The 144,179-nt window shown below is 36.8% G+C and overlaps 6 protein-coding genes across 7 annotated transcripts; 2 read left to right on the top strand and 4 right to left on the bottom strand.

Moving 5' to 3' along the window:
* Window positions 1-50,530: 50,530 nt before the first annotated feature.
* Window positions 50,531-57,210, top strand: LOC122033484 (wall-associated receptor kinase 5-like). The gene is made up of 5 exons (XM_042592516.1): window positions 50,531-50,552; window positions 52,748-53,708; window positions 53,848-54,303; window positions 54,448-54,597; window positions 54,732-57,210. The coding sequence occupies exons 2-5, from the start codon at window positions 52,757-52,759 to the stop codon at window positions 55,955-55,957; spliced, it is 2,784 nt and encodes a 927-aa protein (XP_042448450.1). The 5' UTR covers window positions 50,531-50,552; window positions 52,748-52,756; the 3' UTR covers window positions 55,958-57,210.
* An 18,904-nt stretch (window positions 57,211-76,114) lies between these two features.
* On the top strand, window positions 76,115-123,783 carry LOC122035167 (wall-associated receptor kinase 5-like). The gene is made up of 4 exons (XM_042594568.1): window positions 76,115-76,195; window positions 78,416-79,370; window positions 79,510-79,965; window positions 123,551-123,783. The coding sequence occupies exons 2-4, from the start codon at window positions 78,425-78,427 to the stop codon at window positions 123,604-123,606; spliced, it is 1,458 nt and encodes a 485-aa protein (XP_042450502.1). The 5' UTR covers window positions 76,115-76,195; window positions 78,416-78,424; the 3' UTR covers window positions 123,607-123,783.
* Window positions 93,697-95,778, bottom strand: LOC122035168 (MLO-like protein 7). Of its 2 annotated transcripts, XR_006126921.1 has the most exons (5): window positions 95,374-95,777; window positions 95,146-95,262; window positions 94,851-95,015; window positions 94,665-94,720; window positions 93,697-93,751 (listed from the first exon to the last, which is right to left on the bottom strand). XR_006126921.1 is itself a non-coding variant. In XM_042594569.1 (4 exons), exons 1-3 carry the CDS (start codon window positions 95,590-95,592, stop codon window positions 94,890-94,892), a joined length of 462 nt encoding a protein of 153 aa, XP_042450503.1. In that variant the 5' UTR covers window positions 95,593-95,778; the 3' UTR covers window positions 94,664-94,720; window positions 94,851-94,889. The 2 variants fall into 2 exon arrangements, 1 of the variants encoding a protein (XP_042450503.1); XM_042594569.1 differs by lacking the exon at window positions 93,697-93,751 and having other exon boundaries at window positions 94,664-94,720; window positions 95,374-95,778.
* Window positions 97,481-98,924, bottom strand: LOC122035169 (pyruvate dehydrogenase (acetyl-transferring) kinase, mitochondrial-like). The gene is made up of 2 exons (XM_042594570.1): window positions 98,718-98,924; window positions 97,481-97,927 (listed from the first exon to the last, which is right to left on the bottom strand). The coding sequence occupies exons 1-2, from the start codon at window positions 98,907-98,909 to the stop codon at window positions 97,658-97,660; spliced, it is 462 nt and encodes a 153-aa protein (XP_042450504.1). The 5' UTR covers window positions 98,910-98,924; the 3' UTR covers window positions 97,481-97,657.
* Window positions 123,784-126,680: 2,897 nt separating the features above from the next.
* Window positions 126,681-129,526, bottom strand: LOC122034399 (wall-associated receptor kinase 3-like). The gene is made up of 3 exons (XM_042593636.1): window positions 128,556-129,526; window positions 128,312-128,479; window positions 126,681-128,041 (listed from the first exon to the last, which is right to left on the bottom strand). Exons 1-3 carry the CDS (start codon window positions 129,424-129,426, stop codon window positions 126,876-126,878), a joined length of 2,205 nt encoding a protein of 734 aa, XP_042449570.1. The 5' UTR covers window positions 129,427-129,526; the 3' UTR covers window positions 126,681-126,875.
* Window positions 129,527-139,475: 9,949 nt separating this feature from the next.
* On the bottom strand, window positions 139,476-140,127 carry LOC122035276 (uric acid degradation bifunctional protein TTL-like). The gene is made up of 4 exons (XM_042594694.1): window positions 139,960-140,127; window positions 139,811-139,884; window positions 139,676-139,733; window positions 139,476-139,589 (listed from the first exon to the last, which is right to left on the bottom strand). Exons 1-4 carry the CDS (start codon window positions 140,098-140,100, stop codon window positions 139,476-139,478), a joined length of 387 nt encoding a protein of 128 aa, XP_042450628.1. The 5' UTR covers window positions 140,101-140,127.
* Between the last annotated feature and the right edge of the window lie 4,052 nt (window positions 140,128-144,179).

The following is a 144,179-nucleotide window of genomic DNA, read 5'->3' as shown; positions in this document are numbered from 1 at the left end:
GCTGGGCTTCTCCTACACACTTCGACAGAGTGTTAGATTATTATGAAACTAACTTAACCTACTTTGTCATTCATTAAAATATGAGTTAGACCGTCAGTGTTAACCATACCAACAATGGGGATGTCCTGCTTATGTGAGGAGGACTGTATTAGACAAGTTGGACGCTAAGTCTGATAAGTGTTTATTTATTGGATACCCTAAGGAAACTAAAGATTACCAATTCTATCAACCCTTAGAATAAAAAGTGTTTGTTTCAAGGTATGCTACCTTCCTAGAGAAAGAATTTCTATTGTAGGAAGCAAGTGGGAGTATAGTTGAACTTGATGAAGTTTAAGAGACTCCAATAGATACTAATGAGATGCTTAGTCAAGAACCATAACTGATTATGACACAACCTCCTCGTAGATCAAGTAGGATACACAATATTCCTAAGAGATATAGATCTCTTGTAAGAGAATCGAATGACGTGTTACTCATTGAGGATGAGGAACCTACTACTTACAAAGAGGCTCTGAATAGTTCAGAAAAGGACAAGTGGCTTACAACCATAAAGTCAAAAATGAATTCCATGTATGAAAATCAAGTTTAGAATTTGGTGGACCCACTTGAAGGCATTACGCCTATAGGATGCAAGTGGGTTTTTAAGAAGAAAACTAAAATGGATGATAATGTAATAACCTAGAAGGCAAGGTTAGTGGCGAAAGACTATCGTCAAAGGCATGACATTGACTATGACATAACCTTCTCACCTGTAGCCATGCTTAAATCCATTCGGATACTCCTGGCCATATCAGCTCATCATGATTATGAGATATGACAAATGGATGAGAAAATAACTTTCCTTAACGAAAATCTACTCAAGGACGTGTATATGACATAGCCCGAAGGTTTCATATCTGTTAACAAGAATAAAGTATGCAAGCTTCAACGGTCTATTTATGGACTGAAGCAAGCATTTAGGAGTTGGAATATTCGTTTTGATGAGGCAATCAAACAGTTTAATTTCTCATAAAATCCAGACGAACCTTGTGTGTATCAGAAGGTTAGTGGGAGTGTGGTTGTATTCTTAATATTATATGTTGATGACATATTACTTATAGGAAACTATGTGCCAATACTACAATCAGTTAAAGTTTGGTTATCCATGACATTCTCCATGAAAGACATGGGAGAAGCAACTTACATCCTAGGGATGAAAATTTACAGAGATAGATTGAGAAGGTTGCTTGGTCTTTCACAGTCAACATATATAGATAGAGAACTAAAACAGTTTAGCATGTCTGAATCCAAGAAAGGTTTCATACCTATGAGGCATGGAATTCACCTTTCAAAGTCTATATGTCCACGCACAGAAGATAAGAGAATTTGCATGGATAAGATACCTTATGCGTCCGCTATAGGATCTATCATGTATACTATGTTATGTACTAGGCCCGATGTATCGTATGCTTTGAGTGTTACGAGCAGATACCAATCAGATCTAGGATTGGATCATTGGGCGGCTATCAAGATTATCCTTAAGTACTTAAGAAGAACTAAGGATATGTCCTTAGTTTATGGAGATGGTGATATGATTATATGTTGATATACAGATGCAAGTTTCCAAACGGATAAGGATGACTCCAAGTCTCGGTCTGGATTCATATTCATATTAAATGGAAGACCAGTTAGTTGGAAAAGTTCCAAGTAAGACACTGTTGTAGATTCTACCTATGAGGCGGAATACATTACAGCTTCGGAAGTAGCAAAGGAAGCAGTTTGGATCAAGAAATTCATTACTGAACTTGGAGTGATTTCATGCATTGTTGAAGGAACCTAGGTCTCATCAGCAATCAATGTAACGCCCGAAAATTCTCAAAACTATTTCAGGAATATTCTATGATTTTTCTGGAATTTTTAGATATTTTCCGGAATTTTCCGAGTAGCGGAAGTAGCAAAAATAATTAGAAGAATAAAAAGGCTTAAGCGGGAATCGAACCCGGGACCTCTCGGGTCCGCTAAACCTTTAGTTAGCCTTAGTAACCGGTGAACCCAGCAGGGCCGTGCTGAGAGAAAGGAGAATCAAATATATTTATAATTGAGTTGGGCCAAAATACCCACTTAATATAAATTAAAAACTTAAGTTGGTTTGAGTTATTTTTAATTTGGTTCGGCAACCTCTTCCCCTCCAAACCCTCACGCCGAACACCTCTCCCTCTCCTCCCTCTCTCGGCGCCAACCACAAGGAGAACTAGGGTTCCATCCCTAGGGTTCCAAGATCACTTTCCGACGACGATTTCAGCACAAGGACGTTCCCCTCCGCGAGTAGAGCACGTGGACGCGAGCGAATCGTCGAGAAGTCGTCTCCACCGGAATTTCTAGTGATTAGATTTGTAAGAAATCTAGCACACAAGGTAAGAAACCCCTCACCTGCGGTATAAGTAGCTCCGTTTGGTTTTATACGCACTAGTTTAGCTATATGCAGTTTTTATCGACGCATAGGGTGAATTTGACCCTCCTCGCAGATTTAGGGATTTAGTGAGTACTTCTAGATGGGCCGGACACGTATTTCCTCTTCAGTGGGGGTTCCTAGATGTTGTCGGGTGCCTAGAAGTGGTCTCCCTAATAGAGGGGAGAGTTGGGGCACACTAGGTGTTCGATAAAATAGCTAGTTAAGTTAAAATGCAAATTAGGCATTTTAATAGCTCAGTTAAATGTATTAGAAGCATTTAAATCAGTAAATCAGTTTATTTTAGCTTATATGGGACTACGGTCCAATGGGTGGGCTCCCACAGTCGCCTCTAGGTTCAGACAACCTAGCTCTAGGTTCAGATAATCTAGAAACAGCAAGTTAAACCAGTTAGCTATATTCAGTATTTTATTTTCAGTGGCACTGTACTGGATCAGATATCCATTGGGTTGGACTCCCATAGTCGTCCCTAGGTTCAGATAACCTAGTTAACCCTACTAAATTCGGGACTTGCAAACCCGGGTCTAGTTAGGGATGCGCGCACAGCAAGTACAGTTGCCGGGCCCAAACAGCATGATTATGTATTTTCACTTATTATGAATTAGTTTTCAAAGCTCAAATTAGTTATGTTAGTTGAGTTGGAATTCAGTATCAGTTTAGCTACAGTTTAGCTTATTATATGTTCAGTTCAGTTATCTTTATTGATTCATATGATTAGTTGCTATGCCATGATTGTATGCTTATATGCCATGCCATGTTTAGTTTATTCAGTATACTTAGCATATCTTTTCAAACAACATGATTTAAAATCATAATTGCATCGTATGCATGTTTTAGTGAGGTAGATGATTTCTTACTAAGCTTTTTAGCTTACAGATACTATTTTCCTTATACTGCAGATACATGTAAAAGGAAAATGGACTAGCAGTGGAGGCTGGAGGTCAATGCAGATCGAGATGGTGTGTGTGGCAGGAACATGGAATAAAAGATCCTTAGGGGATCTAGCAAGCTTAAACAATTGAACTTTTAGTATTTCTATTTTCACGCACTTTTAATTGTTAAATGCTATGAACTAGTAAACCATGCTTTATATCCAGTTTAGAATGCTAGCTTTATGCCATTAGAATATATTCTATGGATTGTATAAGTGAAATGTGAGATTTTGGCACGAACAAGTGCTGAAATCAGAGCTTAACTGCAAAATCAGAAACCCCCAATCGATCGGTGGATCGATTGGGGGGTCCCAATCGATCAGCTGATCGATCGGGTAAATTGCTCCGTGAACAGTAGGTTTCTGGATAGATCAACCGATCGATCCAGCAATTTCTGTCGCGAACAGAAGGTTCGGGGATCGATCACTGGATCGATTGGTCAGTCTGGATCGATCAGCCGATCGATCCAGAATATCGTCCCGAGCACAGTAGCGTGCTGGATCGATCCAACCTATGTCCCGCGTACAGTAGCTGGCTGAATCGATCCCTGGATCGATCCGACGTTCCAATCGATCAATGGATCGATTGGGAGGTCTGATAACAGCTGGAAAACATTTATTTCAGTTCCTTGACCATAGGGGATGTAGTATACGCCAGGTATACTTTAGATTACACCCTTTAGCATGTATAGTATCAAGAAATGTTAGCAGCTTAGAAAATTTCAAATTAGTACAGCTTCCGCATCTAGATTTTATGATGGTCCGCGAGTAGTTAGCACAGCTTAATGTGATGATCGGCCTTACAGCCTAGTTAGTAGAAGGTGGGTCGTTACAATCAAAACACGTGCTTCACCGCTAACATTTAATTAGGGAAATCATTAGTAGGAAAGAAATACAGCTCAAGAAAATTCCCACTAAAAGAAATCTAGTGGATCCTTTGACAAAGGCTTTACCACAAAGCAAGTTTGCGAGTCACATCCATGCTTACGGTTTAGGACCCCATAGCGATTGGCTTTATGCCAAGTGGGAGTGTTAGATTTTGAGGGATGTCCTAAGGCAATCGTCTTATGATTTTTACTATTTATTAGATAAATATATATTCACTTTTTGAGTGTATATTATATGTTTGATTGTCTTAAACTTGTTTACTGAATGTCTGCAATATAATTTATAGCATGAGAGAATTTATAATTGGATTATAACTTGTGATTACCTTTACATGTGCAATTATGAACGTATTGGAATTTTTCTAGTCGTCAAATTGATGCATTCAGACATTATCAATTTTGTGAGACTAGCACGGGTTATATTCCTTGGTTCGACCAAGCAGCTATTTTCTTATAGGCTGGAGACATTGGGATGTCAAGAGTTAAACGTGGATGCTAGTTATGGTAACTAGTTTATTGGAGTGACTCGCTGTTAGACTTCATATGGTTCTCTACATATATAGGTATATCTATGAAAGTTCTTACTGCAGCATGAGTGCAAGTTTCCTTCAACTTAAGGTATACAAGTCATCTTGATCAAGGAGAGTTATACTTTAATAACTTAAGCAAGCATCTCATCGAGGTGTGAACCCGGGATGATTGGACATAAGTCAAAGTGTCCGAAGGTGTTTAGATAGCTCATAGAGGATTCACCACTCCTTGCGAAGAGACATATACCCTATTACGACTCGTTAGGATTATTACTGAAAGTCTTTGGCCAAAGCATCACATGTTAAGAATATGTGACTCTTGTACACATGTACGAGTAATTAGAATCCGCAGAACGAAGAAGTATTACTTGGGCTAGATGTGACATAGTCAGTCTAGTGGAGACTGGCACATAAACCATGTCCTAAATCAAGTGGGTATAAGACGAGTGAAAGGAACAAGGCATGACTCATTGTAGCTGCTGAAGGGTTTAGAATTAATTCTAAGATCAACTATGATTTTCTTGCTAATTGGTGATCATGATGTACTACTTGGTGTCACTCATGACCATTCCATAATTAAGTAGTTAATTATAGACGACCAAGATAAACTGGAAACCTATTGGGTCACATGTACTATGAGTCTCTAAAAGACGTAAAATAAGTTGAAGAATAAGATTCTTAGATCAAGAGATAAATGTTTGGTTGGACCATACATAAGACAACTATAGAAATATTTATTGAATCAGAAGCACAGATAGGCCACATCTCTTATGGAAGAGTTGGACCATATTTGGTTAAATCATAAATTAGTCATGAATCAACTTGGTACAGTTGTGAACCAAACTAAGGGGTTAATGAGCTAATTTTTAGTTAAGGGATAATGAGTTGGATTTGGACTTTCTAATTCAACTCATTAATGAGGGCTATATATTGATATGGTTGAGAGAAAAATTAATACAATTTTCGTTATTTAGTTGATTAGGTTTTAGAAACCTAATCCTCCCCTCCCTCTCCACTTTCTTTGTCGTCGGCCACACAACAGCAACAAGAATTCTTCTCCTTGTTGCCGTGACCACCACAAGGGAAAAAATCTTTCCCTTGTGTGCTTATCATCTTCCTCTTGATCCCTCTTCTTTCGAAGGAGAGGCTTATGTTGGAACCCCAAAGTTGTTTTGGTGTGATCAATAAGTTAAGTTAGGTCTTGTGTATTTCTAACCTTGTGTCTAAGTGTGCAGGAGCTTAGGAGCACAGGTAGTTGAGCGAAAGACGCAGCTAGAGAGAAGGACGGCACGCGGTGCGTCCGAGGGACGAGGCACTGTGGAAGAGTACACCGACAGACGAGAAGGAAGCGTGCGGTGGTTCCGAGGGACGAGAAGCCGGAGCGGAAGACTACTCGAGGAGCAAGAGACGCAGCTAGTGAGAAGGTCGGCACGGGATGCGACCGAGGGACGAAGACTGCAGATGAGTATGCTGGCGGATGAGAAGAAAGCACGCGGCGATTCCGTGGGACGAGAAGCTAGAGCGGAAGCCTGCTTGAGAAGACCGGAAGTTGGGTTCGGGTGAGTCCTATTCCGGATGGCAGAGATCACCCAAGCGAGCGGAAGACTCGATCTGAGGTGAACAGAGCTGGAGCAGAAGACCCGGGCTGAAAAAAGTCAACGGGGTTAACTTTCCCAGCCGGGGCGCCCGGAGCTGTCCGGGGCGCCCGAAACTGTCCGGGGTGCCCGGACCCCTCCGGGGCGCCTGGAACCCTTCCGGGCACCCGAAGTTGACTTTTTGATCAGATCGCATCAAATGCGATCTGAATGTTAGGGGATAAAGTTTTATCCCCCCCAGAGTGTCCAGAATCCCTTCGGGGTGCCCCGACCAAGGCTATAAATACAGCCTTGGTCCAGAAGCTTTTCATCATTCAGAACTCAAGCAATTCTTTCAACACTTGTGTACTTTGTCTGTAGTTTAGCTTCTTTTTGTGCGCTTTATCGTTGTACGAGGTTTCTCCGCCTGAAGGAGTTTTTAGTGCAATCATCTTCCTTGGATTAACAACCTCCCCAGTTGTAATCAAGTCAATCCCAGTGTGCCTCGTCTTTTCTGATTTACTTTCTGCTATTACTTTTATGCAAGTGTTAGTTTAAGAGTTCGAGAAGGATTGTGTGCTTTTTATTTTTACAGGCTATTGAACCCCCCTTCTAGCCGACCTAGCAGTCCAACAACTTGTACTCATGGAGGTATTTTGAGGAGTTTGACGTGGATACGAATAGAGGCGAGGTTGACAACATCGTTAATAGTTGATATCCTTCTTATTACACGTCATCCGTAAAGTACACCTAGCATAAATTTACTTTCTGTAAAATCTTAATTATGCAATCATGTTTGGCGTGTTATATCTATTGGTGTGGGAAGCATTTGACGATCGAACCTGAGTTTTGATTATGTCAAAGGGTTCAAAGTTAAGTTGTCTTGTTATCTAACAAGTTTGAATGAGATTGCAGAAAAAGTCCTAAGTGTTCTTAGGCATAAGTCCTAGTGGATTCTAAGTTGGTGAAAAACCCTAGGTCCTAGGGGGCGGTAATCTTAGGTGATGAAAAGTCTTAGCTGTAGTTAGGCAAGTGGAAAACCCTAGGGGGCGGTAACCCTAGGTTCTAGGGGGCGGTAACCCTAGGTGGAAAGTCTTGGCGGGTTGAGAGCTTGGGGCAAAATCCTAGAGTCAGGGACTCTAGGTTGAAATCCTAGTGTCACGAACTAGGTGGAAGTCTGGGCGGGTCGTGGAGCGGACGTCCAGCATGAAGACCGGAAGCTTCAGACAGTGAGCAAAAGCCTAGTTGATCTGGAGGATCAATCTAGCAACAGGTAACTTCTTCTGAGAGGAGTAGGTGAGGATGCATTCCTCGAAGAGGCAACAGTAAGCGTCGGTTCGACCTAAAGTCTCAACGAAATTCAAAGTCAGAATCGGACAGTCAGAGACTGTCAAACTTTAGTTTATATATGTTATTTTATGTGTGGACTAACTTTATTTTGTAGAAAATAAGGGGCTGAAAAAAGTTGGTCCGGGCACCTCGAGCTAGTCCGGGCGCCTGGAGTCGGTCCAGGTGCCCGGAACTCAAAAGTTATCGCCAAGCTGATGTGGCACGCGCGGAGTAGCCGAGCCACATGGTCCAGGCACCCAGAATAGCCTATAAAAGTATCTTTGACCATGAGCTTCAGAACAACACAACGAACGACTTTCGCTTCTTCGAGCTGCTCAAAAAATGTTTCCACGACGCTCGAAAACTCCGATGACGATTCTTCTAGAGATTTCCTCATACAAAGTTGTCGGTATTGTTTTATTTAAAAGTTACTTGTACTACAACTGTAATCATTTTGTATTGTTTCGGATTGATTAGTGATTGCCCATCGAAGACACTCTTATGTTTGGGCCTTGAAGTAGGAGTCGTCATAGGCTCCGAACCAAGTAAAATCTTGGACTTGTTAGCATTGCTGTGTTTTCTTTTCATTCATTATTTCGCTGCGTATTTACTTAAAACGAATGAAATAGTCACGAGCACTATTCACCCCCCTTCTAGCACTTTTTCAATCTTACAATATCCTTGTATGCGTGTGGTGTGTGTATTGTAATAAATTAGATTTATTTACGTTTAGTCTTCTGCTGTGCATGTTTACGAAACATGTTTTAGCACACACCGCATCAGGCATAACCCAACAAGTTGTTGCTGTAGAAATGGAAAGAGTTAAAACAAGACAAATCAATCTGCCAATTAAATAAATTATTAGATTCAATATATAAGCAAACGATATAATTATAATTCTCAAATATCGTAACCAATGAATTATATTTTCCAAAATTCACAACAATAAATTTGTAGGTTAAAAATTCAAACTTGAAAATTTATAAACATCATCGCCCAATATTATCACAACTCAAATAATCACTACTAAATATTCAACATAATTTTAGAATTGTCGAATTTTACCTCAAAGTTGCACAATTTCAGAACCTACAATAATAAACTAACCAATAAACAATATTAGCATGATATATGAGTTGAAAATCAAACTAAATCAAATGAGTAAAATTCTCACTCGAGATAGCCTGTAAATCAACCAATACAAGCTAGAATCGAGCTTTAAAACTCTAAAAATTGCAGCTAACTCTAGTAGGCAAAATTTCTAACAATCAACAGCCTAAAATATCCAAACCAAGGATCTAGAATCAAGTTGAAAACTCCTTAAAATGAAGCAAAATTGATTTGAGTCGGAGTAAGGTGGTCATACGGTGGTTTTGCCCAAATTGTGGCCAGAAACTCGAAGGGAGGCGACGGTCATGGCCGAGTTTGGTTGGTAATCTTCATAAGGTTCGAATACACATAGCCCATGACCTCAACATTAAAAAATAGCCTATGAAATGGAAAGAAATCAAAGTAGAATAGCTCATGCGACATGCATGAATTAGGTTTCAGTTTTCACCATTTCTAACTCAAATATTTTGAGGCAAGTCACAAATCGATGTAATAGGACCTGGGTTAGGTTGGGTTAGGATTGTATGCCCTTTTACAGTAGTTTTTCAGTGGCAATCAATTGAAAATTGGAAGGGGAGGGAGCTGATGGGAATAGTCAATTGAGTTTATGGGGGGCTAAAAAAAATAATCAAAAGACAAGCCAAAATTAGATGCGGCTAGAGCCCACCCTAGCTGAAGGGTGGCTCCGCTCCTGGACATTTGTGCCCCTTGGGCTGCATGAGTGACCTAGGCAACTTGCAACCTAGGCTATATGTCCATGGGCCATGTGTGATTAGGGGCGTGTGTCTTTGTTGCCACAAGTAGTTTTATCGAGCCGTCTTCTACCTTATCAAAACATAACTCTAAATATTTTAGTTTTATACATAACTAATTTTTGGGACATGTTAATCTTATTTTTGTTAGATTTATCTTAAGACGATAGAACGTGACATAAGCTTGATCCCATAATCAAGATTTCTACCGTAAAGCGGATCTTATTAAGTATATGAACGAATTTAGAGAATAAAAATTACCTGCATTGAGCGCCGACATCATTGAAGACTCGATCTTCACCTCTTTCGCTCTACGAGAGGAGATGAATTCCCGTGTGTACTTCTTAGGGTTACCGTAAGCTGTCATGTGTAAGAATATGTAATAATCATTCAAATAGGCTAGACCTAAGTGCCTATTTATAATAACAACAAACCCTAATTCTTAATAGGTAGAGCAAGAGATGGGACCGACCCAATAAGAAATACAATCACTAGTCCGTCCATCAGGTTTTAGTGATTGGGCTAATTAAATAAATTATTAAGGAATAACTCAACTAATTATAATCCGTAGACCAACATCATGGATCAGATCCTGTCGAATCCAACATTCTCCCACTTGGCCAAAGGACATAATTAGCTTCAAAATGGGTTTAATATACCGGCAACATTATATCCTTAATAATCCACATCATCTAAATGTTTGATCGGATATAGGCCGAGATCTAAAATCATATGTAATAGATTCGTTCCTAATTCACAATCTTACACTGTCGATGTTATGGTTCAATAAACATAAGTGGTCCTTCAGTGATTTATTTATAATGCTTAACGTTAATGCGTAAATAAAAGCAATAAATCACATGATCACAAATAGGATCCAAAACATTACAAACATGATCACAAATCAATATCTAAATCAAATAAATACTCTCTCTAAATTAAAGTTTGCAAAAAGTCCCAAGTTTTGCACATGCTCCGAAACATCTTGAGAGGCAAGGTTTTTGTCAATGGGTCCGCCACCATATCACCAGTACTAATGTTCTCAATGGATATTAACTCGTTTTGGATCCTTTCCTTCACAACAAGATACTTAATGTCAATATGCTTAGAAGCACTACTTGACTTGTTGTTCTTAGAAAAGAATACGGCAGCTTGGTTATCGTAGAATATTTTCAATGGTGTGGACATAAAATTCACCACTTGAAGCCCCATGATAAAATTTTTAATCCATATAGCATGGCACGACGCTTCATAACAGGCTACAAATTCCACTTTCATGGTAGAAGAAGCTGTAATAGTCTGTTTTGTACTTTTCCATGAAACAGGTGCTCCAGATAACATAAAAACATATCCAGATGTAGATTTTCTAGTATCGAGGCATCCTGCATAGTCAGAATCAGAATATCCAATGACCTCGAGAAAATCTGATCTCCTGTAAATGAGCATGAAATCTTTTGTACCCTGTAAGTATCGCATAACTTTCTTTGCATTCTTCCATGATCCATTCCTGGATTAATTTGGTATCGACCAAGCATGCCAACAATATATGCGATATCTGGACGCGTACACACTTGAGCATACATTAGACTTCCTACAGCATATGTGTAAGGAAATTGCTCCATCTCATTAAGCGCCAACTGGGTCCTAGGACACTGTGATAAACTGAACTTGTTGCCTTTATAGACCGATGCAACTGTAGAAGAACAATTATGCATGTTAAATCTTTTAAGAACCTTTTCAATATGGGCTCTTTGAGATAGACCCAACATACCACGAGATCTATCCCAATGAATTTCAATGCCTATAACATAAGAGGCTTCACCGAGATCTTTCACATCAAATTTACTTGATAGAAAATCTTTTGTCTCTCGTAACATGCCTAAATCATTACAGGCAAGTAAAATATCATCCACATACAATACGAGAATGATAAATTTGCTCCCACAGATTCGTATAAAAGTGCATTGGTCAACAACATTCTCCTTGAAACCAAATTTACTTATCACCTCTAAAAACTTCAAATACCACTGTCGAGATGACTGCGTAAGACCATAAATGGATTTCTTAAGTTTGCATACCATTTGTTCCTTGCCCTTAACCAGAAATCCTTCTGGTTGCATCATATAAATATCTTCATACAAGTCACCATTAAGGAATGCAGTTTTGACATCCATTTGATGTAGCTCTAAGTCAAAATGAGCTACAAGGGCCATAATTATACAGAACAAATCAATTTTAGACACGGGTGAGAAGGTCTCATTATAATCAATACCTTCCTTTTGCGTAAACCCTTTAGCAACCAAACGGGCCTTGTACCGTTCAACATTTCCTTGAGGACGCAGTTTGGTTTTAAAAACCCACTTTCAACCTATCGGTTTGAATCCTTGAGGTAAGTCTACAAGGTCCCACACATTATTTAATTTCATTGATGTCAACTCTTCGTTCATGGCTGCAAGCCATTGAGGTGTTTGGTCGCCTGTCATTACATCATTAAATGATGTGGGATCATTCCCAATAGAATTGTCACAGTCATCGAAATAGATAAAGTCATTAAGAGTAGTTGGCTTTCTCACTCGTTCTGACCTTCGTAAAGGTGGGTCATGAACAATAATAGGAGAAGGTTCATCAACATGGTCTGAAATATTAGGCATTGTCTCATTATTTGATTCTCTCATAGAATCAGAGATAATCAAATCTCTTGAAATAATGTGAACATTTAAAATTTCATGTTCCTCTTCAAGAATATTTTTGCGAGACGTGTTATCACCACAATTACCAACATCTTCCAAAAATATTGCATGTCTAGTTTCGATTATTCTTGTGGTATGTGATGGACAATAAAATCGATAACCCTTTGAACGTTCTGGGTAACCGATGAAATAACAACTTATTGTCTTAGGATCAAGCTTTCGTATATTTGGGTTGTAAATTTAGCCTATGCAGGACATCCCCATACACACATATACCCAATATTTGGTTTCTTTGCGCCCATATTTCATAAGGGGTTTTAGGTGTAGCTTTAGTAGGAACATGATTTAGTATATATGCATAGCTGTCTTAAGAGCCTCAACCCAAAGATACTCAGGTAAAGAAGTTTGACATATCATACTTCGTACCATATCCATAAGGGTACAATTACGTCTCTCAGCGACAACATTTTGCTGAGGCATGCCCGACATAGAAACCTGAGTAATAATGCCACATTCTTTCAGAAATAAGGCAAAATGTCCAAGATTATGACCTGAGTCAGAGAATCTTCCATAATATTCTCCTCCTCTATCAGATTGAACCACTTTAATCTTTCGATCAAGTTAGTTTTCAACTTCAGATTTATAATCCTTAAAAATCTGGAGTGCTTCATATTTTTCACGAAGGAGATAAATATATCCATAACGAGAGTGATCATCAATAAAGATGATGAAATAACGATGCCCATGAATGCCAAGAGTATAAGGACCACTGATATCAGTATGAATCAGTTCTAATAGTCCATTACTTCTGGTGGCGCCATGTTTGTTTTTTTATGCAAATTTTCCTTTAATACACCTAATACATGTGTCAAAATTAGAGAAATCTAATGAATGAAGTATTCCATCTTTAATGAGACGTTGCATTCTGTCCCGAGATATATGGCCCAAACGTTCGTGCCATAGTATTGGCGAATTCTCATCCATTAATTTTCTTTTGTTGCTGATTTGGGCTGTACAATTTTCATGCACGAATTCCAATATGTTCGCAGAAGAAGCATTTAAACATAATTTAAAGAGGTCTCTCTCTAAAATACCAGAACCAACAATTTTGTTGTTTAATGAAATGGTAAAACCTTTATTCTCAAACAAGATAGAATAACCATAAGCGACAAGTCGAAAAACTGAAATAAGGTTTCTTGTAATACTAGGAACATAAACAGTATCAAATAAATTCAGTTTGAAACCACTCTCCAAAACCAAAGAGAGAGTTCCTGCGACTTCAACTGGAACTTTATTTCCATTTCCAACCAAAATGTTGCGTTCTCCTTTATTTAGCTTCGCGCGAAACAGAATCCCTACGATGAACAAGTAATATGTACAGAAGCACCACTATTAATCCACCATGTATCAGTAGGAACATTTGTAAGAAATGATTCATAACAAACATAACTAGACATTTTACCCTTTTTAGCTAACCACTCCTTGAATTTTGGACAATTCTTCTGAAAATGAGTAGGCTCATGACAAAAGTTGTATTTACGAGTCTTAGAACCTGAAGTCTTTGCCTTATTTCCGTTATTATTTTTCTTCACATGTCTTTTGTCCTTTCCATGCAGTTTCCATTTCTTGCCCTATCGTTGAGTGGTAAAGTGAGCACTATCAGATGTCTTAGCCTTAAGTCTTTCTTCTTCCTGATCACACATATTGATTAGTTTTCCATTTCTCCTTCTGAGTATTATAGTTGATCTTGAAAGGACCAAACTGAGAAGGAAGAGATGTCATAATGAAGTGAACGAGAAAGCCCTCAGAGATCTCCATGTCCATGGCCTTAAGCTGAGCAACCATATCATTCATTCTTAGGATATGCCCACGAACACCACCAAGGTTGTTGTACTTAGAAGTTACCATTTTGATGATCAGTGTGGTAGCAATAGACCTGATCACGGTTCGGAACCGACGGTTCGATGGTTCGGAACCGCCGGTTCGACGGTTCCAGGCAGGTCGACCCTTAACCTTAACCACCCAAGACGGTTACGGTTCACGGTTCAGAACCGCCGGTTCACGGTTCGTCACGGTTCGCCACGGTTCAAGATTAATATGTTAAAAAAAAATTAAAAATTAAAAATTAAACAAAACATTAAAAATTAGAAATTAAAATTTATTGAAAAAAGGGCTTGCACTTATTTAAGTTGCCTACGTATCCCTTTAGGGGAATCAAAGCCCACGTAGTTCTTTTACATTTTTATCCTTTTACATTTTCATTCACTTCCATTTCCTGTTCCTGTCGTATTTGTTCCTTCAGTATCAAAATCTTCAACTTCGTCATCTGAAAGTTGCATTCCTTGGATTCTTTTCTCCGCTCTGGTCCAATCGTCCAGTAATGCTTGGGCTTCCAATGAGTCGGGAGACAAAGTTGATCGTCGTTCATCTAATATGTTGCCGCCAGCATCGAACGTCTCTTCCACAGCAACAGTTGACACTGGACAAACTAAAATTTCTTTTGCGATCACGGAGAGAATAGGAAAGCTTTGAGCCTTCTGTGACCACCACTTTAAGATATCGAAGTTTTCACTATCTGCTTCATTAAAATCAAAAGAAGTCGTAAAATAATTCTCAAGTTCCTGTGTGGAACTTGAGGATCCTCGTGGACGTTTTGTCTGTTCTTTTAATAAGAGTTGTGCTTTTGTAAGTTCTAAATTACTACTAGTAGTTTGTTGAATTTCAGAAATATTAATTTGTATTCCATATTTTGCATAATATTGATTATAAATATCATATAAATAAATTCTAACATTATATATAATATTAATTGGATCAGGGGAAGAAGAATCTTTAATTGGAATTAAAGCGTCATAATATAAAGTTAACATTTCTTGTAAAACTTCTAATTTAAATCTAGGATCTAAAGCAAATACAATTAAATAAATTTCAGGAATTAAATAAAAATATTTTTCCCATTTAGTTTTCATAGCTAAGATGCAAGGAGATAAAGATTCATTATTAATATGTTCATTTAAAACTAATACTATATTAGAAAAATTTTCTAAAACTAATTGAGCAGTGGGATAATAAACACCGGAAAGTTGTTCGGTTGCATCATTAAATACTTTTAAAATTTCACAAATACTACTACAAATATTCCATTGTTGTGAAAATAAATATATATTAGTATTAGTATTTTGTGCAAAAAATGAACATAATAATTCTTTATATTGAAATGAATCTTGTAATAATTGGTATGTTGAATTCCAACGTGTTGGTACATCACGTGGAAATTTTTTAGGTCTCATTCCATTAATTTTACAAAACCTACCCCATTGTTTCATTATAGATGGATGAAACCATAAATAAGAAATTGCAATTCTAATTGGTTTAATATAACTTTCTAAAATTTTTAACCATCTTGAACACATAAATTTAAAACATGGCATACACAACGAATATGAAAAAATAAACCTCCAATAATAGGTTGACAAACAAATTTTAGATCATCTATACAAGCAGTATTAGAACTAGCATTATCTAATGATATTGAAAATATTTTATGAGTTAAACCATATTCTTCTAAAATTAAAGATAATAATTGTGCGATATTATGAGCATTATGTGATTCATCAAAAACTCTATAAGCTAATAATCTTTTTTGGAGGTTCCAAGAGTTATCGATCCAATGGCAAGTCACACCCATATACGAATGTGTTTGCCAATGATCACTCCAAATATCGGAACATAAAGAAACTTTATTATCTAATTTACTAAATTCATCAATTAAATTCTTTTTCCTTGTTTTACTAATTTTTAAATTGTACGAGTAAGTGTAGTCCTAGGAACACGTTTAGCACATGGATTAAGAGATTCTTTACAAAATCTTCAAATGTGCATTTAGATCCAAAACTAAAAGAAAGATGTTCTACTGAAACAAATTTAGCTAATGATTCTCTTAATTTATTATCCGAATATAAAATAAACCGGAATCGGTACTACCGCTAGTTGAAGAAAATCTTGATAATTGTGTTTGAGAACGGTCGAGTCCATATTCCGTCGGGTGCTTCGTTTCTACATGTCGTTTCAACGACCCATAGCCGCCTTGGAATTTGTAGGAAGCATTGCAGTGCTTACATTTTGCACGCATTTCTCCCGACGGAAGAGTGACCTTCTCAAAATGTTTAGTAAAAATAGAAGACTTTAGAGGAGGAAGTTCCCGAACCTTAGAAGTAATTGCATCGGTACTTCCTTGTGTTTCGGGTGTCGGATTCGGAAGATGCTCGATCTCATCATCGGTGGATTGAATGTTGGGGTCCTCCTCCCGCGGATTCATTATTTGTTTTCCCTTCCGAGCTCGAGATGATGCACCTCCGCGACCTCCTTCCATTGTAATTGAAAATTGAAAACGAAAGCGTGTAGAGATTAGAGAATACGAAAATGAGATTAAGAGTAGAGAAGATGTGTGTGAAAAATGATGAAATGAGCTCTCTATTTATAGAGTTTTGATAGTAACGGACACTAAATCATAGCCATTGATCAAAAAACGGTCAAATGATCCTAACCGTTGAAAAAAAATACCCAAAAAACCCTCCCAACGGCTACGAACCGCCGGTTAACCGGCGGTTCCAACGGCTATGAACCGCCGGTTAACCGGCGGTTCAAGCCGTTTAAAAAAAAAAAAAAATTTGTTTGCGGCTGAACCGCCGGTTCAACCCGCCGGTTAACCGGCGGTTCGCCGGGTTTACAGCCCATGAACCGGAACCGGCCCGGCAACTTGCCGGGCCGGTTCCGGTTCGACCCGGCGAACCGGGTCAACGGGCAACCATCCCGTTGATCCGGTTACGGGCCCGGGCCGGGTCCGGGCCAGACCCGGCCCGGGGTCGGGTCCGGGCCAGACCCGGCCCGGGGTCGGGTCTAGGTAGCAAGTGCTTTAGAGGAACTCTGAAACTGCTCCTCAACGGAATCAAGGAAGTCCTTAGCATTTTCAGAATCAGGCACGCCTCCTCGAATATCCGACGATATGGAACCTTTCATTATCATAAGTGACAAATGGTTGGACCTTTCCCACTTTTCATAAGTAGATTTTTCATCTTGAGTGCTAGTGTTTGAAAGTGGGGTAGGTTTATCAACCCGTAAGGCACAATCAAGGTCCATAACGCCTAAAACGAGGCGAATCTGTTCGTTCCATTTCTTAAAATTGCTACCCGTCAGAGTTTCAATGGACGCGATGTGGCTTGTAATTGAAGCTGCGTTCACAGAGTTAAATCATGCTCATTAACAATAATGGAAAATATAAATCACAATCATAATATATAAGCGATTGAAGAAGTACACTTTAATGTAATTATAGAATTGACTTTATATCACCGTTGGACAGATAATAAATTCAGACTACAATTAAGTATTACATTAGTGCCAAAAATTATGATGGAGAATAATGACATACATGATCCATCGAGAAAATAGCAAATGCTACAACCTTCTGTTGGGTCGATTGTAATAAATGCACATAAATTTTCTCCATTAAATTTTTTGACTTAATCATAGAACTAAATTCAAATCACCGTTGATTTAGAATTACGATTAATTATGCGTTAGTGCTAAAATATTATAGAAAATTAAACATAAGTTTTCTATCAAAAAATAGCAAAATATTACAACCTTCGATCAGACCGACTGTAATAAATGCACATAAATTTTTTCCATAAAAACTTTAGCATAATTATACTATAATAAATTCCATTTAGTAATTAAAATAATAATTTTCGGTTGGTTCAATTATTAATTTTAATATAAGAATGTAACATAAGTGTGGTTTCATTATTCCTATTTATTTAATTGATAAATCTTCTTCAAATCGAAGCAATTTGATGTCTGACCCGGGCCTATATGACATGACTGATCGATAGAAATACTCCAACACTCCACCTTTGTCATATATTCCATATATCACATTAGATAGATATCATATTCATGGAATACGATTCACTTTCAAGATGCCTTGATGGTGAAATGGTAGACACGCGAGACTCAAAATCTTGTGCTAAAGAGCGTGGAGGTTCGAGTCCTCTTCAAGGCATAATATTGAGAATGCTCATTCAATGAGCAATTCAATAACAGATTTCGGATCTAATCAATATTGATATACCGATCTGTTGATACGAAGTATTCCGGCAATCCCCACGATCCGAGTCCGAGCTATTGGAATAGGTTCGGGGAAATTTTTTTCTATTGTGAAAAGTAGATACAAAAAAACCCCAAACCCAATATACATACCCTTATTCTACATATCACATCCACATACGATATTTATATACCACAGCAACTAGTTCTAACTGATCCTGTTTGATATTGAGGAGTTCAATACACTAATTAATGTTAATCATTTATTTTAAAATACTTAACGTTTTTCGGGGTATATCAATTCCGATTATTCCACGACTTTATTATTTGTTTGTTGTACAAAAAAACTTTTTGAACGTCCGGTAGAAATCGATTTTGCTAAAGAAAAAGCCTTTACTGCAGCTAAATTTCCTTTTTTATTCCAAATATTTTTACGAATACGTTTTTTTGACATAGAAGTACGTTTTTTGGGGACTGCCATTCAAAAAAAAGGGTTACTTATTTTTATCATTGTATGTGAAAGAGATGTATTGTTCAAAATGAATCACGTACGAAACTTAGTCGTATACCACTTCTACAAATGGCTCGTAATGCTGCGTCTCTTCCAAGTCCAGGACCCTTTATCATCACTCCTGCTCGTTGCATACCCTGATCAACTACAGTACGAATAGCATTTACTGCTGCTGCTTGAGCAACGTAGGGTGTCCCTCTTCTTGGGCCTTTGAATCCAGAAGTACCAGTGGAGGCCCAAGAAACCACTCGACCTCGTACATCTGTAATAGTTACAATAGTATTGTTCAAACTTGCTTGAACATGAATAATTCCTTTTGGTATTCTACGTCCATATCATGAAAATAAATAAGAGCCCCACATTAAATTTAATATATTTATGTCATGCTTTCAATCATGCGTACCATAATTATATACATGAAAATAATAATTATGATTTAAAATCAATTAAGGATATCGCAACACGTTAATACCTTAAATAATGAGATGATGAAGTCAACAATTAAATCAATCAAGCATAAATTCATGTAATCATATAAAGATAATATGGACATTATTTCCTAATATATTATGGTAAATAATGACATATGCTATAACAACATTAATAATTATGGTAATCATCTTGATATCATGAATAAATCATCTATAAAAATAACTTATGCAACATTGATTTATATTTAGCAATTAATTATGTCATTAATTGCCATCAAATATTTGTTTTGAGATATAATTACATTACCATTCAAAACAAAATCATAATTCGTTTCAAGACTAAAATCATAATTAATTCAGATTCAAACAAACAAGATTGAAGTATATTCTTCATTGTGAATATAAGTTATTTACTTTCATAATTCGTTGTAAGACATCAAACGACTAGATATAACATGTCGATAGGTAATAATGTATTATCTCAATTCATATACTTGAATCAACCTTGACTCTGATACCAAAATGTTAGATTTATCTTAAGACGGTATAACGTGACATAAGCTTAATCCCATAATCAAGATTTCTACCGTAAAGCAGATCTTATCAAGTATATGAACGAAAGAGAATAAGAATTGCCTGTGTTGAGCGCCGACATCATTGAAGACTCGATCTTCACCTCTTTCTCTCTATGAGGGGAGATGGATTCCTGTGTGTACTTCTTAGGGTTGTCGTAAGTCGTCGTGTGTAAGAATATGTAATAATCATTCAAATAGGCTAGACCTAAGTGCCTATTATAATAACAACAAACCCTAATTCTTAATAGGTAGAGCAAGAGATGAGACCGACCCAATAAGAAATACAATCACTAGTCTGTTCATCAAGGCTTTAGTGATTGTGCTAATTAAATAAATTATTAAGGAATAACATAACCCAACTAATTATAATCTGTAGGCCAACATCATGGATTGGATCCCGTCGAATCCAACAATTTTTTTATCCAATTTCTCACCTTTTCATAGTCCCTAGGGTTGTAAATGAGTCAATCTAAATCAAACTTTATGGTATATATCCAAGTTTGTTTGATCTCGAGCTAAGCCAAACCAAGCCTAAAATGAATCAAGCAGTTGAAATAGTTGTTCAAACTTGATTTGGTTTAATTCTTTTTTACGAGCTTGAGCTTAGTTCAAACTTGATTTGAGGTTGATTCGTTTAGATGTTATCGAGCTTTTAATTCAAACTTGTTTGATTATTTAAAATTTTACAATTTTAAAGTTGTTTGAATAGTTATTAATCTTGATAATACAAGTTTGTTTGTTCAATTTAATTAGTTTTTTTAAATTTATTTATCATATTGATAAAAGTTATATTAATGAACATAATTCACAAACTTTATTTGTGAATATTGTTCATGATTTACTATCTCTATCCATAAATATTAATTAACTGAACACATATATATTGAAACTTATTTATTTAAGGAGTGAGATCACGTACCTTACTTACCTTACTTGATGATGCTCCCCCTTCGTCGCAGCTTTCTTCTTTTTTCTGAGGTTCCTCCTCCCTCATCTATGCTCATCTCTGAGCTTGAGTCATCTTCGAAAATAATGGTTAGCCATCAGTACTAATCCTGAGAAGGCTTCGACTTCTGATTCGGAGGATGAAGAATCGTCCCAAGTGGCCTTCAGACTCTTGCGTGTAGAGGACGTTGGTCTTTGAGGCTTTTCCTTGTGTCTTTTCTTCAACTTGGGGTAGTCATCCTTGATGTGCCCTTCCTCATTACAGTTCTAGCACCGGACTGTCCTTTTGTTGCGCTGATGCTTCCTCGACTGCGATTTAAATTTATTATTTTTAAGAAATTTATTGAAATGTCTTACTAGTAGCGCCACTTCGGTTTCATCGATTGACACTTCAGAGTCGAGATCGTCCTTTTCAGCTTGTAGAGCAATGTTGAGGTTCGACTTTACTACTTGTTTAGGCTCCGCAAGTCGAGACTCGTGAAGTTCGAAGGTAGAAAATAAACTTTGTAGACTACTTACCTCAAAGTCCTTAGAGATGTAGTAAGCATCTACTAAGGATGCTCACTCTGGAGTCCTTAGGAAGACATTTAGTGAATATCGGATGGAATCTCGGTTTATTACTATTTCACCGAGATTTGTCAGTTGCGTTATCAGCTCCTTGATCCTCGCTTGGAGTTGCACAACCTTCTCGCAATTGTTCATCCGAAGATTTGTTAGTTGTGTTCGGAGGATGTCGCGCCTTACTAGCTTCGCTTCTGAGGTACCCTCGTGGAGCTCCAGGAATTTATTCCAGAGGTCTTTGGCGGAGTCGTAACTTCCGATCTGATTTACCTCCTGGGGCGGCAGAACGCTGAGTAAGTGAAATTCTGCCTTTCCATTGGCCACGAAATCGGCCTGCTCCTTCTTCGTCCAATTAAATTCTTCTTTGTCTTTTGGCGCTGCATATCCATATTTCATTATTAAAAGTATATCAAATTCAGTTTTAAAAAATACCCCCATTTTTTGCTTCCAAGTAGCAAAGTCTCCGTTGAATTTCGGGGGATGAATGTTCGCGTCGGCCATCACCCTGATCTTTGTGCTTCAGTCGGCAGTTAGTCCTTCTGAGGCTGTCAGGCTCTGATACCACTTGTTGGAGCAGCAGGGCCGACAAGACGGGGGTAAATTGCCTGCAAACTAAGATTATACCCTCCTCAAGTCTTTCAACTTAAAATAATAGCAACTATAAAAATAATGAAATAACAGGAAAGAAAGGGAGACCATAAATTGCCTTGGTTACAACCAAGACGGTTGTTAATCCAAGGCGGTTGAACAGCTCCATTAGTAGAGTGTCCTTCACGGCAGAGAAGCCTTTTTACACTTAGAACGCTCATTAGTTGCTAGGAATTGATTACAAAGTTGATTGCTTGAATGAATGAATATTTCCTAGCTCCAGGGGCCTTTAAATAGCTCCTAGAAATCCTATCTCGAAGGTCTAAGATGCCTCCAACAAGGTCCAAGGCGCCTCTAACCAAGTCAATCGTATAAAACTTTATCCGATTGCAAACGACAAGTTTTACTGGGTCTGAGGCGCCTCAAATGGCCTTGGAGGCGCCTCAGACTGGGTCTGAGGTGCCTCCAAGCTCTCTGAGGTGCCTCAGATAGTGGAGGCAGCTAAGGCGCCTTTGGCTAGCTTTTTTAGTTCCTTTTGGCTTCCTTTCTCCTTCTGAAGCTCCGATTGATTGGGTGATTGCGGCCAACTGAAATAGGGCTCACCCGAATCGAATTTTCGGCCTTTTCCTTAAGCAGTCTTCCATCCCAGTTTTACATCCCTCGAACATCGTGCACGTTCTTCTCGCCTATCGGTGTACTCTTCCGCAACTTTCTCGTCCTTCGGACGCATCGAGCCCATCGGCTCCCTTGCCGTGCCGTTCTTTTCGCTAGCTGTATCTTCCGCTCGACTTCCTGCGCTCCTAAGCTCCTGCACACTTAGATACAGGGATCAAAAACAAATAGGACCTATCTAACTTGGTTAATCACATCAAAACAATCACGGGGTCCAACACTAAGTTCCTATACACTTAGACACAGAGGTTAAACACCAACAGGACCTAACCTGACTTAGTTGATCACATCAAAACTATCTTGGGGATACTAACATAATCTTCGTGAGCTATTTGATGAAAAAGCTAGATTCGAATGGTTCGAGGTCTCCAAGCTTCTCTTTTGCTCAAAGATGCAGGAGGGTTCATCTACAATACAATATGTACTAAAGATGAATGGCTACATAGCACATTTAGCATCACTCGGTTTTATGATGGATCATGAATTAAGTATTGACTTAATTCTACATAGTTTACCGAAAAGTCATTCATAATTTGTAATGAACTATCGGATGAATAATTTGGAATTGACCATCTCCAAGATGATAAACATGCTCAAGACTGTGGAGCCTTCTATTAAGGGTGAACAAAAAATTGTGATGTTAGTAGACTCCTCTAAGAAAGGTTCTAAGAGAAAGCTAAAATATCAGGCTACAGGGAAGAGCAAAAAGGCCAAGACAGTAGAACTGACACAAAAGGGTTCATGCCATCATTGTGGCAAGATGGGACACTGACGAAGAAACTGCAAGATTTATCTTGAGTCCATGAAGAAGAATAAGACATCCGATGCCCCATCCTCTTCAGATATTTTTGTTATTGATTGTGATGCTATTTCCTCAGACACTTGGATATTAGATACTGGATGTGACTCACATATATGTAATGACATACAAGGGTTAAGGAATAACAGAAGACTAGTAAAGGGAAAAACAAGTTTGTGAGTTGGGAATAGAGCAAATGTTGCTGCAGTCGCCATCGGAACATACTTGTTACAGCTTCCTAGTGGACTTGTCTTAGAACTAAATAATTGTTATTTTATTCCGGCATTAATAAAGAATATTATTTCTATTTCTTACTTAAATAGAAAAGGTTTCCATTTAACTTTTAGTAACAATTATTGTTATATAGCCTTAAATGACGTTCTTTATGATATTGGAACTTTATGCAATGGAATTTACATGTTAGATATATCTAGTGACGTACTCAATATCAAAATGAGCAATAAATGCGCCCAAATAGACAATCAATTAATATCTTACATGTGGCATTGTCGCCTTGGCCATATAAGCAAGAAGTGCATGTCCAAATTAAAAAAGATTGCAGTTCTTGAATTATTTGAATTAGATATATTTGATACATACGATTCATGTTTAAAAGGCAAGATGACAAAGTTACCTTTTTCTAAAAAAGGTAAACGAGTTGATGAGTTACTTGGGCTCATACATACCGATATATATGGACCAATGTCAACTCATGGTGGCAAAAAGAGAATACGCTCGTCCCCAGCGCTCCCTCCAGCCTGTCCCAGGGCCAACACGCAGGAGGTAAATCACGGGTGGCTACTAGCCTTTGGAATAGTGATTAGCACATAAGAGAGGCATTTACCTCGGCTTTGCCGAGATTTGAACCCCAAACCTCATGGTGGAAACACCTCATACGCTAGCCACTAGTCCGTCCCAAGGGGACATACCAATGTCAGCATATGCACTTAGAGGTTATAGCTGCTTCATTACTTTCATTGATGATCACTCTTGTTATGAGTATGTGTATCTAATGAAACATAAATCTGAAACCTTTGAAAAGTTTAGAGAATTCAAAAATGAAGTAGAGAAATAATTTGGTAAAAATATTAAAATACTTTAGAGTTGGTGAATATTTAAGCCAAGAGTTTCTAGATTATCTAAGGGGCAATGGTATATTATCTCAATGGACTCCGCCTTATACGCCACAATATAATGGTGTATCTGAAAGGCGTAATTGAACCTTGTTACATAGTTAGATTAATGATGGATCATCCAAATTTTCCCAAAACCTTTTGGGGTTATGCACTTATGATAGCTATTTACTTGCTAACCAAATTCCCGACTAAGGCAATCTCAACTACTCCATATGAGGCATGGACTAGTAAGAAACCCCTCATATCTTATTTGAAGATATAGGGATATCCTGCTTATGTGAAGAGGACTGTATCAGACAAGTTGGACACTAAGTCTGATAAGTGTTTATTTATTAGATGCCTTAAGGAAACTAAAGATTACCAATTCTATCATCCCTTAGAATAAAAAGTGTTTGTTTCAAGGCATGCTACCTTCCTATAGAAAGAATTTCTATTGTAGGAAGCAAGTGGGAGTACAGTTGAACTTGATGAAGTTCAAGAGACTCCAATAGACACTAATGAGATGCATAGTCAAGTACTACAACTGATTATGAGACAATCTCCTTATAGATCAAGTAGGATACACAATATTTCTAAGAGATATGGATCACTTGTAAGAGAATTGAATGACATTTTACTCATTGAGGATGAGGAGCCTACTACTTACGAAGAGGCTCTGAATAGTTCAAAAAAGGACAAGTGACTTACAGCCATGAAGTCAGAAATGAATTCCATATACGAAAATCAAGTTTAGAATTTGGTGAACCCACCTGAAGGCATTATGCCTACAGGATGCAAGTGGATTTTAAAGAAGAAAAATAAATGGATGATAATGTAATAACCTAGAAGGCAAGGTTGGTGGCGAAAGGCTATTGTCAAAGGTAAGACATTGACTACGACATAACCTTCTCACCTGTACCCATGCTTAAATCCATTCGGATACTCCTGGCCATATTATCTCATCATGATTATGAGATATAAGAAATGGATGAGAAAACATCTTTCCTTAATGGAAATCTACTCGAGGATGTGTATATGACACAGCCTGACGGTTTCATATCTGTTAACAAGAATAAAGTATGCAAGCTTCAATGATCTATTTATGGACTGAAGCAAGTATCTAGGAGTTGGAATATCCGTTTTGATGAGGTAATCAAACAGTCTAATTTCTCATAAAATCTAGACGAACCTTGTGTGTATCAAAGGTTTAGTGGGAGTGTGGTTGTATTCCTAATATTATATGTTGATGACATATTACTTATAGGAAATGATATGCCAGTACAGTCAGTTAAAGTTTGATTGTCCATGATTTTCTCCATAAAAGACATGGGAGAAGCAACTTACATCCTAGGGATGAAAATCTACAGAGATAGATCGAGAAGGTTCGTTGCTTGGTCTTTCACAGTCAACATATATAGATAGAGTGCTAAAACGGTTTAGCATGTCTGAATCCAAGAAAGGTTCCATACCTATGAGGCATGAGATTCACCTTTCAAAGTTTATATGTCCATGCACAGAAGACGAGAGAATTTTCATTGATAAGATACCTTATGCGTCCGCTATAGGATCGATCATGTATACTATGTTATGTACTAGGCCCGATATATCATATGCTTTGAGTGTTACGAGCAGATACCAATCAGATCTAGGATTGGATCATTGGGCGGCTGTCAAGATTATCCTTAAGTACTTAAGAAGAACTAAGGATATGTTCTTAGTTTATGGAGATGGTGATATGATTATATGTTGATATACGGATGTAAGTTTCCAGACAGATAAGGATGACTCCAAGTCTCGGTCTAGATTCATATTCATATTAAATGGATGCGCAGTTAGTTAGAAAAGTTTAAAGCAAGACACTGTTGCAGATTCTACTTGTGAGGCGGAATACATTACAACTTTGGAAGTAGCAAAGGAAGCAGTTTGGATCAAGAAGTTCATTACTGAACTTGGAGTGATTTCATCCATTGTTGAAGGAACCTAGGTCTCATCAGTAATCAAAACACATGCTTTGCCGCTATCATTTGATTAGGGAAATCATTAGTAGGAAAGAAATACAGCTCGAGAAAATTCCCACTAAAAAAATCTAGTGGATCCTTTGACAAAGGCTTTACTATAAAGCAAGTTTGACAGTCACATCCATGCTTACGATTTAGGACACCATAGCAATTGACTCTATGCCAAGTGGGAGTGTTAGATTTTAAGGGATGTCCTAAGGCAATCGTCTTATGATTTTTACTATATATTAGATAAATATAGATTCACTTTTTGAGTACATATTATATGTTTGATTGTCTTAAACTCGTTTACTGAATATCTGCAATACAATTTATAACATGAGAGAATTTATGATTGGATTATAACTTGTGATTACCTCTACATGTGCAATTATGAACGTATTGAAATTTTCCTAGTCATCGAATTGATGCATTCGGACATCATCAATTCTGTGAAACTAGCACAGGTTATACTCCTTGGTTCGACCAAGCGGCTATTTTCTTACAGGCTGAAGACATTGGGATGTTGAGAGTTAAACGTGGATGCTAGTTATGGTAATTAATTCATTGAAGTGACTTGCTGTTAGATTTCATATGGTTCTCTACATATGTAGGTATATCTATGAAAGTTCTTACTGCAGCATGAGTGCAAGTTTCTTTCAACTTGAGGTATACAAGTCATCTTGATCATGGAGACTTATACTTCAATATCTTAAGCAAGCATCTCATTGAGGTGTGGACTCGGGATGATTGAGCATAAGTCAAAGTGTCCGATGGTATTTAGATAGCCCATAGATGATTCATCGCTCCTTACGAAGAGACATATACCCTATGACCACACGTTAGGATTATTACTAAAAGTCTTTAGCCAAAGTATCACATGTTAAGAATATGTGACTCTTGTACACATGTACGAGTAATTAGAATCTGCAGAACGAAGAAGTATTACTTGGGCTAGATATGACATAGTCAGCCTAGTGGGGGCTGACACATAGACCATGTCCTGAACCAAGTGGGTATAAGATGAGTGAAAGGAAAAAAGCACGACTCACTGTACCTGCTGAAGGGTTTAGAATTAATTCTAAGATGAACTATGATTTTCTTGCTAATTGGTGATTATGATGTACTACTAGGTGTCACTCATGATCATTCCATAATTAAGTAGTTAATTATGGACGACCAAGATAAACTGGGAACATATTGGGTCACACATACTATGAGTCTCTAAAAGACGTAAAATAAGTTGAAGAATATGATTCTTAGATCAAGAGATAAATGTTTGGTTGGACCATACATAAGACAAATATGGAAATATTTATCGAATCAGAAGCACAGGTATGCCACATCTCTTATGGAAGAGTTGGACCATATTTGGTTTAATCATAAATTAGTCATGAATCAACTTGGTATAGTTGTGAACCAAACCAAGGGGTTAATGAGCTAATTTTTAGTTAAGGGATAAGGATTTGGACTTTCTAATTCAACTCATTAATGAGAGCTATATATTGATATGGTTGAGAGAAAAATTAATACAATTTTTGTTATTTGGTTGATTAGGTTTTAGAAACCTAATCCTCCCCTCCCACTCCCCTTTCTTTATCACCGCCCACAAAACAACAAGGAGAATTCTTCTCCTTGTTGCCATAAACACCACAAAGGATAAAAGCTCTCCCTTATGTGCTTCTCTTCTTCCTCTTGATCCCTCTTCTTCTGAAGGAGAGGCTTGTACTCATGGATGTATCTTGAGGAGTTCGGCATGGATACGAATAAAGGCGAGGTTCGACAACGTCACTAATGGTTGATATCCTTCTTGTTACAGGTCATCCGTAAGGTACACCTAGCATAAATTTACTTTCTGTAAAATCTTAATTATGCGATCATGTTTGGTGTGTTATATCTGTTGGTGCGGAAAACATCCGACAATCAAACCTGGGTTTTAATTATGTCAAAGGGTCCAAAGTTAAGTTGTCTTGTTATCTAACAAGTTTGAATGAGATTTCAGGAAAAGTCCTAAGTGTTCTTAGGCATAGTCCTAGTGAATTCTAGACAGGTGAAAACCCCAAGGGGGTGGTCCCCAAGGGGGTGGTAATCTTAGGTGATGAAAAGTCCTAGCTGCGATTAGGCAGGTGGCGGTAATTCTAGGTTCTAGGGGGTGGTAACCCTAGGCGGAAAGTCTTGGCGGGTCGAGAGATTCGAGAAAAATCCTAGAGTCGGGGACTCTAGGTTGAAATCCTAGTGTCGTGAATTGGGTGGAAATCTGGGTGGGTCATGGAGCGGACGTCCAGCATAAAGATTGGAAGCTTCTTACGTTGAGCAAAAGTCCAGTTGGTCTGGAGGATCAATCTGGCAACATGTAACTTCTCTTGAGAAGAGTAGGTGAGGACACATTCCCCAAAGAGGGAACAGTAAGCATCGATTTGACCTAAAGTTTCGACGAAACTCAAACTCAGAATCGGACAGTTAGAGGCTGTCAAACTTTAGTTTATATATATTGTTTTATGTTTGAACTAACTTTATTTTGTAGAAAATAAGGGGCTAGAAAAAGTCGATCCGGGCGCCCGGAGTCTGGGTGCCCCGAGCTGGTCCAGGCGCCCGGAGTCAGTCTGGGCGCTCGGAGTCGGTCCAGGTGCCCGAAACTCAAAAGTTATCGCCAAGATGATGTGACACGCACGGAGTGGCCGAGCCACGTGGTCCAAGCGCTCGAAACAGCCTATAAAAGTAGCTTCGACCAGGAGCTTCAGAACAACACAACGAATGTCTTTCGCTTCTTCGAGCTGCTTAGAAAATGTTTTCACGATGTCCGGAAGCTCCGACGACGATTCTTCTAGAGATTTCCTCATACAAAGTTGTCGGTATTGTTTTATTTAAAAGTTACTTGTACTACAACTGTAATCATTTTGTATTATTTCAGATTGATTAGTGATTTCCCATCGAAAGCACTCTTACGTGCGGGCCTTAGAGTAGGAATCACCACAGGCTCTGAACCAAGTAAAATCTTGGACTTGTTAACATTGCTATGTTTTCTTTTCTTTCATTATTCCGCTACGTATTTACTTAAAATGAACAAAATAGCCACGAGCGCTATTCCCACCCCCCTCTAGAACTTTTTCGATCCTACAATATCCTTGTATGCGTGTGGTATGTGTATTGTAATAAATTAGATTTATTTATGTTTAGTCTTCCACTGTGCATGTTTACCAAATGTGTTTTAACACACACCGCATTAGGCATATCCCAACAAGTTGTTGCTGTAGAAATGGAAAGAGTTAAAACAAGACAAATCAACATGCCAATTAAATAAATTATTAGATTCAATATATAAGCAAACGATATAATTATAATTCTCAAATATCGTAACCAATGAATTATATTTTCCAAAATTCACAACAATAAATTTGTAGGTTAAAAATTCAAACTTGAAAATTCATAAACATCATCGCCCAATATTATCACAACTCAAATAATCACAACTAAATATTCAATATAATTTTAGAGTTGTCGAATTTTACCTCAAAGTTGTACAATTTCAAAACCTACAACAATAAACTAACCAATAAACAATATTAGCACGATATATGAGTTAAAAATCAAACTAAATCAAATGAATAAAATTCTCACTCGAGATAGCCTGTAAATCAACTAATACAAGCTAGAATTGAGCTTCAAAACTCTCAAAATTATAGCTAACTCTAGCAGGCAAAATTTCTAACGATTAGTGTTGGTGCAGTAAGCATCCGACGATCGAACCTCAGTTTTGATAATGGCAAAGGTATTCAAAGTTAAGATTCCTTGTTATCTAACGTGGTTAAATAAGGTTTCAGGAAAGTCCTAACTGTGGTTAGGTAGGGGAAAATCCTAAGGGGGGGGGGGGGGGTAACCTTAGGTCCTAGGGGGGGTAACCTTAGGTTCTAGGGGGCTGTAACCCTAGGTGGAGGAAAATCCTAAGGGGCGGCAACCTTAGGTCCTAAGGGGTGGTAACCCTAGGTGGAGGGAAACCCTAAGGGGCGGCAACCTTAGGTCCTAGGGGGTGGTAATCCTAGGTGGAGAAAAACCCTAGGGGGCGGTAACCCTAGGTCTTAGGGGGTGATAACCCTAGGCGGAAAGTCCAGTCGGTCTGGAGGACCGGACTGGCATCAGGTAAATCTCCTGAGTGGAGTAGGTGAGGACGCATTCCCCGTAGAGGGAACAGTAGGCGTCGGGTCAACCTAGGGTTTCCAGACGAAAATCCGAAGTCAAACTCGGACAATCCGGAGACTGTCATTACTCTGCTTTCTGTTGTATTGTGCTAACTTTGTGTTGCAGGATATTGTTTGGGACTAACATGTCTTGCAGGCACAAAATAATGAAGTTTTCCTTGGATGAACAGTGTCCGAGGCGCCTCCATGGAGCTTGGAGGCGCCTCGAGTGCAAAAGCTGACCTGACTGCGAAACAGGGCTGAAGGCGCCTCGGTTGGCTATGGAGGCGCCTTGAAGACCTATGAAGGCGCCTTCAAGGCGATAAGCGCAGAATGGTCAGCGCTCATCTGCACGGTGGACTCGGAGCTATGGAGGCGCCTTCGGAGGCTTCCAAGGTGCCTTGAACACCCTTTATAAGGGGGTTTCGACCAACACCTTGAACCAACGAATTCCAAGTCTTCTCTCTTCAACGTGCTGCTCCGAAAGACGCCCGGAAGTGCTGCTACAAGTCTCCGACGACCCGAAGCTCTAAGATTCTATTCTTGTCGTCGGTATAATTAGTTTTTGCATTTACTTGTACTTCAAAGCTGTAACTCCTTTTCGTACTTATAGTTGTTGCCCACGGAAAGTGATCAAGGATCGCGGGCCTTCGAGTAGGAGTCGCCACAAGCTCCGAACGAAGTAAATCTTTCGTGTCTTTGTTTGCATTTGTTTCTGTTTCTTTCCGCTGCGATTATACTCGAACGACTTACTCGATACGATTCCGATAAACGAAAAATGAAATAGCCGCGAGCGCTATTCATCGCCCCCCCCTCTAGCGCGGTCTCGATCCAACGATTAGCAACATAAAATATCCAAACCAAGGATCTAGAATCGAGTTGAAAACTCCTTAAAATGAAGCAAAATTGATTTGAGTCAGAGTAAGGTGGTCATACGATGGTTTTGCCAAAATTGTGGCCAGAAACTTGAAGGGAGGTGACGGTCATGGCCGAGTTTGGTTGGTTGGTTATCTTTATAAGGTTTGAATACACATAGCCCATGACCGCAACATTAAAAAATGGCCTGTGAAATGGGAAAAATCAAAGTAGAATAGCTCATGTATGACCTGTGTGAATTAGGTTTCAGTTTTCATCATTTCTTGCTCAAATATTCTGATTCAAGTCATAAATCGATGTAATAGGACCTGGGTTAGGATTGTATGCCCTTTTACAGTAGTTTTTCAATGGTAATCAATTGAAAATTGGAAAGGGGGGAGCTGATGGGAATGGTCAATTGAGTTTTTTTTTTTTTTTTTTTTTTTTTTGGGGGGGGGGGCTAAAAAAAATAATACAAAGACAAGCCAAAATTAGATGGGGCTAGAACCCACCCTAGCTGAAGAGTGGCTCCGCTCTTGGACATTTGTGCCCCTTGGGCTGCATGAGCGACTTAGGCAACTTGCAACCTAGGCTATATGTCCATGGGCTACATGTGACTAGGGGCGTGCGTCTTTGTTGCCACATGTAGTTTTACCGAGCCGTCTTCTACCTTATCAAAACATAACTCTAAATATTTTAGTTTTATACAAAACTAATTTTTGGGACATGTTAATCTTATTTTTTTTATCCAATTTCTCACCTTTTCACAGTCCTTAGGGTTGTAAATGAGTCTAGCTAAATCAAACTTTATGGTATCCAAGTTTGTTTAATCTCTAGCTAAGCCAAACCAAGTCTAAAATGAATCAAGCAGTTGAAATAGTTGTTCAAATTTGATTTGATTTAATTCTTTTTCATGAGCTTGAGCTTAGTTCAAACTTTGTTTGAGATTGATTCGTTTAGATGTTATCGAGTTTTTAATTCAAACTTGTTTGATTATTTAAAATTTTACAATTTTAAAGTTGTTTGAATAGTTATTAATCTTGATAATACAAGTTTGTTTGTTCAATTTAATTAGTTTTTTTAAATTTATTTATCATATTGATAAAAGTTATATTAATGAACATAATTCACAAACTTTATTTGTGAATATTGTTCATGATTTACAATCTCTATCCATAAATATTAATTAATTGAACACATATATATTGAAACTTATTTATTTAGTTTAACAAGTTATTCAAACTTGTTCATTTAATTGACTATGTGTGTATTGAACGAACATAAACAAGCTCTTATCAAGTTAAACACTAAGCTTGTTTATGAATATTTGATTCATTTATAACCCTAATAATCTACAAAAATTAACATTCATGTATATTACAGTTGGTGATAATATATTCATGTCTATCGGCCCCTTGCTGGTGAAGGAGTCACTATTTTTGTATGATTTAATTGAATCAAATAACGTCGAAGATTAATTTTTCATTCATCAAAGAAATTGATTTATATTATGAAATATCTATCTATATTCATATTCAACTTATTGGTTATGAAAAATAATTTTTAATTTTTTTTTAATCCATATGTCCAGATCGAACTAGTCCCGGAGATGAACCGCCACTAAATCTCGTAGATGACTTTCATACAGTCCATCCATCAATATAAGGTTGCCTATACTCTGAATCGAGTACTTGAACGATGGATCTCACAACATTAGTCTTTTTCTCCAAATTAAGTATCCACGCATATTCCAGATGAAGATTGATTGAAATCCATCTTGACACCTTACCGTGCCAGTGAGGGCAAATTTCAATATGTTTTTGATCGAATATATTGTTGATATATATGAAATTCATGGTTGTTTAATTTTCAAATAATTTTTATTTTAAAATTCCATTTGCTTGTGACAATGTCGCAATCAGTAGATTCATCATAGAATCCTTTAATCACACTTTCCGTCGCGGTTGTAGATATTTAAGCATTTGTGATAACATTATTCTGGCAATGATAATTTTGGCAATTATTAGCGATAAAAAAAAAAAAAAACTTCAGCATGACTTTTGAGTCTTTCCCAAAGTCATCGTAGACCTGGAACGTTATATTTGGGTTATAATTAAGTTCTGAAGTGGGACACATAATTAAAATGGACTTAAACCAACCATTAAAAGAAACTTAACAAGAAGTCAGGATTTGAGATGTCTTTTCTTATCTTAATGGTGAGGGCCGTGTTGGCCAAGCAGCAACTACGTGATCCAGTGATAAATAGAGACGTGGAAAATGAAATATAAATGGAAGTCCAACTTACGACTATTATTCTGTGGAAATCAAGGATTTATTATCACATTTATAAATACAATGAGAATGAGGAGAAGACAGCAATGAAATCAACTTACATGGAGTTCTATTTTTATTTAATGCACATAACAGTGATTGTATACGAAAGTTTCTATTACGTTTCTTGGGCCTTTTTCGATGGCCATTGCAGAAGACCTTTTTTTATTAGGAGAAGACTTCTTTTTTATAATGGCAATAATTAAATACAATGACTATTCTTCTGTGGAAAATCAATCAATTGTTACTATCGTATTTAAATACAATGAGAAGAAGAGTCAACAAGGAAATCAATTATTGGGATATAATCATGTTTTCATAAAAAAAATATAAAAAAATATCATAAGTTTAAATGAATATAAGATATCTTCCTTAATAGAAGATTTTAGATAGAATTTAAAAATAAAATTATGAGAGTTTAGATTTAAAGTGAATAATATTATATTATTATAAAGATATCTAAATTTCTTTTAGACACAACAAAAGGTATCAAAGCTATGGTTCATACCAGATGACATATGAGGTGGCCTCAAATAAAGTTGTGAGGAGGGTCAGAGCAGGTCAAAGTAACCGAATGCTTGCAGGGAGACCAGGAGCAAGTCAAGCGACCGGAGCATGTTATCGTGATCGGATGCTTGCGGGGATGCCCGGAGCATGTCATAGTGACCAGATGCTCGCGGGGAAGCTCAAAATAGGTCAAGAGTGACCGAATGCTTATGGGGAGGCCTAAAGCAAGTTAAGAGTGATTAGATGTCGATGCTTGCAAGGTGGCCCGGAGTAGGTCAGGGTGATCGTGTTAGATTTCGAGAGTTAAACGTGGATGCTAGTTATGGTAACTAGTTTATTGGAGTGATCTGCTATAAGACTTCATATGGTTCTCTACTTATATGGATATGTCTGTGAAGTCTCTACTGCAGCTCAAGTGCAAGTTTCTTTTGACTTGATGTATACAAGTCATCTTGATCATGAAGAATTATACTTTGATATCTTAAGCAAACATCTCCTTGGAGGTATAGACCCGAGATGATTGGATATAAATTGAAGTACTCGAAGGTTTTTGGATAACCCATAGAAGATTCACGACTCCTTGCGAGGAGACATATACCCTATGACCACTCATTAGAATTATTACTCAATGTCTTTGGCCAAAGCATTACATGTTAAGAGTATGAGACTCTTGTACACATGTACGAGTAATTTGAATCCGTACAATGAGGAAGTATTACTTGGGCTAGGTGTCACATAGTCAGCCTAGTAGGGGCAAACACATAGACCATGTCCTGAACCAAGTGGGCATAAGATGAGTGAAATGAACGAGGCATGACTCACTGTAGCTGCTGAAGGGTTCAGAATTAGTTTTGAGATCAACTGTGATTTTTCATGTTAGGGTCGAAATATGCTAGGGGGGGGGGGGGGTGAATAGCTCGTCGTCTTGTCGTCACTTGTTTCTTGGTGATGATATGCAGTGGAAAATACAAGAAACGCAAATATAACGCTAACACGAAGGATTTACTTGGTACCCACCTAAAGAAGAGGCGACTAATCCAAGGATCCACACACGACACACACTCTCTACTATAAAAACACTCCTCTACGGTAACTACCGAAGGAGGAGAAGCTTGTACAGGACTCACACACAAAGATACACAAGAAGAACAAACTACAAGTTGATAAAGTAGTAAACCTTACAAGATTTACATGGTAGAAGCCGTAGCTTGCCTTTTTTCTTGCTTGTTGTTGCCTCTTGAACCTTGGAAGTGCACCAACACTTGTTTCCAAGAGCCTCCAAGAACTTGCTATGAGCTGTGGAGAGATCGCTGTGAAGATCGGAGATGAATCGGGTGCTGTCTGGGTGAACCATCGGCTTCCCAATCGATCCACTGATCGATTGGGAAGGAGATTTTCGCGGGGACTCACCCAATCGATCAACCGATCGATTGGGCATGAGCCAATCAATCGGTTGATCGATCCAGCTCATGATTTTATGCTCAAACAAGTCTAAAGTCCCCTAAAACCAACATCCGGTCAACCATAACCTATTGGTACATCATGTCTAGCGTCTAGTCACCCTTGATCCGCTAGAACTTCCTCACCAAGTGTCCGGTCAATCCCTTTGACCCACTTAGACTTTTCTCCTTGTGCCAAGTATCCGGTCAAACCTCTGACCTACTTGGACTTCTCAATACCAAGTGTCCGGTTAATCTTAACCCACCTGGATTTCCACGCACCTGGCTTCACTCACCAGGACTTTCCTTTCGCCTAGCTTCACTCACTAGGACTTTCACCTGGCTTCACTCACTAGGTCTTTCACCTGATTTCACTCACCAGGACTTTCTATCTGTCTGGTTTCACTCATCAGGACTTTCTATCTGCCTATCTTTACTCACCAAGACTTTCCAGTCAAGTATCTAGTCAGTCTTGACCTACTTGACTCTTCTTCATATCTAACTGGCCAACCTTGACCGATGGAGAATTGTACCAACAATCTCCCCAAATGACTGATTGCACCTGCAATCTCCATGTATTATCAATGTATTATCAAACATCGAAACTCAAACATCAAGACTCAAGCTTGAGCCTTCTCAAGCTTAGTCAACCAGGTCAACCTTGACCTAGGGAATATTGCACAGGATAGATAATAATTTAGGCAATAACTCTAAGGATTCTAGGTATTTGCCTAAGAAAAAGAAAAATCAAGGTGTTAGTGAAAAAATCTAAGGTTGAGGTGTTATGGAGAGAAAATCAAGTCTTGAGGTCAAGACTTGATAAATTGGAGAGGACCCTTAAAAGAATCACAAAAGAAACACAAGGGTCCAAGAATCAAAACCTAGGGCTAGGAGTACAAAAGTCATCCAATGGTCATAGGGGTTTGGGATACAAACCTAAAATCAAGAAGGAAGTGTCTTCTTATCATAGAGCTTCATATAGCTATGGAACCAACCCTAGGTCTAGCAGTCAAGTCAAGGATACAAGGGAAGTTATCCCTAGGAGTATCTTTGCAACAACAAAAGTGACTAAGACTTCTAAGAAGTCTAAGAAAGTCACCAAGAAGGTCACAAGGGAAGTTATCCCTAGAGTTGATTTAGAGGAAGTGACCAAGGCTTCTAATGAGCCTAAAAAGGTCATTTGGAAGGTATCTAGGGAAGTTATCCCTAGTTAATACCTAGAACATCCAAGGAGCACAATAGGTTTTGGGTTCCTCGGAGCATATTCTCTACACCCTAGAGGGTTAGAGAGTGTCAACTCAAATTGGAAGGATAGTTAATCCAACCTTGATGAAGTTGACACTTAAAGAGCATTTTCAAGACTTTTATTAACCTTTGAAAATAAAATAGATTATTTGTTTACTCTTTGAAAGAGTAAAATGTGCCAAGCTTTGAGGAATTAAATTTAATTTTGATTGGCACAAATAAAAAGAGCACAAGAAATGTCAAGTTAGGATTTTGACATTTTCATAAAGAATTAAGGGCAAATTTAAGCCTTATTTTAAATTTTTTTTACTCTTTCGAAGAATAAAATGTGTCAAAAATTTGAGGAATTGGACATAATTTAAATTGACACATTTAGAAAAGGATAAGAAATGTCAAAGTGGGGTTTTGGTATTTTCTTAGAAAATTAAGGGCAAGTTAGGCCTTGATTTAAAATGATTACTCTTTGAAAGAGTAAAGTGTGCCAAACCTTGAGAATTATGTGTAATTTTTAATTGGCACAACAAATTAAGAGTAAAAGAAATGATAAGTTGGGTTTTTGCATTTTCTTAAGAAGATATGGGCATACCTAGGGTTACTTTTAGGCTTAGCTAAGAATTTGAGGATACTTAGAAAGACAATCTAGGTATATTCTATTTATATAATTGTCATGCCTTGTTTGCCGATCACATGTCATAACATCATGTTTATCATTCATGCTTATTATGAAAAATAAATAAAAATATCATGTCATGTCATACATATATCATGTAGTTATAGCAAGTTTTCTTTTGAAAATCATTTATTTTGATGTATGTCATAACACATTCATGCATTATTTTTAATTCCTTGCAGTTTAGGACAATGACATCCTAGGTGGATATTCATAATTCAAAATACCTAGATAGATATGCATGATCCCTAGTTTAGGGCAACCAAACTTTACATCTCACAAAAACCTATAAGATGACTTGTATGTGTTTTAGTGCACATTAGATACAAGTGAGATATTAGGATGATAAACAAAATTCAAGATGTTGATTTGATGCATTCTTTTGAGTTTTAGGTTCATCAAAAAACATAGTTATATGTTTTCCAATCATTGGGAAAGCTAATGTACAAGTCATGTGCATTGAGTCCAAAAAATATGATTGGATATTGGTTTTGAAAAATATTTTAAAATGCTTTTGGAAAACCTTGGTGAAAGCTATCTTTTGATAATAATTATCATTGAAAAGTTACACACAAACTTGAAGAAAACACTAAAGTTTTTACAAATTTTCAAGTTTGTGTCAATCTTTGAAAATATGACATATTTTCATAGAAACTATTTTTCCTTGATAGCGTATATCCTAAGTAATGTCTACACGAATTTTCATGATTTTTAGTATTTTGTAGAATTTTTGGGGAGTTTCCGAAGTTCGCTGAAATCAATTTTCAGAAATGTCAAGCATTCAATCGATCACCTGATCGATTGAAGTGGCTCAATCAATTAGGTGATCGATTGAGAAGGCAGGTTACGCGAACAGAAACGCAGTGGATCGGTCCACCGATCGATCCACACTACTTCAATCAATCCATTGATCGATTGAAGTGCTGTATTTGGCTATGCAAGTCTGTTTTCAGCATTTTAGACCATGTTGAGTCTAGGTAACCATTCCTAACCCCTCAAAACATATTTGTTTACATTTAGGGGGAGTTTTCATGATGAAAACAAAATTGGATTGGTTAAGGTAGACTAAGTAGAAGTTTCGGTTGAGGTTGGTTTCATTATTGAATTTTTGAATCTCAAAACTTCTAAAGTTTGAGTTTCCTAAAGATTTAGGGATTCCAAGTTATTGTTGGTGCAATGACAGAAGTTACATGCATGTCTTTAGGGGGAGTTACTATTTAAGGACATGGAATTTATTTTCTAACACCATTGAAGTTGGTTAAACCTTCGTTTAGAAAGACAATTGCTCAAGGTTGAGCGTTGAAAAGCAATGAAGAGTGGATATCTTCATTGAGGGGTTATGGATGCTTTAGGATGAGCATCATAACGTGGAGTACTGCTCCAGGGTGAGCAGTTAATACAATGAAGGGTATGTGACTTTCATTGTTAGATTGGTTAACGCTCAAGGGTGAGCGTTGAAGTTAATGAAGGGTATGGGACTTTCATTCTGGTGTTGTGAACAACGAGTGAAGTTGTGAACAACGGTGAGTAACTCTTTAGGGGGAGAGTTCTTTTTGATATGTACCAATAGGGGGAGAATGTAGGGTTTAAGTTAGACTTTCATTACCTAAAGAGAGAGTTTACCCTTTAGGAAAGGTGGAGAATGAAGGAAACCCTCATTCATGCCTCGGCATGAAACGAAGTTTGAGGCTATGAGATTAACCTAACTTAAAGGTATTGTCAAACATCAAAAAGGGGGAGATTGTTGGTACAATATTCCCTAGGTCAAGGTTGACTTGGTTGACTAAGGTTGAGAAGGCTCAAGCTTGAGTCTTAATGTTTGGATTTCGATGTTTGACAATACACTGATAATACATGGAGATTGCGGGTGCAATCAGTCATTTGGGGAGATTGTTGGTATAATTCTCCGTTGGTCAAGGTTGACCAGTTTGATGTGAAGAAGAATCAAGTAGGTCAAGACTAACTGGATACTTGACTGGAAAGTCCTGGTGAGTGATGTCGGGTAGATAGAAAATCCTAGTGAGTGAAGCCAGGCAGATGGAAAGTCCTAGTGAGTGAAGCCAGGAAGATAGAAAGTCCTGGTGAGTAAAGCCAGGTGAAAGACTTGGTGAGTGAAGCTAGGTGAAAGTCCTAGTTAATGAAGTTAGGCAGAAGAGAATTTTTGGTGAGTGAAGTCAGGCACGTGGAAATCCAGGTGGGTCAAGGTAGACCAGAAACTTGGTATTGATAAGTCCAAGTAGGTTAAAGGTTTGGCCGGATACTTGGCACAAGGAGAAAAGTCCAAGTGGGTCAAAGGGATTGACCGGACACTTGGTGAGAAAGTCCTAACGGATCAAGGGTGACCAGACGCTAGGCATGATGTACCAACAGGTCATGGTTGACCGGATGTTGGTTTTAGGGGACTTTGGACTTGTTTGAGAAAGAAATCATGAGCTGGATCGATCAACTGATCTATTGGCTCATGCCCAATCGATCGGTTGATTGATTGGGTGAGTCCACGTGAAAATCTCCTTCCCAATCGATCAGTGAATCGATTGGGAAGCCGACAGCATCACACAGAAAGCCTCCTAATCGATCGACCGATCAATTAGGAGTCTCTAATCAATCGGTTGATCGATTGGAGTGCTGGAAAATCATGGGACATAGTGAATCGATCGGGTAATCGATTCAAGCGAGTTCCAGAGAGCACAAAGGCGCTTTGGATCGATTGACCGATCAATCCAAAGCCTCCCCAATCGATTGAGAGCAATCCAATCGATTAGGATCCGACCGTTGGCACTGGATAAAGCCGTTGCGAGCGTTCTTCTTTGCACAGCTCACACAGACAGCACCCGATTCATCTCCGATCTTCACAGTGATCTCTCCACAGCTCACAACCAATTCTTGGAGGCTCTTGGAAACAAGTGTTACTGCACTTCCAAGGTTCAAGAGGCAACAACAAGTAAGAAGAAAGGCAAGCTAGGGTTTCCACCATGTAAATCTTATAAGGTTTACTGTTTTATCAGCTTGTAGTTTGTTCTTCTTGTGTATCTTTGTGTGTGAGTCCTGTACATACTTCTCCGCCTTCGATAGTTACCGTAGAGGAGTGTTTTCATAGTGGAGAGTGCGTGTCGTGTGTGGATCCTTAGATTAGTCACCTCTTTTTGAGGTGGATACCAAGTAAATCCTTTGTGTTAACGTTGTATTTGTGTTTCTTGTATTTTCCGCTGCATATCATCACCAAGAAACAAGCGACGACAAGACGACGAGCGCACGACGAGCTATTCACCCTCCCCCTTCTAGCACATTTCGACCCTAACATTTCAGTTAATTAGGGATCATGATGTATTATTAGGTACCACTCATGATCGTTCCATAATTAAGTAGTTAATTATGGACGGTCAATATAAACCTGGAACTCATTGGATCACACACATTACGAGTCTCTAAAAGACGTAACACAAGTTAGAGAATATTATTTTTAGATCAAGAGAAAAATGTGTGGTTAGACCATACATGAGACATTTATAGAAATATTTGTCGGAACAGAAGCGAGGATGAGTCACATCTTTTATGGAAGAGTTGGATCCTATTTCATTTAGTCATGAACCAATTTGGTTTAGCCATGAACCAACTTGATTTAGTTGTGAACCAAACTAAGGGGTTAATGAGCTAATTTTTTGTTAAGGCATAATGGGTTGGATTTGGGCTTTCTAATCTAACTCATTAAAGAGGGCTATATATTGATATCATTACAAAAGAATTAATACATAATTCATTATTGGTTTGATTAGGTTTTGGAAATCTAAACTCAATACCTTTCTCCCTCTCCCTCTCTCTTGGCGCCGACCACAACAAGAGGGTCTCCTCTTGTTGCCATGAGTCACCCAAAGGAAGAAGATCTTCCTTTTGCTTTTTCTTCCGCTTTGATCTCTTCTCCTTCGCTTGTGGCTACTACCTTCTAAAGGTGAAACTTGTTCTCTTGGAGTTGTCTTAAAGAGCTCGACGTGAATATTGATAGAGGTGAGGTTCATTAACGTCGCAAAAGGTTGATGCCCTTCTCATTACAGGTCATCTGTAAGGTATACCTGGAATAATTGTTATTCAATTTTATTTTATTTTATGATCTTGTCTAAGAAATTATATCTTGCATACGTATGGTGTGTGTGTGATGTAATAAATTAGTTTATTTATCATTAAATCTTCTACTGTACATGTTTACTAAACGTGTTTTTTAGCGCATACCGCATCGGGAATATCCTATTAGTAGTATCAAAGTTTGATCGTGCTTCAACATAATTATAAAATTATTTTACAACTCGTAATTAGTGTTATAATTATTTTTGAGGTTTTTTCTAGAATTATTAAGTATTTTCTATTTTTTGGAATTTTCCTAAATTATTAGAAAATTCCACTTTTGGAAAGTTTCTGAAATAATTTTAGAAAATTAAATTTAGAAATGTGTGGTTGGACTATACATAAAACATATATAGAAATATTTGTCGGAACGGAAGAACGGATGAACCACATCTCTTATGAAAGAGTTAAACCCTATTTGGTTTAGTCATAAACCAATTTGGTTTAATCATGAACCAACTTGATTTAGTTGTGAACCAAACTAAGGGTTAATGAGCTAATTTTTGGTTAAGACATAATGAGTTGGATTTGAGCTTTCTAATCTAACTCATTAAAGAGAACTATATATTGATATGGCTAAAAAAGAATTAATACACAATTCATTATTGTCTTAATTAGGTTTTGGAAGCCTAAAACCTAATACCTCTCTCCCTCTCCCTTTCTCTTGTTGCTGACCACAACAAGAGTTCCTCCTCTCTTGTTGTCGTGAGCCATCAAAGAAGTAAAAGTTCTTATTTGTGTTTCTTCCTCTTCTTGATCATTCTCTTTCACTCGTGGCTAGTATCTTCCGAAGGCGAGGCTTGTTCTCTTGGAGTTGTTTTGAAGAGTTTGGTGTAGATATTGATAGAGGCGAGGTTCGATAACGTCGCAAAAGGTTGATGTCCTTCTCATTATAGGTCATCCGTAAGGTATTCCTAGAATAATTATTATTCAATTTCGTTTTGTTTTATGATCTTGTCTGCGTGATTGTATCTAGCATGCATATGGTGATGTAATAAATTAGTCTATTTATTGCTAAGTCTTCCACTGTGCATGTTTATGAAATGTATTTTTAGCACACACCGTATCAGGTATATCCCATTAGATCGAATGTTTAGGGGAGGCCCGGAGCAAGTCAGAGTGACTAGATGCTCGTGGGGAGGCTTAGAATAGGTCAGGGTGGTTGAATGCTTATCGGGAGACTCGAAGCAGGTTAGGGTGACCGGATGCTAGCGAGGAAGGCCTGGAGTAGCTTGGAGTGACCGAATGCTCATAGGGAGGCCCGAAGCAAGTCAGGGTGATCGGATGCTCATAGAGAGGCCTAGAATAGGTTAAGAGTGACTGGATACTCGTGAGGAGGTTCGGTCCATGGGAATAATGGTGGTCCTTCACTTGAGGGTTGGATTGTTTGGGATACAATCAAAGTCCTACATTGGAAAGATTTGGAAAAGATCATGGGCTTAAAAGGATGTAAGATATCTCCATTGACATGAAACCTTTTGGATAGATCCCAAAAGTAAAACTATGATGGCTAAGCCTAAAGTGGACAATATCATGTCATTGTGAAGATGTGTGAATTACTTTTGGTCACAACAAATGATATCAAAACCATGGTCTAGACTAGCTGCCACGTGGGGTGACCTTGAACAAAGTTACGGGGAGGCATAGAACAGGTCAGAGTAACAAGATGCTCGCAGGGAGACCTAGAGAAGGTCAAGAGTGATTGGATACGGATGCTTGTGGAGAGGCCTGAAGCAAGTCAGGGTGACCGGATGCTTGCGGGGAGGCTTGGAGCAAGTTAGGTTGACCAGATGCTCACGGAGAGGCCTGGGGCAGGTCAGGGTTGTTGGCCCAGGTAGGCCGGCAAGAGGGGGTGAATTGCCTATTAAGAAATAAAAGAAAACCTTTCTTGATCTTTAAACTCAAATTAGTAATGCAGTTAAAAATAGAATAAATGAGCAACTTAAAAAGAAGAGGCCAAAAGAGTTACTTGGTTACAACCTACGTAGTTGTTAATCCAAGGTAAGTAAATGCATTAAAAGTCTCCTTTTTTGAATGCGGAGAAGTCTCTTACACTCATTGAAAGCTCAGAAAGTAGCTAGGAAATGAATACAAGAGTTGTTCTATATTTCCTAGGTCCAGGGATCTTTTTATAGCCCTTGAAAAATCTTATCATACTCTTGAAGGCACCATCAAGAGGCTTTGAAGGTGCCTCCAGCATGGAGAAATTATCCGTGCGAAGGTAGAACTCTATCTTCGCTAATAGTTGAATTTTGCCTGTTGAAGGCGCCTTCAATGGGTTGAAGGCGCCTTTCATGGTGAGTTGAAGGTGCCTTTAACCCTGTTGAAGGCGCCTTCCCACTGAAACGCGTGGAGGTGCCTTTAACTTCATTGAGGGTGCCTCCAACAGCTATGTAGCTTCCTTTTGGCTCTCTTGCTGCTCTGATCACCTCGGTGATTTCGTCCATCCGGAATAGGGCTCACCCGAACCCAATTTCTGACATTCTCCTCGAGCAGTCTTTCTCTCGGCTTCTCATCCCTCTGCCAATGTACTCTTCTGCAGCACTTCGTCCCTCGGACGCACAGAGCCCGTCTGCTCTCTCCTGTATCGTCTTTCTCGCTAGCTGCTCTTCCGCTCGACTTCTTGTGCTCCTAAATTCCTACACACTTAGACACAAGGGTTAAAAACTAACAGGACCTAACCTGACTTTGTTGATCACATCAAAACTATCTTGGGGTACCAACAAGGGTGACCAGATGCTCATGAGGAGGTCCGGAGCAGGTCAGGGTGGCTGGTTGCTTGCGGGGAGGCCCAGAGTAAGTTAGGGTGACCAGATGCTCGCAGGGAGGCGCAAAGCAATTCAAGAGTTGGCAGATGCTCATGGGGAGGCTCAAAACATAAAAGTAATGGTGATCCTTCTTTTGAGGGAAAGATTGTTGGGGATACAATCAAAGTCCCACGTTAGAAAGATATTGAAAAAATCATGAATTTAAAAGGATGCAAAATATTTCATTGATATGAGATCTTTTGAGTAGAGCTTAAAAGTAAAACTATAAAAATTTAGGTGTAAAATGAATAATATGATGATAATATCTAAATTTCTTATAGATACAACATCAACTTACATGGAATTATATGAAACAACACTCGTTGGACAAAAGCTTCTATCATGTTTCTGGGCTCTTTTTCTATGACCATTTCAGAAGACTCTTTTTAGTTAGGAGAAGACTTATAACATCAACTTACATGGAATTATATGAAGCAACACTCATTGGACAAAAGCTTCTATCATATTTCTGGGCTCTTTTTCTATGACCTTTTCAGAAGACCCTTTTCACACTAGTAGAATTTTGGTTTTTTATTTCGTCACTCTTTACTTCGGCGATTGTTAATTACAAAGTAATATATAACAATTAACTTCGTTAATAATACTAGCGAAGTAAAATATTATGTTTTACTTCAGAATTTAAAAAACAAAGGTTTCACTATTAATTTTTAATAATTTTTTACTTCGTTACTTTAATTTTGATAAAGTAAAAAATTTTAAAAAATATATATATATATATAATTTTTTTTTTTGTGAAGTAAAAAAAGATGAATCGGATATATATATGAAGTAATTATACTTCTAATTTCCCATCTATCCATTACTTTTAATTTTTACAAGTCCAAAATTAAATTTCCCACTCCTTTAATATAACCTCTAATAAACATTACTATAACCTCTAATAAACATAATAATTAAACTCTAAGAGCCCCCAAAATCCACCCGAAGCCCTAACTACCCGTGCGTTTCTTCTTCGCGCCGACGGCAGAATCAACCGCGCGCGCCTAGCTCCGATCCGGCCTTCCACCGCGCCTCCGATCCGGCGGTTTTGTCTTCTCGAGCTCGCGTCTCCAGCCTACATCTCGAGCTTTCGTCCTCCGTGTGTTCCATCTTGCGTCTCCACTCCAAAATTTCGCCCAAGCCCTAGCCGTCGTTGTGCGTCTCCAGCCTTCCACCGCGCCTCCGGCCATTTGTTCATCTCGAGCTTGCATCTCATCCTCCGCGTCTCCGTCCTCCGCGTCTCTAGCCTGCACCTCTGTTTTTGCATCTCCAGGCGTGCGTGTCCAAGCTTGTGCCTCCAGCCGTGCGTCTCCAGCCGTGCATCTCCAGGTAAACAAGACTTGCTACCATCTTTCTTCGCTTATGATTTATCAAGTTGCCGCAGACCAAGTTGATGTGCAGGTTTTATAGTTTATAATCTCATTTGCTAATATGAATTTGAATGAATTCTCTTTGTAAAGTCAAGTAGGGCAGAAGCTAATTGCTGTCATCTGTTCATAGTTAGAAGTGGAAGAGGGGTAACTTTGATTGCTCAAGTTGCACTCTCATGGTTGAATGTGAAAAAGAATTGCTTTTGTTTAGCAATAGTCTTATAAGGATGTTAGTGCAGTTCTTATAAGGGTTCATTTTTTTTGCAAAACATAAACAATATTGTTCTACCATCAGATAAATACATGATTTAAGCAGATCAATGAATTGATTATGTTTTATGATCTCCTAAGTGTTGGATTCTATAGCTTTATGCAGTCCTACTCTAAAACTTTTGCTTTTTTACTATAATATTTTTTAGGTTTTGATCAAATTCTCATTGAAGAAAGGTAAAGTCCTTGAAGTAGTTTGAAGAAGACATTCATCTAGCGATAAATTTATACCAAAATTTATCGTTACAATTTTTTGGGATTTTGCTTGTAGTGAAATGGATAAATCTTGGATTCAATCGGATAGAAGGTCCAAATAATATGAAGAGGGTGTTAAACAGTTCATTAGCTATTGTTTACAGAATCCTCAGATTGATCCCAATTTAAATAATATGAAGAGGCAGATCTTTAAATTTTTTCTAGGTATCAGTTGATGTTGTCTTAGATGAAGAAGCAGAGCTTCCAATCCCAATTAAGTTTGGACCAAGAATCATCAAAGATGCGGTTGGAGTCATTGTTGGTTGGCCTAAAGAGTTGGTAATTTTTCCAACAACAAAGGTACTTTAAGTTTCAATTGATTTTGTGTTTGCAGTTTCTATATATGTTGTTTGGACAATGGTTTAGTTTATAATACTTGTATGAATATTCTAAATTATAGAAGAAGGGAAAACCTCAACCATTTGCTTTATCGGATGCACCTGGTCATCGCGACAAGTTCAAGGATATTGAAAAGACATTACCCATGACATGTAAGTATATCTACTCACATGTTAGATTGATGAATGAATTGGAGAGCATATGCATAGAGTTTAAGGACACTATGTTTGGACGTCCTAAAAGTACACGGTTGCTAAGAGAAGATATCTTGTGCTTTATGGAGATGAGAGAGATAGGTGCCAGACAAATTTTGATTTACATGGGGTATGCTATGCCAACTTACAATGTTTGTTTGCATTTTAATATTTTATTTGGAACTTGCCCAGACTTTGAACCATTTTTAACCAAGTTATATAATCTTTGAGTGTAGTTACCTCTATAAATATTTGAGAGATAAAGACAGAGCTGATTATGTTTCATTTGTGGATCCCGACAACATACCTACATGCCCACTTGGTAAAGATGGTCGTGACATATCACAACATATTGCTGATCAGTTGGAAGCAGTGTGTAGAGACAGCATCTGCCTCATCCCATACAACACTGGGTAATATTTTAATTGCTTATCAATTCTTACTACATATTAGTCAATGTTATAGTTTTATTTTTGTAGGTACTATTGGATCTTGACGATCGTCAATGAGGATAAAAATATGATATATTTATTGGACTCTATGTCTAATAGAAACCGAGATGATGCATGGAAAACTATGGTGACCAAGTAGGTAGTAGATTGTGTTAATTTTGAATGCATTCACTTATAAATATGAAAAATATAACTTTTTTTACTTTTTAAATGTAGTGGGGTCAAGATGTACAATGCCTCAAAGGGTATTGCTAAGGCACCAGGTTTTAAGCAATTGACGGTATGTATTGTATATATATATTAAGACATGAATGGATAGTTCTGATTATTTGGATTGTAATTGTTGCATTACTTTTTTGATTACATTATAGGGCAATCTAAAACAAAGTGGTTCCGTTGAATGTGGATATTGTGTGATGAGATACATGAAAGAGATAGTTGAATGTGAAAATCCACAGTTGGAGAAGATGGTGAGTTTCTTCTTTATGATATATAATGAATGTAATGATTTTATAAATCTAATGCATTTTTGTTTTGTTTTTTTACATAAAAGTTTGCAGGAACAATCAAGAATCAATATTACAACCAATCTCAATATGATGAAGTCAGAAGTGAATGGAGCGAATTCATCTATTCATATCTATAGGTGCCTAAATGGGTCGTGTACGTTAGGATAAATAATTTTATTTTGCATTATGGATTTTTGGACATACATACCTGTGGATACACTTTTGGTTTGTGGATGCATTTTTTAGTTATATATATATATATATATATATATATATATATATATATATATATATATATATATATATATATATATATATATATATATTGTGGATAAAATGTGGATTTTGTATATATATATATATATATATATATATATATATATATATATATATATATATATATATATATATATATATATATATATATATATATATATATATATATATATATTAGTTTAATTTTAGTGAATATTTTTTTACTTCGTCACATTAAAATTGTGTCGAAGTCAAAGGTAACATTTACTTCATCACAGTTTAATAATTGCGAAGTCGTATCTTATCAATTACTTCAGTATAATACAAAACAATGAAGTCTTGACAATAAATTACTTTGTTAATAAATATAAACTATGAGGTAACATAATACCAACTACTTCGATTAATAAAAAATATGGTGAAGTTATAGATTATATTTACTTCGCCAATCAATATAAACCGTGACGTTACATATCATCTATTACTTCAGCATGCTACACAACCGATGAAGTAAAAGATATTTTATTACTTCATCAATTCATTTAAATCATGAAGTTATATATCATTTTTACTTCGGCACTTTACAAAACAAACGAGGTAAAAGATGATTTTTTACCTCAGCATTGGTCCAACTTTGAACCGGTTTTGCCTCCTTGAACCGGTCAAAGACTTCGCTTTTTTCCTGGATATGACTTCAGTAATAGGATGAAGTAAAATAGTACCCTATTACTTCACGTGCGTCTACTTCGATAATTATCTATCTATGACTTCGGTGAATATACGAAGTAAAAAGCCAAAATTCTACTAGTGTTAGTTAGGAGAAGATTTATTTTTCTATGGTCCCGGGAAAGGATCTATTGTACACGGTTTTATTCTGCTTGTTGCAAGAGGTTGTTTATTGGAGAATGACTTATTTTTTTATAATGGCAATAAATGGAGGCATGGAGCCTGAGTGAGGTGTGATATTTTAGAATAAAATAGACGTAAACCTAAAATATTGTATGGTCTTCCAACTAATTACGTATTCAGAAAGGATTAGAATTGGACGTCAATCACTTTATAGAAAATATAAATATTAATTACTAGAACAAAAAAATGTACCTGGATAATATTTCAGCATTAACTTTCTTAACAATCTATTCGATCTTGCACACTTTATCTCCCATAAATTCTTCTTACTCAATTGGCTGTATTATATTCATTTGCTCGGTTAACAGTCAACTGACTAATCACCTAAAAAGTTAGGTCAGTTGAATCTTCATGGGACAACATCAACCTTGGATAAGATAATGATTATCCTACCGATATATTAGATGATGAAATTGAAGAGAAGATAAGAAAACTAAGAAGAGAGAGAAATCTTATCGTTTATCAAAAAATAAAATTTAATTATTAATAGAGGGATAAATCAAAATTAACATAATAGTATATTAATATAGAAAAATAGGGCCCATAAATATTAGAAATATCAAAATTATCCTAAATATCATAAAAATAGAAATTACTAAAAATAATAAAAAAATCTTCGAATACTTGGATGAGATTTCCTAAAATAAATATAATTCTTTGAATTTCGCACGCATGAGCTTAGATAGAGTTTGATTCTGAGTCTTAAAAATTATCCCCTTTTAAAATTCAAGGATCATATTGAGTTGGTTCTACGGTATGATATTTTGGTCAAGCAACCATTATGAATCCAGTGACCCATAAATAATAGGGGTAAGAAAATAATACCTAAATATAATATACAATTAACTTTAATTACATTTACTAAATTGCATTAGTTCACCACTCTAAGAAGCCTATTAGAACAGCAGCCAACGATTATCCTGTGGAGAATGAAAAATATATGATTGAAATTTCATGCACATCAATGTATATACATGGCGCGTATAAGATTAAAATAACATAACATGTAGAAGATTAAAATAATGATATGGCAAAAAAGTGACCAAGGAAACTAATTTCTATCCATTTCTGTTTTAATCTCCTTAAATGAAATGATAGTGATTGGCCTGATCACATACTCCTTCAAGTCAAATCCAAGCTAAAATATAATTATTTCATTTTGGATTATTAAAGATGCATGATCTTTATCCTTTGATCAAAGCAAATTCCACGTTACTACAAGACTCTCTCTCTCTCTATATAAAGAACCTAGATCGCATGGGATAATTGTACTTTGGTTGAAGAACGAGGGCATAATTAAGTGAGTTGGTTGCCAAATTTGATCAGTATTTTTCTCTTACTTCTCTGTGTCTTAATTAATTACTATTTATTTACTCCGAGATTGTGTTCAATACATATATATAAATAGAAATGATTCATTCTCTCAATGATTTTATTTTGATGTTTAGATGAATAGTTTAAGCATGAAGGGTTCATTTCAAAGGAATAGCTCAATCTATTTAACTCTTTAGGAATCATAAACCTACATTCCACCTCTATTAAATTTAATATTTGTTCACAAGCTATTATCTTAAATTATATTTGAGATAAATAGGATGAACCAACGAAAGCGAGTCAATTATGTGGATGGGCTAATCAAGTTGAGTGGGTGAGGTGAGCCAATCTAGTTGAGTGGATTAATCGAGCCAAGTGATGATAGGGATGGGTATGCTAAGAAAGATGATAGTTTGACTGAGTAGGCATGGTGGATGAACCAATCAAGTTGAAATTTCTATATCTCTAGGTTTGTATTTAAGGTTTCGGACACATACGAACATACGTTGAACATTAATTTTCTTAATTAGTAGTAAACTATATATGTTTCACTAAATATGAACTTAGAGATATCAAAATTTCATAAAATAAGTTTCTATGTGTTCTTATTGTTCTCTTGATCATTATAATATCCCTATCTATAATTTTAACCTAATATATTGAGTGTGGTATTTTTTAAAACATGAATTAGATCAAATTCTTATTAAAAAATTATCGCACTTAATATATTAGGTCAAAATTATATATGAGGGCATTATAATGATCAGGAGAACAATACAAATATATAAAAACTTATTTCATAAAATTTTGACATCTTTAGGTTCATATTTAGGACTTTCGATTATTTTTTTATTTTTTAATTTTGGGACGAATCTTGGATTGTGAAACCAAACGTGCGAGATGAGCCTAGTCAAGCTTGATCAAGTGGGCTATTTAGATTAGGTTTGCCTCTTTCTAGAAAGCATATGGACTAATAGGCCAGGTGAACTAATTGGGTCGAGTAGACCAGTTTGGTCATGCAAAATAGGCCAACTAGTCTTGCTAGGTAGATTAAGCAAACTAATTTGGTTAGATGCGCTAGGTGGATTGGTTGGGATGGATGAATCAAACAAGATTATTGAATCGAATGAGCGTGATATACCTATTGAGTTGATCAAACAATATCTATTGAGCACCTTGAATGATATAAAGTTAAATTGGCAAAGAATTAGACGAACAAAAGAGTTAAATATTGATTAAATATCTTTTATATCCCATTCAATTTTTATTCCTTTTATTTCCCATTCCATTCAAGCATCCAAAATTCAACCTAAGTGAAAAAAAAAACTAGCTATAATTATAGCTCTACTTAAAAGCTCTCAAGGCATCTCATTTCCGGCTTCCTTATAAACTAATTCACTATCTTGTAAACTATTCAAAGCTCTTTAAACAACTCCACTTAAAATTCCCCTTTATATTCACATTCTTCTTCCTATCAAACTAACAACTCCACTTAAAATTGTGTGGACAAATGAAGGAGTTTATATATAAAACTTAATTATATGAGTGAAGTCTTCAGCATTTTAGACTTATAATTGGACATATCAAATTAATGGATTCTCTAGCTCACCGAATGATTGGTTAAGATAGACTTAATATTGACCCAATTCATAAGACTTTCTCTAGTTGCTAGCTTACTTGATGACTATAAAACTAACAATTCCACAAAATTATGTGGACTATGAAGGAGTTTATATGAAATACTTAATTAGATGAGCCAAGTCTTAAGAATTTCTAGAATTACAAATTATAACTCCCTCTCTTCACTCATACAAATTAGTTAATGTTAGTATACACAATAAAAGATGCCTTGTTGTCTGATACTAATTAGGATGACCTACTAGATCAAGTTGATTTAGATTGCTTGAATTAATCCGATCCAGTTTGTTGGGTGAAACACTCATAAATTATTGACTAGATGAGATAGACTTATTATTTAAAAAAAAAAAAAAAAAACAACTTATTTTTTTTAATTTCTTAAACATCAGGCAAACTCATATTTAGAAGTGATGCAGTATTTTTACATGAACTACATGCTTTCCCTTAAGAGTAGTAGTCGTTCTTTAATTAATGTGTGCACGCATTAATATCATTTAATTCTGTTAATTGATGTATTTTATTGATAGTTGATTTAATTTGTAGGAATATAAAATGGAATTCATCGGCGTATTGCTGTTACATATTATGTTATTGATATCATTGGAGGGTGCTACAAGTTGGCTAATGGAACATGAGAATTTTACTCTCCCTTCCTATTGTTCCAAAACATGCGGTGGTATACAAATTGAGTATCCTTTTGGCATTGGCACTAATTGTTCTTATGCTGTTGGATTTAATCTTACTTGTTCACAAGACCAGGATCATCCAAGACTCTTGTTAGGAGATGGCAATATCCAAGTAAGATCTTTTGATATGAAAAAGGGGCTGGTCATCATTGAATCACCATATGCCACATTGGATGTAGATGCACAATCTAATAACACTGCATTGATCAATCTTAAGGATTCACCTCTGTCTTTTGGATTACATTCAACTGATGATTTTGGAAGCTCATTAGGATATAACAGATTGCTTGTGGCCGGTTGTAGTGTTACTGCCATTATTGTTGATTTGGATACCAATAGTGCGATGGATGCTTGCACTACAATATGCTCCACTACTATCAACACTCCAACTACTCAGCAGAGATATATGTCTACATATGGATATTGTAGCATTGACTTGGATAGTGTAAGATTTAGCAATCTTTCATTGGCCATTCAGTTAAATCGACTTGATGAGAAAATGGATCATATGATCATCAATAGCACCTCCAGCATCATAGCCACCATATATGATGATTTCTTAACTGATTATGATGACTTCCAAAGATTTATAGACGATAGGAATAGAACTGGAATGATGGCCTCTCTCGCTTGGTACTTCAATGACTATTCAACATGCAAAGAGGCTATGGAGAGGACCAACACTTATGCATGCCGTAGTGATAAAAGTGAATGTTATGATGTCCTTTTTGAAGATGCATTATATACCAATGGCTACAATTGTCGATGTTCGTCAGATTATGTGGGCAATCCCTACCTGCATGATGGTTGTAAATTAGGTAATGGTTCTAAATCTCTTCTATATTCTATTGTAAAAGTATACATGCTAATTAATTGAACTAAATAAATTAATGATGCATTGGTTTATAGACTTCATAGACATTAGAACTAATCGCTCATGAATGTGTTAATTAACAGATAAAAATTTTACATTCACTCCTGCAAAAGATTGTCAACCCAAATGCGGAAAAGTTTCAATTTCCTTTCCCTTCGGGCTAAAACAAGGTTGTTATCGAGACGAAGACTTTGCTCTAACATGCAATGAAACCTCCAGCCCTCCAACTCTCCTATTTAGAGACTACTATGTAGTGAGCAACATTTCAGTGAAGGAAGGCCAACTGGAGTATACTATTGATTTTTATTCAGGTAATAGAAATTCACATTTCACTTCCTCGAAGGCTCAGAAGGATCAGACAATCATGGATTGGGTTATAGACAAGCAATCTTGCAAGGATGCTGCAAAAGACAGCACCACCTTCGCATGTATCTATGAAAACAGCTCATGTTTGGATGTAAAAAATGAAGGGTATAGATGCATATGCAAACATGGTTACGATGGGAATCCTTACCTTCCTTTTCCTGACGGATGTCAAGGTACAAAAACATCCTTTCTCACTTTTTCCAATATATATTCTATATGCTATATAATTAAAATTTAACTATGTCATATATATATATATATATATATATCAACCAATGTATATTTTGATGTATTGATAAAGTGTTATGGACTTTTAGATATCAACGAATGTAATTCTTCTACAAAAGTTTGCACTGGAGATTGTATAAATACAAATGGAAGTTTCTATTGCATATGTCCCCAAGGAACATCTGGTGATCCTGTTCAAGGAGTATGCCTCCCCAACAAAAGGAATTCTCTTTTATTTGGTACATCCCTATCCCTTTCCCTAGTTCTAAGTAGATTTTATATATGTAAGAAATATTATTTTATGATGATATTTATGTAAAATTATATGGGCAAATCAATTAAAATAAAAAGCAACAAAATCAATTTTGTGCAGGCGTCATCCTTGGTGCTAGCATTGGAACGAGTCTCTTGCTCTTATGCATAACATTGGTCATCGTAGGCAAAAAATGGAAGCAAAGAAATCAACAGAAAATCAAAAAAAGGAATTTTCTAAGGAATCATGGTTTGCTACTTCAACAATTAATCTCCACAAGTGATCATGTTGAAGAGAGAACAAACATATTTTCTCTGGAAGAAATAGAAAAGGCAACAAATAATTTTGATGAAACTCGAGTACTTGGAAGGGGAGGACATGGAACAGTTTACAAAGGAATTCTATCAGATCAACGAGTTGTTGCCATCAAAAAGTCAAAAATAGTTAAGACGAGTGAGATTGACCAATTTATAAATGAGATTGCGATCCTTTCTCAGATGAATCATAGGAATGTAGTTAAGCTTCTTGGATGCTGTTTAGAAACCGAAGTTCCTTTATTGATTTACGAATTTATCTCTAACGGGACCCTTTCTGATCATCTGCATGTTTCACAAGATGAATCTAAATTATCATGGGATGATCGTCTCAGGATTGCTTCAGAATCTGCAGGGGCGCTTGCCTATCTACACTCAGCGGCTTCTATGTCTGTCTTCCATAGGGATGTCAAGTCATCAAATATTCTTTTAGATGATACTTTTAAGGCAAAGGTATCAGACTTTGGAGCATCAAGATTTATTCCTCTTGATCAAACACACATAGTTACTGCCATACATGGTACCTTTGGGTATATCGATCCAGAGTATTATCAAACTAGTCAGTTGACAGCGAAAAGTGATGTTTATAGTTTTGGAATTATTCTTCTTGAACTTTTAACTGGAAAGAAGCCCATCTTCTCAACCAAAGATGGGTTACAACAAAATCTAGCCATGAATTTCCTTCAAGCAACAAGAGAGAATATGCTGCTTGATCTTATAGAAGATCGTGTGTTGCAAGAAGGAACAAAGCAAGAGTTTCTTGAAATCAGTAGTCTCATAGAAATATGCCTAAATTTGAAAGGTGCGAAAAGGCCTACAATGAAAGAAGTTGAATATAAATTGCAAAGCATGAGAAAGGTTAGAATGAAAAAGAAAGGAGTTTGTATTCTAGAAGGGAATGAAGATGTTGAATGTTTACTCAGTATGACATCTCACTCTGCCTCACAATTGGTGGATGAAATAAGTCAAGGAAATACTAGGAATTATAGCTTTGAGAAGGAACTTATGTGGTCACAAAATTGCGCTCGTTAATTTGTTTTATGTATATGCAAGCATGTGAAATTTTCATCTTTTTTATTATCATCTTGAACTTTGTATAATTAATTTTATAGACATTGATATATGTATATTGTGTAATGTACATTTTATCTTGTATCTATATGTTTTTACAAATGAATTCCTAAGTTTCATGAAACTAGAATAATAGTTTGAGGACCATTCAACTCTTATATTTTCAGCGGTTATAGGGGTCACTATAAAATTTAATTTCTTTTTTTTTTTTCACTACATCCATGACGACGGGTAGAATATAATAGAGATTATTCTATGGGCTTGTTTCCTTAGAGGAATTATAGAGAAAGATATAGAGAATTTGGTAAATGAAGAGAAGTCACCTTTAGGTTTAAACGAAAATAATTTTATTTACCAAATCAAAAGAGAATCCTTAACATCAACCCAAACAAGTGTTTAAATAGATTTAAAATCCTAAGATACAAAAAGATAAAAATAACCCTAAACAATGAATAAAATTATTCGGAGCCTCCTATATCAGTCTCCACAAGTTGAAAAGAACTTGTCCTTGAGATTAGAGTAGTGTCGGGTGATAGCCCAGGAGGAAGATGTTGGTGTAAGAAGCACTATACAATCAAACCTAAGTTTTGATATCGGCAAAGGGTTAAAAGTTAAGTATGTTTGAGGTTTGGATGTGCTTATCAAGTTTTCAAGAAAGACCTAGTTAAGGCAAGGCAAGGAAGTCTTGGTCAATGGGACTGGGCATGAAAGTCCTATTCAAAGGGACTGGATAAGAAGTCTTGACAAATCGAGGACATTGTACAAAACCCTGGGGATTGAGGACATCAGGCATGAAGCCCTAGGGTGGTTGAGGACACTAAGCGAAAGTCTAGAAGGGTCGAGAACTGGAGGTCTAGAGGAAAGTCCTAAGGGTCAAGATCAGCTGAGAAAAAGTCTAAATAGGTCGGGTGGACCAAGGTTTGACATCAGGTAAACTCTCTCAAGTGTAATGCTGAGGACATGCTTTCGGAAAGAGAGCAGTAGGCATGGGAGATTTAAAGTTGAGAACGAACAGTTGGAAAGTTGTCAATCATAATTTTATTATGTCTATGCTAACACTATGATGCAGGAAGCAACAAATGGGAGCTGGTCGAAAATAGCGAACTCCAAGCGCCTTGAATGGATCCAGGTGACCGAAGGTCCGGGTGCCCTGAGTAGGTTCAGGCCCCCGAATAGTTCAATATCCAATCCGTTTCCAGGTGAGGTGGCATGTCGTGATTGGGTGGTGCATGTCAGCTTCCAAGAGCTCGAAAGGGATCCAGGTGTTCGAGAAGGGGTAAAGTCAAAGCAGATGATTGGGCGGTGCACATCAACCTCAAATAAAGCATGACCTGCTTATAAATTAGTTAAAACTTGATTTAATAAAAGAAACTTACCACTACAAGTAAATTGGGATTACACAATATTTAAAAGACAATACTTTTTTATAAAGGCGTTACTTTTTTAACAATACTTTTAGTGAAAATCATTGTCTATGTTTTTTTTATTTCTTATTAAAGACAATGCTTTTTCAAGTAAGCGTTGTCTATTGATGTTTTTTTGTGTCAAAGACAATGATTTTAAAAAAGGGTTATCTATGAGTATTTTTTTTAGTATCTACAATAATGATTTTAAAAAAATGTTATCTACTCTTAATTCAGATCTAAAATAATCTGGATTTTTACTTCATCAAGAAGGAGATCAAGCCATCTATCATCTCATCATCAAATTTAAACCAAACATCAACGGCTGAAGTTAGAGGGAGGAAGCCTCCACTCTTTTCCTCACCGCCAGCCATCTCCTCACCACCAAGGCTGGTGGTGGCCATCTCCAATGCTTCATCTATTCCTCCCTCTTTCTAAAGCGAGAACAAATCTGATTTCAACGCATAAAGCAGAAGCCACCCGACGCTGCTTCTTCCACCATCTCATCGGCGCCTCTCCATCTCCTCACCGACGACCTCAACCATCTCGCCACCAAAGACAAGGGGTTTACCTACCTCATCCACAGCATGCAAGATCTGACACTACAAAAAAAATTCACTTTTTCACAGCACGTCATCAATAACACAATTATAGAGCATTGTTAATAATACTATATACAACATGCCAAATAAAACGCACTATAGATATTATTATATTTTTACAAATAATAAAAAAAAATAAACTATTTATAATTTTAACAGTGCACGATATTCACCATTAATACTACAAAACATTTGCAATGTGCTGCGTAGCTCCACTATCTATGAAAGCATGAAAAGTTAATTCATGTTCCCTCGAGGCGGTGCGATGGTTAAGACATGGGGTGTTGCCACATGAGGTCTTGGGTCGAAACTCGGCGTGACCGAGCATAACCTCCCCCATGTCTTGACCATTTGCACTAATGACTAGTAGTCACCCGTGATTTACCTCCTCTGTGTTGGCCTAGGGACGGGTTGGCGGGGGCGCTGAGGGCGAGCGAATCGCCTTTTGCCACATGAAAAGTTAATTCATTGTCCCCAGGGCGTAGCATAGATGGGGAGTGCATGGTTCTGTGGCTGCAAGGTCCAAGGGTCGATCCCCGGGGTGTCACTGTCTGGGATTAACGTCTCCGCTATGCACTTTCCACCTGTGTACTTGTATTTACCTCCCTCCATATTCGTGGGACCGACTCTAGGGGCCGCTGATGTGGCGGTTTCACATTTTTTTTATTTTTTTTTATTTTATTTTTTATGAAAAGTTAATTCATGTCCATGAATATTGAGGATATATTGAACATGTATATCCAATGTTAACGTAGTATTACATATATTAGGTGTTTGGATAAAAACAAACTCAGTATCATCCTGTGGCTGAAGAGATTCTAGTAGGCCTTTTCCTTTATCATCTGTTGTGAGTTCAGGTGAAAAAGAAGGACCCGGTTGAGTATATTACAACTGAGTACCGTCTCGTAGAAGATTAAGTTCTGTTTCTAACAAATTAAGTCTACTGGTTTCTAAAATAGCTACTCGAGATTCTAACAATGTATTGCGAGTACTGCGTTTAACAATATGAGTTTGAGTTATAGTAATTTGGAAAAGAGTGTTGAAACAAAGATTGCAGCATTGTCATTTACAAAGTTTACAAGTACCTCTATTGAGCATGGAAGGATAATAACCACTTGTAAAACAAGGAATATTATCGGAGCCTTCTTTTAATGTCCAATCATGAGACCAAGTTCGTTGGTCTGAACGTAGATACATTAAGTTCTGAGTGATAAATTGGTGGTACATAAGTGAGAATTGCTGAAAATCACATAAAGTTTCATTAAAAATTGGATCAACAAGTGGATCCTCGTTGAAACCCGAACTAGAGTCATTGGTGGGATCTAAAAATGAATTAATTAAGGAATAATCCTTTTGGAAGGCAGGTGGCATATTTTTTAGATCTAGGATATAGCGTATAGAGTAAATAGAAGAAGTACTGGAAATATCTGATTGGACTTCTATTAAGTCAAAATTGGTATTGTCGACGACTTCTACTTCTCGGCTATACAAGTTTTTCCTATCTGGACAAGCAGATGATAAGTGACCAAATTTATGACAGGCAAAACAAGTAATAGTATTGGCGTAAGTTTTCTTTGGTTTAAAACGTCACATATGTTTTTCTTTGTTTAAATAAGGTTTTCTTTCTTTGCTTTTCCGAATAGAATAAATCTTCTTCGGAGTCCAGTTTGGTTTAGGAGCGAGAAGTCTATTCTTATGTTTTGGTTTGTATTTGAGTTGTTTCTGTTGACTTCCATATTGCTCAGGGGTATAAATTTGATTATAAAAATCATATTATTGATTGTTAAGTTGTTTTTGAATTTGGATGTACGTGCATTTCTCCTGCTATGCTATACTCTCAGGAGCGCATGCCGACCTATATGCTACTTGGGAAGAAGTGAAAAATCTTCTCCCAGAAGAAAATCCACCACAGTTTAAAGGTTTTTATTCTATTCATGAAGCATATGACTTACTTCGGACCAAATTATAAGGGTAGAAGGTGTTGGAACCCCAAGGTTGTCCCGGACGAAAAAGTCAACAACTGTTGACTTTGGGCTCCGGGGTGCCCGGAGCCCTCCTGGGCGCTCTGAGCAGTAAAATTGACCAGATCGAGTTTTGACCCGATCTGAACGTTGGGGGATAAGTTTTATCCCCCCCAGGGCGCCTGAAACCCTTCCAGGCACCCCGATCAAGGCTATAAATATAGCATTGGTCCAGAAGCTTTTTAACGAACTCACTGATTGTAAATCCAGTGTTTGCATGCTCTCTTTTAGTCTAAACTTCTATTTTTTGCGCTTCAACATTGTAAGAGGCTCTCCGCCTGAAGAAGTTTTATTGAGCTTAATCTTCCTTGGATTAACAACCACATCGGTTGTAACCAAGTAAACACTTTTGCCTCGCTTTTTCTTTATGCTTTTAATTTACCGCTTAGTTTATTTATGCAAGTGTTAGCTTAAAGAGTTCGAGGAGGGTTTGTTTTTCTTTTGTGTTAGCAGGATATTATCCAACCCCCTCCTAGCCGGCCCAACGGTCCTACAAGTGGTATCAGAGCCGAGTACGCCTTAGAAGGACTAACCGCCGTCTGAAGCAACAAAACAATGGCCGGAGCTAGCGACTACCCACCAGCATTCGAGGGGGAGCTTGCTTCTTGGAAGCAACAAATGACGGTATTTCTTAACTCTGATATTGGTATTTTTCTAATAATGAAAACAGGTTATAAAGCACCAAAGACAACGAATGGAGAAGAACTCGATCTACGCCTATGGAACAAGAAGCAACGTGACTAGTCAATGGCAAACGGTCGGGCAGAGTTTCACATTTTAACCGTAATACAAAACGAAGACTTTGATAGCGTTGGCGAATACAACAGCGCAAAAGAACTTTGGGAAAAGTTCTTAAAACTCTACGAAGAACCGATTGAAGTCGTCCCCTCAATAGACATCGAGCCGTCATCAGAAGAATCTGAGACGGAAGAAATTACCGAGACAACCCCAACAGCCGAAGTACATCCCGAGATCGATGAAGGGGGAGAATCTTCGGAAGAAATTAATTCAACAGGGGGAGAATCAACGGCCAACGAGGTAAGTAAGGTATGGTCTCTACCTTCTGAACAACCGGTTAATTCAATAGAAAAATTGCCTGAAGATTTTTGCGATTTAAAAATTGAACTACCGAAAAAGTTTTTTGAATTAGAAAATCAATTGTCAAATTTGTCTTGCAAATTAGAAATATTATCAAAAGAAATTTGTAAATTTAAAAATATTTTGACAAAAGAATTATGCAAATTAGAAGAATTTTTCGAATTACAAATTTCTCTCTCGAAAGAATTTTGCGATTTAGAAATTGAGTCACCGAAAAGGTGTTTCGGATTAACAAATCTGTTAATAGATTCCTGTAAATTAGAATTTTTGTTGTTAAAAAATTCTTGCAAATTAAAAAATATTCTTTCGAACGAATTTTGCACATTGCCGAAAGAATTTTTTATATTGTCGAAAATTTTTATCAAGTTAGAATCTATGCTATTTGAATATTTTTGTGAAGTTGCAATTCAAAAAATAATAGAAATTAATATGATACAAATTATTGCATGTTTAATATCTGTGACTTTAAATTTGAAAAAGTGTAATTTGAGAAGTTATGAAAAATTGAAATGGAAATTTAAAACTTGTTGATATAAGTATCAGTATAAAATAAATAAATAAATGTATATAAATTTTTTTTATGCTATCAATTTTCTGAAATTATCTTGCATAAATTTTTGGGCTTAGAAAGATTTATTTTTGGTGAAAACTTAGAAATTTTTCAAAAGTCATTCTTTGACATAGAAATTTTTTTTCTTTAACTTGGAAATATTTTTTCTCCGAAAAACATTGAAATAGATTTCTATAATTTTTCTAAGTGTCAAACCCTTAGATTATTTTTCTTGAAACCCCATTTTTATTGTGATCAAAGGGGGAGAAGGGAAAGTATAAGTCTAGGGGGAGGTAGAAAATTGAAAATTAAAATTTGAAATTTTAGAAATTCAATTTTTTCTATCATGTTGCATGTTATTGCAATAAATTGTTTTTATTCTATGTCTATTTATAACCCTAGCTTAACTCGGGTTGATCACACCAAAAAGGGGGAGATTGTTGGAACCCCAAGGTTGTTTTGGTGTGATCAACAAGTTAAGTTAGGTCCTGCGTTGTTTTAAACCTTGTGTCTAAGTGTGCATGAGCTTAAGAGCACAGGTACTCGAGCGGAAGACACAGCTAGCGAGAAGGACGACACGTGGTGCGTCCGAGGGACGAGGCGCTGCGGAAGAGTACCCTGGTGGACGAGAAGGAAGCGTGCGATGGTTCCGAGGGACGAAAGCCGGAGTGGAAGATTGCTCAGGGAGCAAGAGACGCAGCTAGCGAGAAGGTCGGCACGTGGTGCGACCGAGGGACGAAGACTGCGGATGAGTACGCTGGTGGACGAGAAGGAAACACGCAGCGATTCCGAGGGACGAGAACCCGGAGCGGAAGGCTGCTCGAGAAGACCGGAGGTTGGGTTTGGGTGAGCCCTTTTCCGGATGGCAGAGATCACCAAAGTGAGCGGATCCAGATGAGAAGAACCGGACCGGGGCGGGACTGAACCAGAGAAGAAGTCCTGGACGAAAAAGTCAACAACTGTTGACTTTGGGCTCCTGGGCGCCCGGAGCCCTCCGGGGCGCCCGGAGCCCTCCGGGGCGCCCTGAGGAGTAAAATTGACCAGATCAAGTTTTGACTCGATCTGAACGTTGGGGGATAAGTTTTATCCCCCCAGGGCGCCCGGAACCCTTCCAAGCGCCCCAACCAAGGCTATAAATATAGCCTTGGTCCAGAAGCTTTTTAACGAACTCACTGATTGTAAATCCAGTGCTTGCACACTCTCTTTTAGTATAAGCTTCTATTTTTTGCGCTTCAATATTGTAAGAGGCTTCTCCGCCTGAAGGAGTTTTATTGAGCTTAATCTTCCTTGGATTAACAACCACATCGGTTGTAACCAAGTAAACACTTTTGCCTCGCTTTTTCTTTATGCTTTTAATTTACCGCTTAGTTTATTTATGCAAGTGTTAGCTTAAAGAGTTTGAGGAGGGTTTGTTTTTCTTTTGTGTTAGCAGAATATTATCCAACCCCCTCCTAGCCGGCCCAACGGTCCTACAAGAAGCCCTCCGGGGCGCCCGGAACCCTCCGGGGCGCCCGGAACCCTCCGGGGCACCCTGAGCAGTAAAATTGACCAGATCGAGTTTTGACTTGATTTGAACGTTCGGGGATAAGTTTTATCCCCCCAGGGTGCCCGGAACCCTTCCAGGCGCCCCGACCAAGGCTATAAATATAGCCTTGGTCCAAAAGCTTTTTAACGAACTCACTGATTGTAAATCTAGTGCTTGCACGCTCTCTTTTAGTCTAAGCTTCTATTTTTTGCACTTCAACATTGTAAGAGGTTTCTCTGCCTGAAGGAGTTTTATTGAGCTTAATCTTCCTTGGATTAACAACCACATCGGTTGTAACCAAGTAAACACTTTTGCCTCGCTTTTTCTTTATGCTTTTAATTTACCGCTTAGTTTATTTATGCAAGTGTTAGCTTAAAGAGTTCGAGGAGGGTTTGTTTTTCTTTTGTGTTAGCAGGATATTATCCAACCCCCTCCTAGCCGGCCCAACGGTCCTACAAGTAGTATCAGAGTTGAGTACGCCTTAGAAGGAATAATCACCGTCTGAAGCAACAAAACAATGGCCGGGGCTAGCGACTACCCACCAACATTCGAGGGGGAGCTTGCTTCTTGGAAGCAACAAATGACAGTATTTCTTAACTCTGATATTGGTATTTCTCTAATAATGAAAACAGGTTATGAAGCACCAAAGACAATGAATGGAGAATACTCGATCTACGCCTATGGAACAAGAAGCAACGTGACGAGTTAATGGCAAACGGTCGGGCAGAGTTTCACATTTTAATCGCAATACCAAACGAAGACTTTAATAGAGTTGGCGAATACAACAGCGCAAAAGAACTTTGGGAAAAGTTCTTAAAACTCTACGAAGAACCGATTGAAGTCGTCCCCTCAATAGACATCGAGCCGTCATCAGAAGAATCCGAGACGGAAGAAATTACCGAGACAACCCCAACAGCCGAAGTACATCCCGAGATCGATGAAGGGGGAGAATCTTCGGAAGAAATTAATTCAACAGGGGGAGAATCAACGGCCAACGAGGTAAGTAAGGTATGGTCTCTACCTTCTGAACAACCGGTTAATTCAATAGAAAAATTGCCTGAAGATTTTTGCGATTTAAAAATTGAACTACCGAAAAAGTTTTTTGAATTAGAAAATCAATTGTCAAATTTGTCTTGCAAATTAGAAATATTATCAAAAGAAATTTGCAAATTTAAAAATATTTTGACAAAAGAATTATGCAAATTAGAAGAATTTTTCGAATTACAAATTTCTCTCTCGAAAGAATTTTGTGATTTAGAAATTGAGTCACCGAAAAGGTGTTTTGGATTAAGAAATCTGTTAATAGATTCCTGTAAATTAGAATTTTTGTTGTTAAAAAATTCTTGCAAATTAAAAAATATTCTTTCGAACGAATATTGCACATTGCCGAAAGAATTTTTTATATTGTCGAAAATTTTTATCAAGTTAGAATCTATGCTATTTGAATATTTTTGTGAAGTTGCAATTCAAAAAATAATAGAAATTAACATGATACACATTATTGCATGTTTAATATCCGTGGCTTTAAATTTGAAAAAGTGTAATTTGAGAAGTTATGAAAAATTGAAATGGAAATTTAAAACTTGTTGATATAAGTATCAGTATAAAATAAATAAATAAATACATAGAAATTTTTTTTTATGCTATCAATTTTCTTAAATTTTCTTGCATAAATTTTTGGGCTTAGAAAGATTTATTTTTGGTGAAAACTTAGAAATTTTTCAAAAGTCATTCTTTGACATAGAATTTTTTTTTCTTTAACTTGGAAATATTTTTTCTCCGAAAAACATTGAAATAGATTTCTATAATTTTTCTAAGTGTCAAACCTTTAGATTGTTTTTCTTGAAACTCCATTTTTATTGTGATCAAAGAGGGAGAAGGGAAAGTATAAGTCTAGGGGGAGGTAGAAAATTAAAAATTAAAATTTGAAAATTTTGAAATTCAATTATTTCTATCATGTTGCATGTTATTGCAATAAATTATTTTTATTCTATGTCTATTTGTAACCCTAGCTTAACTTGGGTTGATCCCACCAAAAAGGGGGAGATTGTTGGAACCCCAAGGTTGTTTTGGTGTGATCAACAAGTTAAGTTAGGTCCTGCGTTATTTTAAACCTTGTGTCTAAGTATGCAGGAGCTTAGGAGCACAGGTACTCGACCGGAAGACGCAGCTAGCGAGAAGGACGGCATGCGGTGCGTCCGAGGGACGAGGCGCTGCGGAAGAGTACCCCAGTGGACGAGAAGGAAGCGTGCGATGGTTCCAAGGGACGAATGCCGGAGCGGAAGATTGCTCGGGGAGCAAGAGACGCAGCTAGCGAGAAGGTCGGCATGCGGTGCGACCGAAGGACGAAGATTGCGGATGAGTACGCGGGTGGACGAGAAGGAAACACGCAGCGATTCCGAGGGACGAGAAGCCGGAGCGGAAGGCTGCTCGAGAAGACCGGAAGTTGGGTTCGGGTGAGCCCTTTTCCGGATGGCAGAGATCACCCAAGCGAGCGGATCCGGAGGAGAAGAACATGACCGAGGCGAAACTGAACCAGAGAAGAAGTCCCTGACGAAAAAGTCAACAATTGTTGACTTTGGGCTCCGGGGCGCCCGGAGCCCTCCGGGGCGCCCAATTTTGACTCGATCTGAACGTTGGGGGATAAGTTTTATCCCCCCCAGGGCGCCCGGAACCCTTCCAGGCGCTCCGACCAAGGCTATAAATATAGGCTTGGTCCAGAAGCTTTTTAACGAACTCACTGATTGTAAATCCAGTGCTTGCACGCTCTCTTTTAGTCTAAGCTTCTATTTTTTGCGCTTCAACATTGTAAGAGACTTCTCCGCCTGAAGGAGTTTTATTGAGCTTAATCTTCCTTGGATTAACAACCACATCGGTTGTAACCAAGTAAACACTTTTGCCTCGCTTTTTCTTTATGCTTTTAATTTACCGCTTAGTTTATTTATGTAAGTGTTAGCTTAAAGAGTTCGAGGAGGGTTTGTTTTTCTTTTGTGTTAGCAGGATATTATCCAACCCCCTCCTAGCGGGCCCAACGGTCCTACAGAAGGAATAATAAAAAAACATAGCTTTTATAATCAAAATGGGCACGGTGAAGAGGTGGATCGGGAGTATGTGATGGTGAGAGGAGAAGGAATAATAAAAAAATAGCTTTTATAATCCTAACTTAGGTTTAACTAATTAAACCCTAAGTTGATTTCTCAATCAATTCCCACTAAATGGATATTCCAAACAGGCTTTCTTATAGCCCAATTGATCAATCCCCTTAAACGTGTTATACGACATCCGTTTAAATCTCGAAATTTTTTTAAAAATTCCTAGAAAATTCTATAAGATTATTTCTCAAATAACTTTATTATTTAATTATTATTTGGATGTCATATTTTATAGAACAAGAAAAAATATAATCTTCATCAAAAGTCAATGAGGAAGAAGAAAGTGCCAACCCTACAAGTGTAACTTATGAAGGTATATCAATTTAAAATTGCATAAATAAAAATCACATTATATGCTTTAATTGTAGGAAAAAAATATTATAAGAGTAAATATCCAAAATTGATCAAGAAAAAAGCTCAAATGGCTCTCAAGATAAAGGAGAAGCCAAGAGAGGGTGATCCCGTGATATGAAAGGCCAAAGAGCACATTGTATGTTTTTCTTACAATCAAAAGGGATATTATCGGGGCAATATCCAAAGGGGAGAATTTCGGCCAAAAAGAAGGAAGCTTAAGTCAAGGGGGATCTTCAAAGAGCAAAACTAAGGTACCATTATGAAATGGTACTTATTTAAATCATGATAAAAAGCATGTTAGAAATAATTATCATTTTATTACTACTTATCATGAAAATAGGAAACATGTTAATACTAGAGAAAATTATAGAGCATATTATGCTAGGACTACCTCACCTAAGGATAGGAAGGTAGAAAACGATTGGGCATGAAACCAAAACTAATTAAATATGTACCTAAAAGAAAAGTGTCCAAGGCAATAATCGAAAATCAAAGGTTAGGATTTAAGGATGGAAAATCAAGTCTTGAGGATAGAATTTGATAAATTGAGAAGACCATTAAGAAAATAACAAATAAAGTCTTAGCGTCAAAGAAGAAAAACCTAGGTGGAGGAAAATAAGAGGAATTTAATGTCATGAGAGGTTTGAGATACAAACCAAAAGCCAAGGAGAGTGCGCCCTCTTACCATAGAGTTTGATATAATTATGGAACTAAATCTAGGTCTAAGAGTCAAGTCAAAATTACAAGGGAAGCTATCCCTAGAGTTGACCTTGAGGAGGCTAATGTGGCCAAGGCTTCTACGAAGTCTATAAAGACCATTAAGAAGGTATCAAGAGAAATACCTAAAATACTCAAGGAATATCAATAAATTTTAGGTTTCTAAGAGTGTGTTCTCTATACCCTAGATGAGCTTAGAGTGTGTCAACTCAAATTGGAAGGGTAGTTAACTGAACTATTATGAAGTTGACACTCTAGGTCATTTTCAAGGTATTGTTATATCTTAACAATGAAAAGTTAATTTTTACTCTTGAAAGAGTAAAATGTGCCCAAATTTAAAGATTTAGCTTAATCAAATTGGCACAATTAAGATAGAAGTCAAAGAAATGTCAACTTAGGATTTTGACTTTTTTTAGGCAGAAAAGGGCAAACATAGATTTATTTTTAGCTTAGCAATTAGTTAATGATACTTAGATAGAGAATCTAGGTAATTTATGCTAAAATTACCATGATTGTGTGTCCTATCACATGTCATGTAATCATATCATACATCTTGCCATGATATTTGATATATGCCATATCATACATACATCATTTAGATATGATAGTTTTTCTTTTGAAAAAAAAAAGTCATTTTGATGTATGCCATAATCATAGTCATGCATTATTTTAATTTCTTGAAATTAAGAGAAATGACATCAATTGACATCTTAAGTTGGATGATCAAAGTTTAATTGCCTAATTAGATATGTATAATCCTTTAGTTTAGGGAAAACTTATTTTACATCTCACAAGACCATAGGTTGGATTTGTATGTGGTTTTAAGATACATTAAATACAAGTGAGATGTTAGGAGAATAAACAAAACTCAAGATATTGATTCATCAAAACAATGGATTATGTTAAAGTTCAATCATTGGGAAAGCTAATATAAAGTCATGTGCATTTAGCCTAAAGAACATGATTGAAAATTTATTTTAAAAATTATTTCAAAATTATTTTAGAAAACATTGGTGAAGTCTATCTTTTGATAAGAATCTTCATTGATTAGTTGAGTACAAAGTAAATTGAAATATTAAAGTTTTCAATGATTTTTAATTTTATATAAATCTTTAAAAATAGGAGTTTTTTCATAGAAAATTATTTTTCTTTGATAGTATATGACATAAGTAATATTTACATAAAATTTTATGATTTTTTGATAATTATAGAATTATTTATGATTTTCTAAAATTGAATATGAAATTATTTTCAGAAATAAAAAAATTCAGATATTGGTAATTGATTGGCTCAATTGATTATCATATCGATTAGGGTAATAGATTAAGGTGAATTTCCACGAGCACAGAGACTTATGGAATCAATCAATTGATCAATCAAGACTTTGTAATTGATTCGATTAATCAATTAAAACAAGCGTAATCGATTAAATCCCAACTTCAATCGATTCAAAGAGGTTGTGCTTGATTAATAGCTGAAACCAATCGATTAAAAATACTAAATTTGGTTGAAATGATCTATTTTCATTTTATTAAGCCACGTTTAGACGAGTTAATCATCCCTAACCCTCTAAAGTACTTGATAAATATTTAAGAGTAATTCTCTTGATAGCAATAAGAAAGGAATGGTTAAATGAGACTAATTTAGAGTTTAATAGGAGGTTTGGATTCAAAGTTAAATTTTCAATCTCAGAGCTTCAATATTGGGTTTCTTAAAGGTTTAGGAATTCCAAATCATTGTTGGTGCAATGATAGAAGTTTGCAGCATGTTTTAAGGGGAAGCTTCTTCCTAAAGACATGATTTTTTTTTTCATTAAGGGGACAATGGAAGATTGAAAATCTTCATTGTGATGGATGAATGCTCAAGATTGAACATAGTATATAATAAAAGGTATGAGACTTTCATTGGGTTCCTTTGAACATAATAACTCTCAGGTAGAGTTTTTGATGTGTGTCAAAGGGGAGAAAATGTAGGGTTTAAGTCTGAAACCCTCATTCATGCCTTGACATGGGATGAAGAAAGACGTTGGGCTAATAGGTTAGCCTAACTTAAACATATTGTAAACATAAAAAAGGGGGAGATTATTGAAAGATTGTTAGTACAATCATTCTTAAATCAAGGTTGACAGTTTAACTAAGCTCGAGTGGATTCGAATTTGAGTTTCGATGTTTGGATAATATGTGAGCAGAAGACAAATAGATCAAAGTTGACTAGATATTTGATGATATGTGAGAGCGAAGTCAAGTAGGTTATGGAGGACTGGATACTTGATTGAGAAGTGCTAATTGGAGGTTAGTCAAGATAAAACCCTAACTTGAGTGTTAGGCAAAGGAAAGTCCTAACTATGATTAGGCAAAGGAAAAGTCCAAGTGGGTCAAAAAGGACCGTACATTGACAAGAGGAAAGTCTTGACTGTGATTAGGCAAGAGGAAATTCTAAGTGGGTTAAGGAGGACCGCACTTAGTGATAGGAAGTCCAACAGGAAATTGACATGAGATAGAAAGTCCAAGTGGGTCAAAAGTTGACCGAAAACTTAGTGAGAAAGTCCCAACAGGTCATAGTTGATAGGATGTTGGGCAAGAGAGCCCTAGACTTGGATTAAGTAAGTTAGGATTGGGTAACCAATTGGAGCAATCGATTGACCCTAATCCAATCGATTAGAGCAATCAATTTGGTTGTATTAATCGATTGGAGAATCGATTAAGGTTGTTTTTGCTAGAGCACCAAATGTGCTGGAATCGATTGGATAATCGATTTAGCACCTCTTAATCAATTGGAGCAATTGATTAGGGCCAAGATTTTTGTGACGAGGAATTCACTAAAACAAGGGCTAAATCGATTGGCCCAATCGATTCAACCACTGCTAATAGATTGGGGTCAATCGATTAATCAATGTTTTTGTCGTGAGAGAGAGAATCGATTGAGACAACCGATTAAGGTCTTTTGTGAGAGAACAGAGAGTTTGAGAATTGATTGGGTAATTAATTAAGGATTTTTGAATCGATTGGAATGACTCATCAATCTATTAGGGTTCAAAAAAAAGAGCCATTTTATAGGTTGTTGGACGGTCGGATGATATAACAATCGATTAGAGAAAAACCCAATCTATTAGAGGCATCGAGTGAACCCTAGAAAAGGATTTTCACGAAGGTTTAAAAAGAATACTCACACATATCTTGGTCGCCGGTTCTTGAGCATTTGGGAGAACAAGTGTTGTTGCATTTTCCACCACCAAGAGGTTAATCCAAGCAAGAAGAAAGCAAGCTAAGCAAAAGTTCATGTTGTAAAGTCGTTTTTGATTTCTTTATAACCTAGTCTATATTTTCTGTATCCAAGCTTGTACAAGGTTTCTCCTATCACACCCCAGAGGAGTTCCTACTCGGCAAACGAACAGCATCTCCCTTGTAACTATGAAAATATGAAGCATATATACATTGCCACAAGGCTACTCGCAAGCAATAATCAATAGCCCACACGGATGGAACATACACAAACATGCAATTATATACACAACCCACTTGGTTGGAACACAATGTTCAGAATCACGCAGTTGTATAATTAATTCACACAATTGTACTTAAAACACAACAAAAATGAAAGGAAAGCTCATACAAACCAAAAAGATACAATGCGTGCCGACACGACTTAAGCACAACCGAATACCAAAATAATAAAGTAGTCACACGGCTAAACACTAATAAAATGCCAATACTATAAGGAAAAGATGTAAGAAAATAAAAGCGAAATAAAGACCATCTTCTAATGTGACGTGGGACCGGTAGACAAGATACTCCAAGTGATTCCATAATTACTACCTGCTACCTGAGGAAAAAGACAGCACAGAAATGCGGTGGTGAGTGCAGGTCACTCAGCAGGTAATAGATAAGATAGCGCATGGTCAAAATAAAATATGGAGATCAAAGTATACAATCTCATCATCAAGAAAATAAGAATATGAACATAAACTGACATAATGAATGTACATACTCAATCTGAATCCAACACATAATATCATGATCATAATGTCATAGTAAATGAACTTACCCAATCTGGAACTAATATATAAGGTCAAGATCATAAATGACATAATAAATACACCTACAAAATCTGGAATCGACACACTGTATAATGATCATGCTTTGGGTTATAGTATTAAAACTATTTTTTTTTTAGATTTTTACCTCTAGAGTTCAGGCTTTGGGTTATAGTATAAAGCTATTTTTTTTAGATTTTACCTCTCGGGTTTAGGTTTCCCAATTAGATTATAGTGTTTAGTTTTAAAAAGAAATTAAAATAAAATAAATTTAAGTATTTATTGAGTATTGTAATAGGTTGAGGGGATATATTAATGTATTAGAGATTTATATAAAAAAATATTTATTTTTTAATTAATTTTTTTAATTTAAAATATTAAAAAAATCAAAAAATAAAAAAAATCTGATTGATATCGTGCGGGCGCGCATAGTCACGTACTGTGCGGGCGCGCACGATATCAATCCTATATATATATATATATATATATATATATATATAAAAGATGTTAATTTTAATATATTTTTGTTGAATGATAATAGTTCAATAGAAAGAAGAAAAATTATACATATAGAAGATATCTGATCCTTTAATGGGTATGATATACCCATCGGCTATCCTATCCTATACCCGATGGGTATGGATACGGAGGATATAGAATCCGACCAGAACTCGACCCATTGCCATCCTTATACAGGGCATTTTCGATATAATGCCGACGGAAATACCAATTCCGTTGGCAATTGCTGACGGAATCATTATTCTCGGTGGTATATAATTACCGACGAAATCAGTTATTCCGTCGGAAATTGCTGATAGAATCAGTATTTTCCGTCGGCACTTACCGACAGAATCATTATTTCCGTCGGCAATTACCGATTGAATAACTGATTCCGTCGGTAATTTACCGATTCGATTTTATTCAGTCAGTAACCTCCGTTATCTTCTGTTGGTTCTCTGTCGACAGGACAAGTGTTTTGTCGTTAAAATTTACCTACAGAATACAAAGTTCCGTCGGTAATTACCGACTGAATATAATTTCCGTCGGTAAATTGCAGTGCCGACTAAATTGCTTCCGATATCATAAATTCCGTTGGTATTCCGTTAGTAATCCCAAATTCCGATGGAATACCGACGAAAAATTTAGTCGTTATTCTCGGCTATTTTTGTGATGGGATTGCATATGCTCCGAACTGGGTACTCGAATGATAAAGCCTCTTATCCTCCAAATTAAGTGCCACGATATGATCCTAAATAAAGATCCGTTGTACTCTAGGAGTCCACCTTCACACCTTACCGTGCCCGTGTGGGCAAATTTCAATATATTTTTGATGGAATATATTGTTGATATGTATGAAATTCATGGTTGTTTAATTTTCAAATAATTTTTATTTTAAAATCTCATTTGCTTGTGACAATGTCGCAATCAGTAGATTCATCGTAGAGTCCTTTAGTTATTTAAGCATTTGTGATCACATTATTCACTTGCAAACTATAATTAGATTTGTTTTAAGATGATAATTCTGGCAATTATTAGCGATAAAAAAAAAAAACTTCTGCATGACTTTTGAGTCTTTCCCGAAGTCGTCGTCGACCCGGAACGTTATATTTGGGTTATAATTAAGAACTGAAGTGGGACACATAATTAAAATGGACTTAAACCAACCATTAAAATTAAACTTAAGAAGAAGTCAGGATTTGACATGTCTTTTCTTATCTTAATGGTGAGGGCCGTGTTGGCCAAGCAACAACTACGTGATCCAGTGATAAATAGAGACGTGGAAAATGAAATATAAATGGAAGTCCAACTTATGACTAATCGACTATTCTTCTGTGGAAATCAAGGATTTATTATCACAGTTATAAATGCAATGAGAATGAGGAGAAGACTACAATAAAAGCAACTTACATGGAGTTCTATTATTATTTACAGCAAATCTTATTGGTTAGAATTTGACCAGTTAAAAATCTGTATCTCTCAATTATAATAAATACATGTGTATACATGTAATTAATATACACATCTGATATTATTAAAATGTCCCTATATATATATATATATGTATACATTCTAACTGACCAGATTCTGATCATTTAGTACTACCATTTTATTTAATGGAAATAACAGTGATGGTACGAAAGTTTCTATTACGTTTCTTGGGCCTTTTTCAATGGCCATTGCAGAAGACTTTTTTTAAATTAGGAGAAGACTTATTTTTTATAATGGCAATAATTAAATACAACGACTATTCTTCTGCTGAAAATCAATGAATTGTTACTGTCGTATTTAAATACAATGAGGAGAAGAGTCAATCAGGAAATTAATGAATAGTTGGGATATAATCAAAATTTCATTTTAACATGCTAGCTACTACGGAAAAAATTATAACTTTAAAAGAATATAAGATATGTTCATTCACCTGAAATCTTTTGAATATAATTTAAAAATAAAATCATAAGGATTTAAATTTGAAATGAATAATATTATATCATTATAGAGATATATGAATTTCTTTTAGACATAATAAATAGTATCAAAACTATGTTCTAGACTAGATATCATATGGGGTGACGTTGAACGAAGTTGCGAGGAGGGTCGAAACAGGTCAGGGTGACCGGAGCATGTTAGGATGACCAGATACTTGCAAGGATACTCGGAGCATGCCACAGTGACCGGATGCTCGGAGCATGTCACAGTGATCGGATGCTCGCGGGGCGTCGAGGGGGGGGGGATAGTTCAAAAGTGACCGAATACTTGCGAAGAGGTCTGAAGCAGGTCAAGAGTGATTAGATGTCGATGCTTGCGGGGTGGCCCGGAGCAAGTCAGGGGTGATTGGATGCTTACGGGGAGACTCGGAGCAAGTAAAGGTGACCGGATATTCACAGGGAGGCTCGAAATAAATCAAGGTGACCGATACTCCCGGAGCAGGTCAGGATGACTAGAAGCCAAGGGAAGGTCCGGAGTAGGTCAGGATGACCGAATGCTTGCGAGGAGGCTCAAAGCTAGTCAGGGTAACCAGATGGTCGTGGAGAAACCTGGAGTAGGTCAAGAGTGACCGGATGAGAGACCCAGACCATGGAAATAATGATGATCCTTCATTTGAAAGGAGGATTGTTGGAGATACAATCAAAGTCCCACATTAGAAAGATATAGAAAAGATTTTAAGTTTTAAAGGACATAAAGATTATAAATTTAAAAGGATATAAGATACCTCCATTGATATGAGACTTTTGGGTAAAGCCCAAAAATAAAACTATGATGGCATAAGCCCAAAGTTGATAATATTATGTCATTGTGGAGATATGTGCATTTCTTTTGGTCACAACAAATAGTATTCGAGATATGGTTCAGACCAGATGTCATGTAATGTACCTAGATAACATTTCAGCATCAACTTTCTTACCAATCTATTCGATCTTGTACACTTTATCTCCCATAAATTCTTCTTAATCAATTGGCTCTATTATATTCATTTTGCTCGGTTAACCGTCAACTGACTAATCACCTAAGGCTCATTTAGTTTGTGAGATGGGATTAATGGTGTTAGTGATTATTATTATAATAAAGAGTGTTTGATAGGTGGGATATGATTAATAGTATAGGGATTAATGGTGTGATAAATAATCATTAGCTCTCCCAAAGGATTATTTATCACACCATTAATCCTTATCCCACCTACATCATTAATCCTTATCCCACAAACTAAACGGAGCCTAAAAGATTAGGTTAGTTGAATCTTAACGGGACAATGTCTTTATATATCTGATGACGTCGGATAAGATAGTGATTATCCTACGAGCAGATTAGATGATGAAATTGAAGAGAAGATAAGAAAACTGAGAAGGAAAAGAGAAATCTCATCGTTTATCAAAAAATAAAATTTTATTATTAATAAAGTGATAAATCAAAATTAACACAATAGTACGCTAATATAGAAAAATAGGACTCATAAATATTAGAAATATCAAAATTATCCTAAATATCATAAAAATAAAAATTACTAAAAATAGTAAAAAAAATTTCAAATACTTGGATGAGTACCTAAATGATACTTTTTGGCCTGAAACTTGGTGGTTACAGGTTTTCTATAATAAATATAGATCTTTAAATTTCGCACACGTAAACTTAGATAAAGTTTGATTCTGAGTCTTAAAATTTATCCTCTTTTGACGTTTAAAGGACATATTGAGTTGGTTCTAAGGTATAAGTTTTGGTCAAGCAACCATTGTGAATCCAGTGACCCATGAATAATAAGGGTAAGAAAATAACACCTAAATATAATTTACAATTAACTTTAATTACATTCACTAAATTGCATTAGTTCACCGCTCTAAGAAGCCTATTAGAACAACAGCCAACGATTATCCTGTGGAGAATGAAAAATATACGATTGAAATTTCATGCACATCAATGTATATACATGGCGCGTATAAGATTAAAATAACATAACATGTGGAAGATTAAAATAATGATATGGCAAAAAAGTGACCAAGGAAATTAATTTCTATCCATTTCTGTTTTAATCTCCTTAAATGAAATGATAGTGATTGGCCTGATCACATACTCCTTCAAGTCAAATCCAAGCTGAAATATAATTATTTCATTTTGGATTATTAAAGATGCATGATCTTTATCCTTTGATCAAAGCAAATTCCACGTTACTACAAGACTCTCTCTCTCTATATAAAGAACCTAGATCGCATGGGATAATTGTACTTTGGTTGAAGAACGAGGGCATAATTAAGTGAGTTTGGTTGCCAAATTTGATATCAGTATTTCTCTCTTACTTCTCTGTGTCTTAATTAATTATTATTTATTTACTCCGAGATTGTGTTCAATACATATAAATAGAAATGATTCATTCTCTCAATGATTTTATTTTGATGTTTAGATGAATAGTTTAAGCATGAAGGGTTCATTTCAAAGGAATAGCTCAATAATCTATTTAACTCTTTAGGAATCATAAGACTACATTCAACCTCTATTAAATTTAATATTTGTTCACAAGCTAGTATCTTAAATTATATTTGACATAAATAGGATGAACCAACGAAAGTGAGTCAATTGGGTGGATGGGCTAATCAAGTTGAGTGGGTGAGGTGAACCAATCAAGTTGAGTGGACTAATCAAGCCAAGTGAATGATAGAGATGGGTAGGCCAAGAAAGATGATAGTTTGACTCAGTAGGCATGGTGGATGAACCAATCAAGCTGAAATTTCTACATCTCTAGACCTGTATTTAACGTTTCGGACACATATACGAATATGCGTTGAATATTAACTTTCTTAATTAGTAGAAAACTATATATATTTCATTAAATATAGACTTAGAGATATCAGAATTTTATAAAATAAATTTTTATATGTTCGTATTGTTCTCTTGATCATTATAATATCCTCATCTATAATTTTGATCTAATATATTGAGTGTTGTATTTTTTAACATGAATTAGATCAAATTCTTATTAAAAAATTACCACACTCAATATATTAAGTCAAAATTATAGATGAGGGCATTATAATGATCAGGGGAACAATACGAATACATAGAAACTTATTTCATAAAATTTTGACATATCTAGATTCATATTTAGGACTTTCGATTATTATTTTTTTAATTTTTTAATTTTAGGATGAATCCTGGATTGTCAAGCAAAATGTGAAGGATGAGCCTAGTCAAGCTTGATCAAACGGGCTAGTTAGATTAGGCTTGCCTCTTTCTAGAAAGCATATGGACTAATAGGCTAGGTGAACTAATTGGGTTGAGTGGATGAGTTTGGTCATGCAAACTTGGCCAACTAGTCTTGTTGGGTAGATTAAGCAAACTAATTAGGTTAGATGTGCTAAGTGGATTGGTTGGGATGGATGAATAAAAAAAAATTATTGAATCGAATGAGCGTGATATGCCTATTGAGTTGATCAAACAATATCTATTGAGCACCTTGAATGATGTAAGTTAGATTGGCAAAGAATTAGATGAACAAAAGAGTTAAATATTGATTAAAATATCTTTTATCTCCCATTCAATTTTTATTCCTTTTATTTCCCATTCCATTCTATTCCATTCAAGCATCCAAAATTCAACCTAAGTGAGAAAAAAAACTAGCTATAATTATAGCTCTACTTAAAAGCTCTCAAGGCATCTCATTTTCAGATACCTTATAAACTAATCAACCATCTTGTAAACTATTCCAAGCTCTTTAAACAATTTCCAATTAGTAAAAAATTCCCCTTTAATTTATATTCATATTCTTCTTCCTATCAAACGACTATCAACTCCACTTAAAATTGTGTGGACGAATGAAGGAGTTTATATATAAAACTTAATTATATGAGTGAAGTCTTCAGCATTTTAGACTTATAATTGGACAAATCAAGTTAATGGATTCTCTAGCTCACCTAATGATTGGTTAAGATAGACTTAATTTTGACCCAATTCATAAGACTTTCTCTAGTTGCTAGCTGACTTGTTGAGTTTGACTGATTGGATTGAATAGATAGGTTGAGTCAATATTATTAAGTTGGTCAATCCTATTGAACGAATCAAACTCAGACTCAATAAATTAAGAAAATGATATCCACTTCAATTCCTAAAAACCTAACAATTATGTGGACTATGTAGGAGTTTATATGAAATACTTAATTAGATGACCCAAGTCTTAAGAATTTCTAGAATTACAAATTACAACTCCCTCTCTTCACTCATACAAATTAGTTAAAGTTAGTATACACAATGAGAGATGTCTTGTTGGTTGCAACACTCATAAATTATTGACTAGATGAGATAAACTTATTATTTGTTTTTTAAATAAAAAATAAAAAAGACAACTTATTTTTTATAATTTCTTAAACATCACGCAAACTCGTATTTAGAAGTGATGCAATATTTTTACATGAACTACATGCTTTCCCTTGGAATAGTAATCCTTATTTAATTAATGTGTGAGCATATATTTAATTTGTAGGAATATAAAATGGAATTCATCGGCAAATTGCTGTTACATATTATATTATTGATATCATTGGAGGGTGCTACAAGTTGGCTAATGGAACATGAGAATTTTACTCTCCCTTCCAATTGTTCCAAAACATGTGGTGATATACAAATTGAGTATCCTTTTGGCATTGGCACTGATTGTTCTTATGCTGTTGGATTTAATCTTACTTGTTCACAAGACCAGGATCATCCAAGACTCTTGTTAGGAGATGGCAATATCCAAGTAAGATCTTTTGATATGAAAAAGGGGCTGGTCATCATTGAATCACCATATGCCACATTGGATGTGGATGCACAATCTAATCACACTGCCTTGATCAATCTTAAGGATTCACCTCTGTCTTTTGGATTACATTCAACTGATGATTTTGGAAGCTCATTTGGATATAACATATTGCATGTGGCCGGTTGTAGTGTTACTGCCATTATTGTTGATTTGGATACCAATAGTGCGATAGATGCTTGCACTACAATATGCTCCAGTACCATCAACACTTCAACTACTCAGCAGATATATATGTCTAGAAATGAATATTGTAGCATTGACTTGTATAGTGTAAGATTTAGCAATCTTTCATTGGCCATTCAGTTAAATCGACTTGATGAGAAAATGGATCATATGCTCATCAATAGCACCTCCAGCATCATAGCCACCATATTTGATGATGACTTAATTGATTATGTTGACTTCCAAAGATTTATAGACGATACGAATAGAACTGGAATGATGGCCTCTCTCGCTTGGTACTTCAATGACTATTCAACATGCAAAGAGGCTATGGAGAGGACCAACACTTATGCATGTCGTAGTGATAAAAGTGAATGTTATGATGTCGTCCTTTATGAAGAAACCAGTGGCTACAATTGTCGATGTTCTTCAGATTATGTGGGCAATCCCTACCTGCATGATGGTTGTAAATTAGGTAATGGTTCTAAATCTCTTCTATATTCTATTGTAAAAGTATTCATTCTAATTACTTGAACTAAATAAATTAATGATGCATTGGTTTATAGACTTCATAGACATTAGAGCTAATCGCTCATGAATGTGTTAATTAACAGATAAAAATTTTACATTCACTCCTGCAAAAGATTGTCAACCCAAATGCGGAAATGTTACAATTTCCTTTCCCTTCGGGCTACAACAAGGTTGTTATCGAGACGAAGACTTTGCTCTAACATGCAATGAAACTTCCAGCCCTCCAACTCTCCTATTCGGTGATTCTGTAGTGAGCAACATTTCATTGAAGGAAGGCCAACTGGAGTATATTTATTTATCCTATTCAGATAATAGAAATTCACATTTCACTTCCTCGAAGGCTCAGAAGGATCAGACAATCATGGATTGGGTAATAGACAACCAATCTTGCAAGGATGCTGCAAAAGACAACGCCACCTTCGCATGTATCTATGAAAACAGCTCATGTTTGGATGTAAAAAATGAAGGGTATAGATGCATATGCAAACATGGTTACGATGGGATTAATCCTTACCTTCCTTTTCCTGACGGATGTCAAGGTACAAAAACATCCTTTCTCACTTTTTCCAATATATGTATTCTATATGCTATATAATTAAAATTTAACTATGTCAAATATATATATATATATATATATATATAGATATCAACCAATGCATATTTTGATGTATTGATAAAGTGTTATGGACTTTTAGATATCAACGAATGTAATTCTTCTACAAAAGTTTGCACTGGAGATTGTATAAATACAAATGGAAGTTTCTATTGCATATGTCCCCAAGGAACATCTGGTGATCCTGTTCGAGGAGAATGCCTCCCCAACAAAAGGAATTCTCTTTTACTTGGTACTGTTAGGACCAAAAGTAGCTAGAGGGGGGGTGAATAGCTCGTCGCGTGCTCGTCGCTTGGCGTTGCTTGTTTCTTCAAGGATATGCAGCGGAAAATACAGAAACAAATACAACCACGCTAACACTAGGATTTTACTTGGTATCCACCTCCAAAGGAGGTGACTAATCCAAGGATCCACACCACGCACGCACCCTCCACTATGAAACACTCCTTTTCGGTAACTACCGAGGGCGGAGAAGCCCTACAAGACTCTCAGTACAAGAAGAAGAAAGGGAAATACAAGTTAAGCAAAAGCTTACAAGATGTGCAGTAAAAACCCTAACCCTAACTTCTTCCTCTTGCAATAGATCTGCCTCTTGACTTGGAAAGCCTCCAAGAACCTTCAAGAACTGGCGATCACGTGCTTGTAGAGAGCTGTGGAGGAGCTGGAATGAATCGGAGAAGAGCTAAAGCGATGCCGAAGACCACGCTCGCTGAGGCTTTAAACCCCAACGGTCGGATCCCGATCGATTCAATGTTCCGAATCGATCGAGGCTGGATCGATCCACGGATCGATCCGAGCGCCGTGCTCAGAAGCGCGCTGGATCGATCCACGGATCGATCCGGCGCTTATCGCGCGAAGATCGCCCGATCGATCGGCCGATCGATCGGGACCTCGATCGATCCACGGATCGATCCGAGCCATTTGGAAGAATCTGGATCGATCCACGATCGATCCACTGATCGATCCACGGATCGATCCGACTTGGTTTTGCCCAAAACCAAGTCCCAATCCTCCTAACCAACATCCGGTCAACCTTGACTGTTGGTACATCATGCCTCGCATCCGTCACTCCCTTGACTGCTAGGACTCCCCACCAAGTGTCCGGTCAATCCCTTTGACCCACTTGGACTTTTACTCGTCGTGCCAAGTATCCGGTCACTCCATTGACCTACTTGGAGTTCCACCAGATGTCTGGTCAACCTTGACCCATCTGGACTTCCTTCCTTGCCAAGTATCCAGTCAATCCTTTGACCTACTTGGACTTCCCAACACCAGATGTCCGATCATCCTTGATCCATCTGGATTTCCTTCCTTGCCAAGTATCCAGTCAATCCTTTGACCTACTTGGACTTCCCAACACCAGATGTCCGATCATCCTTGATCCATCTGGATTTCCTTCCTTGCCTGGCTTCACTCACCAGGACTTTCACCTAGCTTCACTCACTAGGGTTTTCCATCTGCCTAGCTTCACTCACTAGGACTTTCACCTGGCTTCACTCACCAGGACTTTCACCTAGCTTCACTCACTAGGACTTTCACCTGGCTTCACTCACCAGGACTTTCACCTAGCTTCACTCACTAGGATTTCCTTCTGCCTAGCTTCACTCACTAGGACTTCCTTCTGCCTAACTTGACAGTTAGGACTTCCCAGTCAAGTATCCGGTCAACCTTGACCTACTTGACTCTTCTTCGATCAATATCTTATTGTCAAACATCTAAACCCAAACCAAGACTCAGCTTGGTTAACTAGGTCAACCTTGACCTGAGGGATTTTGCACCAACAGGTACATCCCTATCCCTATCCCTATCCCTATCCCTAGTTCTAAGTAGATTGTATATATATGTAAGAAATATTATTTTATGATTGATATTTATGGAAAATTATATGGGCAAATCAATTAAAATAAAAAAGCAACAAAATCAATTTTGTGCAGGTGTCATCCTTGGTGCTAGCATTGGAACGAGTCTCTTGCTCTTATGCATAACATTGGCCATCGTAGGCAAAAAATGGAAGCAAAGAAATCAACAGAAAATCAAAAAAAGGAATTTTCTAAGGAATCATGGTTTGCTACTTCAACAGTTAATCTCCACAAGTGATCATGTTGAAGAGAGAACAAACATATTTTCTCTGGAAGAAATAGAAAAGGCAACAAATAATTTTGATGAAACTCGAGTGCTTGGAAGGGGAGGACATGGAACAGTTTATAAAGAAATTCTATCAGATCAACGAGTTGTTGCCATAAAAAAGTCAAAAATAGTTAAGACGAGTGAGATTGACCAATTTATAAACGAGATTGCGATTCTTTCTCAGATGAATCATAGGAATGTAGTTAAGCTCCTTGGATGTTGTTTAGAAACCGAAGTTCCTTTACTGATTTATGAATTTATCTCTAACGGGACTCTTTCTGATCATCTGCATGTTTCACAAGATGAATCTAAATTATCATGGGATGATCGTCTCAGGATTGCTTCAGAATCTGCAGGAGCGCTTGCCTATCTACACTCAGCTGCTTCTATGTCTGTCTTCCATAGGGATGTCAAGTCATCAAATATTCTTTTAGATGATACTTTTAAGGCGAAGGTATCAGACTTTGGAGCATCAAGATTTATTCCTCTTGATCAAACATACATAGTTACTGCCATACATGGTACCTTTGGTTATATCGATCCAGAGTATTATCAAACTAGTCAGTTGACAGAGAAAAGTGATGTTTATAGTTTTGGAATTATTCTTCTTGAACTTTTAACTGGAAAGAAGCCCATCTTCTCAACCAAAGATGGGTTACAACAAAATCTAGCCATGAATTTCCTTCAAGCAGCAAGAGAGAATATGCTGCTTGATCTTATAGAAGATCGTGTTTTGCAAGAAGGAACAAAGCAAGAGTTTCTTGAAATCAGTAGTCTGATAGAAATATGCCTAAATTTGAAAGGTGCGAAAAGGCCTACAATGAAAGAAGTTGAATATAAATTGCAAAGCATGAGAAAGGTTAGAATGAAAAAGAAAGGAGTTTGTATTCTAGAAGGGAATGAAGATGTTGAATGTTTACTCAGTATGACATCTCACTCTTCCTCACAATTGGTGGATGAAATAAGTCAAGGAAATACTAGGAATTATAGCTTTGAGAAGGAACTTATGTGGTCACAAAATTGCGCTCGTTAATTTGTTTTATGTATATGCAAGCATGTGCAATTTGCATCTTTTTATTACCATCTTGAACTTTGTATAAGTAATTTTATAGACATTGATATATGTATATTGTGTAATGTACATTTTATCTTGTATCTATATGTTTTTACAAATGAATTCCTAAGTTTCATGAAACTAGAATAATAGTTTGGAGACCATACAACTCTTATATTTTCAGCAATCAATTATATGACTAACTATAAATTTTAATTTGTTTTTTTTGGCACTACATCCATGACGATGGGTAGAATATAAAAGTGATTATTCTACGGGCTTGTTTCCTTAAAAGAATTATAGAGAATTTGGTAAATGAAGAGGAGTCACCTTTAGATGTAAACGAAAATAATTTTATTTACCAAATCAAAAGAGAATCCTTAACATCAACCCAAACAAGTGTTTAAATAGACTTAAAATCCTAAGATCTAACAAGATGAAAATAACCTTAAAATAAACCCAAAACCCTAAGATACAAAAAGATAAAAATAATCCTAAACAATGAACAAAATTATTCGGAGCCTCCTACATCAGTCACCACAAGTTGAAAAGAACTTGTCCTTGAGATTAGAGTAGTGTCGAGTGATAGCCCAGGAGGAAGATGTTGGTAAAAGAAGCACTATACAATCAAACCTAAGTTTTGATATCGGAAAAGGGTTAAAAGTTAAGTATGTTTGAGGTTTGGATGTGCTTATCAAGTTTGCAAGAAAGACCTAGTTAAGGCAAGGCAAGAAAGTCTTGGTCGATGAGACTGGGCATGAAAGTCCTATTCGAAGGGACTGGGTAAGAAGTCTTGACAGATCGAAGACATTGTACAGAACCCCTGGGGATCGAGGACACCAGGCATGAAGCCCTAGGGTGGTTGAGGACACTAAGCGAAAGTCTAGAAGGGTCGAGAACTGGAGGTCTAGAGGAAAGTCCTAAGGGTCCAGATCAGCTGAGAAAAAGTCTAAATAGGTCGGGTGGACCAAGGTTTGACATCAGGTAAACTCTCTCAAGTGGAATGCTGAGGACATGCTTTTGGAAAGAGAGCAGTAGGCATGGGAGATTTAAAGTTGAGAATGAATAGTTGGAAAGTTGTCAATCATAATTTTATTATGTCTATGCTAACACTATGATGCACGAAGCAACAAATGGGAGCTGGTCAAAAATAGCGAACTCCAAGCAACCTGAATGGATCCAGGCGACCGAAGGTCCGAGTGCCCTGAGTAGGTTCAGGCGCCCGAATAGTTCAATATCCAATCCGTTTCCAGGTGAGGTGGCATGTCATAATTGGGCAGTGCATGTCAGCTTCCAAGAGCTCGAAAGGGATCCAGATGCTCGGAAAGGGGTAAAGTCAAACAGATGATTGGGCGGTGCACATCAACCTCGAATAAAGCATGACCTGCTTATAAATTAGTTGAAAATTAATTTAATAAAAGAAACTTATCACTACAAGTAAATTGGGATTCACAATATTTAAAAGACAACACTTTTTTATAAAAGCGTTGTTTTTTTTTACAATACTTTTAGTGAAAATCATTGTCTATCTTTTTTATTTCTTATTAAAGACAATATTTTTTTCAAATAAGCGTTGTCTATTAATGTTTTTTTTATCAAAGATAATGATTTTCAAAAAGAGTTATCTATGAGTATTTTTTTTAATATCTATAATAATGATTTTTAAAAAAATATTATCTACTCTTAATTCAAATCTAAAATAATCTAGATCTTTACTTCATCAAGAAGGAGATCAAGCCATCTATCATCCCATCATCAAATCTAAACCAAATATCAACGGCTGAAGTCAGAGGGAGGAAGCCTCCACTCTTTTCCTCACCGCCAGCCATCTCCTCACCACCAAGGCTGGTGGTGGCCATCTCCAATGCTTCATCTATTCCTCCCTCTTTTCTAAAAGCGAGAACAAATCTGATTTCAACGCAGAAAGCATAGAAACCACCCGACGCTGCTTCTTCCACCATCTCATCAGCGCCTCTCCATCTCCTCATCGACGACCTCAACCATCTCGCCACCAAAGATAAGGGGTTTACCTACCTCATCCACAGCAAGATCCGACACTACAAAAAAATTTCACTTTTTCACATCACGTCATCAATAACACAATTATAGAGCATTGTTAATAATACTATATACAACATGTCAAATAAAACGCACTATAGATATTATTATATTTTTACAAATAATAAAAAAAAACAAACTATTTATAATTTTAACAGTGTACGATATTCACCATTAATACTACAAAACATTTGCAATGTGCTGCATAGCTCCACTATCTATGAAAGCATGAAAAGTTAATTCATAGCCCCCACGGGCGGGATCAACCGGTTATGACATGGATTCTTGCAGCATGAGTCGAGAGGTCGAGGGTCTGCGGCAGTATATGCGATAACATCAATATCTGTCCGTGCTAAAATGCCTAAGACCACCATGTCATAGCCGGCCCCGTATTCACCGTGATTTACTCCCTCTCATACTTGTGGGGCCGGGTTGAGGGGGCCGCTGGGTTGGCGGTTCCAACCTTTTGCAGCATGAAAAGTTAATTCATTGTCCCCAAGGCCTAGCACAGATGGGGAGTGCATGGTTCTGTGGCTGAAAGGTTCAGGGGTCGATCCCCGGAGTGTCACTGCTTGGGGTTAACGTCTCCGTCATGCACTTTCCACCTGTGTACCTGTATTTACCTCCCTCCATATCCGTGGGACCGGCTCTAGGGGGCCGCTGATGTGACGGTTCCACATGAAAAGTTAATTCATTGTCCCCAGGGCGTAGAATAGATGGGGAGTGCATGGTTCTGTGGCTGAAAGGTCCAAGGGTCGATCCCCGGGGTGTCACTACTTGGGATTAACGTCTCCGCTATGCACTTTCCACCTGTGTACTTGTATTTACCTCCCTCCATATTCGTGGGACCGGCTCTAGGGGGCCGCTGATGTGGCGGTTTCACATTTTTTTTATTTATTTTTATTTTTTTTTTATGAAAAGTTAATTCATGTCCATGAATATTGAGGATATATTGAACATGTATATCCAATGTTAACGTAGTATTACAGATATTAGGTGTTTGGATAAAAACAAACTCAGTATCATCCTGTGGCTGAAGAGATTCTAGTAGGCCTTTTCCTTTATCATCTGTTGTGAGTTCAGGTGAAAAAGGACCAGGTTGAGTATATTACAACTGAGTACCGTCTCGTAGAAGATTAAGTTCTGTTTCTAACAAATTAAGTCTGGTTTCTAAAATAGCTACTCGAGATTCTAACAATGTATTGTGAGTACTGCATTTAACAGTATGAGTTTGAGGTATAGTAATTTGGAAAAGAGTGTTGAGACAGATTGCAGCATTGTCATTTACAAATTTTACAAGTACCTCTATTGAGTATGGAAGGATAATAACCACATGTAAAATAAGGAATATTATTGGAGCCTTCTTTTAGAGTCCAATCATGAGACCAAGTTCGTTGGTCTGAACGTAGATCCATTAAGTTCCAAGGGATAAATTGGTGGTACATAAGTGAGAATTACTGAAAATCACATAAAGTTTCATTAAAAATTGAATCAGCAAGTGGATACTCGTCGAAACCCGAACTAGAGCCATTGGTGGGATCTAAAAATGAATTAATTATGGAATAATCTTTTTGTAAAGCAAGTGACATATTTTTTAGATCTAGGATAGAGCGTATAGAGTAAATAGAAGAAGTACTGAAAATATCTGATTGGATTTCTATTAAGTCAAAATTGATATTGCTGACGACTTCTGCTTCTCGGCTATACAAGTTTTTCCTATCTGGACCAGCAAATGATAAGTGACCAGGTTTATGGCAGGCAAAACAGGTAATAGTATTGGCATAAGTGTTCTTTGGTTTAAAATGTCGCATATGTTTTTCTTTTTTTAAATAAGGTTTTCTTTCTTTGCTTTTCCGAATAGAATAACTCTTCTTTGGAGTCCAGTTTGGTTTAGGAACGGGAAGTCTATTCTTATATTTTGGTTTGTATTTGAATTGTTTTTGTTGATTTCTATATTACTGAGGGATATAAATTTGACTAAAAAAATCATATTATTGATTCTTAAGTTATTTTTGAATTTGGATGTACGTGCATTTCTCTTGCTATGCTATACTCTCAGGAGCGCATGCCGACCTATATGCTACTTGGGAAGAAGTGAAAAATCTTCTCCCAGAAGAAAATCCACCACAGTTTAAAGGTTTTTATTCTATTCATGAAGCATATGACTTACTTCGGACCAAATTATAGGGGTAGAAGGAATAATAAAAAAACATAGCTTTTATAATCAAAATGGGCACGGTGAAGAGGTGGATCGGGAGTATGTGATGGTGAGAGGAGAAGGAATAATAAAAAAAATAGCTTTTATAATCCTAACTTAGGTTTAACTAATTAAACCCTAAGTTGATTCCTCAATCAATTCCCACTAAATGGATATTCCAAACAGGCTTTCTTATAGCCCAATCGATCAATCCCCTTAAACGTGTTATACGACATCCGTTTAAATCTCGAATTTTTTTTAAAAATTCCTAGAAAATTCTATAAGATTATTTCTCAAATAACTTTATTATTTAATTATTATTTGGATGTCGTATTTTATAGAACAAGAAAAAACATAATCTTCATCAAAAGTCAATGAGGAAGAAGAAAGTGCCAATCCTACAAGTGTAACTTATGAAGGTATATCAATTTTAAATTGCATAAATAAAAATCACATTATATGCTTTAATTGTAGGAAAAAAACTATTATAAGAGTAAATATCCAAAATTGATCAAGAAAAAAGCTCAAATGGCTCACAAGATAAAGGAGAAGCCAAGAGAGGGTGATCCCGTGATATGAAAGGCCAAAGAGCACATTATATGTTTTTCTTACAATCAAAAGGGATATTATCGGGGAAATATCCAAAGGGGAGAATTTCGGCCAAAAAAAAGGAAGCTTAAGTCAAGGGGGATCTTCCAAGAGCAAAACTAAGGTACCATTATGAAATGGTACTTATTTAAATCATGATAAAAAGCATGTTAGAAGTAATTATCATTTTATTACTACTTATCATGAAAATAGGAAACATGTTAATACTAGAGAAAATTATAGAGCATATTATGCTAGGACTACCTCACCTAAGGATAGGAAGGTAGAAAACGATTGGGCATAAAACCAAAACTAATTAAATATGTGCCTAAAAAGAAAAGTGTCCAAGGCAATAATCGAAAATCAAAGGTTGAGGATTTAAGGATGGAAAATCAAGTCTTGAGGATAGGATTTGATAAATTGAGAAGACCCTTAAGAAAATAACAAATAAAGTCTTAGCGTCAAAGAAGAAAAACCTAGGTGGAGGAAAATAAGAGGAATTTAATGGCATGAGAGGTTTGAGATACAAACCAAAAGCCAAGGAGAGTGCGCCCTTTTACCATAGAGTTTGATATAGTTATGGAACTAAATCTAGGTCTAAGAGTCAAGTCAAAATTACAAGGGAAGCTATCTCTAGAGTTGACCTTGAGGAGGCTAATGTGGCCAAGGCTTTTACGAAGTCTATAAAGACCATTAAGAAGGTATCAAGAGAAATACCTAGAATACTCAAGGAATATCAATAAATTTTGGGTTTCTAAGAGTGTGTTCTCTATACCCTAGATGAGCTTAGAGTGTGTCAACTCAAATTGGAAGGGTAGTTAACTGAACTATTATGAAGTTGACACTCTAGGTCATTTTCAAGGTATTGTTATATCTTAACAATGAAAAGTTAATTTTTACTCTTGCAAGAGTAAAATGTGCCCAAATTTAAAGATTTAGCTTAATCAAATTGGCACAATTAAGATAGAAGTCAAAGAATTGTCAAGTTAGGATTTTGACTTTTTTTAGGCAGAAAAGGGCAAACATAGATTTATTTTTAGCTTAGCAATTAGTTAATGATACTTAGATAGAGAATCTAGGTAATTTATGCTAAAATTACCATGATTGTGTGTCCTATCACATGTCATGTAATCATATCATACATCTTGCCATGATATTTAATATATGCCATATCATACATACATCATTTAGATATGATAGTTTTTCTTTTGAAAAAAAAAACTCATTTTGAGGTATGCCATAATCATATTCATGCATTATTTTAATTTCTTGAAATTAAGAGAAATGACATCAATTGACATCTTAAGTTGGATGATCAAAGTTTAATTGCCTAATTAGATATGTATAATCCTTTAGTTTAGGGAAAACTTATTTTACATCTCACAAGACCATAGGTTGGATTTGTATGTGGTTTTAAGATACATTAAATACAAGTGAGATGTTAGGAGAATAAACAAAACTCAAGATATTGATTCATCGAAACAATGGATTATGTTAAAGTTCAATCATTGGGAAAGCTAATATAAAGTCATGTGCATTTAGCCTAAAGAACATGATTGAAAATTTATTTTAAAAATTATTTCAAAATTATTTTAGAAAACATTGGTGAAGTCTATCTTTTGATAAGAATCTTCATTGATTAGTTGAATACAAAGTAAATTGAAATATTAAAGTTTTCAATGGTTTTTAATTTTATATAAATCTTTAAAAATAGGAGTTTTTTCATAGAAAATTATTTTTCTTTGATAGTATATGACATAAGTAATATTTACATAAAATTTTATGATTTTTTGATAATTATAGAATTATTTATGATTTTCTAAAATTGAATATGAAATTATTTTCAGAAATCAAAAAATTCAGATACTGGTAATTGATTGGCTCAATTGATTATCATATCGATTAGGGTAATAGATTAAGGTGAATTTCCATGAGCACAGAGACTTATGGAATCAATCAATTGATCAATCAAGACTTTGTAATTGATTCGATTAATCAATTAAAATAGGTGTACTCGATTAAATCCCAACTTCAATCGATTCAAAGAGGCTGTGCTTGATTAGTAGCTGAAACCAATCGATTAAAAATACTAAATTTGGTTGAAATGATCTATTTTCATTTTATTAAGCCACGTTTAGACGATTTAATCATCCCTAACCCTCTAAAGTACTTGATAAATATTTAAGAGTAATTCTCTTGATAGCAATAAGAAAGGAATGGTTAAATGAGACTAATTTAGAGTTTAATAGGAGGTTTGGATTCAAAGTTAAATTTTCAATCTCAGAGCTTCAATATTGGGTTTCTTAAAGGTTTAGGAATTCCAAATCATTGTTGATGCAATGATAGAAGTTTGCAGCATGTTTTAATGGGAAGCTTCTTCCTAAAGACATGATTTTTTTTTTTCATTAAGGGGACAATGGAAGATTGAAAATCTTCATTGTGATGGATGAATGCTCAAGATTGAACATAGTATATAATAAAAGGTATGAGACTTTCATTGGGTTCCTTTGAACATAATAACTCTCAGGTAGAGTTTTTGATGTGTGTCAAAGGGGAGAAAATGTAGGGTTTAAGTCTGAAACCCTCATTCATGCCTTGACATGGGATGAAGAAAGACGTTGGGCTAATAGGTTAGCCTAACTTAAACATATTGTAAACATAAAAAAGGAGGAGATTATTGAAAGATTGTTAGTACAATCATTCTCAGATCAAGGTTGACAGTTTAACTAAGCTCGAGTGGATTCGAGTTTGAGTTTCGATGTTTGGATAATATGTGAGCAGAAGACAAATAGATCAAAGTTGACTAGATATTTGATGATATGTGAGAGCGAAGTCAAGTAGGTTATGGAGGACTGAATAATTGATTGAGAAGTCCTAATTGGAGGTTAGTCAAGATAAAACCCTAACTTGAGTGTTAGGCAAAGGAAAGTCCTAACTATGATTAGGCAAAGGAAAAGTCCAAGTGGGTCAAAGAGGACCGTACATTGACAAGAGGAAAGTCTTGACTGTGATTAGGCAAGAGGAAAATCTAAGTGGGTTAAGGAGGACCTCACTTAGTGATAGGAAGTCCAACAGGAAATTGACATGAGATAGAAAGTCCAAGTGGATCAAAAGTTGACCGAAAACTTAGTGAGAAAGTCCCAACAGGTCATAGTTGATAGGATGTTGGGCAAGAGAGCCCTAGACTTGGATTAAGTAAGTTAGGATTGGGTAACCAATTGGAGCAATCGATTGACCCTAATCCAATCGATTAGAGCAATCAATTTGGTTGTATTAATCGATTGGAGAATCGATTAAGGTTGTTTTTGCTAGAGCACCAAATGTGCTGGAATCGATTGGATAATCGATTTAGCACCTCTTAATCAATTGGAGCAATTGATTAGGGCCAAGAGTTTTGTGACGAGGAATTCACTAAAACAAGGGCTAAATCGATTGGCCCAATCGATTCAACCACTGCTAATAGATTGGGGTCAATCGATTAATCAGTGTTTTTGTCGTGAGAGAGAGAATCGATTGAGACAACCGATTAAGGTCTTTTGTGAGAGAACAGAGAGTTTGAGAATTGATTGGGTAATCAATTAAGGATTTTTGAATCGATTGGAATGACTTATCAATCTATTAGGGTTCAAAAAAAAGAGCCATTTTATAGGTTGTTGGACGGTCGGATGATATAACAATCGATTAGAGAAAAACCCAATCTATTAGAGGCATCGAGTGAACCCTAGAAAAGGATTTTCACAAAGGTTTAAAAAGAATACTCACACATATCTTGGTCGCCGGTTCTTGAGCATTTGGGAGAACAAGTATTGCTGCATTTTCCACCACCAAGAGGTTATTCCAAGCAAGAAGAAAGCAAGCTAAGCAAAAGTTCATGTTGTAAAGTCGTTTTTGATTTCTTTATAACCTAGTCTATATTTTCTGTATCCAAGCTTGTACAAGGTTTCTCCTATCACACCCCAGAGGAGTTCCTACTCGACAAACGGACAACATCTCCCTTGTAACTATGAAAATATGAAGCATATATACATTGCCACAAGGCTACTCACAAGCAATAATCAACAGCCCACACGGATGGAACACACACAACCACGCAGTTATATACACAACTCACTCGGTTGGAACACAATGTTCAGAATCACACAGTTGTATAATAAGTAATCCACACAATTGTACTTAAAACACAACAAAAATGAAAGGAAAGCTCATACAAACCAAAAAGATACAATGCGTGCCGGCACGACTTAAGCACAACCGAATACCAAAATAATAAAGTAGTCACACAGCTAAACAATAATACAATGCCAATACTATAAGGAAAAGATGTAAGAAAATAAAAGCGAAATAAAGACCATCTTCTAATGTGACGTGGGACCGGTAGACAAGATACTCCAAGTGACTCCATAATTACTACCTGCTACGTGAGGAAAAGACAGCACAAAAATGCGGTGGTGAGTGCAGGTCACTCAGCAGGTAATAGATAAGATAGTGCATGGTCAAAATAAAATATGGAGATCAAAGTATACAATCTCATCATCAAGAAAATAAGAATATGAACATAAACTGACATAATGAATGTACATACTCAATCTGTATCCAACACATAATATCATTATCATAATGTCATAGTAAATGAACTTACCCAATCTGGAACTAATATATAAGGTCAAGATCATAAATGGCATAATAAATACACCTACAAAATCTGGAATCGACACACTGTATAATGATCAATAAACTCACCGAGGATCAACAACAGATCTGTTCGTAACACCTGAGCAATATAACCGACAGCATATACATATATAATAAATGATATGCATGAAGCATGACAACCATATGCAACAATCATAGCTCAAACAAGTGCAACATATCACAATCACTTGCAACTAGTATCTACTAGACATGTAAGCAAATAAATCTCAACAGATGCACCGCGTATCATATGCAAATGCGCATGCATGCTCCATGGTCACCCCCGCCACCCCTCTAGACACTACGACCCCTGTATGGCCAAGAGGCTTGGTCCGTGACAACTGTCACTACAACAAAATCGCTCATAGACATCGGTTTTCCACCGGTGTCTATTTGATTTTCGACTGATGTCTATGAAGCCGATGTTAAAAGTCTGCCATTTTAGACATCGGGTTAAAACCGGTGTAGTATCACTTAACGACACCGGTCTTCGAATAGGTTATTAACCGGTGTAGTATCACTTAACGACACCGTTTCATCAACGGTGTAAAATCGATGTAATATTGTATGTTAATAACACCAGTTTTGGCAGCGGTAAATGACCGATGTAATATTACTTTATAACACCGGTTTTACATCGGTGGAAAACCGATGTAATATGTATATTTTTTAACAGCACAGATTTGATTTTAAAACCGACAATAACAAAAAAAAATACACAAATATTCACAAATTGTACAAATATTCTTCATTCAATAATATCCATAAAATACACAAATATTCACAAATTATATAAATAATCTTCTTACAACAATATCCATAAAATACCCAAACATTCTTTTTACATCAAAAGCTAGCTAATAGATATCAAAATCAAAGTATAACATTCTGTTAACACATCAAGGTACAACTGTCTCAAATGTAATCTAGCATGCATTCAGCCCACTCGAACCGCACTTCATCAATTTCAACTCTGGAGTACTTGAGATTTGTAAACTGTAAAAACACATAAATAATATATTAGTAAATCAAGACCAAAAATCATAGTTGAAAAAGTAGTAAGAGCACCAGGTAACAAGATGACTAATTTGAATGCTTAAAAAGAGACCTATTCATCATTTATCTCAACCACATCAATGCTTACTTCAATGCTTGCAATAAGGATCTTCAGTGATTCACAAGGTATCAGAAAGTTGAATTTGCAGTTACAAATGAAGTAAAAGAATCATATTCAGCTGTCAAAAGATAACTAGGTCCATGCTCTTAGAGAGAACCATACAAAACAAAATGAAAGGTTTTGAACATAAAAAAAAAATGTTAGTCATGCCAAGACTGAGATCACTCATCTATCTATCATTTCAACCTAATAAATTAGTTACTTTGGTTTTACAAAGTCTCCCAATTGTGTAGGAAGATCACAGAAGAATATTCCTGATAAAAGTTAACTTTCTTTAGTAGAAACAACCAATAGCGCTATAACAAATCCAGGAACAGCAACCAACCATTAGTCACTAATATATGAAGAGATTGCAAATGGAAGTGAACTTAAAGAAACAAAAAGAGCAAATAAAAATCAACTAGACAGCAATGGATCCAACATAAAAAATTGTGCAAAAACTAATAAATAATAATAAGGGTTACAAATCACTCCTACACAATCAGCACTACACTTGCTTCCAACTAAGCACTACACTTGCTTCCAACTAAGAGAGCCTATAATTAAACAATCAAAAGTGTACCAATAATTCTCCTTTCTGATAAATAGCTGTAATAATAAATCAAAAGCATAGCATGTTGTGCTCATATAACTAACAATAAAAGTGAAACAAAAAAATATAGCTCTTGGGAATTAACTGACACGTATGGTAAACATGACCACCAAATCAAAGATGAAGTGTGTGAAAAATACCTTTGGTTTCTCTTCCTCCTTTGGTTTCAGTAGCTCTTCCTTTGAAATAGCTTTCCCTGCAGAAAATAATTCAGTCACTCAGCAGTCAGAAACATGCAAATATAAAACTACAAAATCGGTAGAATCTGGGCTTCCAAATGTACATGAAAAAATTTAAAATTCAATGCTATGTCAGAGAACTCAAACCTTTTGCATCACGATATACTGGTTCTGCACTTTTACCACTCAAACTAGGATCCAAGGATGCAAATCTGGGACAAAAAAACAAAGAATAGTGAACATATATATACCAGTCGTGAAGGCATACTCAGCCGATGTCGTATCCTTTTCCCAGTCCTTCCATCTGTGTATCTGCCCAAGAGAAGATTATCAATGCAAAGTGGATACTGCAACAACTAAACTAAATCATCCTCAGGCAATGCTATGGAATTATTCAGAATGATACATAATGTAATCCACTACTCTGTCACTGCAGATTCACCTTTGCTCTTCCAAGGACCATTATAAGAGCACTATTTACCACATGAAACTCAGCCAAAAAGAAGATCAGAATGTGCAACTGGTGCAAGCCTGTGGCAGTAATCAGTTGCTCCTTTTCCTACAAGTGATCGCAACTGAACATTTTAGTGAAAGCTTCTTAGATTTTGTTTACAATAGATTATTTTCAACCAAACAATCAGAGAATTGGAAGTTGCTGTGCACTACTCACTGGGGGGCATTCAACCACTGAATCACCAGCAGCTAAAATCCTGCGCTTCAGGTGTGACTCCGTCAGCACCAGCGCGAGCAGCCGCCTTTTATTTCTGCCAGTTGACTCTGCATCAGGGCGACATGGCAGCATAGAATCTGCAACTGCCTTTGGCACGCAGATTTTCGCGATCTGGTCCTGACTAAATGTCAACAGCAAGGAGATGAAGCCGAGAATCATCAACTCTGCGAAAACCACAATGGATCACAGAGTTACAGTAATTCATCTATTCCGGATACCATGCACGTCGAAAGAGTGCTCCAATTTAGGTATGAACTTTCTGGTTTTACCGGCTTTCACCTTCTCAAGAACTTCAAAAAGAGTTCTCTTTTGCCTCTTGATAAACCACTGACAACGAAGTCAAAGCAGATGTAACTGTCAGTCATATGAGAAAATGATGCTAAAGCAGGACAAGATGGAGTAGCATAATTCCAAGCTAGGAAAAAGATAAGCCATTCAAGGATCTGAAGTATGAAATTATCAGGTCAATTTCTCACTTGCAGCCCCAGACATTTCAGAAACTGAAAAATGATTAATCTTTAAGATATAAACTGAGAATTTATAAAACCATGCTTCCTCGTGAAACATGACTGATAACTCGTAAAGAAACCGCTTTCACTTCATTTAATTTCTTGATGTTACTGATAACTCCCAAAGAAACAACAAAGCAAAACAACTTTTTGTATTCGCAAACCAAGTTCATCCTGATCAAGATAGTTTAGATTTTTTTTCCCAATACATACATACATAGATCAAGATTGAGACAAACGCCTCATAATTTTCCTTTAAAAATTATAGTAAAAAAAATAAATTCCTGAGCAACTTTCTTGTCAAGAAAAATACCCAAACACATATCAGACAAAGTGAAGCTCTGACTCACCTCCCGGACATGATGAAGTCCCTTCTCCAGCAACAGGGAGATGATGATGATGGCCAACTCAAAAATCGAGCAATCGACCTGCCTAACCGTGAGCTACGCCATAGGACTCAAAAATCGGCCCGGCGTCGAAGATAGAACCCTCAAACGCCATGCCTTTCTTAGGGTTAAATCGGCCGCCCATGTTCCTCAAGAGCAACAAGTAATGGAAATTCAAGCTAACATCTTTGCTTTTGGAGTAGTTTTACTGGAAGTAATCAGTGGAAGACCTCCATATTGCAAGGAAAGAGGGTGTCTGATAAATTGGGTAAGATGCATATTTGAAAATATTTGATACTCAAAAACAGCATCAGCTTCTTGTAACAGATACTGAGGGCATAAACCCAAATTTGTTCTTATTTCCTACAAACTTCCGATAATCATTTGTTCCATGTAGTTTAGAAGCTTAATTCACAACAAGCCCTCTAATCAGTTCATACAATAGTCAGGGTAAGTTAAAGGTTGTATTACCTCTATTTAGCTACCTTATCACATCCCAACTGAGGAAACCATAGCCTCGCTACAAATCACAAGTTTCTTTCAACATTATCTTCCCTTTGGAGATTCATTAGTTGGAAAAGACATAACATTGTTTGCCCTTTGGGTTCGCTAGTCTCAAGATATATCCTTCTTGATCCAACAGTTTGTGATTCATATTAGTAGATTCATGCTATATATCCACGACTCATTGTTCTTCTATGTTATACAGGCCACAAAGTATCTTCAAAACCCAGAAGAGATAAGTAAACTAGTAGACCCTGAACTGAAAAACACAAAGTCAGAAGACCTCGCGGGTTACAGTTAGCCATGTGCATGAAGATGGGGGTCTAAAAGTGTATATCTGGTTAAGTAGGGTCATACTTGATGGTAGATGTACAAAAAAATTGGTTCTCAAAATTCAGAAAATACACTTAAACAATAAAAAAAAACTTAGTTTAGAGTCACAAAATGAACCTTTTGCTATGAAACAGAGCCCAACATTTAAACAATCAAAATAAGGATTAGTATTGATTACCCATTTATCTTAATAGGTTAGGTTAAATTCGAGTATCAATCCTTTAATCCTAAGGTTACCATTTAAGATAGCTTATCCAGCCACTCTACTCACTGCATCTCCTAATCTCTAATTCCTTTCTTCTTAGGCAATCATTTAGTCTCCAACTAGTATATGGTTTGTAACAAAAGCATAGCATTCGGTTTGTATAAAAAAAATCATTGTAACAAAAGCATAGCATCCGGTTTGTATCAAAAAATCATAGCAAGCACGAGTTTGTAAATCACGAATAAGTATTGGCAACATAATAGGCAATGAATGAGCCATATTGGAATTCAAGCAGGACAAATTGAACTTGAGATTAAGTATTGCATAAAGAAAGAATTGGATTTACCATATCCTTCCATAGAGATAATTTGTAAATCACCACCAAAATAGCGAGCATAGAGACGACTAATTGGAAGCCCATAACCATAACCAGCCATAATTACTCCATCTGAGCTTCCTTCATCGTTTTCCTCGAGTGGATTTTTAGCAGTGCTATAGAGATATGTGAAAATCTTTGGAAGACCACTTCTTGGTATGCCACCCCCTTCATCTGATATCTGAAATAATTGATAGCATATCAAGATCAGTATTCCAAAGCTAGAAAAACTAGATGATTGATATGTAACAAGAAATTCCTCGAACCATGAGTATTAACAAACAGAGAAATGCCATAAGATATAATTTAATGATATTAAGAAGAAGATAAATTACAAAAATTAGAAAATTTTTGCATTTATCCGGGTGTTATACTTGTATCAACAACAGATGCTGATATACATGTTGGCAGTAAAAGATTTTCAACAGGCTCTGACGTATTCTTGTATGCATATAGTCAGATATAGACAAAGTGGAAGACTCTTGGATTTCACATAATCATTGTCTGGTTTAAAAATAACCAGTAGCAATGAGCCCCAAATTCATGAAATATTTGAGAATTTCCCTAACTTTCATTTGTAATAGTTTTCTGATAAATCTGATTAACCACTTTAAAGAGTGAGGAGTTAGTCCAATTATGTTCTTCAATGTATAATTGTTCTCTGTCTTGCAAATCTACATCTGGTGGTTCTGCAGTATCAACACTTTTCAAGAAATAAAAAATGCCTGCAAGACATCAGTAACTGTCAAGAATTCCCAAAGAAAATATAATTTAAATTCATATTTTTCATCTTCACTACATCTAGTTTCTATTTTCTAGAGTACCTAGTATTCTGTGTTAAATTCAAATTCTGCAACTTGCCAAGACAGCATGAATTTTTAACTAATCCTTTCTTATTCTTGAAGTATTGCAATCTTGCTTACCAAGCAGAATAACAATAATTGAAGATTAAGTATTTATTGGTATCGTACCTTTATTGTAACATCTTCAATCCCATCAGCGACAATAATTCTAACAGGAGGGGCATTCTTATCAGAATTCATAAAACATTCTTGAACCGCACGCAGAGAGTTTTTTACCAACTCAAAGACCATAAGGTGCAAATGAGAAGGAACATACCTGGTCCACAGTAGCAAGTTGAAAGAAATAATCAGATAAGTCATAAATATACAATATCATCAAAAAATTATTTATACAGTAAGGATGTGAACCTCAAACAAAAAGAAAGTTATAATCATATTACTCTGAAACGAGAGGATTGGTTATACTAATTCCTCCTCCTCGCGCTCTCCCCTGCCTTGTGTCTCTTGGGGAAGCACGAGTTTGGGATGAGGATCATGGCCTTCGTGACCTTCTGCGGGCTGAGGACGGGGGACCTGAGGCTGATCGCTAGGACTGTGCTGCCGAAAATTTTCTTGGAGAACCTCCATCTGCATGCATGCGAGGTGCTGAAAGGGAGGCGAGCTGTTGTGCTCACCACCTTGCCGAGGCTCATGGTGGAGGGATTCTTGAAGGAGTACTTAGAGGTGGGGGAGGTGGTGGGGGCGGAGCTGCAGGTGGTGAAGGGCTGCTACTTCACGGGGGTCATCTCTTGGCCTGACAAACAGAGAGCTCTCAGGGACATGGTCAAGGCCGGTGTGGCCATTGTGAACCTCTCCAACGTCCACCACCACCAACTCTCGGCCAAGGTTGGACCTGCATTTCTTTCGATTCCACGTTAGTCGATCAAAGATATGAGTTAAAAGTGATTGTTTTATTTTTCAGAAAATTTATGTCGTGAGAGAGGAGGAATCAAGGAGTGAGAGCAGCAAAATGCCGAGAAACAAGTACCCGAAGCCACTTGTGTTCCATGATGGAAGACTGGCTTTTCTCCCGATGCCATGCGAGATGATGGCGTTCTTCATGTGGATACCCGTGGCAATCCCTTTGGCCGTGTTCAGGATCGCGATGGGGATCGTTTTCCCTTATAAAATATCCATCTTCATCGCCGCCGTCACCGGAATCCGATTCCGGAGGGCCGGAGATGGGAAAGCGAACGGGGAGAAGAAGGGGGTGGTGTACATGTGCACGCACCGGACGCTGTTGGACCCGGTGATGCTGTGCTCGGCGCTGGAGAGGACGGTGCCGGCCGTGACGTACAGCCTGAGCCGGGTGTCGGAGGCGTTGGCGTCGATGCGGACGGCGGGCGGTGGACGGGTGACGGCCGACGGGCGATCGACGAGTGACGGTTGACTAGGAGTCTATTCGATATTCATGGAGGTGGCGAAGGAGGTGGTGCCGGTGGCTCTGGACGCGCGGGTGGGAATGCTGTACGCTACCAAGGCCTCCTCTTCTCAACCAAATGGAGGAGTTGGAGGAGATGCGGTGTGGTTGGATGGAGAAGCAAGTTCGTCGTGTCTTGATCCTGATCGGGAGAGGATCTAGGAAGGGGGGAAGAGGGAGATGAGGTTGAGAGAGATGGTCGGAGGTTTAGGTTTAGGCTGAGAGAGATGGTCGGATGGTCGGAGGTTTAGGTTATCGCGAGAGAGATGTCGCGCGGAGGAAGGGCGGGATAAAGATTTAGGTTTGGAGGGAATTCACAGTGTGCAGATTTTGGCTTGTGGGGAAAAATTAAAATATTATTTGGGTTCATTAACATCGGATTTTAAAAACCGATGTTAAAATCGGTGTCTATTAACCAAAAAAAAGGGCGCTCATAGACATCGCCTAAAAAACCGATGTCTATGAGCTAAAATCTGCGCTCATAGACACCGGTTTTTAGAAAAACCGGTGTAAAATACTCAAAGACATCGGTTTTAGCCTAAAACTGTTGTTGTTCCACTGATGTCTATGAGCGATTTTGTTGTAGTGTGTACTAGCCTCCAGTACAACCACTATAGAGCGGTCGAGGCAGACACTTCGCTAAGTAGTTATCTAACTATATAATATCAGGGTCCCTGACTACTCACATCTTTAGTCCCCTGACTACTGTACCCTCTAGATACCACTACTCATAAGTGGTCGAGTCTGACAGAGTATAACACCGAGCCGCCAAGTGAGCACGACAGGACTAGCTCCACTCCTAGCTACCATTCTCCTATAGTGGTCGAATGGGCAGCTATAAATGACTGATGACTCTCTCACACTACAAGGGAGACAATGGTTGACAGTATGCAATGAATGATGAACATGATGTAAATAATCGTAATACAGAACAGTCATCATCAATGCAACACCTCAATCCATTATAAATACCTCAAGTACAATGATCAATCTAACACCTATATCTTTAGGTATGGATAGATCCAACTGGTATCTACTAAGCAACAAATACAATAAGTAACAACACTAGACATGTACACACCATACACGTACGCACCCTACAACATAGGTATAATCAATATGATACCTCCAAATCACACTAGACACATACAATCATTAACATAGGTATTATCAACCTGATCCTCCAATAGTACACATTAGACACATATACACACAACATAGATACAATTAACATGAAACCTTCAATAGATAACATTGGACATGTGTACACATACAATATATAAATGCACGTTCAACATGATAACTCCTATGACACATACCAAACATGTGTACACATAACACCATTTGTATAATCAACATGTTAACTCAGTCAACAAGATATCCCCTACAATACACACTCTACATGTGTACACACAATAGAGTCTAGATATCCAAAGGTCAAGACTGTATGTGATATAAATAGATCATCTCAAAGGTCAAGCATAAGTATCAAGCAGGATAATAATACGAATAGATTTAAGGTAAAGCAACCTAATCCATCAATCCAAATAACCATGCACTAAGTTCAAAGAACTAAAGAGACCAAGGAAGAAATACCGGTCTTTGTATAATTTGTCCCTGAAAGAACCCCCCCCCCCCCCCCCCCATGTCACGCTGCTCGTTACTGATCAAAGTCCTGCGTCATATATATAATGTATCAAATTATATATGCTACAAATGTATGAATCATGTACCAAAAGAAATAGCTATCTTTAGCGCATTTTATTGCTTAAATCAGAATTATTTTTTCCACCAATAAACTCCTTATTTCCACCAGTCAATCACTAATCAAATCTCATCATAATTCTTTCTAAATCCACCAATCATTAATTATCCAAGCAACAACAGATTATAAAATCTCCAAAATTATCTGAATACAAATCCATATCCACCAATCCATCTCAATTTGATGATTCTGATAATAACCATGAAATCATCTAAATCATCTAATCAACCTAAATGCCATCGAAAATTGAAATCAAATCCCCACCTCCCTAACCAATTTGATCTCTTCCGTCACTATATTGAATTTGAAAACCTTAACCATTCCACAACTAAGTCAAATTTAGTTTGTATAGAAATTACCTCTAAATCCAATGCACTGCTCACGGTTGGAGCAACCCACTGCCGGTGGACCTTGTTGCTGGAAAGGGTGACCTTGTGGAGCTGCTGCTGGAACCAGGAATGGAGCTACAAAGGGTTGGTCAACCAATTAGGCTCAATATCCCAATACAAAACATAAAATCAGATCTTGTAATCCAATACATTGCAACTCTCACCACAAATCCAGATCCACAGCTTCCTTTCTGACAGAATCAACTTGCTACAATGATGTCAATCCTGGATAGAGGAGATCGGCGAAGGCACTAGGGCACGGGTCGAAGAAAATTAGAAGAAGGATAGGCTATGATTTTTTGGTACTAAGCCGCAACAGAGAAGGGTGGCGCAGCAATCGGGCAGAGCACCCTAGCATTGGCGAGATTGGGAGAGCTCGTTAGTCAGCGTCGTGTGGAAGGAGACGATGTTGTAGATTCGAGGTCGCGAGAACATCACCAGCTGAGGACTGCACCGGTGACGATCGGGTGGGGAGAGAGTGGTCGTCGGCAGTGCGAAGAGGAGAGGGGAGGAGGAGATCGGGAGAAGATGAGAGGAATCAGCGTGAGAGGCAGAGGGAGGGGATCGGGTGGAATAAAGGAAAACCTGGGTTTATATAATTTAACCTTATATTAAGATGATTAATTAACTCTCACTTATGGGATATTCTAAATAGAGCTTCTCTAGCCCAACCGATTCATCTCCTTAAATGTGTCATACAGACTCCGTTTAAATCCTAAATTTTTTTACAATATTCCTGAAAAATCTAATAAGATTATTTCTCAAATAACCTTATTATTTAATTATTATTCGCGTATTGTATTTTACATCTCCACCTCCAAATTTTTTTTGAGAAGGAGTATTTTACATAGGAGAGTACTGTGTGGATCCTTAGATTATTCATCTCAAGGAGATGAGTACAAAGTAAATCCAAGTGTTACAATTGCTTCAAATTTTCCGATGCATCATCAATGGAGCTATTAGAGCTAATAACCCCCCCCTCTAGCTCCCGAAGTATCCTAATAGCTAGTTTTATTCTATAATCCTTTGTGAGATCGATATTTTATTACTTGACAACATTCTGTGCACTTGTGGATTGACAACACTGACATGTCAGTCAAAGTCAAGATGGGTCTTACCCAACCTAAGGGAAGGGCCAACTCTCTTCAGGGGGAACTCATACCTGTTCAGACTAGCTCAGTACCCTCATCCCCTTCATTCAAGTCTTATTCAAGGATAAGCAACAAACTCCCTCCCAATCTCAGACTCCCTTTTAATCTCAGATTTCCTCTCAGTCTAGACAATAGACTCCCTTTCAATCTCAGACTCCCTCTCAGTCTTGACAACAAATTCCTCTCAATCTCAGGCTCCCTCTCAGTCTCAGACTCCCTCTTAGTCTCGACAACAAACTCCCTCTTAGTCATAGTTGTCATCACTGACAGCATCTTGTTGGACCCCGTGGTTATTTTGATGTGATCAACCAAGTTAGGTTAGGTCCTATTTGATTTTGATCCTTGTGTCTAAGTGTACAGGAGCTTAGGAGCACAAGAAATTGAGAGGAAGATGTAGCTAGCGAGAAGGAAGACAGAGGAAGGAAGCTAATGGGCTCGGTACGTCCGAGGGATGAAAGAGCTGCGGTAGAGTACACCGGTGGATGAGAAGAATGTACGCGACGTTCGAGGGACAAGAAGCCGGAGCGGAAGCCTGCTTGAGGAGAAGGTCAAAAATTAGGTTCGGGTGAGCCCTATTTTGATTGGCCGCAATCACCCAAGCGAACGGAGTAGCAGAAGAACCAAAGGAAGGTTGGAGCAATTTATACCCTCCATGTGGTATAGAGGGCGCCCTCCATAAAGTATGGTAGACACCCTCCATGCTTATGGAGGGCGCCCTCGACCCAGTTTTTTAACCGTTGTAGCAGATAAAACCTTATCTGCTACTGCCATGCTGGAGGCGCCCTGCATGCCCTTGAAAGGCACCGTCAAGCTACGGATAGAGTTTCCAGGAGCTATAAAAAGGGTCCTGGAGCTAGGGAATAAGACATCAACTCTTGTATTAACTTCCTAGCAACTATTCTAGCTTTCATTGTGTGTAAAAGCCTTCTCCGCCTTCAGAGAAAGTAGATTCTTAGTGAGCTTTGCAACCGCCTTAGATTAACAACCATCTAGGTTGTAACCAAGTCAATCCCGAGTCTCTTCCTTAGTTTTTCCATTTTTATTTTTTTATTGTTGTTGCACTTTAACAAGAGTTGAAAGAACGAGGAGGGTATCTTTTTCTACTTCAGGCAATTCACCCCTCCACTCTTGCCGACCCACTGCGCCAATAAGTGGTATCAGAGCCCAACTGTCTTAGAAGGACTAATCGTCGTCTGAAGCAACAAGATCAAGATGATGGTCGGACCGACAATCTTCCCACCTAAATTCGAGGGAGATTTTGCGTCGTGGAAGAAACGAATAGAGATATTTTTCAAAACCGATTTTGAAATATTATTAATAATTAAATATAGTTTTGTAGCTTCCAAAAACCCCCAAGGAGAAGAAAAGAAGAGTATCATTGGACCAAGAAGGATTAAGTAGATTTCGTAGCGAATAGACGAGCCAAGTTCCACCTGCTTAGTGTGCTTCCACCCCCAGGAAGTAAATCGGATCAGAAATTACAACTTCGCGAAGGAGCTTTGGGAAAGGTTCTTGGAGTTGCACGAAGGGACTTCCGAAACAAAGCTCGCGAGACGAGGCATGCTCCGGAATCAACTAACGAGCCTCCGGATGGAAGAAGGGGAGTCAGTAGCACAACTACATGGACGAATCAAGGAACTTATCACAGGACTAACAAACCTCGGAGAAATGATAACAAATTGGGACGCACAAAGGTATGCTCAAAATGCGTTCTCAAGAACACCTGAATGGATATCTATAGTAGACTCCTACTATGTATCCAAGGATCTTGAGGTAAGTACGTTAGAAAGTCTTTTCTCTACTTTTGAATTACACGAATCTCGATGTATAGGACAAAGAAAAGAACCGAGTCAGAACATTACCCTGAAGGCAAGGACAAACAATTCAGACTCTGACGAATCAATCAGGAAAATGAAGTAGCCCTTATGGTAAGAAAATTCAATAAATTTATTCGATCTAATAAATTTAAATCACAGACAAAGAGGGATTACTGAAACAAAAGAAAGGTTCAATGCTACAACTATAACGAAGAAGGGCACATCAAGGATGACTGTCCAAAATTGAAGAAAGAAGACAAAGAGAAAGATAAAAGACCAATATCCTCCAAATACAAGATCCTGAAGGCCACATGAGATGATTCAGCATCCTCCGATTCCGAGGTCGCAGCCTTCTCGGGACTAGCTCTAATGGCCAACCATCAAGTGGAAGAAGAAACTAACTCAGAGATGAGCATCGATGAAGGGGGAGGATCAGAAGAAGAAAGCTACGAAGAAGGGGGAGCATCAGAAATTGAGGTAAGTAAGGTACGTGCTCTGTCTCCTAAGCAGTCTTTTAAGTTTATCAAAGTTCTTATAAAAATTTGGTAAAACTAGAAAAAGAGAACGTTGATTTTAAAGAATAGTTAAACAGTTTAAAATCTGAAAATGATAACTTGAAACTGCAAATCAACGGCTTAAAAAAAGATACATGTTTGAAATCAAAACTTAGAATTTATGAAACATTAAACTGGTACATTAGAAAACATCAGGGATTGTTGGTCCCCGTGGTTATTTTGATGTGATCAACCAAGTTAGGTTAGGTCCTGTTTGATTTTGAGCCCTATGTCTAAGTGTGCAGGAGCTTAGGAGCGCAGGAAGTCGAGCAGAAGACGCAGCTAGCGAGAGGATGGCACGGGAAGGGAGCCGACGGGCTCGGTGCGTCTGAAGGATGAAAGAGTTGCGGAAGAGTACACTAGTCGACGAGAAGAACGTGTGCGACGTTCAAGCGACGAGAAGCCGGGACGGAAGCCTGCTCGAGGAGAAGGCCGAAAATTGAGTTCGAGTGAGCCCTATTTCGGTTGGTCACAATCACCCAAGCTATCCGGACTTCGGAAGAAGAAAAGGAGTCAAAAGTGTAGGACCGTTAGATTCGATAGAGGGGGGTGAATATCAATTCAAAAACTTAGAGTATAAACGCAGCGGAAAAGTAAAATAGACACATATGTTTTTTACTTCGTTCGGAGCCTGTGACGACTCCTACTCGAAGGCCCGTGGTCCTTGACTACTTTCGTTGGGCAATCACTAACAAGTCGAAATATGATTACAGAATAAGTACAGGAAATGCTAGTGAAAATAAAGCAATACCGACAAGGAAATTAAATAAAAACGAAAGGAGCACTTTGTCGGAGCGTTGTTGGCGTCGCACTGAACGTCGAGCAGCAAGACCAGCAGTAGAAGAGTTCTCAGATGAATTGATTCTGAAGCTCCTGTCTGGGGCTTCTTTTATATGCTGTACCGGGCGCCTGGATCCCTTCCGGGCGCTTGGAATGTGACGTAGCTGCTCAAACCGAGATGTTCCACGTGGCGATGCGCGCCCGGATCCCTTCCGGGCGCCCGGACCTCCGGGCGCCTGGATTCCTTCCGAGCGCCCGGACCCTGTTTTCCCGCAGAATCCGTCCTGCACGACAAACATTAGTCCGGAGGCAAATATATATCCTGTAAAACAGATTGTTAGCACAATTAAAGTTCAACAAAGTAATAGAAAAGGGTATGACTTAGATTCCGTCTTTCCGAGACCGGAATCTAGTCACGATCTCGACTTAGACATCCGAAATGGCTCTAAGCCGGATCGACGCCTAATGTTCCCTTCCCGGGAACGCGTCCTCGCAGTCACTCCCCTCCAGTGACTTACCTCACTTACCTGGTCAGCCCGTCGACCTACCTCGACTTCTCGCCAAGCGTCCGGTCAGCCCGTCGACCCGCTTGGACTTCTCGCCAGCTATCCGGTCAGCCCGTCGACCTAGCTGGACTTCTCGCCAAGCGTCCGGTCAGCCCGTCGACCCGCTTGGACTTCTCGCCAGCTATCCGGTCAGCCCGTCGACCTAGCTGGACTTCTCCTGCACACTCGATCAAAGTGTCAGCCAACAACTAACTTAACCTATTTGTCATTCATCAAAACCTGGGTTAAATCGTTAGTGCTAACCGCACCAACAATCTCCCCCTTTTTGATGGAATGACAACCTGGTTAAGTTAGTGAAAACATATGCAAGAAATAACATGCATTTATGTGGTTTTAAAGTTAGTTTGTATTTTCAAATTGGTTTAGCTAACTTAACCACCTAACTCTCCCCCTTTGGCATTCATCAAAAATAAGCAAGGGTAAACAATCATAGTGTAGAGTTACTGTAAAAAGTAATCAGATTTTGAAACATATCTAAGTTTGGTTTAATTTTTAACACCAAGTTAAAAAATAGTCAAGTTGACTTGGGGGAGACAAGTTGAATTTTGAAAAGTATAAATTTAAAGTTAATCAAGTTTAACTTTTCAAGTGTGTAAAAATTTTCAAATCAGGTTTTTCAAATTTACTTTTCATGTTTAAGTAACATTTACTTTTCAATAAGGTAAATTTTCAACTTCGATTTTTTAAAAAACAAAGCAAAAATTTAAACAAGTAAGAATAATTTTTCAAGAAGTAAAATTTTTTGCCAAAATAAATTTAAACTTAGTTAATTTTAACTTTTTGAAAACTGGTGTTTTAAAAATAAGTTAGTTTAAAAATATTTTTTTTTTAAATAAAGTTAATTTCTCCCCCTGAACTTGATACTTAAATTTAACCAGCTGTCTAACCAATTAGGTACTAACTAACTATCAGAAGATAGTAGCTTTCACTTGGTTAGTCAGATTAAGTTAATTATAATCAGTCAGTGTTTGACTTGACTGATGAACTTTAATCTGATTAATATCTGAGTTGTATTTAACGTCCAGACTTATGCTGATGCACTGAAATAAGCATCTTAAGTCCAGACAGTTGGCCTATGCATCTCACCCCTTTCTATGTTTGTCAAACACAAGCAAGGTAAACCTAAGGTGTTGGTGAGATGCTCAAAAACTAGTCCTATGGGTACATGCTTTCTAAGGATTCAAAACTAGTCTAAGGCCAAAACTGTTTTTGAAAATCTAAAAATGGAAAGTTTTGAAAACAAACAAGTTTAACTTATTAGTTAAAAAACATTATTTTAAAAATAGTTGAAAAAGAATCCTAGTCTATTAAGCACATCCCTAATTTTCGCCGTAAGTTGCTAAATTCACTTTCAGGGAGTGGTTTTGTAAAAATGTCAGCTAAATTTGATTTGGACTCAATGTACTTGAGTTCAATATCACCTTTAGTAATATGATCCCTGATGAAGTGGTGCCTAATTTCAATATGTTTGGTTCTTGAATGATGCACAGGATTCTTGGTTAAGTTGATTGAACTTATATTGTCTATTAATACTTTTACATTTGTGATATTTAAGTTGAAATCTTTTAGAGTATGCATCATCCATAATAATTGTGGAACACATTCGCCTATAGCTATGTATTCTGACTCAGTTGTAGATAGAGTAACACAATGTTGCTTTCTACTAAACCAGCTAACAAGTGATGGACCTAATAATTGGCATCCACCACTTGTGCTTTTGCGGTCTAATTTGCATCCAGCATAATCTGAATCAGAATATCCTATTAGTTCAAAATTATTTGTCCTAGGATACCAGATTCCTACATTTGTTGTTCCTTTAAGATATCTAAAAATTCTTTTAACTTGTGTCAAATGGGATTCCTTAGCACAAGTTTGGTATCTAGCACACATACTAACTGCAAATAAAATATCAGGTCGGCTTGCAGTTAAGTACAGTAGGCTACCTAGTGCACTTCTATAGTGTTTTAAATCAATTGGTTTTCCATTTGGGTCACTGTCTAAGATTCTGTTTACTGCCATAGGTGTTTTTATTTCTTTTGTATTTTCCATTCCGAATTTTTTAAGTAATTCTTTGGTGTATTTATGTTGATAAATATAATTTCCTTCATTTGTTTGTTTGATTTGTAATCCTAAAAAATAGGTTAATTTTCCCACTAAGCTCATTTCAAATTCTTTTTCCATTAGATTAATAAATTCTTCTAAAAATTCTGAATTTGTTGAGCCAAATATTATATCATCTACGTATATTTGTGCAATAAATATGTCTATATTTAATGATTTAACAAACAAGGTTGGGTCAATTTGACCTTGTTTGAATCCTTTAGATGTTAAGTAAGATGTTAGCCTCTCAAACCATGCCCTGGGTGCTTGTTTAAGTCCATATAGTGCTTTCTTTAATTTAAAAACATAATTAGGGTGTTCTAGACTTTCAAACCCAGGAGGCTGACCTACATAAACTTCTTCTTTAATTAGTCCATTGAGAAAGGCAGACTTAACGTCCATTTGGTATAGTTTGAATCCCTTATGGGCTGCATAACTTAGTAACATTCTAATGGATTCTAATCTGGCTACTGGGGCATATGTTTCATCATAGTCAAGTCCTTCAACTTGACTAAATCCTTTGGCAACCAGCCTAGCCTTATTTCTAGTAATTTCCCCAGTTTCACTTAGTTTGTTTCTGAATACCCATTTTGTTTCTATTATTTTCTTATTCTTAGGTGGTGGAACTAGGTCCCAAACCTCATTACGCTCAAATTGGGCTAGTTCTTCTTGCATAGCTATAATCCAATCTGGGTCTAGTAGGGATTCATCCACAGTTTTGGGTTCAATTTTTGAAATTAATGAAATTTGACTATGGTTTCTAAAGGATGATCTGGTTTGAACTCTTAAGTCTGGGTCACCAATTATTTGATCAATTGGATGATTTGGGTTAACCCTTATTGTTCTAGGAGGTTGATTCTCTTGATGTTGTTCCTCTTCTTCATGACTTAGAGTTTGGTTGGTTTCTGGAACAAACTCAGGTGTTTGTGTAGATCCTATGTCTTGTTTAGTTTCTTCAAACTTTACATTAGTAGTTTCTTCAATTTTTAAGGTAACCTTATTGTAAATTCTGTAGCCTCTACTATTTAGGGAATATCCTACAAAAATTTCATTTTCAATTTTAGAGGTGAATTTTCCTAAGTGTTCTCTTGTATTTAAGATAAAAACTGGGCACCCAAATACCTTAAAATATTTTATATTTGGTTGTTTATTATAAAACAATTCGAAGAACGTTTTGTTATGAGTTTTATTTATTGTTGTTCTATTCTGTACATAGCAGGCTGTACTAACGGCTTCTGCCCAAAAGTATTTAGGTAGGTTATACTCATTTAACATTGTTCTAGAAGATTCAAGTAAGGTTCTATTTTTTCTTTCTACAATTCCATTTTGTTGGGGGGTTTTAGAGCATGAGAACTCATGATGGTAACCGTTTTCTAGACAAAAACTGTTAAAGTTGTGATTTTTAAAGTCTCCCCCGTTGTCACTCCTAATTCTTTTAATTTTAATATCTTTTTCGTTTTCAATCTGTTTGCAAAAATTTGTAAAAATTTCAAAAGTTTCATCTTTATGTTTTAAGAATTTGACCCAAGTAAACCTAGAATAATCGTCTATAATTACTAAGCAATATAAGTTTCCATTTATAGATTTGACTCCATGGGAGTCAAAAAGGTCTAAATGTAGAAGTTCTAAGATTGAGTTAGTTTGTGGTTGATTTGTTTGTTTGTGGGTTGATTTAGTTTGTTTGCCTTGTTGACAAGCATTACATATGGTTGAATCTAAGTTAGGTAACTTTGGTAAGCCTTTTACAAGTCCATTTAGTTTACTTATATTTCTAAAGTTGGTGTGAGACATCCTCCTATGCCATAACCAAGTTTCTTCTTTTTGTGTTAAATAACACTTAATGGAAGAAATGGTTAAGTTGATGGCATAGATGTTGTCTTTTCTAAAGCCTTTTAGGCTTATGGTAGGATTATCTAGATGTTTGATTAAACACTCTGTAGATAAAAATTTGACCTTATACCTAGTATCACACAATTGACTTATACTTAGAAGATTATATTTAAAATTTTCAACAAGTAAAACATTTGTAATTATAAAGTCTAATTTTAATTCAATATCTCCTATACCAATTACCTTGAGTTTGCCGTTGTTTCCAAAGGCAACTGTTCCTAGGCTTTTGTAAGTGAGTTGAGCGAATTTGGTGTGATCTCCAGTCATATGTTTGGAGCAACCACTGTCCAAAATTCACTTGGTTTCCTACAGTAAGTAGGATTTAAAGTTAGTCTTTTGAGCATGCATTATTTAAGTTTAAAAATTAAAATTTTGAAATTAATTTTTTAAGTTTAAAATTAGAATTTTGGAATTAATTTTTAAGTTTAAAATTTTGAGAATAATTTTTCAGTTTAAAATTTTGAAAATAATTTTTAAGTTTTAAAATTTTGAAAATAATTTTTAAGTTTAAAATTTTGAAAATAAATTTTAAGTTTAAAATTTTGAAAATAATTTTTAAGTTTAAAATTTTGAAAATAATTTTTTAAGTTTAAAATTTAGAAAATAATTTTTAAGTTTAAAATTTTGAAAATAATTTTTTAAGTTTAAAATTAAAAATTTGAAATTAAGTTAAAAATTAAATTTTGAAAAAGAATTTTTTAAGTTTAAAAATTTTGAAAATAATTTTTTAAGTTTAAAAATAAAATTTTGAAAATAATTTTTAAATAAAATTTTGAAAATGATTTTTTTTTAGTTTAAAATTAAAATTTTGAAATTAATTTTTTTTTAAATTTAAGATTAAAATTTTGAGATTAATTTTTAAGTTTAAAATTTTGAAAGTAATTTTTAAGTTTAAAATTTTGAAAATAATTTTTAAGTTTAAAATTTAGAAAATAATTTTTTAAGTTTAAAATTAGAATTTTGAAATTAATTTTTAAGTTTAAAAATAAAAATTTTAAGTTTAAAAATAAAATTTTGAAATTAATTTTTTAAATTTAAGATTAAAATTTTGAGTTTAATTTTTAAGTTTAAAATTAAAATTTTGAAATTAATTTTTAAGTTTAAAAATAAAAATTTTTAAGTTTAAAATTAAAATTTTTGAAGCCTTATTCATCTCACCCGATCTATATTTTCAATCAGGGAATCCTATGATTTCGTGAGATGAAATTGGATTTTTAATTATGGAGTTTTGGTTTAACGTGTGTTAGATTCAGATTTAGTTTTGGTTTCCACAAATAGGCATTCTTCGGATAAACTTCTAAGTTTGGTGAGTCACATGGACATCATTAGAAGTAACCAACCTTTCGAGGTTTTCCGAATAGTCCTATCCACGGAACTTAGTACTAAATCTTGGTCTAACTGGTTAGGATTCATTTAAGGGTAGCTTCGGTCAGTTCCACTTGGCCAAATGCACCAGATCGAAGCCATATCTTTCTAGACATTCGATGCCCAAGCTTCCCTAACGTACTATCATCCAAAAATTTCACCAGTACCATGATTCAAGTTAGACTTGGTCTCTTTTTAACTAATCTTAATTACCCTGCCGGGTTGGTAAATTTTGGGTTACCCTGTCGGGTAAGTTAGTTTTGGAGGTGCCAGCTATTCTGGAGCCTCCCCCTGAATTTAAATTTTGATTTTAGGCTTGTGTCGATTCTTTTTATAGTTATGGTTAACTTGGTGATAATTTTGTTGATTTTTAAACTGTTTAGATTTTGAATTTGATTTAGGTTTGTATTTGGGATTTTGGTTTGGTTTATTCGATTTTATATAATGTATTTTTTCTTTAGGTATATAATATTGATTAAGTCCTACTTGCGTGGTCAGACACGCTTTCGGAACCCAAGCTAGATTGGTTCATTTGTATTGGGTTATTAATGATTTGAAGGTTTTATTTGAATTCGACTTATATCCTAGTCCGGTTTTATTATAACATGCTTTTTGATTATTTAGGATTAGGTCTAAATTTTTTGATCTTGTTGTAAATTTTTCTAGCATTTCTTTTAAATTTTTAACATCATTTTTTAATGATAGATTCTCCTCCTCAAGTGTTAGATCTTGAGTTGGATTTGAATTTTTGATTTGTTCCTTGAGGTTTTGATTTTCCTCAAGAAGTGATTTGTTTTCATTTTCTACTTTAGTTAATTTACTATTTAAACAAGAGATGATTCTAAAAAACTTTTTGTTTAAATTAAAATATACCTCATTCGGGCCTTCGGAAACGAGTACGGACTCGTGGCTTGTTTTGGGTTCAGACCCGTCTTCATCTTCCGACTCGTCTTCTGTTTCAGCTTCGCGGGCCATCAGTGCGAGGTGGCTCTGATGTTTCTGCTCTTCTTCTTCCGATTCGTCCGAGGAGTCGTCCCACGTTGCTTTGAGTGCCTTCTTTTTGATTGGCTTCGGTTTGTCGAACTTCAGTTTTGGGCATTCGTTCTTGTAATGTCCATTTTGTTGCCGTAGCAAGTCACGTTCTTTTGTTCTGAGGGAGAGCTGATCTTTTGAAGGTCCTTTTTGCTGAAGCTCCTCTTTCTCCTGGTGAACATTTTTCTTACCAAGTTCACCAGGTGTTCTTCGTCTTCGGAGTCTTGGTCAGATTCTTTTTCAAATTCAGGCTTGCTTTTCTTTTCTTTGGAGGAACCTGCAAATAGAGCTATACCTTTCTCGGCTCCAGCATTAGTTTGTTCGTGTAATTCTAATTCACAGAAAAGCTTGTCTAATTTTAATTCAGAAAGATTCTTAGAAATTTTGTAGGCATCCACTATTGATGCCCACAAACTATTACGTGGAAAGGCGTTTAATGCGTACCTTATTAAGTCTCTGTTCTCCATCTGGTGGCCTATTGCATGAAGCCCGTTGAGGATGTCCTTGATCCTCGCGTGGAGTTGATTCGCTGTTTCTCCTTCCTGCATTTTTATATTAAAAATTTTATTTAAAAGCAGGTCTCGTTTTGTTACCTTAGCGTCGCACGTTCCCTCGTGCAGTTCGATCAACTTGTCCCATAGCTCTTTAGCGTTTTTGTGTGGACTGACTCTGTTCAGTTCTTCTGTTGTCAATCCGCACTATAGAGTGTTGATCGCTTTATTTTCTGTTGATGCTTTTTTCTTCAGATCTGCTGTCCAGTCTTCAGGATCCACTAGATTCCCGGAGTTGTCCACTGGAATTTTGTAGGGTCTCGTAATGCTCATCCACTGGTCGAAGTCTGTTTTGAGGTAGACCTCCATGCGCTTCTTCCAGTATGGAAAGTCGTCCCTGTTGAAGAGTGGAGGTCGCACTGTGCTGAATCCTTCTTGTTGGGACATTCTGTGCACAGGTAAATAACCGAAAAATATCCCAAGACTTGGTCTTGGATTAGTAGTGCGGGAATAGAGAAATAGTAGAAAAATCTAGATTGGTGTTGCACCAATTTAGACAAAAAAAATAATAGAAAATTATAAACCAGTTTGGAGTTTTGAGTGTAAAACTGAAAACAGAAAAAAGAAAGAATTTCACCCCCAGTCTGATTGGTGGTTGCACCAAATCAGAGCGGTACCTGCTCTAATACCACTTGTAAGACCGTTAGATTCGATAGAGGGGGGGGGGTGAATATCGATTCGAAAACTTAGAGTATAAACGCAGCGGAAAAGTAAAATAGACACAGATGTTTTTTACTTCGTTCGGAGCCTGTGACGACTCCTACTCGAAGGCCCGTGGTCCTTGACCACTTTCGTTGGGCAATCACTAACAAGTCGAAATATGATTACAGAATAAGTACACGAAATGCTAGTGAAAATAAAGCAATACCGACAAGGAAATTAAATAAAAACGGAAGGAGCACTTTGTCGGAGCGTTGTTGGCGTCGCACTGAACGTCGAGCAGCAAGACCAGCAGTAGAAGAGTTCTCAGATGAATTGATTCTGAAGCTCCTGTTTGGGGCTTCTTTTATATGCTGTTCCGGGTGCCTGGATCCCTTCCGGGCGCCTGGAATGTGACGTAGCTGCTCAAACCGAGATGCTCCACGTGACGATGCGCAATTAGGATAAATTTCGCCTCCCGGGCGCCCGGATCCCTTCCGGGCGCCCGGACCTCCGGGCGCCTGGATTCCTTCCGGGCGCCCGGACCCTGTTTTCCCGCAGAATCCGTCCTGCACGATAAACGTTAGTCCGGAGGCAAATATATATCCTGTAAAACAGATTGTTAGCACAATTAAAGTTCAACAAAGTAATAGCAAAGGGTATGACTCAGATTCCGTCTTTCCGAGACCGGAATCTAGTCACGATCTCGACTTAGACATCCGAAATGGATCTAAGCTGGATCGACGCCTAATGTTCCCTTCCCGGGAACGCGTCCTCGCAGTCACTCCCCTCCAGTGACTTACCTCACTTACCTGCCAGACGTCCGGTCAGCCCGTCGACCCGTCTGGACTTCTCGCCAAGCGTCCGGTCAGCCCGTCGACCCGCTTGGACTTCTCACCAGCTATCCGGTCAGCCCGTCGACCTAGCTGGACTTCTCGCCAAGCGTCCGGTCAGCCCGTCGACCCGCTTGGACTTCTCGCCAGCTATCCGGTCAGCCCGTCGACCTAGCTGGACTTCTCCTGCATTACTCGATCAAAGTGTCAGACAACAACTAACTTAACCTATTTGTCATTCATCAAAACCTGGGTTAAATCGTTAGTGCTAACCGCACCAACAAAAAGGAGCTGGAAAAGAAAGCTGAAGGCACTCTCAACGAAGTGTTAGAGGCGCCTTGGCTGCCTACAGGCAGGAGGGCACCCTCGTTGCCTTGATGGTGCCCTCCACATTATCCAGGGCACCCTCAAGGCCATTGAAGGTGCCCTCGACCCAGTCTACTTGATTGTTTCATAGTTGGATAAAGTTTTATCCGATGCCTCAGCTGGAGGCGCCCTCAACCTCTTGGGAGGCGCCCTCAAGACTCTAGATAGGATTTTTCAGGAGCTATATAAAGGCCCCTGGAGCTAGAAAATTATTCATTCAACTCAGTATTCAATTCCTAGCAACTCTTAGAGCTTTCTTAGTGTGTAAAAGGCTTCTCCGCCTATAGTGAAGGAGATATTTCTAGTAGAGCTTTTCAACTACCTTGGATTAACAACCACCTAGGTTGTAACCAAGTTAAATTTCTTGTCTCTTCTTTTCTATTATTTTATTTTATTATTGTCGTTGTTTCAGAGTTGAAAGAACGAGGAGGGTATTTTCTTTTTGCAAGCAATTCACCCCTCCCTCTTGTCGGCCCCACTACACCAACAATTGGTATCAGAGCCAGACCACCTCAGAAGGACTGACCGCCGACTAAAGCATCAAGATCAAAACGATAGCCGGTGCAAGCATTCATCCCTCGAAATTCGACGGAGACTTCGGAACATGGAAACACTGAATGGAGGTATTCTTCAAAACATAATTTGATATTCTTTTAATTATGAAATATGGTTTTGCAACCCCTAAAGACAAGGAAGAATAAAACTAGACGAAAAAGGAGCAAGCTGATTTCGTGGCCAACAGAAAGGCTGAGTTCCATCTGCTCAACGTCCTGCCACCCCAGAAGGTAAGTCAGATCGGAAGCTACGACTCCGCCAAAGACCTCTGGGAAAAATTCCTGGAGCTCCACGAAGGCACCTCAAAAGCGAAGTTAGCAAGGCGCGATATTCTTCGGACTCAGCTTACAAATCTCAGGATGAATAATGGCGAGAAGGTAGTGCAACTCCAAGCAAGAATCAATGAGCTAATAACTCAACTGAACAACCTCGGAGAATCGATAACAAACCAAGACTCAATCCGGTATGCGCTCAACGCCTTCCCAAGAACTCTAGAATGGGCGTCCTTAGTATATGCATACTACATCTCTAAGGACTTTGAGGTAAGTACGTTAGAAAATTTATTTTCTACATTCAAACTTCACGAGTCTCAAATTGTAGAACCTAAACAAATAGAGAAGTCAAATCTCAATGTTACCCTACAAGCCGAGATGGGTGATCTCGAGTCTGAAGCGTCAATCGACGAAACTGAAGCGACGTTATTAGTAAGAAAGTTAAATAAGTTTATTGAGACTAATAAATTTAGATCGCAATCAAGAAAGCATCAACGCAACAGAAGGATAGTCCGATGCTACAACTGCAATGAGGAAGGGCACATCAAGGATGACTGCCCAAAATTAAAGAAAAGGGACAAGGAGAAGTCCCAAAGACCGATGTCCTCTAAACGCAACAGTCTGAAGGCTATATGGGATGAATCATCATCCTTCGAATCTGAAGTCGAAGCTTTCTCGGGACTAGCACTGATGGCCAACCATCAAATTGAAGAAGAAACTAGCTCAGAGATGAGCATAGATGAAGGGGGAGAATCAGAAGAAGAAAGTTGCGATGAAGAGGGAGCATCAGAAATTGACGTAAATAAGGTACGTGCTCTAACTCCCAAGCAGTCCTTTCAATTCATCAAAGTTCTTACAAAAGACCTAGTAAAATCAGAAAAAGAAATTATTGATTTAAAATTTTTGTTAGATAATTTACAAACAGAAAATGATAATTTGAAATTGCAAATTAACAATTTGAAAACAAATGCATGTTCAAAACTTAACAACTTTTAAAAATCAAAACTTAGAGTTTATGGAAAATTAAATTAGTACATTAGAAAACATCAGGGACAACTTAGAAAAGTTTCCAAAAGTTATGTACCTCCTAAATACTTGATTAATCCTGTAGAAAGGAACCTATACTGGGTTCCAAAATCTTTCTAGATCAAATTTTTGTAAGTTAGGCTTTCAGCAAGAAAAATTAAACAATTAATTTCTTTATGAGGTTTTGTCTAAGAAAGTGATTGTTGCTCCAATAACCAAGAAGGCCTAGTGCCTCGCTACTGCCTGGAAGCCAAAATATTGAAATAAAAAATTTAATTAACTTACTGATAAAGTATGAAAATAGAAATTAGATAATGCTTTAACAAGTTTTTTTTTTAAAAACATTTTTTGGAAATTTCTCAAAAATATTTTGTTTAAATTGCCTAAAGGTTAGAGTTCTTTGTTTACTTAGAATTTATTTTGAAAAATTCCTACCCCGTTTTTGCTGTGATCAAAGGAGGAGAGATAGGAACAAGTTTAGGAGGAGTTAAATTTTTTTAAAATTGGTACTTAAAAATTTTTTTTGGATAGGAACAAGTTAATATTTTTTTTTCTTAGAAAATTGCAAATTCTATTATTGCAATCTTTATGCTTAAAATGTTAGTTTAGTAATTTCTTTAAATTACTTCTTGTCTATTTTTTTCCTAACTTGAACTTGGGTTGATGCACATCAAAAAGGGAGAGATTGTTGGTCCCCGTGGTTATTTTGAAGTGATCAACCAAGTTAGGTTAGGTCCTGTTTGGTTTTGATCCCTGTGTCTAAGTGTGCAGGAGCTTAGGAGCGTAGGAAGTCGAGCGAAAGATGCAGCTAGCGAGAAGGACGGCACGGGAAGGGAGCCAACGGGCTCGGTGCGTCCGAAGGACGAAAGAGCAGTGGAAGAGTACACCGGTGGACGAGAAGAACGTGCGCGACATTCGAGCGACGAGAAGCCGGGACAGAAGCCTGCTCGAGGAGAAGGCCGGAAATTGAGTTCGGGTGAGCCCTATTTCGGTTGGCCGTAATCACCCAAGCTATCTGGACTTCGGAAGAAGAAAAGGAGTCAAAAGGAGCTGGAAAAGCAAACTGAATGCACCCTCAACGAAGTGTTGGAGGTGCCTTGGCTGCCTACAGGCACGAGAGCGCCTTCATTGCCTTGAGGGTGCCCTCCACATTGTCCAGGGCCATTGAAGGCGCCCTTGACCCAGTCTACTTGACTGTTTCGTAGTTGAATAAAGTTTTATCAGATGCCTCGGCTAGAGGCGCCCTCAAGACTCGAGATAGGATTTCCAGGAGCTATATAAAAGCCTCTGGAGCTAGGAAATTATTCATTCAACTCAGTATTCTATTCCTAGCAACTCTTAGAGCTTTCTTAATGTATAAAAGGCTTCTTCGCCTACAGTGAAGGCGACATTTCTAGTGGAGCTTTTCAACTGTCTTGGATTAACAACCACCTAGGTTGTAACCAAGTTAAATTTCTTGTCTCTTCTTTTCTGTTATTTTATTTTAATATTGTTGCTGTTTTATAGTTGAAAGAACGAGGAGGGTATTTTCTTTTTGCAGGCAATTCACTCCTCCCCTCTTGTCGGCCCCGCTGCACCAACAAAGACAACTTAGAAGAATACCTAGAGGATATGTACCCCCCAAATATTTAACCAACCCAGTAGGAAGGAACCTATATTGGATTCTGAAATTGTACTTAGTTTAAATTTTTTTAATTTAAGGCTTTCAGAAAAATTAAATGTTTAAATTCCTTAAAAGGCTTTGTCTAGAAGTGGTTGATGATCTAATACCAAGAAGGCATAATGCCTCGCCACAGTCTGGAAGTCGATTATCGAATTGAATATTTAATTGATAAACTGATAAGCATGTGATTAAGATAATACTTTTAAATCCTTGTCAATTATTTGAAAATTTTATAACTTAGAAATTGTTTTAAAATTTTTTAATGTTTTTTTATTATCTCAAAATTTCTAAATTTTTTTTAGAAAATCATTAACTTGGAAATTTGTACCTAATACAAGCATTTTTTTTATATGATCAAAGGGGGAGAAATAAGTACATGTTCTAGGGGAATTAGGGGGAGTTAAGTTTTTTTTTATTTAAAGATTTTTTTTCAATTTGAATTACATTTTATGTTGTAATTTTTTTTATTGCAAATTTATGCTTAAAATGTTTATTTGTCAATTACTACTTGTTTGTTTTTACCCTAACTTGAACTTGGGTTGATGCACATCAAAAAGGAGAAGATTGTTGGATCCCGTGGTTGTTTTGATGTGATCAACCAAGTTAGGTTAGGTCCTGTTTGATTTTGATCCCTGTGTCTAAGTGTGCAGGAGCTTAGGAGCACAGGAAATCGAGCGGAAGACGCAGCTGGCGAGAATGACGACACGGGAAGGGAGTCGGCAGGCTCGGTGCGTCCGAAGAATGAAAGAGTTGCGGAAGAGTACACCAGTGGATGAGAAGAATGTACACGACGTTCGAGGAATAAGAAATCAGAGCGGAAGTCTACTCGAGAAGAAGGCCAGAAATTGAGTTCGGGTGAGCCCTATTTCAGTTGGTCGCAATCATTCAAGCGAATGGAGCAGCGGAAGAACCAAAGAAATGCTAGAGCAATTTATACCCTACAAGTGGAGGGCACCCTCCTTGAGGTATAAAGGGCGCCCTTCATGTGGTATAAAGGGTGCCCTCCATGAGGCATAGAGGGCACCCTCCATAAAGTACGGGAGGCTCCCTCCATGCTTATGGAGGGCACCCTCAACCCAGTTCTTTAGTCGTTGCAGTGGATAAAACCTTATCCGCTGCTGCCACGCTGGAGGTGCATTCCATGCCCTTGGGAGGCGCCCTCAAGCTGCGGATAGAGTTTCCAGGAGTTATAAAAAGGACCCTGGAGCTAGGGAATAAGACATCAACTCTTGTATTAACTTCCTAGCAACTGTTCGAGCTTTCATTATGTGTAAACGCCTTCTCCGCCTTCATAGAAAGGAGATTCTTAGTGATCTTTGCAACCGCCTTGGATTAACAACCACCTAGGTTGTAACTAAGTCAATCCCGAGTCTCTTCCTCAATTTTGTCTTTTTTATTTTATTATTGTTGTTGCACTTTAAGAAGAGTTAAAAGAACGAGGAGGGTATCTTTTTCTGTTTCAGGCAATTCACCCCTCTCCTCTTGTCGGCTCGCTGCGCTAACACTCTCTCAAAGGAGGATCCCAACATCATCTCAATTTCAGGCTTATCTCTTGATTTTGTCTTTATTTGAGGCCACTCCACATCAACATTATCTTTTTCATCCTCAAAACAGACCTATGGCCTATACGGGCTCACTAACAGTGACTACGAGTATTCCAAGACATGTGCCATTCGAAGAGTGGAGCGGTTATGAGGTTATCAAATCTGGTCACCTAAATACCCCCTACTAATACGTGGCACTGAGTGAGTAGAGAAGCAACTAATGGTTGTCGGATCTGGTCTCTGTTGGGAACACTTTGGAGCTAGAAGGGGAGGTGATGAATAGCTCTCTCGCTTCGTCAATGATAATCTTTTGCAGCAAAAATACTCGAAGCAAGCTCCTCCAATGCTAACAATAGGATGTACTTGGCATCCACCTTAAGAAGAGGTGACTAATCCAAGGATCCACACTCGAGCACACTTTTCACTATGTAAATACTCCTTCTCGGAAACAATCTGGAGGCGAAGAAGCCTCGTACAAGCTCTTAATACAACAAAAAGAAAAGAGAAGCAAATACAAATAAAATCTTACAAGATTTATACACTTCAAAAAAAAAAAAATACCCATATAGGAGCGATTTTAATACCACTCTTAAAAATCGGCCAACTAAATTGGTTTTAATTAAATTGTTTCTAATGCTCGAACTTTTTAGAACAATTTTAAATTCACTAAAATCACTCTTGTTGAATAGCTTTAGCACTGATTTGAATAAACCGCTTTTAATGATAAAACTATTAAAAGCAATTTTGAAATTGTTGATATTGGGTACTTTTAGTAGCAGTTCTGTATTAAACCCTGTTACTAGTCATTTTTATTGCTCTAACTTCTAGGAGCAATTTTAAAATCGCTCATATTGAATTTTTTTAATAGAAGTTTGTATAAAATGCTGCTGCAAACTGTTTCTATTGCTCTAATATTTTATAATTGGTTTTCAAGCTGCATCTATTATATAGTTTTAATGCTGATTTACATAAACTGCTGTTGTAAACTATTATTGATACACATATTAGATATGATGTTGAAACTGCTAATATTTGATACTTTTAGCAATGATTCTATGTCAAATACTGCTACTAACCATTTATATTGTTCTAATTACTTCTACCAGCAATTTACAAATTGCTCATATTGAATGTTTTTAATAACGTGTTGTATAAACTGCTGTGATAAATCACTTCATTGATAACTCAAGATCTTTATGATCAGTATCTCTTTGATAAAAATTAAATCTAAATTTAAAAAAAAAACTCATTAAAAATAAGAAAAATTTAAATTTGATTTTTTGTTTTTCAAATTTTATTTTTTTTAATAAGAGTACTTATATAAAAAATCAACCATGCACAGATCAGATGAGCCCTAGTATTAATTTGAGTTAAACTACCTAGTATTTGAAAATTATACAAATTATTTAATACTAAACATAGTTATAGATATTTATATATTTATATCATTTTTCTTTTATTCAAATTATATTAATTATATATGACTAAAAAATTATAATAAAAATAGTATTTATATATACAAATATTATGCTATTATATTTAAGTTAGGAGAAAGTTTTAGTTAGTTAAAATCTAAGTTTTAATTAACTTTGCACTCTTTCCTTGACTCCGTCCGTGCCTCTCACATACATCCGGATGTTCAGATCACTTTCGGGCGCCCACATACTCAGTCGAGCCAGGCATCAGACAGTATTTGAAAAAATTGACCATACACACATCAAGAGCACTACTATTAATTTAAATTAAGCCACCTAGTATTTGAAAACTATACAAATTATTCAATACTTAACATAGTTATAGATATTTATATATTTTTATTATTTTTATTTTATTCAAATTAAATTAATCATATGACTAAAATATTATAATAAACATATTATTTAATATATACAAATATTATGCTATTATATTTAAGCTACTAGTAAGTTTTAGTTAATTAAAACCTAAAACTCTCCGCTCCTCCGCGTATGTCTCTTCCCATCATGATTTCGTCGCACGACGCCACCCATCATTTGTGAGCAAATGTCGGCATTGTTTCTCTTTGCTGCTCTTGCCTTCTTCATCTCCTTCCTAGGCTCACTTGTCGTCCATTGTCCCGTCCCAGCAACCATGTGGAACCGCCACATCAGCGGCCCCCCTAGAGCCGGTCCCACGGATATGGAGGGAGGTAAATGCAGGTACACAGGTGGAAAGTGCATGGCGGAGACGTTAACCCCAGGCAGTGACAATTTATATTTAAAATATTCTAAAATATTATAAATTAATATTATTTAATTTTAATTTATTATGTACCATAAAATTATTAATTTTAATAGTAATTATTATCGTAATCAAAATATTTAATAAATTAATATGTATGTTGAATAATAAATTATAAGATGGAAAAATAGAATATTTTAAGGAATATTCCTTTTATGTAGTAAATGGTTTGCATTGGTTGGAATTGGAAAATTATTTGGTGCTGAAGTGACACTAAATTGGTGTTGAAATGACACCAAAATGAGTTTTGTGATGGGAAGTGATCTTAAGGTCAACTGCTTATATGCTTCAGCGTGTTGGTTCAATGCATTGGTCTCTCTCTGTCGTCCTTGAGTACCTTGCTATTTAAGTGAATTGCTTTTTTGTTTTGTTGTTTTACTAGGGATCCCCTTCTCTACCGAAGTTTACATTTCATATTTTTCTAGGTGATAGAGTTGGCTGGAAACACCGCTATAGGGATAATAAGAACCGCATCATTTAGTTGGCCGTGAAGAACAATGAAGACTTGGCAAGCTCCTAGACGGTGTGACAATTTCCAGTGGTGGGGTCGTACCCGATATCCACCAGGCTTCATTGCCCTAGAAGCAAGGCGGAGGGAAGGGTAAAGTTGAGATCGGATCAGCCTCACAAGAATTCTAGGCTCTTTTTTTTTTTTTTTTTTTTTTTATTACGGTTCATCTTTCTGTTGTGGTTTGGTTGCAAAGGTAGCTTTACATGATATCTTCATTGAATTTATGATCCATGTTCCTTGATATTGCATGCTTTTAATCTTAATTTGTTCTACTAGAGAAGGATTGAATCCTATCATAGTCTCTTTTAGTATATTAGTAGGAATTACAAAAATATTATTATCTAGTCAGTAACCATTGTTAATCGAAAGTTGCTACTTTTAAATTTAGTTAAACCACTCCTAAATTTTGTTTCAAAATGGCTCTTATAAACATGGTTTATAAGAGTAATTTAAAATTGTTTTTACTTCCAATAAGTTTTAGAGCAGTTAAACTGCTCTTATATTTTTACCATGCAGTTTTAAATTGCTCTTATATTATGGTATGTAAGTGCGGTTGGAAATTGTTCATACATCCAATGAGTTTTAAATAGTAAATTGCTCTTATATTCATGGCGTGTAGAAGTGGTTTAAAATTATTCTTATACCTAATGTATTTTAGAGCGATTTGAACCACTCCTAAATTTCTAGCTTTAAACAGTTAAGAGTGGTTTGAAACTGCACCTATATTTCTAACATTAATAGCATTTGAAATTGCTCTTATATCCATGATGTGTAGAAACGGTTTAAAACTATTCTTACACTTAAAGAATTTTAAATCGGTTTGAACCACTCCGAAATTTATAGATAAAGAAGTGGTTTAAAATTGTTGTTATATGCACAACATATAAGATCAATTTCAAACCGTACCTACAAAGAATACTAGGTGTGATTTTTTAACTTGTATCAACAGTTACAAAAATCGTTTTTATAGGATATAGGGACGGCAACAAGAGGAACGGTTTTATAACCAGTGGTAAAAGTGTAGGAGTGGTTAAAAACCGCTCTTGAAAGTCAAAACAACCGCTCCTATATGGGTGCTTTTTTTAGTGATAATAATGAAACCCGAGCTTGCTATATTCTTGTTTGAAGGCACCTCTTGATACTAGGAAAATGCAACAGCACTGTTGCTCCAAGAGCCTTCAAGAATCGCCGATAGTCAGCTTGAGAGGAATCGGGAGAGTTATGTTGAACAATATTGCCGAAACCCTTTTAACGGGCACACAACGACTATATTTTCAACCTTAAGCGATTACTCTAATCGCTTAAGTGTTCTTAATTAATTAGCTGAGTTGATTAAGAATCTTTTTGTTTGTGCTAGAATCAATCGTAGGTGATTAAGCTTCCCTGCTTAGTTGCCTACTGTAGCTACTGGCTAAGCGATTCAACTAGCTTTTGTTTCCTCACGTCAAACGACACTTAAGCGATCACCTTAATCAATTGTAGTCTTCGTTATCGATTATCCTAATTGATTACTAACCCTGACTTCTTCCATCCAAGTCTAGGGTTCATGTCCAACATCCGGTCAATCGTGACTTGTTGAAACTCTTCAATGCCTCGCATCTTGTCAACCTTGACCTACTGGGATTTCGTCGTCAAGTGTCTGGTCAATCCTTTGACCCACTTGGACTTTTGTCCTCATGCCAAGTATCCAATCAATCCTTTGACCTACTTGGACTTTCAATGACCAAGTGTCCGATCAACCATTGACCCACCTGGATTTCCACATGTCTGGCTTTACTCACCAGGACTTTCTCACTGCCTAACTTCACTTATTAGGACTTTCACCTAGCTTCACTTACCAAGACTTTCCTTCTTCCGATCTTCACTCACTAGGGCTTTTCAACTAGCTTCACTCACCAGGATTTTCCAACTATCTGGCTTCACTCACCAGGGCTTCTCATCTGCTTAGCTTAACTCAATAGGGATTTTCACCTAGCTTCACTTATCAGGATTTTCCAACTGCCTATCTTCACTCATTAAGACTTTTCATCTGCCTAACTTCACTCACTAGGGTTTTTAACCTGGTTTCACTCACCAGGACTTTTTACACCAAGTGTCCGATCAACATTGACTCACTTGGATTTTCTTCTTCTTCCAACCTTTCCGTTAGACTTGCCCTTGCCTAACTTCCAATTAGGACTTTCCAATCAAGTATCCGGTCAACTTTGACCTAGTTGACTCTTCTTCACATCAAACTGGTCAAATCTTGACCAATCTTCCCATAACAAACAATTGCACCTATAATCTCTATATATTATCAAATATCAAAACTCAAGCTTAGTCAAACTGATGAACCTTGACCTAGGAAAATTATACCAACATTCTTCTCCTAGGCTCCCATAATGATGATATTCTGATCGACATGGAGATGCTCTCCAAGCAACCATATAAGCACTCGCAAAGGAAATGACAAGGGTTCCATATTCTTTCCAACTTGAATAGGTTCTATCTTCTTTTTCCTTCTCCATTTTTTCAACACAGCATCTCAAGAAAATCCTAACTTGAGCGTAAGAGTATACTTGAGATCCGTCTCATGGCCAGTCTAGCTCTCTGTTTGAGTGAATCTTAGGTCCCCTCGTCTCCTTCATCGATGCTCTTCGAGGATGGCTAGACCTTCCTTGGTATTTGGCCGGAACACCAAGTAGGGTCAAGAAAATAATTACTTTAATCCTACAAATTTTTTGAATAGATTAGCTTAGCATTGCATATCAAGTCATAAACCTTTTGTGTTGTACTTTGATCTTTTATTATAATTTTTCTTTTTTTTAAAGAATTAATGTTAATATGAGAATATTCATGTTCCTCTTAGTAATAGTTTCATTGAGTGCCATCCTTGAAATAAGAAAGCCCTAATTCTTGTGACAATTAAGCAAATCACATTAGTGGTGATACTGAGCATGCCTAGTCTGATACAACACAGGCCGGGCATGACTTGGGTTGGGTTCTTCAAATTTATTCATTTTGTTATAATTCTGTTTCTTATTAGATATAAAAACGCTTTCAAATAATTTTAAAATCTGAAAATTAACTTTTGGAACTGAGAAAATTCTTACATTTGAACCATAGCATACACTTCTTTCTCTTACCACAAAATAATTAGTAAACAAACATAACACTCACTAGAAGACTTAAACTGCTAGAACTGATATATACTTCAACTTGGGAGGGACACTTAAGACGCAACTTTAGGGGCCATATCTTTACCTTGCACATTCAATATGCAGTGCAACCTCTGAAATACAACTAGTGTTACTTGTAGACGTTTGAGCATCTGATGTAACAGGATGGAAGCTCTGGATGTCCTCAACATTTGATGATGTCAATGGGCGCTGCTTGAACTTTCTCATTTTGTTTAGCTGGTCGGCCACATCCTTCATCGTAGGTCTTTCTTCTCCCCTTGCACTCAAGCACTGCACTGCCAGCTCTCCAATCATTTCAATCAGTTGTACATCTCCTTTACCTGACCCTTGATTGTCCAAGAATTCCCCGAGTCGATCGTCTTTCTTGGCCGAAATAAAGATTGATGCAAGAGTCCTTTCTCCTCCAAGTTTTTCAAAATCAATTGCCTTCCTACGTGTCAGTAATTCTAAGAGCACTACACCAAAGCTATAAACGTCACTTTTTTCAGTTAATTTGCATGTTTGAACGAACTCGGGGTCCAAGTAACCGCAGGTCCCTTGAACTACGGTAGCAAGTTGCTCTTCATCCTTGGGATTTAACTTTGAAAATCCAAAATCAGAAATTTTTGCAGTGAACTTTTTATCTAGGAGGATATTAGCAGACTTAACGTCTCCATGAATGATTGCAGGCGAAGCCGAAGAGTGTAAATAAGCAAGAGCATCAGCAGAATCACAAGCAATGTTTAAACGCACAGCTAAAGTGAAGTTGTCTATGTCTATGCTTCTGTGGATTTGATCAAACAGGTTACCATGAGGGACAAACTCATAGACCAACATGGGAACCTCCACATCCAAACAACAGCCCAAGAGCTTTACTATGTTCTTATGATTGACTTGGGAAAGAATAAGCATTTCCTTTGCAAATTCTTTCTCCTGTCTCTTACTTATAACTTTTGGCTTCTTTATGGCGACAAACAGATTCTTTCTTATCTTTCCTTTGTAAACAATTCCATATCCGCCTTGCCCAAGAATTCTGTTTTTCTTATCAACTCTCTTTATCGCCTTCTCTATTTCTTCTTCGGAAAAGATACTAAATTGAAGACATAGTTCTGTTATTTTCTCCCGTAATTGCTTGCCCCCATTTTCATCGAAATATCTTTTCCTTGACTGGATAAGTTTTTTTCTCTGATAAATCATACAGATGCACATGCCAAATAGGAGTAAGAAAGTCAAGCTGATGGAGGTGCCTGTGAACATCGCATAACGTGAGCATCCAAACTAAATAAAACCAATGAAAATTAAGATGGTGTAATCTATTATTCTTTCACAAATACTTAACCTTTTCTTTCCGTTTGGTGTTTTAGTTGGATGGAAAGAATAAGATAGGAAAAAGTAACAGAGTGATTCATGTTCTATGTGCTATTTTTTGATCTAGAGTTCAAAAAGCAACCGAAGAGAAAGTGCTGAAGGATATTGATTGATACGTTAGGGACTTGGAAAGAGAGAAAGAACCTCACCTATAACCGCTTTCACCGCCAAGGAAACCTTCTGATTTGGGATGCATGTTCCATTGTAAGCGTCACCGTGAGTGCCTTCGGGGCAGTGACAACTATAATTCCCGGGCATGTTCTGGCAGTCGGCGCCATCTGAGCATGGATTTGACTGTTGATTGCACTCATCGATGTCTAAAATTGAAGGGCAAAAGATACAGTAGCATTAAGCAAAGCAGAATAATTAAATTGATTGATATAGACTAAGGACCTTGGCATCCGTTGGAGACGTATGAATTGCCTTGGTATCCTGTCGAACAGTTGCAAAGATAACCATGACCATTGGAAGAGTCGATGCACTCGCTGTTATTGCTGATGCAGGCATAAGAGGTTTGGCTGCGCTTAGCTACCTCACAGGTCTCATCTCCAATGGCCCAGTCCATGACTACCGGCGCCGAGGCATCACTGTAAATTTTCATCAGTTGGTTCGTCGTTATGTAAGATGTATGAAACTGGAACGACTCTGCCTCCAACAAGACGGCGTAGCTGCAATTCCCAAATCCCCAGTTCCCTGCGTTTCTGATAACATTATCAAACGTAACACTATAGTATGTGAGATTCTTGGGTATGGAAGTCTGACAGCAACCAACGCCGGAGCAAGAGCCATCAGTGAGGCTTTTTTTATTCTGGCACATGGACACACAGCCACTCTGGTAGCTACTGTTATCGTGTCTGCTGACTATGTAGGCAAGGGTGTGGCATCCGATGACAGTGAACTTGTTGAGCCGATCTGAGAACCTATATGGGGGCGCCATATTCAACGTCCATTCTATGCCACTGACAAAGGAGTGATTTGGATAATAGCACACCGAGGATATGTGGTTGAGCATGCGAACTTGGCCCGTAGGCAACGAAATATTGAGGACCTCAACAACATTGCGATAGAATGCCTTCTTGAGGCCACTTTCCATGGTTTTGCAGGTTAGACTGAAGCCTCCTGCCAAGGAACAGTTGTCGCCGATGCCGAAGGGGTAAGGGATCTCCACCTCGCCGCATTTCGTTAGGCATCTGCCATCAGGCACAGCAGAGGCAACTGCAAGTAGCAGCAGCAGTAGTAGCATTTGGGAGAGGAGCAGAGACATGGTGAGTGCTAGCTGCTGCAGCTGAATGCCTAGAGCTTAATTGTAATTTGCTGATCGATAAGCCAATATATATAGAAAGTACCCTCCTTTTGAAAAAAATGCTTACTAAACTCCACGCATAAACTCATTGTCATTCCAAACCTGTCAAAGTGCCTCTGTCCTAGTGGCAAGTATGTAGATATTTGTTGCCTAAGGTGTCAGGTTCGAACCCTCTTAGAAACATATTAATATTGCCTGTGCTATCGTGCCCAAACCCTCTTAACAATTGTGCAAGGGTTTCTAGAGTATGGGGCCACGTTAACAAGTTTACCCAACACATTTTAATTGGTGTTGCTTTGTCCTAGTGACTAGCACGTTGATACCATGTTGCCTGAGGTTGTCTGAGGTGTCGTGTTCGAGTCCTCTTAGCAATAAAGTGGAATTGTGCCTCCACAAAAAATCCCTTCGGGGGTTTTTGGGATAGGGCCGCTCAACGGTGGGGCAAGTCACTATAAAAATTTTACCCTATCTTAATTTTTGTCCTCTCGAGACAGTGCGGTGGTTAAGTCATGGGGTATTGCCACATGAGGTCTTGGGGTCGAAACTCGGCATGTCCGAGTATGCCCCCTTTCATGCCTTGTCACTTGCACTAATAGCTAGTAGTCATCTATGATTTACCTCATCTGTGTTGGCTTAGGGACGATCATGCCTTGCCACCTGCACTACGGTGGTTAAGTCATGGGGTCGAAACTTGACGTGTCCGAGTATGCCTCCTCCCATGCCTTGTCATCTGCACTAATAGCTAATAGCCACGTATGATTTACCTCCTCTGTGTTGGTTTAGGTACGACCATGCCTTGCCACCTGCACTGCGGTGGTTAAGGCATGGGGTGTCGAAACTCGACGTCTCCGAGTATGCCTCCTCCCACCTGTATTAATAGCTAGTAGCCACTTGTGATTTATTTTCTCTGTGTTGACCTAAGGACGGGTTGACAGGAGCGTTGGGATGAACGAATCGCCTTTTGCCACATTGTCATTCCAAACCTATAAAATTTTATACTAATGATTTATATTAATTTGTTATCTTGCGTTTTATTTATCTTTATATGTAAATTTAGACTTGAATTTATATTTATATTATATATTTTCATGATAAGTATTTAGTTATTTAAAAGTTTAGATATGAGTAGTTTATGATTATATGGATTAAAATGTTCTATATGTAAATTTAGATTATAATTTTGATTAAAATATTTAATGATCAATTAATATCAAATTTCTTTTAAAATTAATTTAAAGTATGATATAAAATCTTACAATTTTAGGATTCAATTTTATGATCCTATTTTATTACTATTCTAACGATTTTACTTAAACTCTCGATTTTACAAATACTAATCAACTGTCATATATCATTCATTCCAAACACACAACATGATTAATTCTAGCCATTCACGTACTGTAACGTAGGCATTCATCACATTCCACTTTTGACGACTCTAACCGGCGACCTGCTAAAACTAAGTCAAGTCATGCTTTTAATATATGGTTTAAGAAATTGCACAAAGAATACTTAGTTTTAAAGCAGCCATGGACCCTGATGCGTCAAGGCAAGCCATGCTTTTAATACATGGTTTAAAAAATTACACAAAGACTACTTTGTGTTAAAGCAGCCTTAAACTGATGTGATATGTCCTCAAGTGAGGACAATTAGTCATCCTTCTAATACATGGTTTCAGAAATTACAGAAACCATTAAATCCATGGAACTCGAGTTTGAAAAAATAGTTATGCTAAATATGCTCTCCTACTTATTTACTAAATCAAATATAAATAATAAAAATACCGTAATGATTGATCAGCCAACTACCAATAATCGCTATTATCATGTCCAAACAACTTTATCACAATGCTCGTCCTTGTTTTTTGAATGGACCTAGCTGATCTCACCACTGCTCTTTCTTATCTTCTTAGTTACTCTTTATACTTGCAGTTAGATTGACTTCGTGCCATTGCACCTTAATTATTGTCACACCATGAGCAGAAAGTACTTTTTGAAAAAAAAAAAAATAAAGTTGATATCTATAGGTACCAACCACAACTTTATCTTGCATATATATTATATATCAAACATAACTAGTGCTACCACTAAGCATTTGATGAGCATCTGATGGAACAGGATGCAAGATCTCCCCACCATTTTGTAGTATCCACACTGATGCTTGAACTTTATCAGAGTAACCAACTGGCCTTCATCCTTGCAAAGATACTAAAGGCACTTTAGTGTAAGTGTTTGCAGTATCTAATTCTTCTTTATCAAAGCATCAGTGTTCACAAGCTATGTAATAGCTGTCCAAAACTTAAAGCAGGCCACAGTTGGATGAGTCCAAAGGTCAGAATATCGCAACCTCATAAAATGTATTCATTCAAAGGATTGGGAAAAAAACAGACATAACAAGAAGATGAGACCAGGTTTCTGCTTGCTCACTTTTTAGGCGACTGGTGTATTCTTATTTTCTCTATTTCTCCTCCATTGGTTTCTCTTGAGGTTACAAATACATTCCTATTAACATAGCTGAGGTGGTAAGTAAATAGAGGTTTACCAATTGAAGTTGAGAAGTTAAACCGTGGGATTGATCCTGTCCACTTGTGAGGTATCCATCCTAGGGTAGCCTACCTCCCATGTTGATCTTGACAGAGATACTAGGAGTGAACGTTTTACCTTTTGCCAAGAATAATCTAGACCTTAACCATTGAACACATAAATTATGAAAACATTAAAATCATTTATTCACTTGTTTCCGAAAAAATCTTCGTATCTCCAACGCTAATACACTCTATCAGCCTACTGATATACTCTATCAGTTGATTGATCATAATCAATCAAGATTTGATGTTTTGTACGCTACTATAGTGTCCATAAATCGATTGATTGACCTATCTGTAAGGTTCTTGAGCGCAAAACAACACAAGCGCGGCGTAATAAACAACAAGATCCTTTCCAGAAGATCCGTGTGAAAGAAATCGTATACTAGTTGTGATGAGAGTTATACTTTTGTTGCGTAAACACGAACTCCCGACATCAACTTTACTTTGGATGCAGATCTCAGTACGATTAAGTGTTCACGCATCAATGGTATCCACATGAACACGTCCTTCGTTCGTCACACGAACTAAGTCTTCGGAGAAGAACCACTTTCGTGGTACTAGCCACAAGAGATGGTTCGGCCAAGAGAGAATTCAGCCAAAGGAAGAAGAGGAGAAAGAAGGAGAAGATCAAGAGTCACCCTTGAAAAATGAACTCAAAAGGTCTTTTATATTTTTCAAGGAATACCAAGAGTCTCAAGGAATATCAAGAGCCTTTGCCTTTTGGTCTTCTTCCAATAATGATATCAATTAATCTCCATTAATCTACATTATCCTCTTAATGGGTTGGATTTAGTATATTGGATTAAACATTAACCCAATAAATCATTAACCTAATGACCTAATAATCTGATAATTGGCTCTTATAGATAATACTAATAATCTTCCATTAGCACTAGCGTCAATCACTACAAAGATGACACCAACACTTTGGATTAACCCATTATTCTTGAAGTCCTTAGTATTTTAGTCAAACTAAAATACTCATCTCCAAACCAACATGTTATTTATGTATGGCCCAATAGACTCTTGTAACGTTGACAATGTATCTAAAACCACTTTAGATACATAAGCAATGAGTGACATCTAGTAATGCATCATTGCTACCCAAGTGACGAGAATGTCGAGATCTGACCTAACATTTCTGTATCTATTATATTATATGACTCAATCCTTCTATCTTTGACATCTAGATGATTAATGAGACATAAATCGTGTTATCCTCTTATCAATCTTTGTATTTATTAATCTCTAAGTAGACATGCTCAATCAAATAAGTTCAATATCTCATATTGACTCATTTATGCATGGCCATGCATGCTTATGCCATACTAATCAAGGGGGCCCACAAATATCGCTCCCATCATATAGAAGGGATAGATCTCATCTATATCACTCACATCCCTCCGCATAACTTATTACATATCCAGTGATCAACTTTATAATCTACCTTGTTATAAGTGGCGTTTGCCGATACCAAAGTACATAACTTCTTATGTAGAAAATAATAGTGATTTCAGGTTTAAAAACTATTCATACTAATAGCGACTATGAGAGTATTTATGACACTCATATAACAATCCATGAAACATCTCATGGTGGGTCAATTCAGTACATATTCTCTAATATATACTCATGTGTCAACGTGATATCTCATATCTATGACTTGTGGGATTAAATTATCAATTGACCTACATGCTAGTCTCAATGTATTAATATTGTCCTTACATATTAATACTTGACTAGAAATAGTTAAGAGTAGTGTTCTATATATGTATTTACAATATCCCACTATCAATTCAACCAATTAATATGTTGTAGACTAAAACCTACTACCTTAGGACATTATTATACTTATTCATTCACCACTGAACTGGAGTTAATATAATAATCATTGCCTTTGCCTTTTATTAATGAAATATGATACAAAATGTCCTAAGTCAATCAACTCTTGATTGGCTCTTAGGGTTTACACTAACAATCTCATTATATCATTAATATCAATCACTGAAATATCTAATATTCATTGATCTAGTGTGACCATCATTCTTCCTCTGTGCCAAAGTCTTGGTCAAAGGATCTACAATGTTAGCATTAGTAGGTACTCTGTATGTCTTCACATCTCCTCTATCGATGATCTCTCGAATGAGATAGAACTGCCTTAATATATAATATCCAACACTACCATTTAAGTAAAACGCATACCCTAACTACAATCTATAATCATCCTTATCAGTTTGTAAGCTACATCATTGTAATCCTTTACAACGAGCTCCTCATCATCTCCAAATATCAATAAATATTCTTTCATTCTTCTCAAGTACTTAAGAATATTTTTGACTGTTGTCCAATGGCCTTCACCTAGATTTGATTGGTATCTGCTCATCATGATTAACGCTTACGAAACATCAGGGTGAGTACAAAGCATGCCATGCATGACAGATCCTATAACAAACACATAAGGAATCTGATCCATGTAGTTCTGCTCTTCCCTAGAAGAGAGCATTGAGTATTCGAAAGACTCACACCATGTGACTTTAGCAGAAATCCCTTCTTGAAATTCTGTATGGAAAAACGATTAATCACCTTATCAATATATGTATTCTGACTTAGACCAAGCAATCTCCTAAATCTATATCTATAGATCTTGATGTCTAAAATATAATATGTTTCACCTAAGTCTTCCATTGAGAAATAATTCTCAAGCCAAGTCTTCACTGACTGAAGAGTGAGGATATCATTTCTAATGAGAAATATATCATCAACATACAATATGAGAAAGATGACTATGCTCCCACTAACCCTCTTATAGACACAAGGTTCATCTTCATTTTTGATTAAACCAAATGCATTGATTACATCACCGAATCAAATATTCACTACAAGAAAAACTCTCATAGACATCGATTTTCCACCACAGTCTATTACAAAATCGACCGATGTCTATGAAGGCGATGTAAAAGGTCTGTCATTTTAGACATCGGGTTATAACCGATGTAGTATCACTTAACGACACAAGTTTTTAAATCGGTTATGAACTGGTGTAGTATCACTTAACGACACCGGTTCAGCAATGGTGTAAAACCGATGTAATATATGTTAATAACACCAGTTTTGGCAACGATTTACGACCGATGTAATATTAACAATACCAATTCCATCAACGATATAAAACTGATGTAATATCAATTAATGACACCGATTTTGGCAGCGGTGGAAAACCGATGTAATATTAGTAATGTTTAATGACACCGATTTGATTTCTGAAACAGTGAAAATCCGATAGTATACAACATTTTAATAATACAAAATTTAGTTAATATTATTATACATCGGTGTATCTAAACACACCAAGTCAATATCCATATAACCAACACATAAATATTATTCTTACAACATAAAAAGATATAGATATTGTACACATCAAGTCCGTATCCACAAATTACACAAATATTCTTCTTACAATGTCAAAATGTAATAGATATTGTACACATCAAGTTAGTATCCATAAAATACGCAAATATTCTTTTTACAACATCAAAAGGTCATAGATATTGTACACATCAAGGTAGCATCCGCAATTTACATTCCATGCAAATGCATGCATCATCCAAAGTTTTCAAAAATCAAATACCTTTCCTACTTAAATGTAATCTAGCATGCATTCAACCCACTCGAACCGCACTTCATCAATTTCAACTCTGGAGTATTTGAGATTTGTAAACTGTAACAACACATAAAAATAGATATTGCAGCACTTTCATTTTGTGAATTAAAAAAAAAAATAAAAGAGACATCATTGAGGAAAATAAAAAAGTAAAAGGTGTTGATTACAAAGAAATTTACTGAGACTTGTAAAATATCTTCACAAGCTAATGCAACATCCAGTAGAAGAAGGCATACACGGAGAGCTATTTGCTGCATAGGGAAAAAATAGCAAGGCAGAATAAAAAGAATCATCTTATCAATAACTCATAAGATGATTAAATTAAGGCATACCTCTTCAATTGGCTCGATATTCTGGAACAGCTTTTTGAGAACAGATAATGATTGTGCATACTCATGGATATTAGAATGATTGCCTATGAAGAACCAAATTAACAAAAATACTAAGAAGAGAGCAATTTATTAACTCATTCACTAATTATGGAAAGAAATTTTTTGACAAAATACGTTGAACTACATACAATATTCAGCATTGTTACTGAAACATCAAACTCTTGGGCATGGACAACTCTACTGCTATTTATAGTAGCACTTTGATTAATTGAAGCACTATTAGCTTTAGACCCTGAAACCATATAGCCTAGGCAGCTATTCTCAGAGTTAATCTGGTCCACAAAAATATGTGCAAGCTCTTCACTCTGCTCCTATAACCAATATAGTTATTAATCAAAGAGTGCATGTAAAATATCTTTTCAGTTGCAAGAACAATGCTAGTTTAAGAAATCATAGAATATTGACTAAATGGATAAACATAGATTAAATTATTTCCAACTTTGAAAAAAAGATAGAGAAAATGGTGAAATTACATGAAATAGATAATAAAATATTAGCAATATTCAAAATACCATGATTTGGAGAAGACATGATTCCCAAGGAACAGCAGACTTTTTTGCTATAGAAGAATGGATGATTCTAAAGATCATGTTTAACCTTATCATACATGTTAAGTATAATCATGTCATATAATATCATATGTTTAATATGATTATAGCTTTAATGTTTAATAATTTGTTTCCTCATGAATGCCAGTATGAAGATGAGAAATTATCTTCATAAATTAATTCAAAAAACTAATTACCTATGATTCAGTAAACTTACTTTAACCTTGTTTAATGCATCAAGGAGATTCCTAGGATCAGTGCAACCATCTCAAAAGTATTCTGCAATAGCAATGTTATGAAGAACCTGAAATAAATAGAAAATGATTAAGGTTCACACAAGCAAGAACTACACATAGTAAATAAACTTCTCTTCTTTTGTATGCAAGTCAACAACAAATCATCATGTACTTTAAAAATGAGTAAGATATTAGTTAAAATAGAAATAATTAGAGGAAAAAGTAGACATGTTTCATATAGCAGCCAATTAATACATTTTGACATGGAGAAACAACATCAAACCCTGAGTTGCAACTATTAGGGAGATCTAAAGACAAACAGTGTAAAAGTCTTCGCACAAAAAGTAGAAGTGTGGATACCAAATATGCAATTTCTTCTTTCATATCAAACCCAGCAAAGAATTATTGGATCACTATCATTTTTGGGAAGCAATGAGATTTCAATTAAAATAGAACAAATTTGAGGAATTTTACATTCTTGATTTGTATATAACTGGTCAATTGATTTTCGTATAGAGAAGAACCAAGTAAAATATAGTCAGTGTAAAATCCTTAAGAGTTGAAGTCGAATTATATTTCAACTAAAATACAGATTAAATCAATGACAAATGATAATCAAAGTGAAGAAATAAATAAGTAGACAACATGTTCCATTATCACAACAGTTCACAGAACCTAAACATTCTAAAAACACTAAATCTAAGAATTTATTTGTGGTAAAGAATCTAAGCTTGTTGTGCATGAAATGTAATGAATCTGGAATGCAAATGCTAAACACACTAGGAGTTGAAGTCTTATGAAAGGTCAGGTGCAAGAAAAGATGAGGAGGGCCCCTTGAGGTTTAATCTTAACAATTTAGCATCTAATATTTGGACACTAAAGTTAATGCAGGCTGATGACTTTGAGTCTGAAATCTACAATATCCACAGTTCACACATGATTACAGTACACTCTTCTTCATAGCAAACAACACAGAGTAGGAATCTACAAGTTCCGTTATGCAAGGTTGACCATAGAGAAAGTTAAAATCCGATTGCTCTTACTTGTTGGTCTCACTGCAGAATTACATCCGTCATGCATTTGCTGCAATTTCATAAAAGATATCCTTAGGTCATTAAGCCATGTGTAAGCTCTGTTCATCTTTTCACCATTTTTTAAGCCCCAAAATCTTATATATTTTTTTTTATCATAAAGGACCTTTCGTTTGCTCATAGCTTGGATTTGTAGTAGCGTCTGCATATGCTAGAAGATTGGTATAAATGCTTGAAGTAATTATTGGACTAAGAGAGACTTGTCTTCTTCAGTTATCTATTCTACAAACTGTTAAATCATCATTCAAGCAGCACTTCCCATTGAGAATTAGTATTCGGAATCCCCCCAACTAGAAATATATCAGACAGCGGAATCACAGTATAACGAAAGATAAATTAGACGCGCCTTCGCATCACCTCTCTTTTTATCAAAAATCTGGCTCAATATTTCAACGTACTCCTGGAACCGCCGGTTCTGGAACAAGAAAGCAGCTTCCTTGGCAAGCCCTTTGGCATCGGAGAGATTCCCTTCGTCGTTGGCAGGCCCATCCGTGGTCCCGACTAGAGCCGCCGCGGCCGAGGGAGAGGCTAGCGAATCCTTAATGATCATAATTAACTTGGTCATGAATCGATTTAACAAGAAGGTCAAAAGAAAATACTCACTTAATGATCAAAGCCTTTAAGTTGTATATGTAGCGCGTCTAAGAAGCCCAACACACAAATCCTGTAGAAACAACAACAACAAAAAGAGGTAAATTTATAAACCAGAAAACATGGCATATCAGTCAAAAGAATTAGCATATACATAAAAGAAACTTGATAGTTCAAGGAATACATAAAACCAACTTAGCAACAGGAAATAACAACTCCTCAATCTAGCAAAGAAAAATGATAAAATCAACTCAGGGTAGTGTTTGAGGAAATTCATCAAACACATTGCATGCATCAATCAATTAATACTTGCAATCAAGAGATCAAGAAGATGAAACTGTCGAAGATGAGGAAGGACTTCAGTAGCGACGATGGATAAAGGAAAAATTATCGGAATGCTAGCGGCGAGGAGGAAAGTGGTGGTGGCGTTGATCTAGGAAGGGGAAGAGGAAGGGGTGTCGATCATGGCTTACATATAGCATGATAATGTTAAGAAGATGATCTAGCCAGCCAAGAAAATAAGCATATTGTGCTGATTTATAACATCAAGAAGGTTCTTCTCTCAGTCACAATTTCCAATTTCTATGCAAAGCTTGACGAAGTTTGCATAGTTTGATATCTAAATTTAGTTAGTTGATTCTCCGAGACGATAAAATGGAAAATAGGAGGTGAGCTAGACTCATAATCATCATGGCTTACATGTAATATATATCTTGTTATTAAGATGACAATTATATTGTGAAGATTAAGATATTATAAGAGCTTAAACCTTAAGACACAACCATAGTCTTACCCGACATTCAAATCTACTGTGTTTGAAGAGTAAATGTGAAACCAACCCATTTTTCTGAAGCTGAAACGTGAGGCATGAACAAGAGATGACCAGACTAAACTTATTCTTTTAGCAATTTACCTTCAATCCAACAAGGATCTCCAGCGTGCCCCTTCCAGAGGCGCAGATGAGGAACACAAACCCAAACTTCTCCTGGTAACGAATATTCCAGTCCACCAATTCCTACAGTTTGACGAAAGAAAAAGAATTCAAATCTCAAATTAAAAGAATGATCTCTAAAATAAAGAGGGGAACATGATCAGATCCACTTGCAATGTGGTATCATTGGCAGTAGCCATTGCAGCAGATTGTTCTTCCTTGGACCACCTAATCCGGCCAACAATAAAAAGTTAAAAGGATTCCAGAATAGAAAAAGGAATGAGAGGGATTGGAAGAATAGTGACTGCGAAACGGAGGGAGAGATGGATCCGATCAGCGGGTGAGCCGCGAAGGCCTTGAGCCATCCGACGACATTGATCTGAAGAATTAGAAGGTGAGGAAAGGGGTCAGCGAGAGTGATCGAGAGTAGAGAAGAGGGGGGTAAAGGTGCGACCTTGTTGAACCAGATCCCGCAGGTGGACTGGATTGCATGGTGGAGGTCGGAAAATGGCGAGGCGGAGGCGAGCTCCTTGGCGAAACGCTTGCAGCCGCAATGCCATAGCACATCCTCTTCCGTCCACGAAAAAGACACCATCTTTCGTAGATCTAGGAAGGGGAAGAGGGAGATGAGGCGAGGAGGAAAGTGGTAGTGGCGTCGCGATGGTATACGGTGGACGACGCGATATAGGTTTAGGTTTGGAGGAAAGAGTGAAGTGTTGCAAATTTTGGCTAAGTATTGATGGAAAAATTAAATTATTTTATTTTGGTTCATTAACACCACTTTTAACAACCGTTTTTTACTATCTGATTTCGTAGATAGAATAAGGAAGCTATCATAGACACCGGGTTTTAAAAACCACTATTAAAATCGATGTCTATTAACGAAAAAAGGTGCTCATAGACATCGGCTAAAAAAATCGATGTCTATGAGCGAAAATCTACACTCATAGACACTGATTTTTGGAAAAATCGGTGTAAAATACACAAAGACATCGGAATTTGCTTAAAATCGCTGTTGTTCCACCGATGTCTATAAGAGTTTTTCTTGTAGTGATTCTAGTTTCTAGAAGCTTGCTTTAATTCATAAATGGACCGTTACAACTTACATACCTCTCTAGCATCCTTTGGATCTCAAAACCCTCAAGTTATGTCATGTACACATCCTCGAGTATATTGTCATTCAGAAATATAATTTTGACATACATCTGTCATGTCGCATAATCATGATAAGTTGTAATAGAATTTAAGATCCAAATAGACTAAAGCATCCAATTAGTGAAAAGGTTTCATCATAGTTTATACTATGAATCCGCTTGAATCCTATAGTTACCAATCACCCCTTATAGGTATGCATATAACCATCCATATCAGTCTTCCTCTTAAAGATCCACTTACACCCAATGAGTTTAATCCCTTCAAGTGGATCAACCAAATTCCAAACTTGGTTAGTATACATGGATTCTATTTCGGCCGTAATGGTCTCTAGTCATTTCTCATAATATGGTCTCATTACAGCTTCTTGATAGGATGTAGCCTCGTTGAGACCTACAGACACTACATCACTGTGGTCAAACAAGAAAAAAATATCTCTCAGGTTGATGACGGGTTCTATCAGATATGCGCAGAGCTTATTCTACTTGAACAGATTGTTGCTCCATAACTTCTTACGGTATAATAAAATCATTATCTACAATATCTTGTGGTACCTGTTTAATTTCCATTAAGGCTTCAGTGTTAGTTTGTGTATCTTGAATTTTTTCAAGATCAACTTTACTTCCATTAGTTTTTCTAGAAATAAATTATCTTTCTAGAAAGATATTATTTCTAGCAACAAACACTTTACCTTGTGTAAAAATATAAAAGTAATATCCCTTTGTTTCCTTAGGATATCCTACAAAATAGTACTTTTCAAATTTGGGTCCTAGTTTATCTGAGACTTGACATCAAACGTAAGCCCCACATCTCCAAATTCTTGATGAAAGATATCTTGGGACTCTTCCCAGTTCATATCATATATAGTGTCTTTATCATGACTTTAGATGGAACGGAATTAAGTGTGAAAGTGGTCGTCTCTAGAACATATTCCCGAAAGGAAGTAGGAAGATCGATTTGACTCATCATCGATTGTACCATATCTAATAAAATACGATTTCTCCTTTCTGATACACCATTCCACTGTGGTGTTCCAGGTGGAATAAATTGAGATATGATCTCAAACTCAACGAGATGATATGAAACACTTGGCTTAGGTATTTCTCACCTCGATCTGATTGAAGTATCTTAATACACTTACCAAGTTAGTTTTGTACTTCATTCTAAAATTCTTTGAACTTTGTAAAGGATTCTGACTTGTGTTTCATTAGATACACATAGTCATATCTACTAACATCATTAGTAAAAGTAATGAAGTATTGATAGCCTGCTCTAGCTTCTATTCTGAAAGGGCCACATATATCAATATGTATAAGTCATAATAAGTCATTAGCTCTTTCACTGTATCCATTAAATGAAGTCTTTGTCATCTTGCCTTGTAAATAAGATTCACATATCTCATATGATTCAAAATCAAATGAGTCTAAAAGTTCATCCTTATGGAGTTGTGAAATACAATTCTCATTTATATGACCCAAGCCACAATGCCAGAAATATGTTTGGTTCTAAACATTAAACTTGAACCGTTTGGTATTTATGTTATAGATCAGGTTTTCTAAGTCTAAAACATAGAGTCTATTCATAAGATATGCACTATAATAGAACATTTTATTAAAATAAATAGAACAACATTTGTCCTTTATTACAAATGAAAAATCTTTCTTGTCTAAACAAGAAATAGAGATAATGTTCTTAGTTAAAGCAGACACATAACAAGACTCTTCAAGTTCCAAAATTAGTTCACTGGACAAATATAAGGAATATGTTCCTACTGCTATAGCAGCAACCCTTACGACATTGCCTACTCATAGGTCCACTTCACCCTTCATCAATGATTTACTATTTCTCAACCCTTGCACATTCGTATAAATGTGAGATGTACAGCCAGTATATAATACTCATGAAGAAGAAATAGATAGATTGACTTCTATAACATATATACCTGAGGCAGAGATCTCAGTTCTCTTCCCTTTTACTTTCTTTAGGTATAATTTACAGTTTCTCTTTCAGTGATCGGTCTCATCGTAATGGAAGCAGCTTCCTTCCTTAGCCACCTCACCTTTTAGTTTCAATGCATGGAAGCTAGCCTTGCCTTTGGCTTGGGTCTTACCCTTACCTTTGGGCTTCCATTTGCCTTTGCCTTTTTGTACCATCATTATGTTACTAGGCTTTGCCTTCTTAAGGTTGAGTTTAGCAGTTCTCAGCATGCTTAACATCTCAGGCAATAACTTGTCAAGTTCATTCATATTCTAGTTCATGACGAACTGACTGTAGCCTTCTAGCAATGATTGCAGAATAAGGTCAATGGCCAATTCTTAGCCCAATGGAAATCCCAATCTTTCAAGGTTCTCAACATACTCAATCATTTTGAGTACATGAGTTCCTACGGAACTTCCTTCTTGCATCTTGCATTGAAACAAGGCTTTGGATATCTCAAATCTCTCGTGTCTTGTCTGCCCCTGATACAGTTGTTTAAGATGTGCAACCATATTATGAGAATCCATGTTCTCACGTTGCTTCTGAAGCTCAGAGTTTATGGTGTTAAGCATAAGGCATGTGATACATCTAATGCGTCATCTTGATGCTTCTTATAAGCATCCTTATCTGCACGAGTAGCAATGGTGGTGGGTGATTCAGGAATAGCTTGCTCTAGGACGTATAATTTTTTTTCTTGTTTGAGGACAATTCTCAAGTTTCTGTACCAGTCCTGGAAATTAGCTCCATTGAACTTGTTCTTGTCAAGGACAAATTGCAGAGAGAGTGTATTTGACATATTTGACGAAATGATGTTCTACAACAATAAAATACAAAAATAAGTATCATATTCAAATCATTTAATTAGGTTTTTAATTAAATGATTCTCCCATTGAATTCTAAAGTTTGGTAGGAGCAAGTCACTACTAGCTCCAAACCCAAAGCAAAGACATTCAAGTGAGACAAGATCCATATTATACCTCATCTTAAATTAGCTTTAGCTAATCGCCCAAGACTTATATAATTTAGGTAGGTAATGTATATCAATTGGACAAGATCCATATTATACCTCATCCTAAGTTAGCTTTGGCTAATCACCCAAGACTTGTATAATTTAGGTAGATAACGTTTACTAATTATATCATATGTAACTCTTGTAGAGTTAAGTGAACAAAGCTATTTATTTGTTTTTCTCATCTCATGAAATTTATACTATAACTCATCTTGAGTTAGCTTTGACTAATCGTCCGAAACTAGTATAATTGAATTATATCGTATGGGATATACCTCTAAGTTCTCAATCCAATTGAGGTAACTTCGTAAAGTCGCACCCAAAGTCCAATAGTCGGGCATCACAATTGTCTTGTCTCACTCTACCAAGATAAATTAAGTCACTTTACTTTGGTAAAACCTAACTACAATTGATCAAGGTAGTAGTGAGTACCAAACTTTGATAGGCATATTAAAATGACCTAATTACAATTAAACTATAGAATCGTTGTACTATAGGGGGGGTGAATAGCGCTCGTGGTTTACACGTTCATTTAA

Source organism: Zingiber officinale, chromosome 11B, assembly GCF_018446385.1.
Source record: "Zingiber officinale cultivar Zhangliang chromosome 11B, Zo_v1.1, whole genome shotgun sequence".
NCBI classification, from domain to species: Eukaryota; Viridiplantae; Streptophyta; class Magnoliopsida; order Zingiberales; family Zingiberaceae; genus Zingiber; species Zingiber officinale.
Note: the sequence above shows the minus strand (reverse complement) of the source record. Positions and strands in the feature narration are given on the sequence as shown.

Bases quoted from the DNA above. Each gene is read 5' to 3' on its own strand.
- LOC122033484 (XM_042592516.1), top strand. From the start codon at position 52,757: ATGGAATTCATCGGCGTATTGCTGTTACATATTATGTTATTGATATCA. The intron at 53,709-53,847 runs GTAATGGTTCTA...GTTAATTAACAG, and splicing joins GCATGATGGTTGTAAATTAG to ATAAAAATTTTACATTCACT. The intron at 54,598-54,731 runs GTACATCCCTAT...AATTTTGTGCAG, and splicing joins AAGGAATTCTCTTTTATTTG to GCGTCATCCTTGGTGCTAGC.
- LOC122035167 (XM_042594568.1), top strand. From the start codon at position 78,425: ATGGAATTCATCGGCAAATTGCTGTTACATATTATATTATTGATATCA. The intron at 79,371-79,509 runs GTAATGGTTCTA...GTTAATTAACAG, and splicing joins GCATGATGGTTGTAAATTAG to ATAAAAATTTTACATTCACT. The intron at 79,966-123,550 runs GTACAAAAACAT...ATATTTTTCTAG, and splicing joins TTTTCCTGACGGATGTCAAG to GTGATAGAGTTGGCTGGAAA.
- LOC122035168 (XM_042594569.1), bottom strand. From the start codon at position 95,592: ATGATTCTCGGCTTCATCTCCTTGCTGTTGACATTTAGTCAGGACCAG. The intron at 95,263-95,373 runs GTGAGTAGTGCA...GATCACTTGTAG, and splicing joins CAGTGGTTGAATGCCCCCCA to GAAAAGGAGCAACTGATTAC. The intron at 95,016-95,145 runs GTGAATCTGCAG...TCTCTTGGGCAG, and splicing joins TGGTCCTTGGAAGAGCAAAG to ATACACAGATGGAAGGACTG.
- LOC122035169 (XM_042594570.1), bottom strand. From the start codon at position 98,909: ATGACTTATCTGATTATTTCTTTCAACTTGCTACTGTGGACCAGGTAT. The intron at 97,928-98,717 runs GTACGATACCAA...CAATTATTTCAG, and splicing joins TTGAAGATGTTACAATAAAG to ATATCAGATGAAGGGGGTGG.
- LOC122034399 (XM_042593636.1), bottom strand. From the start codon at position 129,426: ATGTCTCTGCTCCTCTCCCAAATGCTACTACTGCTGCTGCTACTTGCA. The intron at 128,480-128,555 runs GTCCTTAGTCTA...CTTCAATTTTAG, and splicing joins CGTCTCCAACGGATGCCAAG to ACATCGATGAGTGCAATCAA. The intron at 128,042-128,311 runs GTGAGGTTCTTT...CGATGTTCACAG, and splicing joins GGCGGTGAAAGCGGTTATAG to GCACCTCCATCAGCTTGACT.
- LOC122035276 (XM_042594694.1), bottom strand. From the start codon at position 140,100: ATGGTGTCTTTTTCGTGGACGGAAGAGGATGTGCTATGGCATTGCGGC. The intron at 139,734-139,810 runs GTCACTATTCTT...TGGCCGGATTAG, and splicing joins ATCTCTCCCTCCGTTTCGCA to GTGGTCCAAGGAAGAACAAT. The intron at 139,590-139,675 runs GTGGATCTGATC...GTCAAACTGTAG, and splicing joins CCAATGATACCACATTGCAA to GAATTGGTGGACTGGAATAT.